Here is a 144,179-nt window from a genome sequence, read left to right on the forward strand (position 1 = left end):
AGACGGATCCACGTTTCAGGTCTGGAACCTCGTTCATTGTCATTGGAGGACGTACGTAGCATTGCTGAAATAACAGCACGACCTGAACAAGTAGAGCATTCGCAACACTGACAGACCCAGAACAAATCAACCAAGACATTTTGTAAAAGAAAGATATATTTTGTGTGAATGTAAATTTGGATGGATATACATGTTTAACTATTTCCATGTAGCAATTTGTGGAAAAAGAAAAAAATCACAGACATGATTAAATGTAACTAATATGAGACTCATTCAATAAGTGAATGAAGTGAATAGAAACTTGTAAATTACTGTTTATGATTAATTTGTTTTGTATCTTTATTTACGTTTTGATTTTGAGGAACTTGAACATTAAAACTGCTGTTGTCATCACTTTATATCTGTGTTGTTTTTTTAAGATGAAGCCCCTGATGCTGAGCGTTGTTACTGGCTCTCCCTCTTACTTGCACCTTTCTTTGTGCGACAGTGAACACATCACAGCAGGATCTGTCATTACGACGAGGCCAATGTTATCCACTCGCTGGTCACAGATAGGACTCTGATCCCAAGCTATCTGACCCACTGAGCTAAGATGAAATGCTTTCTCATCATCCATTTAATAACGCAGAGCATCACAGTTTGAGACCGTAATCACAGGGCAGCAGCAGCAACGGTCACAAATGTCTGAACACATCAAGGTCTGCTTGAACTTGCAACAAATAGGCCAACGAGATGAGGAAAGGGACAAAAGACAGACAAATCGCAGACACTGAAGAAAAACACAATAGGGAGGACTATAGGCCGCCGGGTTTGTTGTGATCTATGATTATTTGTAGTCCATGTTTCCTGCTGCCGGTCCCTCACAAGGAGTCTGACGCTCAGCCAAAACATGTACCGTACCGCTCACAGAGCGAGAAACATGGAGGGAGCGGATGAATAGAATAGATGGGTTTGAGATGAGGCATGCAGCTTGCAGCATGTGTGCACACTGTGCTGCCTTCACGAGCTGTCAGAAAGACTCCCATGAATGAACCAACAATGATATTTACAGGATTCCTGAATAGTCAGAACGTTGTTTGTTTTTCAGTCAAGTTGTTATATGTATTGGTGAGAGTAAAATATTTCGGAGGAACATTTTCTGAATCATACGTTTCAAATATCTGAATATGGACATGTGAAGCCATTTCAACAGCCCAAAGGAGAAAGGGTGATTGGATTTATATCAGGTTGTATTTTGTATGCTGGAACACAATCAAATGAAAAATGATAGCAAAATATTTCAGTCAAAATGATGAGATTCTAAGTGATACTATGACATACTGTAAGTCAAGATTCTGACTTTACATAAAAACTGAATTATGAGTACATTTGTCATTTCCAATGTCTATTTTTTTCCTTTAGCGGACAAAAACAGGCGTCCATATATGTTTTACATTTCGTGTAATATTGTATATTTTAGATCCCTATTTCCACTTTCTGTTCATTTCTCAGTTGGCAATATAACTAATTAAACAACTTGAAACCACTCTAAATGAGCCGGCAACAATGATCAGATGCCATGGCTGCATCACTGGGCAAAAATCTGCTGTTTTTGTCATCCACTCCCTTGACCCCTCCTCACTCAACACTTTTTGTTCAGAATATCCATCAATTGAACACAGTATAACTAAAATAATAGTGTCAACTAACACTCATTTTTTGACACACAACCTCTACAAGACAGGGCCACACGATTATGTAACTGTTTTACTTGATATTGCACTTTAGTGGTGTAAATCTCTTTCTCTCGTAATGCTCATTTCCCCCCTTCCTCATTTTTCATCCAGCAAAAAGCAGCATTAGTCGGTTTTCATCTGTGAATCTTGGGTGTTGGAGATTACGAGGAGCACCTGAAGGCAGCACGGACCGATGCGGGTGAGGGCGAGAGCAGACTGACTGACAGGGGGGGGAAGGGGCGTCTCATTGAGCGATAGACTGGATGGAGCAGAAGAATACAAGCAGTCAGCTGAAGACAGAGTGCACAGAGAAATACACACAGAGAAAGAAATAAGAAAGAGAAAACACTCTCGTGTCGGGTTGAAACGCGCACGCGGAGAGGAGCCTCAACAAGGTAAGGATGCTTTCTAACGTGCACGGACTGAACTCTGTGCAGCTCTTTAGCACTGTTCATGCATGTGTGTGACAAAGAGAAAATAATGTCTGTCAGGTGGTCTTAGTTTGCACAAATGTAGAAAAAAAGAAAATACAAAACCGCATTCTGGTTTTGTGTTCTTTGGGCTTTTAATAAATTGAGTTTTCCAAACACAAGTGTGAGTAAAACCATGTGGATGCGTGTCTGTGCTGCATGTTAACGAGGGGTGTGCATGCACCTGTGATTAATCAAATGTCCAAATATTAGACCAAGCTGTTGTGACGAGTGTGAAGGGACTACTGCACGTGGGCATGCGCCGTCATAGAGTGTAGGCTAATTAAGTGAACAGTCTCCTGCTGATGAATTTAAATGGCCAATCAGTTGTTGGTGGTTTGGCAGAAGCAGGCCTTTGACTTCGTCAGGCTTTGCTGCAGAGCAGGACAGAGTTTCATGTTTTATGGCCTCTTTTGTGAGAGCCATAGAGATTCAATGAAGGTCAGGGTTCTGCACAGTTTAGTCAACAAAGACTCGAGGAAGAAATGTGTCAGTGGTTAAGAGGAAAGTCTAGAAACTTTTCTTCCTTTTTCCATGATTATTATGTTTGGGGTAAAAAAAACAATATATGGTGTTTTCAATGCAAATAAATCTGATTGATTGAGAAGAGGTCTTTGTTTGCAGGCCCCTGTCACACCACTGATTTTCCGCACACTTACACACATCACAAGCTCAGTGGGAGTTTTAACATCAGCCATCAGTCAAAAAGCCTCTAACGTTTGGCTCGCCACCAGACGGGTTGGCACTCTGTCAACCATCCGTCCCTAAAAACCTATTTGGCTGTTGAAATCCTGAAACGAGTCGGCTTTCTGTCCCTCAGTCGGGGAACCAAAGTCAATCTCTAGAAGTGATTCTTCATCCAGCTGAGTGTCAGGGTGGGTGTGCTGAAGTGATGTTCTTCTTATAAGCCTCATGAAGGCCCGTCTGGCTCCTGACCTCCTCTCTCTCTGCACTATATATTTCAGCACAAGCATTTATATACACAATTAAAATATTAACTAAATCTCTCCCCTTTATTTTTGTTCCTACACAATATTTCAGCCGTTGAACGACTTTAGGATTAGAGCCGAAACAATTAGTTGATTGACAGAAGAATGGCAAACAGGTGGCGTCGCGCATGTTTGCTTGGTTTTGTGTGTGTGTGTGTGTGAGTGAGTAGAGAGCACAGTAACATACGGTTAAGCTCTCCAAACACGATGTCGGTATGATAAACTACCACACTGACTTGACTGGAGATTGTCCCAGTGCCGTTTAGTAACGGGATGAATCATTTCGTCACCATCCTGAAGTTTTGTGAAGATAAATGACAACGAGGCCGACGTAAAGAGACACCAGGGACAAAGTTAACTGGTGGGAAACTCGGGGAAGCAGTGAAAGCATCAAAGGGCATCAGACGGTGAGGAGAGGCACGTGAATACGCCATCTTTTCATGTTCCAGCACAGTCATATGAGGACCAGCAGCCAGGGGGAAAAGCATGAGCAGAAACATGAAATAATATTACAAAACAATAAGGAGCACTCAGCTGACAGCTCTACTATATCACAGTATTAGTGAGCCTTCAGTGCAGTAACAAGACAACCTAAGACGCTATAATATGACGTCGTTTTTATTGAAATATAAGCAGACGCCATGCTTGTTGAAGTCTTCTTGAGCAACTCTATACGTCGACCCCTTTGTTCCTGGAGACCAGCTGAAAATCTTCACCCTGAAAAAGCAGAAACCTGCATGTCGACACACTTTAATTCCATAAATCACTCGACATGTATAATCCCTGATTACAAGTGGCGTATATTCTTTTTCTGTCCATCCCAACAATAATCAATTATTCAAACAATTGGTTTCATTTGCTGTATATTTCTTCTTGCCATAAGTAGAAATGTACAAAATGCATTTCCTATCGATTCATATTAGAACAGATGAATGCTGATTGCTTTTCAGTCTAGCCTCTGCTGCTGTTCAGTTTCTGTTCTAATCTGCTTCATTGTATTCATTGAACTCCTCAGTGGTGCAGCTCGCTGTTTGTTCTAATTGCCGCTTTGGCACAATGCCAACCTGCCCTTCAATCAGTGTCCTCTGAACTAGAAAGGTCCTCGGCAGCTGTTTTGTTTCTTGTTGTTCTCACAAGCCCACCAGTGGAAAACATGACAAATGATTAACGTAAGACAATTGTAAATCACCCTTTTGATGAAATTGTCAGAATATTTGACATACGATGACAGAAAAACAACAAAGAACAGTTGGTTTTTTTTTAACTCTTGTGTTGTGTAGACAAACCCTCACTGCCGACATGCTGATGTGCATCTGGCTTTTGTTTATGGACGTCAGGCGCGTGTTTGTGGTGACTGTGGACGCCTCACAATGAGCCCGAAAATGCTGCAGGATTGTTTTGTTATTGAAGTCTCAAAGGAAATGTTGCTTTCAGAGTGAAAAACAGACTTTTGCTTTCAGTTGGTTCTTAGAGCCCCGTTTCTACTGTAGGTGGAAAACTTACACTTTACAATACGACAATGTAATGTTTACCTTTGGAAAGTTGCGGGGACTGTTGATTAGGAAGCGAGATCATTGTCTTCACCCTGTCAGCTGAAGAAAGGCGACATCGTTCCTTCTTTACTCGGTCGTACAGGAACATAATATCAGTTACTTTTTGATTGGTCAATGTGAGCACCAGTATGTGCTTCTTCTTTTGGAAACATTGCTTTCAAGTAAAGTGATGCTGAAAAGTGTCCGTGATTTCATTTAAATTAAGGACGGTCCGTAAAAGTTTGTTATTTGTCAGACGTCAATTGGCAATATCAGCAAAGTCGTGTTTCTTATTTAATACTTTCATCTACAAATGAAGTCCGTGGTACAAGATTTGTCGTTTTAAAGGTCAGAAAATATCCCCAGTTTTCCAGAGTCCACGCCGTCACCTTCATGGTATTTGTTTTGTCCGACGAACCGTCTGAATCCCAAAATATTTAATTGACGATGATACCAACAAAAAAAAGAAAAGATAATCATAGAAATATAGAAGTCAAAACCAGAGAATATATCAAGCAAAAATCCCAATCTGTTATGTCCATAAACTGTAATTGCACGATTGGTTTTGCACATACATTTGGTGAGAGTGACAATTCTGTCAATTGATTATTATAGTATATAATATATATATATGCATATATAGTTATTTGTCCGATCCTAATAGAAATAAAACCTCGACATGGCTCCTAGGTTTCTTTGAGAACCCTGAATGTTTGTGAATATGAAGGCCTTGAAAGTCGACTTAAAATAGACATGAATCATCAAGTGCTTGAATTAACGTTTTGTCAAGAATAGAATAGAAGTCTCGCTTTCTGGGCCTAGAAAGTCCTTGAAAAGTTCTTGAATGTGAATGTGAATCTTCCAGTGATGCCAGATTGAAGCTGCAACACAGCACACAGTGAATAATGTGACACGACCTCATTAACTGAATCGAGTCTGTGAGACGACTGCAACGTAAACACGGTGCGAGTCCTCGGTACTGTATGGTTGCCATGGTGACAAACAAGGCGACGCATCGTATTGGACGTAAGGGTTCCGTGTCGTCTGACCTCGCTCTCCTCTAGTTTGACCGTCACACGCGGTTTGAAATGACATGATTGCTCCGTAATGAAAGCAGGTATTCAGCATATTGAAACTTGTAATGGGTTTATTCATCACGGTCGAAGCGTGGCTGGCTGGTTTCCTTTTGAAAATGTGATTTACATTCCCAATGATTTTCAAATGAGAAAATGGACTCTTTGCTCAGTGAACCAAACTCAGAGTTCTCAGAATAAAACCACAATTCTGAGAAATCTTAAATAGAATCTCCTGCAGCGATGCATCTCTAATAGTCGTGTTTTGTTCCTAGCTGTCTGGGATTTTTCACCTTGTTCTTCCACGAGGAACAGGAGGAGCCAGTGGAGCGAGTTCACCTGCTTTGTCTTCTCTCCCTCCCTGCTCTCCCCCTCTCTTCCCCCTCCTGCCTCTCTGAATGACTAAAGCCATGCCCATCGTGTCTGCAAGCACAGGTACAGCCAGACGCATGCTCAAGCTGTTCGTTCTCTGTGTGTGTGTGTGTGTGTGTGTGTGTGTGTGTGTGTGTGTGTGTGTGTGTGTGTGTGTGTGTGTGTGTGTGTGTGTGTGTGTGTGTGTGTGTGTGTGTGTGTGTGTGTGTGTGTGGTTAGGGGTTCTAAATTCTAGACCCACTTTTTTAACACGCCACATCATTTCTGAACATTTTGACAATAATACGGCATTTTTCATTTCTCACTTTGTGCGAGACCTTTCTCTGTCTATGCAACTATAACCCAATCTGCTTTCACTCGTCCACACAATGTTCACAACACTTCCAAACTGTCACGACGTAAAAGTGTCCCGCAGGCAAAGCAAGTTGAGTATCCCTGAACGACAAGAACTCTTTAAGAACACTGAGGTTGATTGCTTCATGAATCCAAATGTTCCCACCCTGCCGCCTTGAATTTGCCTGAAGGGATCTGCAATCTCGTTGTAATTCAAAAAAAAAAGTTTCTGTAATAACAATGCATTTCTAATGATCTAAAAGCTTCTATTATCAGTATTAACACTTTTTTAAAATATAGTTCATGTTCGAAAAATGGTTGATGAATACGATGCACCGATCTGACTTTTCTAGTCCCGTTATCTGTACCTGCGCTTTGTACCGGTATCGGTGCATCCCGAATTGAAACATAACTCCTGTTTCCTATGATCCATAGGGCTGCATGAGACCCTGGCCCTGCTCACCTCTCAGCTCCATCCTGACGCCAACCACAAAGAGGACCTGGTCTTCCTCAAGGACGTCTTCAGTGAGAAAAGCCTCGGTTACCTCATGAAGGTACAGCAGATGTGTCTCAGTAGAAGGGACTTCAAACCACGTTTGACTCGGGGTCAGGGACATCTCGGCGCATTCAAAAACCGACTTCTTTGTTTTCTTTGTGTGCGTTTGTGCATATCTGTATGTCTATTCATGTGTTGTACGTCCCAGATTCATGACAAACTGAAGCAATATGAGAAACACAGCCCGACTCCAGTTCTACACAGCGCCACCTGTCTGGCAGAGGATGTAGGTGCAATCTTTCCGCAGCGTTTCTACGCCAAACTAAACCTGAATATTGGAATAAAATACCAAGTATAAGGAAACAGTGATTGTAATTTTCTAAAGTAAATGTAATTCATGAGGAGATATTATTATTTCGAGCAGTGATTTTCTGATTACAATCGTCAGCTGGCAGAGGAGCTTCAGAACGGGCCGCTGGAGAACGACGAGAGGGAACTGCTTCTCCTTCTGAGCACTCCCCAACTCAAGGTACACACTCACACATGCACACACACTTTGTGTCTTTCCTCACACTTACACGAACCAACAAATGCTCAACAGTGTTTCTCTGACCTGTCTGCACCCCGCGACACAGACAGGAAATCCTCATTACTCCTATCAAGTGATTCTGTTCAATCTATTGGCTTTCTGGAGAGTGGGGAGAAATGATGGTTGTGGAAAAGGAACGCACATTTGCAAAAGAGGCCAGTGGAGGACATGTTTGTCGTCCTTTTTCTTGGTTAACTTCCTGCCTGACTTTCTTTATGTTGTCACTCAGGCCCTTAAATCCATCAGTGCATTTGTGGATGCGTGTCGTTTCGTACAGGCGATGCTGTCGGCCCACGACACAGTTGCCCAAAAGAACTTTGACCCGGTGCTGCCGCCGCTGCCGGAGGATCTGGACGACGACCTGGAGGAGGAGTCGGTCAAGATCGTCCGCCTGGTGAAGAACAAAGAGCCGCTGGTGAGAGCCGCCTCACACCTCAGGACGTGACAGAATAAGAGCTCTTCCTTCCCTCAACAGCTATTATTCTTGTGCCCTCAAGTGTTTTTTTGTGTTTTTTTTTTACTCTGAGGCTTTCGAGAGCCCCAGGATGTATCTCTGTGTGATGCAGAGCTAAAGAACAAACCAGGGAGGGGTTCTTTATGTTGTCAAAATCTCCAGTCTCAGATAGGTTTGGCATTTGCTCTAACAGGTTATTGATCCTTCCAGCAAATCCACCAACCTGCACACGAGGAGCATCTTTTACCCGTCTAACAGAGGGTTGTATCAGCTTCAGTGAACTGAAGATGAGATGCCATATGTGCTGGAAATCAGATTCACTGTGCCTTTCCCCGCCAGGGAGCGACCATCCGGAGAGACGAGGTGACCGGAGCTGTAATCGTGGCCAGAATCATGAGGGGAGGGGCGGCTGACCGCAGTGGTGAGACAAACAGCGGTCGCACAACATGCGTCACAATGCAAATGTCCGTCGTGTTGTTTTATTTTCTCTGAACAAACAAAACTTCCTCTCCAACAAGACCTGCTTATCTCTGAAACGCTGACAGAGAAGTGAGATTACGTCGTGTAACCCCATGCACTGTCAACAGAGATCAAATCCTTGAGATTAGTTCCACAAGATTGCACGTTTTGAGATTACAAACAAGGGTTGCTCATGGCTGTTGCCATGGAGATGTTTTCAACTTAATGGTAATGAAAAATTGTTTGTTTCTTGTTCATATCAGAGTCTTAAAAACGACTACTGGGATTTTCTTGTAGGCTTTTTTTTCCCCCCAGTCGACTTGTTTTGTGTGTTCCAGGCCTGGTGCACGTCGGGGATGAGCTTCGAGAGGTCAATGGAAACCTGATAACACACAAAAGGCCGGATGAAATTAGTCAGATTCTGGTAAAGGAAAAAAAAAAAGAAGCTTTTTGTCATCTGGCATCCTACTCGTTGAGATACTGTGTGATGATTCACTGATACATGATGACGCTGCTCTGGTGTGTTTGATCAGTCCCAGTCACAAGGCTCCATCACACTGAAAATCATTCCAGCTGTGGAAGAAGAAGACAAAGTGACGGAAAGCAGGGTGAGGACTCTTCAACCTCAATACATAAACAACCAGTTTGATTTAGAAAGACTCAACAACCTTCACTCCTTCACCAACAAACTGGGGAAAGTGTCTATTTAATTCATGGGAATGGTGTCAAGTTATTTTATTGTCACATTTATCTAATCAAACAAAAAACAAAGAGCCCCTGACGAGCTCAGCTGTTTTCCTCTGTTCTCTCTTCTGGCACCAGCTTTATATTTAACGGACAGATATGAAAGAGATATCGATCTTCTCATCTAACTCACAAAAACAACAGAAATATGAGCATATGTCCCGAGATGTCAATCTGTTCCTTTAAAGTTGCCATTGCCGACGGAATATTCCTGCTCCTAAAAGGTCTACCTTCGGGCTTTGTTCAACTACACGCCCTATGAGGACAAAGCCACGCCGTGCCAAGAGGCGGGACTTCCATTTAAGAGGGGGGACATCCTTCAGGTCGTCAGCCAGGAGGACGCCACCTGGTGGCAGGCCAAGAGGATTGGTGACTGTAACCTGCGCGCTGCCCTCATCCCCTCCACACAGTTCCAGGAGAGGTAGTGAGCATCAACTCTGCTGACAAATATGTACAGTTTAGAGCCACTGTGTGCTGGATTTGAAAAACAGGTTGCCTTTTTTCGCGTCAAAAGTAAATCTTTCCCTCTATTTATTTTTTTCCCAGGCGTCTGCGATACAGGATGAAAATGGGGTATTTTCCTGCCCCTGTGTCCTCCAAAGCTCCTACATGTAAGCCTGATTCGCTTTTCGCAAAAATTGTCACCCATAACCTACATTGTAAATCTAAATGTACAAGAAGCTTAGATCTACGGACACAGCTTTTGTTTTATTTCCTAATCATTTAAGAAAGTCAAATGAAACGGTGTGGTTTGAAAAGCAACAGAAGGTTGTTAAGTCATGTCTTTGTTGTCTGTACTCTTGTCTGCATAAAAGCTAAACTCCCTACCGCTCACTGAGCTTAGAAGTAACGATGTTTCATTGTAATAGTGTCATAAAGGTGTTGCTCTGTTTGAACACGGTCGGCAGAAGTGCATAAGGAAAAAGTAGATACCGTAAGTGGGTGAAGGATTTATATATGTCGGTACTGTTTAGATATGACATTTGCAAGACACAGAAAAAGTTCTTTAAGATTACAGCGTATACTCGGAGCAGAGCAGTGGTAATACAGTTAGTTATTCTGTTTGTAAATAGTGATGCTTTGTGTTATTCCTTGCATTGCTAACCTCAGATGATCGTGCCGACAGAGGTAAGTGGACAAACATTCAGGTTAGAAACAAAACGCCCAACTCTACGTTGACTACATGTTGTTATGGTCAGAACCCTTCAGTTATGCTGCACTTTTCCCTCCACAATTTACCCCTTTTTTACCTTTTTATAGTTTCCTTCATACATGTAGTTACTGCACTTAAACCTGCTGTGTTCTGACGTTAAAGTAACTTCAACCTCTGCTCCCTCTTACCTCTTCTCCTCCTGCATGCCATCCTGCAGAAGACTGTGACGGTGAGGGTGCTCTGAATGGAAAGGACATAGGTGAGGAGGCACGATTAATGGCATACTGTACTATGTCGTTTTTAGTTTTAGTTTAGGCTGATAATCTGGCCAAGTATTTATAACGGGTGCGCTTGATTGCTTCTCACGGATTGGTTGACTCGACCGGCTGCCGCTCCAATCAGGCTCCTTCAGAAGCCAACCGGGAAGTGAGATGGGCATCTGGGAACCACCCATCCTACTTGGCATAGATCAAAAACACACCAAAAAGCTTACTGGCATGCTGTACTATGACATTTTAATGTCATTTTTATGATGAAAAAAATCATACAAATGGCATACAAAATATGGTTCAATATATCACAACAAAATGTAATTAAAGTCATGGTATAGCACGCTATGAAAAGTCATTTAAAAATGAATTGTGTAGTAAGCCATACAAATATTGATGCACAATATTGTGACAACTGTCGAGGTTAAAAACAGCTGGACTTCTGCTTTCACAGTCGGTGTTTTCTGTATTGCTTAACATGTCAGGATTGATAGTGGGAGTGTGTTTGTACCTGCTTGTCCTTGCTTTCGAAGCGCATGACTTTGTGCGGGCATTTTATTCTGGCGGGCTTCATGTGCAGTACGCTACAGCCACAGAGCTTCTCCGTGTCTTTGTGGCACCTTGTTGATCTCACTGTGCTTCACAAATGGCCTCTCCTCACACTCCATGCGAAAGGTGTTCTGTTTGTGTTCGGTGAAGAGGTAGACGCAGCACGCATGGCTTCCGAGCTTCTATTGGTGAGATTTAAGCTGGTTGAGTAAATGGTCTAATATGAGCTGGAGTTTCTCTCAAGAGTACGGCAGCGCCTGCCTTCTGTGGCCATGCTCTCTCATGGGAGTATTACTCAGGCTCTCTTACGGGTTTCTCATGGTGTCTGCGTTGTGTGATGTCTGGCACAAGATTTTAATTTTAATCTGAGTGAGAAATACTGAATTGAAATCGATTGTCAATACACTTTGAAAGAATTTGAGTATATGGATGTGTGTCCATTCTACATCTGTATTTTCATCTCTTTGACCACAGCTAGTCTGCGCAGAAATTTCCGCCTCAGGAAAGATCGCCACAATTCACCAGGAGAAGCTCAAACTCCAGAGGCCAATCACACAGAGTTCCTGATTTATGAAGAAGTAACACAATATCTGCCCCGCCCTGGTGAAAGGCCCCGTCTTATAGTACTGATAGGTAAGTTGGTTCTGCCACATGTTCCTCAGCACGTGGTTATATTGTATTACTGTCTGTTCAGCTATTTATTCTGTTATTGTGGATCCCAGGTTCCCTGGGAGCTCGGATCACTGAGGTCAAACAGAAGGTGATTGCTGACAATCCTCAACGTTATGGTTTGGCTGTGCCTCGTAAGTCTCTTTGCCTTTCATAGTTCCTCGGTTAAAATGCTGTTTCTTCCCCCGAGTACCTGTAATATAGGATTTCAATATCGAATCCACTCTTTCAGACATTGTCATAATCCAAAATCAATTAGCTACAGTGAGGGCGGGATCGGGTATTTTGTTCATCACTACTGCAAACAGCTCATGAAAAATGTAAAACTTGTGATAAACGTTCTGTATTGGAGTTGACAATATTCACATTCATTTTGCAAAGCACTTGGCTGGTTAGACATGGGTGCATGGGTATGATATCATGACTCACTTTACTTTAGCCAAAACATACAGCGATCCAGTTATCTTTTATTTACGCTGGTCTTCCTGCTGTCTGTTTAAACATGTGACCTGAAGATACGACTCGAACCAGGAAGTCTTATGAGAGAGAAGGAGTGGAGTACCACTTCATCGCCAAAGCTACTTTCGATGGCGACATACAGAGTGGCAAGTGAGTGTTGGCCGCTGGGTACTTAATCTAGTAAACCAATTGATTGCAACAAATGGTTTATGTAATTAAGTCTTGATCGTCTTGTATTTTTGCAGATTTATTGAATATGGAGAGTATAGAGATAATCTGTACGGCACCAGTTTGGATTCCATTCACGGGATTTTGGATCAAAACAAGGTCTGCCTCGTGGATGTGCAACCAGAGGTTAGTATCCAAGCTGACCTGCAGGACCGTCAACCAAATACATTTCAAATTACAATTACATCACCTGGCAAGTACCTGTACTTTTAATTCAATAAATATCCACGGACCTGTGCAGAGATGACGAGGATTTAAAACCAGTGACACAAATTGAATATTTCTTGTCTAGAGTCCCCTACACTTATCTGCATATGCCTCCAATAAAATCCCTCGTTCATGCAGAATAGAACATCGATTCCAAGTTTTAGCATCGCTAATCAGACAGATGAGTTTTACTTTACACATTTGAAGAATAACCAAGTCTGGATTCAGAGCATTGAATTCAGTGAACTGAGGGGTGCTTCCAGACTGTCCACTGATTTATCTTCCCTTCTGTTAAATTGTGCTTTTACAAGGAATGGAAGGTGTTAACTTAGTTCTACATTACATGTTGGAATAGGACGCCATATATACAGTGCAAACAGAAGACATAATGTAACATCTACTGCAGTGTTACCATGGTGTTTGGTTTTTTACCTCCACATTCAGGCACTGAAGACTCTCCGTACTCTTGAGTTCAGACCATATGTAATCTTTGTAAGGCCTCGCATCGATGACAGTCAAAGGAAATCAGTTGGCTCCTCTTCCTCGCTCAGCCCAGTCCTCACGGTGAGTTGCTTTAAACTTGACTAATTCATCATTTAAAGTCCAAATTAAGCCTTTTTTGTTCACCTCCTGGCTGATTAACATACTGCAGGCTTTGCACACTAAAAGTGTACCCGTGTTCTCCTTCCTTGTGACGACCTGCAGGAAATGAAACAGTCGGCTGAGAGGATGGACGAGTGCTACAGCTCCTGGGTGGACTACGTCTTGGTGAAGGAGGACCCGGCCAGTGCCTTAGCTGAGCTCCAGGTCGTACTGGAGCGGGTGCAGACGGAGCGCCAGTGGGTGCCGGTGTCCTGGGTGAGGAGCTAGACTGGTTCAAGTTGGATCCGTGGACCCATAGCATGTGGAGGACAGATTACTGTTGGAGTCGTCTAGTGTTTACTGCTATACTCACATACAGGTTTGTGATAGTTGGCTGAGTCAGTAGCTACAATTTCATCGATCTGACCATCAAGCAAGCCATCGCCAGAGATAAGAACTCTACTGTGAGAGCAGCTATAATGTGAAGTGCCATCTTCTTACAGAGACTGTACTTCTGTTACTTAACTGGCTTTGACAAAAGTCTGTATTAAAGAAGACAAATGTGTTGAATCCATTTGTTGGCGCTACTGTTTGAAGATAATGAATTCCTGATACATCACTCATGCGCCATCCAGTATTTGGGGAAACCATTTACTCTAGAATGACAATTATAAACCAAACCATAAACAAAAGGAAAATATACATGTGACCAGACTACACAAGGCCTTCTACTTCCACAGCTTCTTGATCGACATGTTCTTCTCACTGTCTTTCTGCATCACCTGGTGAAGAGGACACAGAACAAATAGGCAGGTTCATACAAGTATGCACATTAAAAATAAGGAGGTGAGATTAGCTTTGAGCTAAGACTCTGTACAAGAGTGTTACACAAACCTTTGCCACGGCCATCTCAAAGTCCTCCTGGGTGACATGAACTCTTCTTTCTCTCAGAGCGTACATCCCTGCCTCTGTGCAAACACCCTAAAAACATACAAGAAAATTAAGTCAAAGGCCTTTATTTACCACCCTACTGCTACCATTTAGTGGGCATATTCTCACCTTAACCTCAGCACCAGAGGCTCCAGGCATCAGCTCTGCAATCTTCCTCAGATGAATGCCTCGTGTCAGGTTCATCTTCCTGGAATGGATCTTCAAGATGTCCAGACGGGCCTAATAGTGCAGAATTAAGATATGCTCAAAACCGCCCACAGCATTTGAGTTTGTGTATAAATACTGTGCAAGTGAGTACCTCTTCATTTGGAGGAGGGAACTCGATCTTCCTGTCGATCCTGCCTGGCCTGAGCAGAGCTGAGTCCAATATGTCAATACGGTTGGTGGCCATAATGACCTGAGAGAAAGGGAAATACAAAACAAATTGATGCATATTCATCTTTTTTATTTCTGGCCCATCCATCATGGGATTACACAACACTGTTTTGCATATACAGAGAGCTTGTGAAAAAATATCAGTATCTCAAATGAGTTATTAGGGTAATTGGATAATGAAGGTGTATTAATAAATACTAATGCTTTTATACTATGCGTTTATAACACTAATGAAGTTGTAAAACCATAACTGGATGCTAGTATATACATGAAGATGTACCGATAAGACGTGTCTGCCAATGTTATTTTTTTGAAAATGCTAACTGATAAACACTTAAATATGTCCTTCTATACACTGCGGAGGGTGTGCGCTACCTTGATGTTCTTGGTGGCCTCGAAACCGTCAAGCTGATTGAGCAGCTCCAGCATTGTCCTCTGCACCTCACTGTCGCCGCCTGAGCCACCCTCGAGGCGAGACGACCCGATGGAGTCGATCTCGTCCATGAAGATGATGGAAGGAGCATGTTCTCTGGCCATGACGAACAGCTCGCGCACCATACGGGCACCTGCCGCAAGACAAGAAGGACCCACAGTTATCAATTCAGATCGTTTTTCAAAAATGAACCAAAAATGAACCAAGAATGGAAAATAATTTGATAAAAGTGTTAAGAAGAGACAGTCTCACCCTCTCCAATGAACTTCTGGACCAGCTCAGAGCCAGACACCCTGATGAAGGTACAGTCAGTGTGGTGGGCCACAGCTCTGGCCAGCAGGGTCTTCCCTGTACCCGGGGGGCCGTACAGCAGCACGCCCTGCACACATTCAAAACAGACATCAGAACCAACTGCACACTGACACATGGATACAACGCAACCAGAGTTGTGTGGTCAAAACATCACCTCAGGCTTTAAGATGGTGTGATCAGCAGTTTCAGTTTTTGTGTCCAATAGAGGAAATTATAATTTGTTGCAGCCCTACATGTCACCGTTCTCACGTAAGATCTTTGCATCTCCAAGTAAACTAAATACTTTTTTTTAGGTGGTTGACAATGTAGTTTTGACATTCTCCAAAAGATTTTGCTGGAATATATTCTCAACCCTTAGTGAGTTTAAACAACACAGAGTGGCTGTAGACACTTGCTTATCTAAAAGGCCGTGGTTTGTGCGCTCTCCTCAATCACTCACCTTAGGCTGTGCAATGCCTAAAGCCTCAAACAGCTCTGGGTGCTTGACGGGCAGCTCAATCACTTCTTTGATCTCCTTGATCTGCTTATCCAGGCCACCAATCATTTCATAGGTAGAGTCTGGCACCTTCTCCACCATCATAAGGGACACCAGAGGGTCCACCTTGTTGGGCAGGATCTTGTGCAGGGTGTAGCTGTCGTTACGAAGAGCTACGCGGCAATTGGGAGTCACCTGATGCAGAAATGACAAAAGGGATGAGATAATAGGAAAGCACACTTCTAGCCTAAGGTTTCCTGACACGAAATCCTCCTTTATCATCAATGACTGAATGTACAGGGTGGCAAATGTGGCTCGTTTGATGTGCTATGGTGGTTACAAATGACAGGCATAGTGTGTTTTAACTGTTCTCTTTTGTTATGGTTAAGCTAACAGTGGGAAGACTATCCAAGGACTCAGACTATTAACCATTATTAGGTAAACAACAACTATAATACTTACATCATTGATGTCAATGTTCTTGTCCACATCCACGACAAATTTCCCTTCTGGATGAACCTAAAAAATGATGAGGAGACATGTTGATTTAAACTGTCAGCTAGTACTCAAGATAGTGTGGTACAAAGCACAAGTACACGGCATACCTTAACCAGCACTTTCTTCTTGTCCATGACCCTCACCACTTCCCCTACATATGACCCCTGCTCTTGTAGTAACTGCAGCTCCTCACGAAGGAGACGCACTGAGAGACAAAGAGTAAAAATGTTATATTTTCACCCATGGGGAAATATTACGTCCAGCTTTATTTGATAGAATGAAATAATATTACAGAATATATGGACATTCGCGTACCTTTGGCGTTGAGCTCATTTCTCTGTGCCTGCAGACGTCTGAGATTCTGGCTCTTGTCATTTACTGTCAACTGTTGAGAAAACATTGGTTCAGGATTGACAGGCAAGCAGAAATTGTGCAATACAGTAAAATTAACAGCTGAGTGTTTGGAGATATAATATTTTCTTACCTGCAAGTCTTCTATCTTAGACAAGTAGTATTGCCGGAGACCCGAGCCACCTTTAATATCGGCCATCTCCATCTGTCAATGAAAATAATCCAACTTTATTAAACTCGTTTTTAGTTAACTGTTTGGTCTGTAAAATGTCACAAAAAGAAAATGGTTCATCATAAGTTTTCAGAGTCCCAGTATTGACCAACAGTAGAAAACCTAAAGATATCAAATTCATATTACGAAAACCGCAAGAAGCTGAAAATAATCACATTTAGGAAGCTAGAGTTTTTGATGGATAGATGACTATTTTGTAAAAAAGAATGCCAAACTTACGTTCAATTATCTACGAAAATGTTTTGCGAATCTGTGAACAGCAACTCGTGAAGCGGGGTTAGTAACGTTAGTGCTAAAATGTTCCCTCGGTTAAGGTAACGCTACTTGACAGCGAGATATAGAAGCTAGAGATAGATAAGTGCAACAATACATTGATAAAATGGGTTAAAGTTAACGTTACCCAGGACTCCATAAATAAACACTTAACGTTACTTAGGTAACGTTAGTTTAAATCTGCTGACTAACATTAGGCTTGCTAACGTTAGTGTTAGCCAACTAGCTTAACGAATGCTTGGTGATCCTAAAACTACTGACGTTAGTTATTTATGTTACGTTTTTAACATACGTCTTACTCTTAATTTAATTATAGAGAACACGGATACAGACAATCATTCAGAGCAGCTAGCTCAAGCTAGCTGTACGTTCAGTTGACAGTGAGCCTTGGCTAGCCAGTTACGTTAATGATAGCTAGGTTAGCTACAATGAGACAGCAAACCGGCAGAATTCTAACGTACAAATTTATAGTTTCGAATGAAGTAACATTTCACTATTTACAGCAGATTCGCACAGCCAGTCTCCTCACAGCCACTTTAAAAATACTATTCGACTTAGAACATAATAGCGACGTCTCTTTGATAATATATTAACAATAAAACCAACAAAATGACAGAAAAAAAAAAAATACACCTACATGATCGGCTCCGTATACCTCCATCTTGGATTTTTCTGCATCCGCTCGAGGAGACGCGTATTTCCGGAAGACTTCTTCGGTGATTCTTTTTTCACTGCGCACACTGCCCTCTAGAGGCCTTTTTCAAAAACTACATATTCTTTTTCAGCCCCAACCGCTTTGCCTTTTGCTTCTAAATTGCCGTTTTCATGACCTTATAACACGTTTTAACTAACTTACCGTTGAATAATTGAATCTCAAAGCTTAATTTACTTTTAAAAACACATGTAGCATTTAACAACAAGTTTAATTCAGTGTAAACCTTTGGGCTCATCTTTGTTTAGTACCATTTTCACCTTACAAGCTGAAACACAGATCTGTGAAGGGTGTAGGATGTATTTTGGTTGGCCGTTATTTGAGGAGTGGTATACCTGTCGAGGCAGTTGAAGGTAAGGTGAGCCCGACCTGAAAATATGAAACCGCTGCTCTGAGGAACCTGAGCTCCAGACCCGCCCTAACATGCACACTCATGGCCCAACCTTTAATCACACAGCTACGGTTGCACAGTAAAGTGCACTAAGTCTACTCAATTATTTAAAAAAATAATACCATTGACAACCTTGCAATATGCTCTATATCATGAAATAAGAAATATCTGCAAGTATATTTATTGTAAAAAATACTCAAAATGTATAAACGATAAAGGCCTTTGATTGATACACAACATGCAAACATTTTACAGAGGCTGTACAAAAAATATTTGTACACAACATTTCTCAAATTCTAAGTGCCTTCTCCACAAAACAAATTTTGGCACAGCGATACCTCTTAATATAGAATGTTTAAAGACATTTAGGAAACCCCCTCATACAAAACCATAACAAAATAGCATTTCAATGAAAAGTCAACCCATGAAACTATAAACTGTTCACAACAATTTGGTGCATTGTTTAGTTGACACTCTACAACTGCATTCCTATTTTGTTAAGATCAGTTAAACCCTTTAATCTGAACAGCCTGCCACAGTTGATATTCCTGACATTATAACAACAACCCTACAACCCCAATAACAAACAAAAACAGCACGTACACATCCAAGAAGTACAAAAAAAGAGCTGCTGACAAAGCAGACTCAAATAAAAAGCTCAATCAAGCTTTCTTACACAGTCAAGAATTGTTTCATTTCAAACTAATATATCCACCATGACAAAAAACAAAGAGCACCTCAAATTATTGTTGGCATAAAAAGCTTCTTATTAATTCTCATCAGTCATGAGACATCTTAAGAATTCCTATGTTTTGTTTTTTTAAAGAACATAATGCAAAGTTTCTACACAGATTTCTGAAATTAAAATACATATATTTTTCTGGTGTACAATGTTTTCAGTACGGATATATTTTGCAGTTGCTCCTTTCTAAAGGTTATGGCTTTCAAATGTAAAGGTAAACAGACACCCCTTTCAAAATAGCACACAATGTGATGGCGAAAAGCACCTACACAGCACCGACGCTTACAAACATTCAAGCATGTTGTACCGTGAACAAAACATATTGCAAAACAAGATTATTTGAATCGGCTAAAAGTGATAGGCAATGCAATGCAAACATATTATTCGGGACATGTTAATTGCTTTGGTCCCAGAACTATTATCTTTTATGTATCTCACTTAAACGCTGCTCTATCACACCATGCCACTGAGGATGGGTGTGTGAACATTTAGGCTGCAACATTAGCTTATTTCTTTCCCGGCAAATTCAAAATTCCAATTGAGTAAACATTAACATTTGATTCACCAAATTAAGCTGGCAGCGGAATATGTCTTTAGGTGAGTCGGACACCCAAAACCTGCTCCAGCTCTTGTCTTCTCTGCTGCAACTGAAAAGGTAACAAGCGACAGCGTGAGTGCACGTCAAAGCTAATCGCAATGTGCATATTCGGCTGTGTGATTCCTTACTCTGGAGTAAACGTATCTGCCCACAGCCTCTGGTACCCAGGGAGCCTGGTAGAACTCAGTTCTCCTCTCCTCCTCCGGGTTTCCTGCCACATCCGTCATCAGCTGTCGAAAAAAGGAAATGCATCTTTGAACACGAAGAACCACAATTTCATGGATACAAAAAACTTTCATTCCCAAAAGCCAAAATAACGTAAATGGTCAATTTACTTTGGCAGTCAAGGCACTGAAGTCTCTCCATTTAATTTCAGCAAACAATGCTGCAAAATACTGTTGTTTTCGCTTCCATTTGTCTTTTGAACTCTGTTCTAAATGTGTTAATTCATTGTTTCGGCACAGGAGCGTCATCGAGCAGGAATTATAGGATATGTCGGCTGTTAATTTGCCTCGGTGAACTGCCCATATAACGCCATCACATACGAATAGGGGTGTAACGGTACGAGTATTCGTATTGAACCGTTCGCATGACGAACCGAATACGTTTGAATAAAAAATTAAAATAAATTTTTTTAAACCTTTATTTAACCAGGTAGTCCCATTGAGATTAAAAATCTCTTTTGCAAGATGTAAGTAACAATACTACATAACATTAAGGAGCAGGTTTTGTTTTTTATGCTTATTCTGTTGCTAAGAAGACACCCCAGAAGATGAGTCACTCAGGTATAGTTCCATCATTGTTCAAAGTCAAAGAATAACTTCATGATGTTAGTTGTAATGAATAAATATATTTTAAAATCAAGTACATTTCTCTGGCATTTATAGTTTTCTACTGTACCGAAACGTACCGAACCGTGGCTCCACTGTATCGTACCGAACCCAACCGTGGATTTTGTGAACCGTTACACCCCTACATACGAAATATGTATTTTAGAGCATTTATTAAACATTGGGAAATCTATGCCAGATTTTCTTCCCGTCTGCAAACATGCTCCAAAAATACTTTGAAATAAAACTGTTCAAAATTGGGAAAGAAAACCACTGACTACACAAAATATACAAGCAAACACAAACATAGCTATGGCTGTCATTCATATACTGATGATACAACAGTCATACAAGCTTAATTAAAGAAGTGGAGGATACAGTGAGATACCTACAGAACAGCCTTACTGAAAGACCTCGAGAAATATCTTCTTACAAAACTAAACAGCTGAAGATGTAAGTAGACTTGTAAACATTATGCAATTGAACAATACTATGTGTAAAGAGACTCCTTTTGGGAAACATACAGCACATTAGTGACGGGAGCCAATGTTCACCTTCAGATCTCTGCTCTGAGACTTGAGCCAGTCCTGGATGAAGTCCTGAGGTTTATTGCTGAAGCTCAGCATAAAGTCTCTCTCGGTCTTCAGCTGGTTGATGTACTCGATCGTCTCGTGAATCTGCAGCGAAAAACAACCAGTGCACGCAATGTAAAGACCTCATTTTGCTTTTGTTACTATTCTCCTAAAAGCAAGTGTCTAGTGGCTGACTGGTAGGCCTTACCTTTATCTCCAGTGCAGCGATTTCCTGTTGGTTGGTTGTCGAGGACAGGAAACTGTTCATTTGGCCCTTCAGTGGGTCATCCACCTCCACATCGATGTCATAGCATGCTGTCTTCTTCTGATCTGTGGGGTCCACACTGCTCAGAGACGAAGAGCAAAACCAAGTTCAAGTCAAGAATGCTGTTTAAGAGCACGGTCCGAATTATGAAGCTCAAAAAACAACAGTTCGTATAAATGCATTACGGTTGAAAATCAAAGCTTATTAGCAAAAACTAAAGTCGCAGAGAAATAAATAAATCAATCAGGATAATAAATGAGATCTGGACAACACAAACACAGAAAGAGGGGTAATGACCAACATTGCCCGACCTTATCATGTGATTGATAATGATGGGTTCAGGGTGCTGCAGAAGGCCGGCCAGTTTCATGGGAATCTCAGAGAACCTCATGCGAGGACAGCCGAAGATCTGAACAGATTTGGTTAAAAAAAAACTGAGCAAAACTGGGAAGAAACCCTCAACATTTGATATAATTCATTACCAAATGATTTTGAATGCATTTTCAAATGTCAAAGCAACCCGTGGGAAATGCCTTCGTTGGTCAGCTTGCGTCTCGCTGCCCCGCGTAGCTTTAACACCGTTCCTTTACCTGTCTGAAATAGCGGTTGCAGTTGATGTACTCCTTCTCATGACAATCCTGCAGCTTGTTGTTCTTGATGTAGAGCCACAGGGCTTGCATGATGCTGGCTCGCGTCTGTGTGTGCACACCCAGCAGACGAGCCAACCGCGAGTCCAGTTTGTACTGAGGGGGCTGAAAAGAAGAAAATAAAAAAGGCATTGGAGCAAAGAAAGTGGTGGTTGAAAAAATGCAAGTAAGTCATCCCATCAAGGGAGACGACTGTAGAAGGTAACTGAGCAAATGCACCTGGTGGTCGAGCATGAGCAGGAGGGTGCATTTCACGCTCACGTCGCCGGGCCTTTTGACTTGGAAACCGTCCGTCTCCTGAGTAGTGGGCATTCTGTGCCACTGGAAGATAAAGTCAGAAGATTAGATTATGTGTATTAAGTCCAATGAGAGCTGAAACTAAAGTTAAGCTGAAATAAATACAGAAAGTGGGACTAATACAAGCAAGCGCTCAGACGGTAGTGGCACGGTGCCAGTATTTTTAAATGGTGCAATCGTTGGGTATCTGTTATTATAGATTCAGATTCATTAAATAAATATGGTGGGATATCGTCAAGATTCAAGAGCTCTTGGATTGACTCCAAAAGCTTTAATGATTCCAGCTGAACTCCCCCTTTTTTGATCAGTGCAGTCTCAGAGCATTTTGGCCTAAAATGTTCTGAGACGGTTGCATCACATGCCTTTAAAATGACGTCATACCTCTACTAAGTGGTTGTCAGGTCCATAGAGCTCCTTATCGAGCTCGATCACCAGGCTTTTGAAGAAAGACGAGAACTTCCTCTTCTGCTTGCCAGGCTGGGAACAAAAAGTGCAAAAGAGAGACAGCGTGTTATCCATCTTCATCTCCTTATTGTGCTGTGTCAGTCTGTGCGGCCGCATTGTTTAGCTCTGACCACATCGGGGGGGGGGGGGGCTGTTGCGCCCCCGCCTTCTCCAAAAAGTCTGTTTGCACAACATGACCCCTCTCACTCCATCCCTCACATCGCTTTTCTTTTTCTGTTACTCCATGCAAAACTCCTACGCATGCCTAAACCAGATGAGCGAAAAGAAAATCCTCCTTCATGTGGCCCCAGATGACACAATGAGTGGAGCTGGAAATGATGGAGGGAGGGGAGGCTTGTCAGATCACGGTATGTAACGGCCGGTGGTTTCAATTCCTTGTTTCAAAAGAGAACATGAGCTTGTGTGTGTGTGTGTGTGTGTGTGTGTGTGTGTGTGTGTGTGTGTGTGTGTGTGTGTGTGTGCGTGTGTGTGTGCGTGTGTGTGTTTGAGGAGTTGAGGGCCGGAGTGGGGAGAGCTGCAAAACACACATCTGGTTGCGTGGTCAGAGCCAAGGACACAGCCCAAACAGAGCTGAATGGCTGAAGTTTTTCAGAAACGAAATAACACACTGAAATACTTGGGAGTCAGACCACGCTGGGACAACGGAGAAACGGAGCGAGACGATTCAAATGAAGAAAGGGGTTCACGTACTTCCTCCAGAAGTTTTCCCTCCACTCTCAGTTCCCAGGAGGACACCTTCTCTGCCTCCTCGCCCTCGGGTTTGCTGGGGGTGTACGTGTTCGAAATGTAGATCCTGAGCTTACGTTTTTGCTGCGTCATAGAGATGAACAAGCACATATATCAGGAACTCAGTCTGAATCATTTGAGTCATTTGGTGATCGGTGAAGACGGATCTTCAAGAAAACATGGCAGTCAATGAAAGCCTGAAAGTTATTTCAAATGATCCCTTTCAGTATTGTAGAATCTGACAATGCACTCTTAATTGTACCATGATGGGCTTCTTGATGGCCTCCTGAATCTCCATACGCTTTCGGGCGATGGTCTGATCCAGTTTCCTCTCAAACGCCAAGAGATCCATGTAGGCCTGGGACTCAGGGACCAGGTCTCGGATCTAAAGAGCCAACAGCAAAGCATGAATATTAAGGGACAGCCAACTGTGAAGAAACTGAATCCATCTAAAGTATGATTGAGGGGGTAAAATGGTTGTTACCCTCTGTGGGAGAACCTTGTCAGCCATCTTGCGTCTTTTTGCTCTAAAAATATATAAAATATTATAAACAAGATGATTTCCAAAGCACTATATGTTCATTTAATTAAAAACACACACATGAATTGACCACATGAACGATATGCTTGCTCTAAAATATAATGTGTCATCATTTAGGATTTGCCTTTATGAAAGGATGACCTTCATTCACCAATAAACAAAGGAATGACACGTAAAAGATTAACAGAAAGACCGAATTCACTTCATTTGATTATCAATTATCTTTGAAGACTTCACAGTGCAATAAGGAAACCTTGGCCAGTGCTGCCTCTTCGTTAACTTCCACCGAATGATCACCTTGGGCTCTGACCCATCATCATCATCATCATCATCGCTATTGACTTCATAGAAGTCGTTTTGTTTCTTTAATTAAATTACACAGTGCCCCCTCGTTAGGACTAAATTGAATTCCCAAGCTCATTATTAAGAATTTGGATCTCTGCTTCGGGCACTGCGGCACACCGGTCCTTCTGAGGATTTGTGTTGTGAGATAGAGCTTTAAAGACAAGAGGTGCTTTGTGGATGAACTGTAAATGCAGCCTCACATCATGGATCGCCACATTTATGGGCGTGATATCGCTGAGCCGCTTGAAGTCAAAAATATCCACTCGTGTCTCCCGCTTTGAAAGCAAAGATGAGTCATGGGATACTCCCATCCTCGTGTCTGTGTGATCTGCTTTTAACAGCTCAGAGACTTCACAAGCAGACTGCAGAGACAAACACATCCTGAATGAATGGAGGTGTTGTTGTTGTGTTGTTCATGAGCCATAACAGGCTAAATTAGCCACCGAATCGTTATGGCTATATGACTTCTACGGTGTTATGTAGAGAAATGTATATTTACAACTCAATGATTTTTTTTTTTTTTTTTACATGAACTATAATTTGCAAAACATTTCCCACTCGAGGTTGTGTTCATTCAGAATCTTTTAAGTACACAAACGTGCTGCTGTAGTAGTTGTGCTGGCTGAGGAACACATGAGTAGAAAGGTCTTTAATCATGTTTGCTGTGAATGAGGAGGAAAAACACCCATTTTCATCACGAGACGTTCCTCTTTTAAAATTCATGATCCTCATGAACACTTTTACGGTATCATCACATCATAAAAAAGCTACAAAATAACAATAAGAAGAAATCTAACGCTTTGACTTCGGCTTTACACCAGTATTTTTGTTTTAGTCAGGCAAAATCTCAATATCTCTAAGTTTTTAAAAGAAGAGTACATGTTGCAGGAAATATTAAGAGTAAGAGTAAAAGGAAATACTTAATTGTTGTTTAAAGAAAAAGTTAAATTTATTGGTAATAATCTTAACTGATTAAATAAGTTGTTTAAGAAGCACCATTCCCTGATTTGGCCCCAGGCTGTGTTGATCAATTAACCTAGACATTATTCTGTTCCCGCTCTTCTTCTTCTCCTCTCACAAAAACACTCTCACTTCTTCACAGTTTACCCTCGTCTCAGGCCTCCCAGTGCCTCTTGCTGCTGCTGTTGATGCAGATGAAGGAACCGTTTCCTCGAGGCGTCCATGCTCAGAGGCAGCATGCCTTGCCGCATGGGCATGTTCCCACCACCGTAAGAAGGACCGGGCAGCTGACCCCCCATTGACCCCATGGGGCCCCCCGCTCTGTTGGATGGCATCCCCGGGCGCTGAAAAAAAAAAGAAAAGCTGAAGCTGATTTCACGTTCAAAATGTTCAATTACAGAAAAACAAGTTTCTTTCTCCAGACCTTTTCTCGTACTCACTACTCTCCTTTTGAAGAAAAGCATTTTTATTAAAACAAGCTTGTATGTGAATGCTGTAGTTACATTTTGTTCCTGCGGAACTGGTTTACAAAAGATGGGGTTATGCTCCCAATGTGATGATTCTGACATCAGATTTAAAGCTAATTGGGAGAGAAATGATGATTTCCTACAGTACATTGTGTGTAGCACAACTACTAGCACTAGTCATCATATAAAAACAAAAGTGAAAAAGGAATATTTTACATAAATGTACAGTACGTGCAGATTCAATAACACAGAGAACAGCAATTTAAACAAGTTTTTTATTGTGATGTTTTTTGTGACGTGCATGTTTGTATTTATTTCTGTAATAACATCTGTTGTACGTATGTGTGTATGATGGCTAATTTCTTGATTTCCCAATCTTTATCTTGTCATATAAATCTGTAATAGTCTGAAATAAACCACATTTAAGAGACTTATCACCAATGTAATGGTCTTAACAGTGCTGCTTCCTTTGTTTGGTCCCTCCTTTAACAAAACAACACACATCTGAACCCATATGGCTCGAGCTAACAAACACGAGACACCTGTAATAATGCATATTAACTAAAGACCACGTGGTGGTAACACTGGTATAATATATGCAGCCTCAGCTCTGACAGATGGTGGTGATGATGAACTTACTTTTGTGTTCAAGCTAACTGACAGGAGGCTGAGGGCAGCCGCGTGAGTTTCTCTTTCACGCGCGCACAAAACATTGATTTGTAATACTAATTGTACATTAAACGTCCAAATACTTAAGGTACACAATTATCAATCACTATAAACGCCATATATATATATATATATATATATATATATATATATATATATATATATATATATATATATATATATATATATATATATATATATATAAAGTTGCACTTAATTCACTGGTGGCAGTAAGTACAGTACAAAGCATATTCAAATGCGGAAGTAGCGTCCACACCTTGATATTTAAAAACAAATTCTCAGCTTTTACTTTAATATGTCAAGCCAAAACTGGATATTCTTTTAATGTTTCCATCCAAATGTAGGACTGCATGTACTCTTAAAAGCAGCATAAAGTTGAGCCTCAGTGAAGCTAATTTAACAGACTACCCCCGCCTTTCTCTGAGCACATTTCCCTGTTTAGTGAAGAGACATTGACCAGAAAACCAACCTGGTACTGGGGTGCGTTGTTCATGCTCCGGGGGTATCCCGCCGGAGCCTGCTGCATACCCGACATCCTCATACCCGCAGCATGCCCAACGTTCATGGGGCTCACGTTCAGATTCATGTGAGTGAATCCTCTCGATGCCATCTTCTGGATCCACAAGTGGTTTTAAAAGTGACGGAAATTTCCGGCACCAAAATTTCGGTCCACGAAGAAGTAAATGAAGCTACTTAACGAACGTACGCTGGGTACAAATCGTAAAGTGGCTGCAGTTACTTTACATGAGGTCGGGTTGTGGTTTGACAGCAAGCACACCATCAACAAAAAGCTAGCTAATGTTAGCTCGTTTCCTACCGTGTCAAGTTCCGGGGTTTGCTTCTGGCTACAACAGTTTGTTTTCTGGAGAGCAAAGTGGTGTCTGTTGTGTTTGTCACCTCCTCTCCTCGTTCCTAAGTCCTAACATCGCGCACTAGCAGCTATTTCAGCGAGGCTGATATTAACGACCGACTTGTGTGACAAACTTGAGTGTCTCTTTAGCAATACCGGGAAGTATTCTTGTTGTAACTGCCGACCTACACGCACACATACACACGCACACACATAATGCAAAATGCTGCCTTCGTGGATGTCGGAGATGTTTGCTTACTTCCTCTCGCCTACTCTAACATGTATCCTTTTCTTGTGTGAACACATTAAAATTATGTCTAGCCTAATTCATTAAAGCCTGTGTAGTCCTGAGGTGTAACACATGTATGGACGGATGTACACTCATCCCCCTCATTCAAAACTACCACCCCCGACATACTTTACTGTCAGATACCAGTATTTGTTAATAAAATACCACTTGAATGCATTAGAATAAATAGACTTCAATGCCTGAAACAGACTATATCTGGCAGCTACAGCACTTGCACAGAAAACAACCAGTATTCCTAATTTGGACCCTGTGGCTCTAGGATTTTTGTGGTAATTTGATTAAACACATTATTTAGGATTATGCACCATGTGAGCACAATGTAAGATGAAATACATATAACTAGAGGCCTCTCTCTATAATACATGGCAACTTAATGAAATAAGGCAGAAACAGTATAAGCATCAAAATACATACTTAAAGTACTAAAGTAGTGCTCATTATAGAGGATGGCCTATTTCAGAATAACGTATAACATATTACTAATAATTCCAACTTTTTCATATAGGTTATTGACTACAAAGCTGAAGCGTAACAATGAATCACATTTTTTTATGTCAATGATTTGCAAAGTAACTAAAGTAGCTGTCGTGAATGTAGTGGAGTAAAAACATTGTTATTTATCTCCGATATCTAGTGCAGTAGAAGTATAGTGTGTCATAAAATAAAAATGCTCAACTAAATCACAAGTACCTCAAAACTATACTTAAGTACAGTACTTCCTTACTTTTCATCACTGGTTTTAACTTCTTTACCTACAGTTTGGTAGCTGAATGGTCAGGTTGTGATATGATTAATAGTGTAAAATGTACACGTTTCCAATAAATAAACCCGCATTCATATTTTGGACCATCTGTAATCTTTGTTTTTTGGTGATGTATTGGGCAATTTTACTTCTTTGACCAGTGGTTCAACACACATAGCTCTTGAAGGAGGGGTTGCCAAATTTACAAACACTCCTCAAATTCTTTATATAACACTGTCTACATCATATGATGTATGTGAGATACATTATTTTAGCCTGCGTTAAGGACCACCAACACACAAATGAATAAGAGCTCAGATGTCGGAGTTTAGAAGGAGCACATGAAGGCAGCATAACTGACTCCCCTGGCAGTTTTCAGTTCAGAGAACTCTATGCGCAACACTTTCCTTTGATTAAAATCTCCAACTGTGAACTTTTTTTGTTTACCATATCTCAGTTCCCTAACAATAAGATATACAACAGCAAATCACTGGAAAAACATTCACAAAGCAACATGCAAGCCTCACAAGAGAGGTGTATTGAAATAATAAAAACTGAAGCATCTCAAGTCCTCTTCTTTTGACCAACAGCATCCTCTGTTGGCCATTTGTTCTTCAATCGTAAGTACTTGAGCAGAGTTACGATCAAAACCCCATTCAGTCCAAAGTTACCACCAGACATAACGACAGGTAACAAATCATTTATTATGCTAGACAGAAGAAACAAACTGAGCCATGATAGCAGCAATTCAACTATTGGAATATTTACACTATCACATCACACCGAAGATATTTAGTTTACAATGTAAACACATGATACAAAGACATTTTTAAATGCTAGAAATCAAGCCGACAAATCCATGAAATGAAAGGAAACAAACCTGCAGTCTGCAGAAAATACCTGTTTGTAGAATTATGGGTTCATTTACTGAACTTTTCTTTTTTTTAAAACAAGTTTTCACAGGTGAATGACAAACTGAGGGGTTGCTTCTCTCTCAAACACTGTACTGTGATTCAACTGGAGAACTATGAGCCTGCAGCAAATGCTAAAATAAAAGACAAACCATTCGTGATGATTGTCTGACATTATTTTTCAAAGAATGCAATTTTAAAAAGGTGAGGAAATAGAAGTACACCTAATGCGTAATCCTTTCTGTATTTAAAACAACATAGTGTATGTGCACACATTCACTCTTCACACAGCTGCCGCTGCATGAATGACACCAGAAGCTACCGCTGTGCAGTGAAATCATACATGGTGATATTCATTATTTTGGACTCCAGCAAAAAAAAATTTAAAAATCTGAGACAAAATGAACTACAACAAAAGAAAAGAAACGAGTGTTTGTTCCATGATTTTGTGAAAAAAAAAAAAGAAATCTGTCAAGTATACAGTGGGAGGTCTGGACTGCTTCTGCAGAGCAGCAAACGCCATGAATGTCACCTATAACATGGACGTCCGTTGAGTCCTACTGTGTGCCTGTTTGTGTGTATGTGCACACACGATGGCAAGAGAATGTGTGTTTGTGGCCGAGTGTGTTATTGAGGGAACGCCTCATCTTTCATCAGCATGCTCCGCGGACTCTCCTGGTTGTCCATACGACGTCTAGGACCCATCATGCCTGTGGGATGAAACAGCAGACTAGACGTCATTCATTCACTCATACCAGGTAATTAGTGATTTAAATACATATTCATTTCATAATTTCTCTGATCAATGCAAGCCCTCATTTAGGAATGAATTTATTCGACACCAAGTGGGTTCACTTCGTTACTCTAAAATAACAATGTGATGAGTATTTGATGATGTTACAAGTACACCGAGTTTAATTCAGGCTTCATTTCCACTTACTGCTCTTATGCTTGAATGACTTAGATCTTCTGGGTGAGTTTGGATTCTGAGGTGGAATAAGAAAAACATAGAGTTTGAGTTGACAAACTAGGAATGAGTAAATGTAATCCATGTGTTTGTATCAATGAATTAATGATGGGGATAATAAAACAGTGTAATGCTCATGATTGTTATATTATTCGAGGAAATAAGAGTACCTTGTCAGATTTCCTTTTCTTGGCTGTAAAAGAAAGACATACAATTTTAGATTCAAAGAAACATTTGAGTAATTGTTTTTTAGAAATTATTATCATTGGCAACCGACATTCAGTATCACTAAAAAGAGGTCCGACATAGCACCAGTACATCACCTTTCTTCTCTGCCCCGTAAGACCAGTCATTATCATTGACGTCGTCATTATCCTCTTGGTCGCTCTCTGACTTGTTGTTGGTGTTGTTACCGGTGACTATTCTGGAGAAGATGGAAGAAGAAGAAGGCATGACACACACAATGAGTCAGCGTTACTCGCTGCAAACACATACATGTGAAGACATTAAACGAGAGCATAACTTCTCCAGTTAGAAATTGTGATTACACTTCGACAACATCTTAATTTTCATGCCCTAATTGTCCTGAGCTTACAGAACAAAGGAAAAGGTAAACATCAGTACAGTATACAATCTTGTTATGTGCTTGTATTGGTTTTCACTGAGGTTGGGTGTCTTACTCTTATACCTGCGGTTGGCTATACGGCTGCTGTTGCGTCCCATCCCCAGGCATTTCTCCAGATGCGGGGCAAAGCGTGAGGCAGCAATGCTTCGGCTGCAGTTGGGACATACACACTCTTTGTTCTTCCACTGGTTGTACACCTGGCCGAACACATCCAATCCCGGCTGGTCCACGATTTCTGGAAATTGAGAGCAAGCAATAAACGGCTCTGCTTTGGAAGTAGAAATACAGAAACCTTTTGTTTGCTTGCTTATTGCCTGGATGTATTGTTCTTTTTTATTTAGCCTTATTTATTATCTAGTGTCATAAATATGGAAGGAAAATTTATTCACAAATTTCTTTTCTACCCTGAGGTAACTGTTGGCAACTTAAGGAACATGTCACCTTTAATAAATACGGAGACAGAACAACTTTGAGCTCACCGAAGTCCCTCATGCTTTCTTGGTCCGTGTCATCCAGGAAACAATAGCCCTGCTTGACGGCCCGGTGGACCTCGAAGCAAAGACCCAGGCATGCATCCTCCACCAGGTCAGACAGGATGTCCTGAGCTAGGCCCTGGCAGGAAAGGGCCGGAGGAAACAGAGACACAAGTCAGACTGTGTCTGCAGATGTAATGTGCATTTCCAAGGCTGCTTGGACTACTATCACACTGTGGCCTTGTTCGACTGTACCTCCAGCTTGCTGTTGTCCAGGCTGGACATTGAAACCTCCTCCATTTTCATTTGCCAGAACTACCAGATGAGCCGACGCTGCTGTGGTCATGCTGTAGCGCAGCAAGCATTGGCCAGAACAGGGCTGCAGCAGGAGGGAAACACGTTTAGCAGCACGGCGGCATTACATCCTGTGAATCTGTGAATGGTCAACGCTTGACGCCCTGGATGTGATGCAGCTACTTACAACTTGCACGTTGAACACACACACACACAGGGACTTACTTCCCACGTTTATAGCCTGCGAATAACACAAAACAGAATAACAGCGTTGGTGTGGTAGCACTGCAACATCTCAATAACCACAGAGACGCGACGTGAGCAGAGTTATCAAACGCAACACCTCGCTGGTCCGAGCATTACGGTTAAATGAAGGCATAGCTTCGCCAAAACCTTGCCGAGGAAAACAAAGAGCGTGGCTATGAATAGGCTGGAGGAATCGAACGTGCCAAGAGGTTAACGTTACAAGAGGCGGTATGCCCCAGGTCAACCGCAGCTACAGCTACGAGCCGAACGTGTCAAATGTATCAAACTAGGCGGAGTAAATGGAAACAATGTAACACATTTGTAAGCGGCTGAATGGTTTTGCTGTTGAATAATTACATTTGACCACACAGCGAGGCTCGTCCCCGAACCCAGCACCGCTGCTGCACTGCGGCTGTTCGCCTTTCAACTCCCCGGATGATTCAAAACGAGTCTTGTAAACCCCAAATTTAAATTTGATCTACGAGGAATACCGCACTCACGGCCACGATATTTTGCTAATTGTGTTTATTTACCTATTTCGGCAGGCATCCATCTTTACATCACAGAGATCAGACAGTAGCAATCGATCGCTACACGAGTTTCCACCAAGCGCTTCCTTTGCAGCACTGCCGGGTTTTCCCCCGTTGACTCCAATGTGGATGCATTTATCATCCTGGCCAGCATGTGACTGCGAGTTACCCCGTGCAATTTAGGCGTTAAATTGGCCCTTTGTTCGGCTTTGTAGCAGTCATAAAAAAAAACATGGTATTTAAAAAAAAAAAAACTGATCTGGTTTGTGCACGGTTACTTCACTAACAGACAATCCAAGACGAATCTTTATGAAACATGTTTATTGGATTTTTTAAAACATGATTTACAAACAAATGCAAGGCTTTTCACCAATAATAAAAAAAGAAAACAATGCTTGATAAAGTATATTCTTGTTCATCTACACAATTAAAACCCTTAAGACCCGACAGTACATTTTCCCTGGTCATGCTTTCTCCCTGAAATCATTTCAGACATACATGTTGTCATTGTTAAAAGTAGAAGACAAATTGGCCGAGTAATGTTGGAATGAAGTGTCTTGATGTATATGGTACCTCAGATGTATTATGTCGTGGTAAGGGCTGGATTAATCTGTCTGGGGGCCCTTGAGCAAAATTGAGTTCCTTGGTGAAACACCATTTAAATCTGTGTGCACTGTGAACAGCATTCCAACGGCAGATTATCAAATAATGTAAGACCCAGATTTTATTGTGTGTTACTTATTTTATTACTTTATTGTGGGACACTGGAGCGACCAGACTGCAAGTCAAATCCAGAATTCTGCTCTGAACTTGACATGCGTGTGTGTGATGATCTGCTGTCCATCTTATCACCATATTAATACATATTAAAAACGATGGAATCGATGTCGTCTTCCTCCTCAACCTGTAGATCAACAGGGGATATTTACAACATCTGTTGCAAATTGAAATACAAAAATCACAAAAAACATGTAGTGTTACTAACCTCGTCACACTCTGCATCGCTCTCTTCTTCCTCACTGCTGTCCGTCGTGTCTTCATCTTCTGAATCCTGCATGGTGTAAAAGAAATGTGGACTGAAAATAAAGCTTTTTAAACCTGTGTTCTCTTCATTCTAGGAATTATGTCATTTCATTCCCAATTATTATTCCTTTCTACGAAGTCATAAGTAAACAGTATGAATAATTTCAGATAAAAAGTATATTTACTCTAAACGTCACTGTACGACGGCCTACAGAGAGCTTTGCATTGGTCACATCATGAAAGGGCAGTTAAGAAGAACATATTACTTTGCATGTACCAACAATTCAACTTACTGATGGTATGTAGACAGCACCACGTGGTTCTTCTATGTCATGAACCACCATTTGGCTGACATCAAGGTATTTGATTTTCTGCAAAGATAAGCATATTATCAAAAGTTAAAGAAAGGGTTTTAAAGAAATAAAAGAGTACTTGCAATTGTGTAAGTGCTCACAATGGGGTTACACGTCCGATACAATTGCTGCTCTTCTGCCGGCAACGTCTGAAGAATGTAAAAGGTGACACATTTTAAAGGACCTCTCACTTTAGAGTAAAAAAAAAAACCTGGCTAGAATAAAAATCATGAGAAAGAGAGGATTCTTTATACCTCAAACCACTTCTGAAGCTTCACGGAGTATTTTCCAGTCTCTTCAAGTACTTCCGTTCTGTAGACTTGCTTCTGCACTGCCGAGAGGTCCGACCACATTTTGTTGGCCATGGCGAAGCGACCCCTTGAGTTTGGGATTTTCTCCTTCAGAAGAAACATCTGCTTTTTGAAGAAAATTCCGCTACCACATCTGCGAGTAAAGAAATGTACAGTCACAAGTTTGTCTGCAGGTAGACAACAGAGAGTTTGATTTGTTTGAATAAATGCTGTGTATCTTAAGGGTACAAATGTATGAAGATCATGCTCACCGAGATGGCATTTTGGGCTCCCCAGGAATTTTGTCTTTTCTCTTAATGCCCTGCAATCCAAAGTTATTTTCTTGAAGTGAAGAGAGCACAACTCAACAATCGCTCCCCTCTCGAGTATAAGCTGTTCTTTGTATGAGGTAGAATGAAAGCGATAAAGAACTGAACAATAAACAACAATTGGAAAAGCAAACACATTTTCAATTAAATCAATGAAAAGCCACCAAAATCTGTTGGCAAATTAGTCAACCAAGAGTTAAAACAGCATCTCTCTACTTTGTTAACAGAAGTGACAGCACGTCTGCAAGTACGGAACATTCCTTCTTTGGACTAACTACCAGATTTGTGCAGGAACCATGAAAATACTTCTCACCGTAGACTCTCCAGGTCTTTTGACGCCGCTCTCCTTTAGCATCTGCTGCTGCTTCTCCATGTCAAAATTCTGAGGAACATGATGGTTACACACTGTGTGACGGCATCAGCTCAATGCTGCAACTGTAGTTTTCTAAATGACTTACCATTAGATATTTCTTCAGCTCGACATTGTATCGTCTCTTCAACTGAAAGAGAGAAAGTGTTTCATTCAGATTCTTTTACATTTAGACTTTTACTATTCCCAAACATGTATTGTTGCTGTCTCAAAAGCTTGACTTCCTACCTTTGCACTGCGTGTGTTGAATGTCATCTGTTGTTTCTCAGTCATATCTCGCCAACCTTGGGCCCACATATGTATGAAATTACGTCCTATCAAACCCTTCTTGGAAGTATGCTGCTCTTTGCAGTATAGTGTATATCCACTTCTAAAAATACACACACACACACAAACAGTTGGTCAGTTACTAGTGAGTTAACTGCTCGTTAGCATTAGTTGGTTTTGTGTTCATTTACCAAAAGATAAGACACTTTACGCAGTTTTTCGTGGACAAAAAAATAAAGAAAAAAGAGTAAATATGATAAAAAAAAACAAGAGAGAGGTGCAAGCTGCTGATTTATGAACATACAACAAAGCAAACCAAGTGTCAATGTGGAGTGTGTGTGGCTTACAAAGGAGGCTGGAGAGGCATGCCTTCTGTTTCTTCAGTACCCGTTACAGCTTCGGTGTTTGCAGAGAGCCTGTTCCAGTTGGTCTTGTACTTAGGACTTGTATATTGTTTACTGAAAGACAAAGAATTCGTTTTGACACCGGATTTTAAACTGGCATTCTGGGCCAAATTATGTGTTCATATGGGACGGTATGTGTGTTAATCTACTACCTGAACACCTCCATCCTTCGTTTGTATTCCTTGATTGAAAGCTGAAATTTCTCCACATATTGAGCCTGGAAAATGTCAGTTATTGATGATCATTACAAAGTTTATTCCTATGGCAACAATAAATGATGTGTTGTTTTAGTGGCAGCCTTTCACTGAGTGTACCTTCTCTTCATCTGGGAGCTTCTGGTACTTCTTGACTAGGTTCTTGAATACCTTTTGGTGGCTCATACTTGGGTGCTTCTTGATATACTTGGCCCTATTTTCCTCTAAAAAGATGGCATTTGGAGGGGCGGGTCTCTTTGGGTGCTCTGGATGGCTCTGAGGTAGGATTAATCAAAGAATGAAGCATGTGGTATTATTGGACAACTCGTGTTGGCAACCTTTCAGCAAAACATCCAGATGTCTCTCTTTAGCCGTAGCACAGGTGAGCTCTCCACAGAGCACAGGCTTCAAGACTGATGAGTCATTCCAGTTTTGCGGGAGGTTTGTATTATAGAAACAATTACCAATTGAACATGAATACCTGCACAGAGCAGTTTTGTATTCACAACATGAAGCTTTCTAAAGCTGGATTGTGCTGTGCTTACCATCATGTTCTTGGCAGGATTGGAAATGACACTTTCAGCTTCAACGACGAGCTCTGTGAGGGTCCGAGTCTTAAGCATCTGAAATATCACACAGAACACTAATGAGACCGACTTAAACTTACTGGGCAACTAGTTCTGCTTAAGTTGGTTGATTATGATGGTTGAGAGTGAAACTGTGACTCACTTTCTGCAAAATCTGTCCCCACTTTTCTTTGCATGCTTCAGGAGAGAAAGGGGGGAAAGCCACCTTGCTCCAGTCCATGGTTTTCATTCCTCTGGTATATGCATACTTTCTGTCATTTTCTGGGATGCTGGTTTTCATCACAGCAAGAAGCTTCTGGAGGTTTTCCCTGGTCCACCCTGTAGTTACAGCACAGGAACAAAAACACAGGAACTTTTTTTTAGTCATTTATATCGTGTTATATAAGTCATTATAAAAGAAAGATGTGTTTAGGTAAACCCACCAGATACTTCATACCCGCTTTCATCCATTGTGTCGATACAACGTGTTTCCAGTGGAAGTCTTTCTGTTACTGTTCACCGGATGCAAACTGGGCAGAACTTCTGGTCAATCCACGTGACTCCCGCAAACTCTACATTAGCTGGTTGTCGAAAAATATCAAGATGCTTAAGTTCATTAACAAATTAACTCAAATCTAGCGCTATTTAACCAAAATATATATTCACGTTACGTTCTTCATCAGGACAAAAACACCACATAGAGCTGCAGAGAAACACGTTCTTCACATGGGGTTTGTTACCCTCCATGTTTGGTAGGCGTGTCCTTCTTGAAGAGCAACCAATCAGAAACGAGCGTCACCCAAAAGCCAGCCAATGAACGTAATCGGATGTTGCGGATGTTGATTTATGAGCAGCGTTACGGTTACAAAGCGCCCCCTACTGACCTGGAGAGTGTTGAACCATGGCACTAAATCATCTGAATAATGATAAAACAGATTATTAAAAAACATATATTATATTATATTAAATACTATATATACTTTGGTTTATCAAATAACATTTTAACCTTCAGTATTGCCTTGACTTTCTAAGGTTAGCTTGAAATATCTCTGAATAACAAAGCTTATCAACATATGAACATATCTTTAAATACCAGGGACAAATCTGTCTGTATATTCATTTGTTGTGTATTATTTCATCATATAGCAACGTCACATGCAATACATGTGTTTTCTCTGGTGTCCCATGTTGATTAATTGCCAAAGTGAGAAGTAATCAATGATAAAAATATTACAGAAAAAGTTATAAATAGGATCGGCAGAACATTTGATTGGTCCCGGCTTTCCTTAAAGCCAATTAAAAGCAAACAGCACCCAATGACTACGTTGACGGCTCTTGGGGAGGTCATTGTTTTATTATTTGAGAGATGACAAGAAAAGCAACATTACACACATTATAAACTTAACAACACACAAGATTTCCCTCTCCATGAATTGAGTAACAGTGGTGTTGTTGTCAGTGTCACCAGTTTTAACATTCTTGCTAAAATATCTCCACTTTGTTGGCATCTTGCCTCATAAATTATGAATTACTTTATTCAGAGTTAAGATTTCACTCGCATCAAGCGAGTACAACAATAACTAAAGTGGCACGTGTAACAACATTACATTCAATGTGCGATTGCTTTGAAAAACTAACATCTTTGGCTACAATAACGCTACAATATTTTCCATCGAGCATCCAATCCGTCCATTTTTTGAGCGCAAACATGAATGATATTTTTTTGTGGACGACTGCCTCTTCAATATATTCATGTCTTTCTTTCTTTGTAAAAAAATGTCAATTCATATGAATATTTCCAGCTTTTTTACCTGAGTGACAACTCTTCAGAAATGTTTGACCAAGACCATTGTTAATATTAATATTCATCCATATCGACACTATAAAGTAATTTTTCATGAAACAACTCAAAACATGAATGTGCTTATAGGTGGATGAAACATTCATTTGAGCCATATATAAAATAAACATCTATTTGTGAAAATAAAAGTATTTATGGCACGATAGCTGTCATGGAAGACATCTACAATGGCATCTGAGATTCACAGTAAACATCCTGCCCTGGCTCCTCCTCGAATGTCACTTTGGCGTCTTCAGCATCCAACTAAAACACAAACGACACAGAAAAATGGATGCTTAATACTGCTTCAATCAGCATTGATTTATTCAAATGGCAGGCGGTATCCACTTACACATTTCATTTCCAGTTCAGTGAAGAAACGCCCAGTCATAAACATGCGTAGAGGAATGGTGAGGATGAGTATGAAGGGAAGTGCGAGGGATACTGGACTGGATTTAACAATCCACAAAACTGCAAGGCACACTATCTGGATGGCTGTGAACAAGTGCATTCGTCCTGTGCTCACCTGTAGCCAATATGTCAAAAATATTAATCAGATGGACATGATTGCACATGCTTTTTGACTTGTGATGTGATTTAGAGGCTCTAATGGTGGCCAACACATGTGCCATCAAATGATATGAGTTCATATGAATGCTGTTATTCTCAAGCACATTACTCTGAACACAAATGCTGGTATATATGGTGCGCTTAATCTGAAGTGCAACAGTCCATGTACTTTAGTTGCTATGCAGTCATGGGACTCTTACTCTGGTGGCGTAGGGTTCATTAGGGTGGTATTTTTTAGGGATGAGCAGAAGCAGCATACGATCCCACATCTGGATGCCATTGAGTGACGTAACTCCCATGTAGAGAAAGATCCCAAACAAGGCCGATATGGGAATCAACTTTAGGATCGGCTCCATCAGAATTGACAGACCTTGACACAAAATGACATTCAGATAAAGCAAAGAGTACAGTGTTTAAATGACAGACCTGTATATTCTGAGAAAAGATACATGGATGATTAGACAGCACCTACCAATCAGCAACGCCACCAGAATGCCACTGACCCTCTGCTCCATCACCTTCTCAATGATCGGCTTTGGTCCTTTGCCCATGACGGTGAGAGCATTGGCGTGGGTAACAGATCGCACCGTGGCAGCACTGAGCCACGGCACACCAAATATTGCACTGAGCCCTCCCATGCCGACTAAAACCAGCAAGTCAAAGTGGAACCCTGAGCCTTTGACCATCTTCCTCTCAGGCTTACTCACAATCAGACTGTTAACAGATATAACATATTAATCAAGTTTGGTTTAAGACATTCTGAGGTTGATACGTCAGTGAGTGACATTGTTGTTGAGATGGAATGACTCACGTTGTGATCTGAGACTCCAGAAAGATCAGAATGAAGACGAGCAGGGCCGGCACACAGCATGCGAACATCACCCACACGGGGAACGCCTTGTGCTCTCCGAAGGGGTTGATGAGCCAGCCTCTTTTGGATGGATTGGACACCATCAGACCTTTGGGAATCACTAGTTTCTGTAAAGAAAGCCACCAGTTTCTATCACGTGTTGAAGGATGTATTCACAATTTTTCTCTGTCTTAAAACAATATTGCGCATATGTGCATACTGGCCATTTTCAAAGGACGTGATGGGTTTGTTTAGCTTGAGATAATATGAGGCCTAAGCAGTCTGAGTTAAACAAATCAAGTCAATATCTTCCACAGTTACAATGTTGACAGAGTAAAATGCCCTGTTTTCTGGTTGGGCTGCAGTGGACGGACAGTAACTAAAGAAATATTTTTTTATTTACCAAAAATACTGTAATTTCGTCCGATATTCCCTTGATTTGATTCATTTGGATATAAATATTAGCTTCAGATAAACTTTTGAATGTGTTTTTGCACAGAAAGAGGACCGTGGACGTTGTCCCGCATGACTTACACTGAAAGCACATTAGGAAGGCAACTTTTAATGTCCAGCATAAACAGGAGGAACTGTTACAGCAAGCAAAACCTGTTCATATGGGCCTACCTGAGTGTAGGTATCATCAATGGTGTAGTCCACGACAATCATGAGAAAAATGGCAATCGGCACACCAAAGTCACCAAGCAAACGTCTGACCTGATGAGCACAGATCAGATCAACTTTTAAAGATTTAAGAATTGAATTAAACAGCTGATGACAGAAATAAACAGAAACAAGCTGGTAATGGCCTGTGGACACAACTCACCTTTCCAGGAAGAAAAGTGCCGTTCTTGAACTGGCGCAGAAAGAAAGCAATGAAGAAGCAGCCTAACATGAGGCACATGGAGAGCAGGGCTGTGTTGGGGTAAGGTAGCTTTATGGTGTTGACAATAACAGACGTGTTGCCGGTATCGTTGTCATACATGACCACCTCTTCCACCTTTGGATGCCAGGGATTTTCTAGAGTTGCATTCACACGATCGTAATTCAGAATCAGCGGATGAGCCTTAAAGGTCTAAAGAGAGGTCAGAGAGTAGATGTAGAAAGATTATAATCTGGCCTTGAGAGACAGCACTCTGTTCACAGAAGTGAAACGTTTGAGATTTCATTTGGACAGATGAAATGTGTGAAATGGATGAAGACGGTTTACCCTCCCGAGCTTGGCAAAGGTTTCATAAATGAAGATGAGGGAAATGAGGATGGAGAAGATTTCCTGGGTGAAGCGGGAGATGAAACGCACCAGGAAGCTGCCCTCAAAGGCCACAATGATCACCACAATGATGACCAGCCACACTCCGACCCACACTCTGCCCACGATATACTCAATGTCCTGGGACTTGCAGAACTGAATGAAGGAAACTGGGGATAAGTTGAACTCGGACCAAGCAAATGATTTCAAGAAATAATGGGTTGTGGTATTCAGAAATGTAGAATATATAAAAAATCTGTCAAAAGACTGAAATTCAGTGGCATCATATAGATGAGAAGAGACAGTTCACCTAAATGAATCAGTGCTATAACTTACAGCGTAGAAGGCCTCCTCAAATACTAGCAGAGGACCAGAGAAACCGATGACCAGGACGGGCTGAGCAGCGATGAAACAGAAGATGATCCCCTGAATGCTGGTGGAGATGAGGAGCTCTGCAACGCCCATCATGTTGTCCACCTTATCAGCTGTAGTGGCAAAGATGAGGGCAAAGTATTATCATAGCATGCAACAGCAACACCACGTCTCAACAGATGTGCACACATACCCAGCAGTCCTCCGAAGGTGATGGCGGGAGCCAGAGCGGCGAAGTAGATGAAAATGATGGCAGCAAGGACCTGGGTGTTAAGAGCATCTGTGATGTCACTCTTGTAGTACTGGTAGCGCCTCTTTATGTCTCGCATCATCCCACCAAATGGGCGACCGGTACGGGACAGGGGGTCTTCAGATGAGGGACCAGAAGAGATGGAAACTAGGGGGGGAAACAATTTCCATTTTGTTTATGTGTGTTGTATAACACCAACGCTTGATACTACTACCAATCTATACTGTATTTGAGTGTGTGTTAACAGCACTCACCCCTTCGAGGTTTGGGGTCCGTGCGGATGGTGGGCTCAGAGGACTGGAACCTGTCCTGCAGTAGTTTCTTCTGAAAGTTGATAATGGAGCTGAGCATCTCTTCATTCTGGATCTCTGTGGGCGGGATGACGATGCTGCAGTCCATGAAGTTGGTCACGGCATCCGTCAGCTCACGGGCGCTCTTTGCCCGAAACGCTACCTGATTGAACATCTGGGATGGAGATAGCAGAGGGGAGATTAGGACCGGCCCATTGCAGGATCAGGGAGTTTGCATTTACCCGTTTCATACAATCAATAACTTTGGTGCAGTGTTGCAGTCCATTCCTTTTGTCTGCACAGTTTTCATTGTTTGGAGTGTTTTGCAACAATAACTCCTGTACAGCCAGAGATTTATTTCCAGGCAGCATCTGAACAATCTAATTTACAGTGTTATGGAACTTAAATCCTGAACTTGGACTCACTTGTGGCTTACCTCATATTGACTAAAATCAGGACTTTGACTTGTTCAGCTAGTTGAACTTAGACTACCCTGAATTTACCCGGAGTCATCGTGTATTCTGTTATTGTGTCACTGCTCACACGTTTTAGATCTGCAGAGAGAAAGTGTCAGTTAACTCACTTTGTCAGCCACCAGTGCTGCCATAGCACGGCCGGTCTCGCGGTAGTCCATGTCAGTCTTGCTGGGGCCAACCAGAGCAAAGACGAAGCGTACAGGCACCGGGGCCTCCAAGGCAGAGTCGAGCGCCACAGCTTCCTTCAGACGCACAAACACGACTGTAGGCCTTTCTAGGAAGCCCAAGGCTCCTGGTTCAAACAGATAGAAATGCTTTTGCATCAACACCCACACATACTGTACTCCACATCCTAAATGAAAACAATGCAAACACTGGCTTACCGACGAGCACCACGGAGGCCTCAACGTGGTCAGATTCATCCCTCTAAATGAACACAGAGTGAGCAGACCTAGTGGGTTAATGTTTATTTCCCATCCACATCATTATCACTATATCATGCCTGTGTAACTTTCCTTGAAAAGCGGTGCTTCTTAAAAATGACAACAGCTGGTTTAGATGATCTATCAATTATATGAAATTGTATTTTTGCACTTCTTTCCCAGAAGGAAATTACAATCTGAGCATTACAGCTGAGTGAAAATACTTCCTGAACATATCAAGACTTGGGTCACAGCCCTTGAAATTGAATAAGATAAATAAAACATTATGTGCAGACATTAAAAAGATAAATTGATTCAAAAGAAAAATGTTTATTAGAACAAAAAATCTAAATGCATCTAAAAGAAACGGAAATCTCCACAAGCTTTACTCCTGAACGGACTTTCTAAATGGTCTGACACCAGAAATCCCTTTCACTTTTAAGTTCACTGCCATCATCTCACCGTTGTTATGATATCACATCCTGTTATCACCATTACAAAGACCATCTCATCAGTGGAAGAACTTACTCTGTCCTTGACTGAAAACTTCTGCAGGTCCACCCCTTCAGCCAGGGCTTGGCTCTCCGGGTCATCTGATTGGCTGCGGGAAAAAAAAAAGGCAAGTGTCATTGGTCATTGGTTGAAGAGTGAAGACGATTAAATTATTCTCTGGTAGTCCCAAGTACAGGAGTGAGGAGTGTGCGCATTTATTTACAAAGCAATCATTCAACAAAATAGGGGATTTGGCATCTTGTATCAGCCTTGTCTTTGGTCTAAATTACACAGAAGTTTTCATTCAGATTACTTTGCTTATTGAACAACAGTAAGAGTATAGTCCCTTTATAAGCGTGAGGTAACTACAGTACACATTGGTTACCTTGAATAACGGCTAAAGCAGTGGTTTTGCTGGTCAGAGACCGTGTTTCATAATTACAGGCGTGATCTCCACAGTAGTTGTTGTGCTTAACTTTCTCTGAGCAGCGTTGGGTAACAGCATCATAAATGCAGGTCATTTATGTTTGAGTCATTGTTGGGTGATGTCTTGGAAGGATACCTGCGGTTTTGAAGCAGAGATTTCAGCACTCCCTCCCGGTCCCCAGGTCTGATCTCTTTCTTGTTAACCATCTCTGTGACCATCTTCTCTGCGATGCCGGACAGTGTCCGCTCTTCACAGTCAAAAAGTGTCACACCTTGACAAAGGAACACATTGGAAAATATTCAGGGTTGAACATGCAGAGGTGGGCGGCGTGGTTGTGGTTTGAGGCGAGGTTCAGGTAAAAGGAGAAGACGCGCTGGGAATGCCGGTGCCATTTTAAGGGTTAAGTTTTGGGTCTTCAACGGTGAAACAAACCGTCAGAGAAATTGCAGGAAGCAGGCAAGTTCTTTCTTTATGGTTAGTAAGACAACAAGGATACTACAAAAGTTCTGCAATGTGTGTAGAACTACATTACACTGAGAATTAAAAGCTTATTTTTTCTTCTTTTTTACTCCACCGTACAGCTTTACTTTTGCAGATTCAGATTATGGTTACAGACAATAATCATCAAATACATTATGATGCATTATGATAGGTTAAATTACCCAGCACTCTCTAGCGTCGTCAAACTTAGTCACCCCGTTACCAGCTGCAAAGTAGTGGAGTGAAGAAGCACAAACTAGAATTACACAAGTAAAGTGTCTGACATTTCACTTAAGTACAGTACTTGCGTGTCCTTCTTTACTTTCTACCGCTGACAATAGTTGTATACAGACAGATTGGTTTTTAGTTTCAAACTCCTCATGTTTTCATTGATTTTCCTCTGACCTGTGTTCATGGCGTGTTGGAGCTGGATGAGGCTCTTGAAGGTGAGGTAGGAGATGCCCGTCTCCTGCCAGTAGCTCTGCTGCTTTGGGTCCTTCATTAGCTCCTTCAGCTCCACGTACCTCTGAAGGAAGGCCCAGAGATAGACAGAAGTAATCACTGGCTGATAAGAACAGGAATGTCGGACACAAGCGCAAAACATGCTTGTGTCTGTGAGACAGAGAGTGGAAATCTGTACAGGGCAGGTGGATGAATTAAAGTTGAACCTCCCGTAATTACAGTCTGAGCATGTGGTGAACAACTGTGGGTTCACTGGCCACTTCCTACCTGTCAGTGTGTTTTCACTGTGAGTGCATATTTTGTCTCTGTCTAACCTGAAAATGGGAAATGGCTGTTATATCAAGTACATGTAAGTTACTTTTAGGTTAAAGGATGGTTGATATTATTTCAAGTCTGACTTAAAGCAACATCCAAATGCCCTTATGTACATTGAAAGGGTTTTTTGGTTGCTGTGATTGTTCTTCCTGTCTTACCAAGTTGCAGTATGTTTAGCACCAAATTCTTTCAATCTTTTGTCTTAATATCCCTCTACTGCAGCTCAACAAAGAACCACTATCATAACTACCACTACTACAAGAGGGACTTTGAACTTGAAATCATTTTCAATTGTTTCAATGTACAAATGTGAGCAAACACAGCATCTGTCTATAAATAAGGCGACACTAATTACTACTCAGATGTATCAATAGCTGCAATGCAGATGATGCCTTATGAATAAGATATGTAATTTGCTATTTGTGATGATAATGATACTAAAAAAAACACATAAACAATAGCACTTTTCTGAACTCAATTACAAAGTGCTTGACAGTAAAAACAAGAAAGCAAATCACAGAAAAAGAGTCAAATATGCTAAAACAATGAGACGGAATATCAATGAAACAAACTGTAAAAAAAACTGGTAAAAACAGGAGAAGCTTAGGAGTTCTAGATGACCTGTTTCTATGTACGTGATGTTAATATTTTCATTTTCATTTCAGCTATTCAGTTTCATCTCTTACTAAGAGTGATGAGCAAAGAAAATTCACCCCTCTATTCGTACATCACGTTATGATTTCCTACATTTCACAGAACGCATTGAACAAACCTCACTGAATATTTCTGAGCTTGTCGCCTTCAGCCAAAGGTTATACTTGTGGGTACAGAGAGCCACAGAGATATCATTTTGCATGCCTCATGGGCCCTAAGAGAGATAGGCTCCCTTCAGAGCAGGATCAGATATACCACGTTCATGCTTCACTACATTACATACACACTGATGATATTTTGGGTGTCACAGGAATTACTGTTATTTCTATAATCCAGCGCCAGTGTGGATATGGATCAGGCTAATGTGGAAAGTTGGTGACACTTGTGTGTGTCTATAGGGTAAACACTGTCCAGCCTCAACAATCAGCGACTCCATGTTCTGTCTCCGCTGCAGACATCAATGGCGGCTCGCCTTGTACATGTTTGGACTATCAATACACATCGTGTGCCTGCGGTTGGCATGCAGTGTAACTGTGTGTGTGTGTGTTTGCCCCTTACCTGACACTCTGCACTGGGGTTGGCTTTGGTGCTCCACGAAGCTGCAACAGACCCAATGGACACAGTTAATGAACATTAAGTCTGTTTTTTGGTCCAATAGCACGATAAATAATATTAACAGGGAATACATTCTCCATATGATCTTTGAATTCACGTTCATACACATTTTAAAGTTGAAATGAAATGTGTGTGTTTGGGTGGATTTTGGTATAATAATGTCATTCATCTGAACTTAAAGTTACACTAAAAGCACTAAAGTTTTGCATGAAAGTGGTAATGAATGAAGTGAACGAATGAAGTGAATATGTGTTTATATTTGCAGTAAAGACATTCATAAAGGAAGACATAAAGAAGTATAGATTCAGGTTGCTGTTGGCGGTTGACTTCGGTCTTATGTAACATATCTCCAGAGTGTCCATTTAGCTCAGATGGGACCGGAGAGCTTAAGTTGTCTGAGACAACAGAATGATTTATTTCCAAAACACAGCTGAGCAAAGGGGAGGAAGAATTAGATTAGACCCATTGGATGCTGTCTACTGTGTGTGTGTGTGTGTGTATGTGTGTGTGTGCACGTGTGTGCATATGTGAATCATCAAGTACAAATTTGCACGTTCTTACATGTACAATGAATATACTTTAAGTTACATGAGTCGGTGAAAGTACAGTGTGTACACACAAGTGCACAATAATACATATTTATAGATGTTTCAAGAAACAGTGTGTGTCAATGTGCAAAAAATGTATATTTTTGTTATTGTTAACTTATACTGTGGAAGACAATCCTTCGTTTTCATTCTTCAAGAAAACATAACTGCACATGCAAAGATGTTTTAATGTCTGTGTCACCATGACTTGGATCATTGAGAGCCTCAGTATTGTTGCTGGACATTTTGTGATGATGTTCCCTCCTCAATTATCCCACATTATTAATTCATCAAATTTGCAAGATCCAATGCCTTCTGGGCCTTACTTTCTTGAAAAATGTTTGGACAGCTTTGCAGTACAGGCATATTTTGAGAAAGACAAAACAGACCTCATTAATCTTTGAAAATGATCCCACTGCAGCACTGGCCACTAAGTGTGTAAATTAACAAGAAGTTCCCATATCTATCATGCTTACAAGACCGCTTTACTTGTTTTATTACACAAATACAATTCAGTGTAGCAGAAAAGGTGACGCTTACCTCCTGCAGGCACTCAGCAGTGACAAGCGATGACCCCAGAATGGCAAAAAAGCATGACTTTATAAACACCTCCTCTTTAAAGCTGCTTCTGTGTGTATGTGCGGGTGCACGCTGCCTGATAATTGGAGGGACTTGAACACACATACACACACACACACACACTGATATAGACATTCGAATTCTCTCTGACCCACACATCTAACAGAGATATGTGTTTTAGTCTCACCCATAATATTGATAGTAAATACAGCGACTTGGTGTGTGCAGAAAACCAGTCGCACTGTGTCATTATCCAACCAGCATCTTATCTTATTTGTGAGGACAACAAAGATTTGGATTACAGTGCCGGGCATGCACACTCACCTTCAACACCATCGGGGTGGAGAGACAACCTTTGGATGAAGACGCCTTTCATCTTCCTCTCTTCCTCTCCCTTCATGATGGTCAACATCTTGTATCTGTTCATCTGTCGACTGGAACTGAGATCAAGACAGTTTTTGAAACGGACACTGTCAGTCACCTCTACATTAAAGTATGACACTGAACCTGCTGGCAAAAAAACTAAGATGACTTAAAGAGATGTAAAAGGCACACTCAGGTTCATTCTTGCTCTGTTAAAGTGAAACAAACAGCACATTGAACCGTATTGTAACCAAATCTTTCATCCTTTTGGTGACATTTTGGATGTTCCATTCATCCAGCGATGCAGTAAGCTTCACACTGTGGGTTGCATCTGTTCGAGATTTCACCTGAGATTATCACACACACACAAATGCTGTATGTTTGCAGCATGCATACATTCATAGCACACATAATTCCATGTGCATTCTTATCGATATCTGATCGAAACCGACGAAAGAAATGTGGCAGCAGATATCAAAGAGCACCTGTGTATACGAGCTACAATGTATGTTGCTTAGTCTGTGCATCTTGAAAGTCAGCACACATTTAACAAAAGCCTTGAATGAGTTCATGAAATGAGTATTCAGAACGTTTACTTTGGTAAAAGTAGCAATACTGCAATATAAAATGACTCAATTATAAGTGAAGTCCGATTTAAAAATGTCACTTCCTGTAACGAAAAGTGTAAGTCAACAAGTTGTTTTGTCATGGTGTGGGTCAAACTGGTCAAAATGTTTAGTTGTTTTTTCATCATCAATGCTGGAAATATTTCTTATATACAAATCTCTGGTTTGTTCTCCTTTTCTGTTGATTCTGACTGTACTGTACAATAATGTTAGTTTTGTCCAGCTTGTATCGCAGTGAGCTTTTTATATTCTGATTTCAGCAGTCGGTAAAAGTTTACTAAGAAAAGTCAATCCTGTACAATACTGTAGAACACAGAAAAAAGCATAATGCACATTTGTATGTAGCCAGTAAATGTCTTTGTGTAGCAATGTGTTACATGTACTGTAAAGAAAAAACGTCTTTCATGTGAAGTCATATACAGTGAACTGACACTTTGCCACAAGATTACATTTATGCCAAAAGAATAAATATATCCTGCAACAACAACAAAAAACCTGAAAACAACAAATGAATGTCATAGATTATCTGTGGAATATACAGGTATTTCTGACAGATATTGATGTTTAAATGGGTCATTTTGCATTTGATGCCTTGAACAAAAAAAGAATGTTTAGAAGTCGTAAAGAGCCAATTTAACTGAGCTGCAAGCCACGTGCAAGTCGTTATTGTGCAAATTATAGAAAATTGTACGTGCGATTTGCTTGACTGAAGGAGAAATACAAATCTGTGTTCAGAGATTTGAAATGTTTTGAATTGTTATTCAAGAATTGAGCCAAAGCACATGAGAAAAACTGTATTCTTTTTAACTAAAGCTGACCACATGGCCACAGGTAATTCAACAAATGCAGCAGTCTAATTCCACTGAAGTGTTTAGTCAATGACTGTAAAAACTGTAAATAGAGGTCACCAGCAGAAACTTATCATTTGTGATGCAACATTAGTTCTACAAACAGCATGATGTCAGAATGGATCATTTTGTTCAGTCTTCAGTTCGTAGGTTGTGATCGGGGACACAGGACACAATCTTAATATATAATCATCCTCTTTAATGGAGAACCCAAATTTTCATATCAATATGTGACATGACACACTCAAAACTCAAAGTCATGACTGCTGTTTTTTTGCCTTCATGGTCTACCTGCTTAGACCCTCAACTTAAATTGTCCCTTGTCAAAAGTGAATATGACACAGCACAGCAATAAGCGGTCAGCAGGTTCAGGAGTTAGTATAAACTGACCCAGACCCTGTTTGATAGGGGCCAACCTATAAAGGCTCCAACACCAGTAACCCAGCCCTCCCTCACTCTGACAGGAGCAAGATAAAAGCGGCGCGGGGGGGGCACGGTGACGCTACCAGCCATCCACATCTGGCTCACACGGGAGGCTATCCTAATGGACACGATCCCTCCCTGACCACACCAGCCACAGGTTGATGCTGTTGCTCAATTGTGAAAGCTATGGTTAAAAAAAGCCACCAAGCTTAAATATGACAGCTGGGCATTTAATGTGTCCTACATTTTGGGTAACTCATGATTTTTTTCGAAAAGACAAAAGTGGTCAATTAACCAGTATCGTCAAACAATTTAACTTCAGCAGCATGTTACAAACACTCTCTCAGTAAGAGTGAATCAAGTCCATGTGATTCATACATTTAGAAGCCGTTTTTTCAGTTTGAAGTGCAAGTAACTAAATAATTGAATTTGGCAAAAATACTGCTGATAGAATAAAATAATTAATAATAATTAATTAATAATTAAATTAAATTAAATTAAATAATAATAATAATTTAACAATTAAAGTCCAGTAGAAGAGATTTGACTCTGAGGTTTTGAGCCAGAGGAGCGATAACAGAGTTGATGTGTGTGCATGGTGCTGATTTTAAGACTTGCAGGTTTATTTTGAGGATAAACTGACTACACTGTGGGGAGTGGGGAGTCCTAATCTGCTGAATTTATGGCAGCAAGCCAAAATGAGCAGAACAAAGCGGCAATCACTGCAGCTGGCGATCAGCCTACACCTGAATTCATTTTTCTCTGAAATGATAAAACCAGTAAAGCAAATGCTATAATTGTACTTCATGCATTTCCATTTTATGGCACTTTATAAGGTAAAATACTTACAAGTTCACCATTATAGAAACAAAATATAATTTGCTGTTGTCTGACAGTAAGTTTAAATCATACATAATAGTTACTTGTTTTGATTTTCTTAATAATACATCATGAAATGTAAATTTAAAAAAAAGGTATACAACTACTGTTTGCCAGTGAGGATAGTTAGAACACAGCGATGCCTCACAATGTTGTAATCTATACATGCACTGAATAACACCACAAGTGTTGTTTCTACTAAAGACATCGTACTACAATGTAAAGAGGTCAGAGAGTATCAGTGGGGTCCACTTGTGGTGCCATCTGCAGATCAACTATCTCGATCCTGACAGAAAAATACAAGATAGAGAGCCGGCCTAACCCGCTTGAATGTGTGAGTCTTTCTCATATTTTCACCAATCATTTCGTAGTTGTTGGCAGCAGACATGACATTAACTGGACACACAACAGAAAGGGTTCAAAGGAAGTGTACTGGGTGAGGATCAGCTTACGGATCCTCACGGGCAGGTGGGCCGGATCAGGCAACAACAGCTCCAAGAACCAGCAGGCAGGAAGGCAGGGCATCCGCAACAGGTAGTCAGAGGAGGAAACAGGTAGAAGGCAGGCAAGGACCGGAGGAAGAGCATCTGGAAAATTGTCCTCTGCTGAAGAGCAGCAGCTGTGCAGGCAGGAGGCTGATGACAAGAGAAGTCAGGTGATCAAGGGAGGAGAGAAACCTTCTGATGGATGGATGGATGGATAGAGTGTTTATTAACCATTAATGACAAATTACAGAACAACCCCTCTAAAGTATGCCGATTAGAAGCTGGTTTCCACAGATATGACTCTGTACATATTTATAAAAATCATGCACATACAAATTAAACACACAGAACATGAGCTCTATTTTTGAGGGGAAATATCATGTGTTGACCAAAGACACATAAATGTGATGCAAATACCGTCATATCTTTTTTTTTTTCAAACACCAGAATTTCTGATTGTTCGTCAAATCTGATGTGTCCTTTCACATTGAGTGTCATCTCTGAACGACTGTGATCTCTTCTGTGATCTTCTGCTCAGCAGGGGGCAGCATTGTTTTAGTCATGGCAGCATCATCATCGTCAGTGTGCATGGAACCTGAAATCTATAAGACATTGATGCTTTAGTTTTTTCCCAGGCTGCATGTTATTGAGCACACAAAACTGATATTCTAAAAAGGACACCGGGAGCGACATCATGAGAACACATCTTTGAAAGATGTGAGGATATAATAGTATTTTGGTGTTTGTTTAAGTTTTACTTCTGTGAATACGCAACAGCTTTTCAACTGAACCACCTGGACACAAACTCTAGCATCATCCCTAAACTAGTATTGAGGCGATCTACCCTAGAAACAGAAGTGACCAACAGTAGCATTTGAAGTCAGAATACATATTTACTGCACCATATATTTTGGATTTCATCACCTAAGGTTGCTTTCTAATAGTTAAACCTGAGAATACTAAAGAGGTGCACTGAGTAGAGTGCAGACCCACAATTAACCAAAACGTCTCACATTGCAGATATGCTCTCATTTTAATATATGCATTCGTCTCCACCGGCTTTGTACAGGCCCGCATCTCAGCTCCATCTCGCGGTTTGTAACGGCGACTTGCAGCCTCCCCTCTGGTCAGCCCTCCGGTGTCGGACCACGGGCTCCACACCTTCCTGTCTTTATTCAGGCGAAATAAAACCTGTTTCTATTGACTTCTGTCTCCTGTGGTCTTCCTATTGGGTCCTAACTGTGAACTCCTGTGACAACAACAGTGTAGCAGTGTTATAGTCTTGTGGATGATTTGGCCAGAGGTGATTTATTATAAAGTCTTATTGCAGTTGGCAGGAATGTTATACAACATATTATATTTGTATCTACTTAACAGATCCACTGGGTCAGCTTTCACACTGATACGGTACAACACAAAGCATCCTGTACCTCTGTGGGTGAAGGTTACTATTGTGATTGTGAGTGCATGTGCTTGCTTCATATCGGCCAAATTTGTGTGTCTCTGAGTGCATAATGGGCTGCATTGACAGTCAACAGCCTGCGGCTCATTTTCACCCTGTCGTGTGTTAAACCGAACTGCGTCTGCCCAAATTTGATCAATACAAAGGCCTCTTCGGGCCCCAGAAAAAGTCCCCTTCATGTTGGCCCTCTTCAGCAACAGAGAAAAAAAACAAAAAAGGTTGAAATCAATATTTGTTTCTATTGATCCAGTGAGGGCAAGCAAACATGTTTGAGACAAATGCCTGGATATCATGCTGGATGTATATAGAACATCAACGTGGGCACACACGCCTTAAACATGAGTTTAAGAGTTTCTCTCTGGGTTCAAGTCAGGTTACAGTTGAAAGGTCACAGTCTCTTCAACAGAGGAGACTCATTCATTCCTCCATTCATTGAGGGTTTTGGAGGGAAGTGACTAAGGCTCATGGTAATAGTAAAATTTAGAAATAACAACGTTCAGAGAAGAAGCTTCAGAGCATCTTTACCTGGAGTAGAAACGCATATTTGTTTGTGTGAGTGGCCTTATTGTTAACGATATAAGCTTTAGTGGTGTGTGCAAAGTGTGTATAGCTCGTTGCCTTGACTGTATATTACGTATTGAGTGTGTGTTTGATCCATCCATCTCCAATCCCACCTGCGCTGGTGTGGACTATCTTGCTCTTAATACTACGTCAGTTGCTCTGAGCGACTAATAATTTTTACTTTGGGGTTTACTTTGGAGTTAGCTGAAAGTGCTGCGCACCGAAGGTCACTGACCAAGCGTCTGTATTTGAAGAGTTGGGTGTAAGTTCGGGTTGCATTTGTCGACCCAGTTATGTCTGCGAGAAAAGGTTAAAAGTTGCATCTGCTTATATGAAGAAATGTATTAGATTCAAATTTTAAATCAAACAAGATTGAATGCTTATTACTTTTTTATGAGATGTGGCAGCTAGCAAACAGGAAGGCGAGGGTGCACAGTAAAGAGATAGAAAAAGGAGATGGACAGATCAGATCAATAAAGCGCAGATGAGGGAGTCCCACGGGAAGATGAGGGGCGCGTTGCCATCTGGCCTGGTTCACTCTGGCACAACATGAACATAACTCTTTTATCCCCACAGCAGGCACACAACGAAATAAAGGATATCTGCACCGACTCATCAGCCCGAACCTTTATTGCACATAATGATGCTGGTTTGTTGAACTTGAAGTTGTTTACCAAATACACGACATAACAGGAATGCACTGCCAGCACTGCAGTACTCTCTGAACACATGATATCACTCTCATGCCAGTCATTGGTGTGAGTGCTCTCAGAGTAATTTAAGGGCTTCCTTGGCTCGTCATATGATGCCTCTCCTTCTAATACGGTGCATTAGAAGAAAAGCTTGCTCTGTGTATCATATCTCCAGTGCTGTTTGTGCTCCTCTGTGGTTGCTGCTGTTGTATAAGTGACAGGTGGTCGGTGTTGGTAAAAAGAAAAACAATTCTCGCATGTCGAAGATGGATACTTGCGTGTGCATGGTAGATAAAATCAGAATATCTCTGAAACTGGTTCTGTGGGATGCTTTTGATCATTTGTACCAATTCTCATAAGATTCTGATCTGCAAAATGATGTTGGTACCAGTCAACAGATATTTATCGTCACTGCAACTGCACGTGAATTTTAGTCCGACCAACAGTCCAAGAACCAACAATATTTCGTTTAGAATGACATAAAAACAAAGAAAAACCGAAAAAGATTTTAAAACACTAAATTAAATAGTTGGCATTTCCAATGTCCTTTTAACCTCACCAGTGGCCAGTCCTTCAGCCGTTGCCAGATGCAGAACTGTGTCGTCGCTCACCGGCCAGTCAGGGAGCTCGGCCTTGATGTTCTTCAGACCACCGAGCTCTTTGAGCTCCTGCAAGGAGGGAAAGGGCAAGGGCAGACCTTCAGTAGTGCTTTAGTTTTATCACAACCGTAGCCCCTCTTTTCATATTGGTGCTGCACTGACCTGATGAATAGCTGGTCCCGACTCATTGTACTCCCAGAGCTGGTTCCTGTATCCCAGAGCATCACCAACACCACTTAGCAACATGGCTGCTTTATAGTGCTCCACTGTAGCCGATCTAATGGGACAAAAGAGAACAAACAGATGTATGTCTGCCACTGAGCCATAAGGAAACTAAGCAACTCAAGGGAAACTATAAAACCAGAAAATTGCAAATGTAGATGCTCTTTTTAACAGTCCAATGTTCACTGTAACAGCACTGAGGAGATGTTTTATGAGTTTTTATCGACATAATTTCTTCTATCTGACTAATTTCAACTGAAGCAGTGTTGCACATTTAAATGTTTATATTTGATTTGTAGAAAAACACCAGTAACATCACCAGCGTTATCTTTTTCTATTGATCATAATGCAAATAAAAAACACTGTGCCAAGTGAATACTTCAAAATTAATATTACAACAAATAAATGATATATAAACACACATACACATGCATGAAGACATCCTTTTCTGACCATTTATGTAACATTCAAACATGTCAACAAGTCATCTTAGACATCACGTTACTCTCTGGCTTGATTTGAGAATACTTCCAGTAAAATGTTGCACGTGCTGCAGGAAGTCTCCATGCTGTGGTCAGCTGAAGTCTCACCGGTCCATAGTGTCAATGTACAGATCCACTGGTGCCTGTTCCGTGCTTTCTGAAACAGCATGGACTTTCTTGGGCTTGTATTTTGATGGCTGATACTGTGTTTTTGTCCTACACATATTAGCAAAGTGGTTGGGCTTTTTGCATTTGCAGAGTAGTTTTTCCCGGACTCTTGGAGACTCTGTACCGAAAACGACCCCGTCTCTAATCATCTCATCACCGTTAGGGTAGTTGCAGTCTTTTACTAGCAGCTTTAGCTCAGTCACAAACTGGTCGAAATGTTCACAATCTTCACAATCGACTTCTGTATCTTTTCGTGAAATTTATATCGCGCGAAAATGGGGTTAGCATGTGTTGGAATAAATGTTAAATATTTAACTGCCAAGTAATAATGCGTGTTTGATACTTAAATTTAGTTGCATTAAATCATACTGGGATGTCTGCTGAAATTGATAGGATGGCCCTACAGACATACGCTAACTAACACACACACTTTTTTCCGCAGGACCGGTCACCAGGAACAGAATCCTTTTCTCGGAACATGAGATGGGACAGTGAATGTCTCCTGGACCACCCATCCTCTGTCCACTCCCTGTCGACAGATGGGCAGTCTGTGTGTGTGTGAGAGGGCGTGTGTGTGTATGTGTGTGTGTGTATGCACATCTGTGTGACTGAATGAGAGTGAGTCCAGACCTTTGTCTATGTATGTGGCTGTGGGACAAAATGGATACAGTGTTGTTTTCACGTGCAGATTTACATCAAGATGTATGGATGCTCCAGTAAACACAGACTGGTGAATGCGCAAAAGCTTTCTTCCCAAAGAATTGCTTCTCTGACTGTTTCAGTTCCCTATAAATTCTTATCATACTTATCTTTTTTTTTTTTAAATTTACGAAATGTTATAGCTATCTAGAGGGGAAGGTCCATTAATCATTACTCACTCGAAAACGATCATGAAAAGGTTTCATCGAGATATAGAAGCAAGTTCTAACTCCTATTTTTAGTTTGCTTTCTTTCTTGGATTAAACCGTACAGAAAAAAGTATTCTCAAACCAAAGAAACTCATGTAGCCATTTGTGTCACTATTAGTCTCCTATCATAACACTTTAGCTTTCTTATTCAGTGTACTGTTATTGTAAGTAGTCTTCATGTCATCCCAGCATCAACATTTTCAAAGAGTGATTTCAGATGGAATAAACAGTGACTCTCTTTCAAAATTACATTACGTCACAAATTGTAAATTACAGGGGGCACACTGAAATTGAGATGAATCTATTTTGTCCCACATAAGTGACTCTGAAACTGATTTGATTTCTTTATGTCTGTCTGTTTCCCTCTCTCATGAATTATCTATCTACTTATGGCAACCCAGCTTCCTCTCTCTTCCTCACCCGCTGCCCCCATGTCCCCCACTGCCCTCAGTCCTTGGTCTATATAAATCACTGTCTCATCAAGACGATACACACAAGGCAGAAACGTCCTTCTTCAATGTTAAAACCTGGAGTTAAACTGGGAGTTACATTTCGTCGGGTATCAAGTTTGCCAAAATAACAGCTTTTCACCAAATCATCATGAAACAATTGTAATGATTGTAAAGTAATGATGTCATAATATTGACATTTTCTTTGTGGGGAATTGAAAATGAGGCCTCGACCTAAATGTCAAACCTGTGTGTAGCATGCCTAACATTGCAGACTTTATTATAAGCACATTTACTGAGCCCGCGTGTGGCTCACACAGGTTTCCCTACAGCTGTATGTCACCCTATACTTTTCCCTTTAGCATATCAAGTGTTGGGGCTACACCACAGTGAACTCCATGACACGAGATAATTCATTTTGGTTCATGGGAATTCATTTTGTGAGCACCATGCACAAACATCACACTGTGACACAATCAACCGTAAAACTCGCAAACGTTGTCAATCCTTTAGATAAACACGTTCGGCAGGGTGGCATGTATAGTCATGACCTGAACTATACATCATGTTCCCTGGTTTATATCAGGCAAGCATTTGGCCTCAGGTGTCAGCGTAATCCAACAGTAGCTTGCCTCTTTTCGTGCATAAAGGCAGCAGTGTTTCTGTGCCATCCTGTGATTCCCCTCAGAAAAAAAAATGCAGGATAATAAAGTTTGTTTTGTATATTAAATTACGCTGTGAAATGGTGAGATGGGGGATTCAAGGGTGATAACAACATACTCTGAATTAAGTCACAAGTTTGCTGCTACAAATATCAGTGTAACTGTGTGGATCTCAGGTATCTGTAGGTGCGTTCACTGATAGGCAGTAAAACAGGGTCAGTTCAAGGCTTCAAGGAGAATAAAAGTCACCCAAAACAGACAACAATCTGCTGGATCTCCTTTTTTGGAGAAGTTGTTCTCGGAAGTGAAAGTTGGAGAAAAAATGAATTTAATCTTTCGTCTTGCAGCGAGACTTTGATTCATGTTGGCACGATACAGTCTGTGAAGCACTTGCTAAATATAAGATTTACGCAAGATTTGGTGATCAACATTATTGGTGGTTGGTTTGTCCGACTCGGCAACAACATCCCGTGCATGATTGAAGCTGTTAAAGAGAGAGCAGGTTCGTGTGTGTGTAGTGGGCGTGGAGATATGTCTCCTTCCCTGTGGCTGTTGAGCTGAGCGCGTCCGTCATATGATCCCAGTTGGAGAAAAAGCGCACCGGAGCCGAACATCCAATGGGGAAATCTCAGCGACTTTTCACACTGACTGGCTACTGCGTGCAGCCACAGCATCTGGACTGAGTGATTAACGACACACAGTCGGTAGCGAAGAGTTTCCTGGACAGTTAATGTTACCCAAGAAGTTAACGCAAAAGAAGCGCAGCGATGACAGCTGAGATTATTTCACCTCGAAGAGACTGAGACCCGCATCTTGCTGCGTCGCATCCAAACCGATTGACCCTTCTGTGAGGATAAGGCCCTACAGGATGAATTCCGCTTTCATACTAGTGTTACTTGGAGTGGTGAGTAGCCTCTTACACAGCCCTATTTATGAGTTTATTAGTTATTAAGTCGTTAACGTTTTTTATAAACTTCTCTTCCGCAAACTTTTCTGCTTCCAGCCTTCAGCAGTCATCATGTTTTAACGTTAGGCTACAAGTTACAGGTTTTTCCCTGCATCGAAGTGAAATTTCACTGACTATATGACAGTTTAAATTCCACCTGTGGTTTCTGCTTGTAAAAATGTCTTTGGTAAATCTTTTAGGTCTGGAAACTTTATGTCCTTGCACCTGTCCTGTCTTCAGTCCCGGGCTGACAATGTAAAGCAGAGCGGATGTATGCATTGATACTCCGCTCCAGTTGCTGGATCTGTAGTTCCACCCTTCTCAGTTACATGTGGCCTTGCAGATGGCAGGCCAATAACAGTGTCACAGTGGCCTCTGTGAAGGAGCTCACCAATAAACCATGTGTTCATAGATCAGGTGAAATGACTTTAATTTTTCCTCCATTAGCAGAAATCAACAACAGAAATCCTGATGGAAGCTCTGGGAAGTCGCATCTTATAATCTTCCCGATTTATCTCCAATTCCCTTGAGGCCATGCAGGCCCAGGAAGGAAATATATTCGTGTTTTCTATATCTGACAGGACATGGTCAGCCAGGGCTACGCAGCTTGTCAAGGTCCTAGTTAAGGAACAGTCTGCATCACTGATACATGACAGCTGCTTCCACTGATGGGTATGCATCCTCCGCTGGCTCAGCGCATGCAATATTGATACAACCCGAACCATCCCCCCCTCACTCGTCCTCTCCTCCTTTCACCTCACACTCACTTCCCTCTCTTCTTCTCTGTCTCTCTGTCTCTCTGTCTGTCTGTCTGTCTGTCTGTCTGTCTGTCTGCTCCTCTCACTTCACAAGAGATGCTGATTCAGCTTTGTTTGAGAAGGTATTAGCTGTAATGTCATTGCCAATGGTGTTCCCACGGCAGTTCAGGATCCATGGATTTAAATTAGGCGCAGCTTATTGGAAGGCTGTGGAACTCTAATAGCTTAACAAGCGCTGACAGCTGAGGTCCGGAGGTTAAGTGCCTCCAACTGGAAATTGACTGCAGCATTAGTAAGATTGGTTGCTCTGAAGTTATGTGTCCAGATGCTTCTGCACATGTTTTGATGTGTGCTTGTTGATGTGAGTGTGCGATCAACTTGCTCGTTGCTTTGGCTTCAGGGAGATCAGCTGACAAAAGTTGTACCTTCCATCTAAAACACAATTACAGGAAACGTGCAAGTCGAGCTGCAACTTGCTAAGTGCATCCTTTTCTTTCATTCCACGAGCTATTTGCTCAAATCACATTACCCTCTAATTCATCTGTTTGCACAATTTAGCAGTCATTAGTGATGCACTTTAATCTGAGTTTCAGGACTTTTGAAATGCTTTGGTGTTGCACCCACACCCGGAGCTAGAATAAGGCCAGAGAAACACTAAGTAGAAGCCAAACGCTGGAACTTGGAATCCTTTCAAAAGCGTCAGTCAGACACTTTGGAGCAGGTTTGTTCACGTGAGGCTATTTATGCGGTTGTCCAAACGTGTGCTGATGAAACGTGTGCTGATGAAACGTGTGTGATGGGTGTGTAAGGGGGCAGTTCCCGGGGAAGCGTGTGGGATGACAGATTTGATTCGTCTCTGAATGAATGCTTGTTCCGTAAGGTGTGTGTGTTGCGGTGAATAAAAAGAGAAAAGTGAAGCTCTGACGACTGACAAATATGTTGTTGTTTTTTGCTGCACTGTGTTAGAGTGGCACATCTCGAGAAACCAATTTCCGCATATTCAGTTGGTTTCTGTAAGTTCGGAATGACTAAAGAGCCTGAACAACATCGGAGGATTCATTAATTCAATTAAAGTCAGGATAAGATCAATGTCTTTGTTTCCCAAGAGACTTCCCATTGTAAAACAGGAACGTTTCTGGAAATGTTTAGATATCATCAAGCACTCCTCATGAAATATTCCACGTCAAAAGTTTCCCCAAAGCCAACGATACATTTTTGAACATGGACAACGTGTTTAACTGAATACTCGAGACTTGAAGGTAAATGGGCTGTGACATCATCAAGGGCGAGAGGGAGATATGACAGCTGATTTAGAAGTGCCCGAGGGGACACTTGATGTTTTTTAGAACTCCTCACTCTTGCCAGTGGCATTCCACACATACCTGAACGAGCCTTGATTCTTGACGCTTTATGTCAAGCGTACCGCCTTCACCCTAATGCACCCCTCGGTGTACACACACTCGTGCACGCACACAAACACACCCACACACCCACACACCTTGAAACTGTGTGAGTCAAGTGTATGGCTTAATCTTACTAACATGCAGAAGGCAAAACATTTCATCAAGGTTTGCTTTGGAGACCGAGGTGTGTGGAAGTTAAAAAAAATAAAAAATCCCCGAATGATTAAGTATGATAAACTGCAAAAGGTCACATAGACACAGAATCCTGGAAACATCCAGGCCCGGGCATGAGTGTGTAAGCGTGTACGCACTCTCATGCATTTGCAAATGCATAGGCACGCACAAACATCTTCACATGTCAGCGGCCAAGATAAAGCACTCAACAGGTTACTGTTTGAAGAATGCAAAGAGAACATATTCCAGAGTTACCTGGTCTGAATGTGTGATTTGTTTTTTACTTTTATTACTGATATCTGTGACTTTAGGTGTGGATGGGACTTTTGAAAATGCACATGTTGAATGTAGTATTAGAATTAAAGTTTGCCTTGAAGTGAGTCATACATACGTGTAGCATCAGGTAAGAATAAGGAGTGGTGGTTTCCAAACTCTCTGCTTTGCGACCCTTTAAAATTGGCTTGGGCTTTGCAACCTCAAATCACTGGTCCCATGAGTCTACGAGTTGGAAGCAGTTCAACCAAAGAAAGTATATAAAAGCTATTTAGTATCTCACAAGAACATAGAAAAAAGAGGAAGAACCCAGAACAATAGACAGTTCAGTGTCGCTGAAATCTGCATTTTGGTTTTACCCATCCCATTAATCATCCCATCCCTGTTGGACTGTCCTGACGCCTACGCTTGGAACCGCTGGTTTAGTGGTTCCAAAATAAATCTAAAGGGAATCCCAGAGGATTAGAGACAAAGTCTTTCTTTCTATTGCTTTTTCTTGTGAAATACTGGATGCTTTTTCCTCTTTCAGGCCTCTGGAAAATACAGTCTTTGGTTGCTCACATTACACAATGGCTCGACATTCATTTTTTTGTGTTCATGTTCTTATGGATGCTGCTGAATGTAGATGTTACTTTGCTTCCCCCACTTTGAATGATGATTTCATCTCTGGTGATTGGCAGGTTGGGGCTGTGGCCAATAAGGAGGATTGTTTGTCGGGTCAGTATACAACCGGTGGAGAATGCTGCGAGCAGTGCCAGCCCGGCGAGGGCGTCTTCAAACCATGTGGAGTCACACAGACTGTCTGCTTCCCCTGCCTTGACAGTGAGTATCCCAAAAGTCATATACACACACACACATACACACACGTTGATGAAGAAGCTGTGTTGGTCACATGTCTTAGTGCAGAGATAGTGACACACACACATCATGTCATGTATTCAGTTCTGGTTTTTATGAACAGTGGTAGTGATTCAGTGTTTCATGTGCTGCCACGGTGACATGAGGTCATGGTAAGTTATGTCATCCTCATGAAAATCCTCTACTGTACTTACTGTCCCTGGAGGAGACACATGGTTCTAACAGCAGTTTTAGGAATGCAGGATCGTGAATTACATAGACGTTTCCGCAAAGTTTGAATTACGACTCAAAAGCGTCCTGCGGGCCGATAAACGGTAAATGAATCTGACTTTCTCCTAGTTTTTGTGAAAACAATCTTGTTTTTGTATGACATCAATGTTAAGTTGCTGTAGCATTTTCTTTTGTATAGTGCTCGGGGTTGCATTGGTGATAGTTAGCTCTTTATTCATCCCACTTTTGGACAGAATTGAATTTTGAATGAAGCAACTCAGACAAATTCAGGAACATAAACAGGACTGGTTTATAGCCAGGGTAGCGATTCAGTGAGTCCTTTACTACTGTGGCGCGATAAGCTAAATGCTATGCTGCTCCCCATTGCAAGTCGGAAGTCGACAATTTGAGTTTTTTTTGGTCACAAGCCAAAGTATTGTACAAATGAAAATGTTGACCTGATGATGGCGCTAAATACAAATTGTCAGGGATCACCAAAGTCCTACGGATACATCGTCTCAATTGATGCCAAACATTCTGTGTGCTGGTGGAGCTCGATGGAAAGTTCGGAGGATCATCAAAGTCATTTTGATTCATCCTCAGGGGGCCACGGATACCTTTACCAACTTTGATTGCAATCCATGAGAGATTTGTCGCGATATTTGAGTTTGGACTGACTGACTAACATTGCCCCTAGTGTGGCTGAAGACAGAACACCGTTTTTCAGATTAGCCGACATCATAGATCTGAACATCAGTTTGGACTAATTATTATGCCTAAATGTAAAATCTTAGACTTATTCAGTTGCGTGTCAGGAATCAAACTCACTGTGTTCCAGCGTAACTGCCCTTTTCATGGCCCTCACCATGTAGGGAGAGAAGCTGTGCCGGACCGTAAGACTTTATGAGGACAGTGATGTTAGGAGGATACAAGAGTGGGACCAGCTCCAAATGTTGTTTCAGGGGAAGATATTTAAAGCATCAGACACGTTATGTCACAGTGATTAAGATGGTAAGCAGTGTAGATTCAGATTTTTTTTAAACATGACTGAGTGGTGATTGAAGAGCTCAAAGGGATATTTAAGGATCCTCTGTACATTTCTGCTTGAGTGAAGGGAAAACAAATCAACATTTCTAAGGTGTTCTTTTTGTTTCTTTAACTCTATTATGGGAGGACAAAGGCCAGCTTGAGCCTGCAGAGGCCAGGGTTGGTCCACAGCCAGTTCCTTCACTGTTCCCAGAGTTTCCCCTGACTATTCTATGTGGTTGTAAACCTCCCTGGGTCAGTGAAGGAAGGCAAACCCTGAGCCAAGGAGCCCCACAGTCAGAACATAATTCAGACTCAAGGTCGTGAGAGAAGTCAGAGAATATGGACATGGAGAAAATGATTTATTTGTATTTTTATGGGCTTCTTTGGAACGATTTAGGCTTTTAGAAGTGTCTCAGTTACATCTTTATAACATATTGTTGCCGTGGGGCTGCTTATCATCTTATGTTTGCATAAAAACTATATTTTAGGCTTTAGCTGTGCCTCTGAGGTTCCTGCTTTCTGTTGCACAACATGAAGGCTTTCAGGTGATAACTTTCACTCTCACAGCGCTTGTTCTGCTCAGACATAAACAAACACAGACAGTGACATGCTCTCAAAGCTGCCATGAGGCCAGACAGGCTCATGGAAAAAGAGAAATGCAAAGTGGATAACTCTCCATCAGATAACATCACCATGATATTTTAAGAACACATCAAGCACATTGATTCGATCAGTAATGCAGGCTGAAAGAGCAGAAGCATTTTAGCATCAACTTGTTTTGAAGTCTCAGCCTTCAGTGGGTTATTTAGTCTCCTACCTGTAAATCGACTATTCACTAAACCCGGCCCTGAAACAGTGATTGTCCAATCCAACAAATCATTTTTGTTGTTAACAAAAACTCATATGAAAGAAACTACTTTTATTTATTTCAACATTATGGCTTTGCGTGTGTTGTTTCAGGCATGTCGCCCACAGTTGACGACATCTAATGTGCGCAAGCATCCATTTATAAGAGACGGACTGCGGTTTCCAGACAGCGTTCAGGCTTCATTTAGTAGATCGTTAACAGGGGCCTGGCTGGTGTGCTAAAAAGGAGGGCCAGTAGAAACACACATGAATGAACAGATGGGTGGAGATGAAACAGAACAAGTACAGCTGTACAGCTGGAATGGAGACAACTTCTCAGCCAGCAGCTAATGGTTCATATACAAACACACACCCACACACACACCCACACACACACGTCCAGAAGAACACACACAGAAACAAAACTCCCACACATTCACCCAACACACACCTCATGCTGCGCAGCACCCAGAGCGGATAAAGTCAGGAGTCCTTTTATGGGCGTTGAAAACAAAGGCTTGAAATGAGTTAGAGTATGATGCGATATGCTGAGCCAGGAAAAGACCGTCTGTACCGCCCCCCCCCCCCCCTCCTTTAACCCCCCTTCATGCTGCAGGCTAACGTTATTAATGTATTGACTTGCATTATTGATGCATGGCATTATGATAATGGCTCTGAGAGTACTCGTGGGGAGAAAGGGGGGTGAGGGTAGAGTGTGTATGTCTGTTTGATGAGAGGGAGGGTGATGCAGGAGATAATGGGGTGAATGCGGGGGGGGGGGTAACAGTGTATGACTGGATTGGACGATAGGTTGTCCACTTCCATAATGGAACAAAAATGTAAAGGACCCACATTGGACCACCAATTTGGGACAGATTCATCTCAAATGACAGAGTCTCTGCTGTCTTTGTCTCTGCGTCTGTGTCTCAGGGTCTATCTGTCCTCCATCTCTGTTTTAATCTCTGCATCATCAGAGCGTTTGCCGTGGTTGGTGGGCCAGTGACGCAGACCGAAAACTTGATATGCCATGTCACACAACCCCCCCAGTCTCCTACCACACACACTTTTGATTTGTTTGAGCTGAAATAAAATTAATAAATGCCCCAAATTCTCTGGTAACAGTTTGTGAATATTTTCTGTTTTTCCGAGAACTCTATGATCATTTATTGAAAATCAGTTCAGGTTTCAAAATATTGTAATGGACATTTTTCACAAATTTCTGACAAATTATAGACACAACAGTTAGTTGAGGAAAGAATGAACAGAATGAAAATCAAAACATTATAGTTGCAGCACTAGTTTAGTTTAAGTTAAGGAATCTCGACAGAACAACTGAGAAAAGATCTGGAAAGATGAGATCTGGAGCTTTTAATGTAGCAGCAAACTATTTTGACTGGAAGCATGTCTGGATCAGCCTGTTTAGTTTAGTTTACTTTAGTGTTGCAACAAACAATTCATGTCATTGTCACGAATTAATCTGCCAATTACTGTCTCAATTAATTAATTCAGTTTGGTCTGTAGATTGAAGAAAACAGTGAACATTCCCATCACAAATTCTTAACTCCTCGGATGATGGTATCATATTGCTTGTTTTGTCTGACCAACACATTGAGAATAAAGATATACATTTTATTATCACAGAAGACAAAGAAAAGATGAAAATAATCCTCAAAAGTAAGAAGGGGGAACTAGAGAATTTTGGTATTTTTGCTGAAAAATACCACCTCCCACCTACCACCTTCCACCTCCCCCCCCATCTCTCTCACTCACTCACTCACTCACTCACTCACTTACTCACTCACTCACTCACTCACTCACACACAAGCTGCTCTTACAAATAGGTCTGTTGCATAATTTAGTGTGTTTTCCAGTTCTCTATCCAGACGAAATACAATTCCATAAAACATGCAATATTGATTGCGTCCCTTGCAGACATATCTGTCAGGTATACAAAGCATTTATGAAAGATATGTGATGTATGTAAGTTCATCATCGAAAGAAATCCTTTTAAAAAGATGTTTTTAAACACGTTTTCTTGAGAATCTTTTCTCGTCCAGACTAGCATCTAAGTTGTTACATAACCACCGGGGGAGATGGGTATGAAACAGAAATCCTGTGACAGTGTGACTTTGGAAAGCCGAATCCAAATGTATTAACAGAAACGAGCCCTTCCCAGGTTGATAAACAACAGTTGCACTTTATGACACACATTTACTGTAATCCAACAACTGTTAATGTGATTGATTTAAAGTGGAGGTTCTCAATTTTTTTTAAGCTAAGGACACCTTACAAGATAGAGAACATACCAGGGACCTTTGAATAATTTAACGTAGGCTATATTTTACACTTCTATAGTCTAGTTGTGAGTAAGAGCGACGCAAAATAAATGTATTAGAAAGATATTAGCTATCTATTAAACACATTTGTACCATATCAGCACAGAATACCCATAAAACAATGCAACTGACATCAATTCAATTAGGTGGGAGTAACACTGTACCTAAACAAAGTATCAAAGGCAAATCAAGAGAAAGGGATCATTAAAAGTGCATTTCAGAACACACACACCCACACACATAAAATTAAATAAATAAATGAAGATTGTATATCTGGGCACAATAAAAGCACAATAAACAGGCCATTTTGTTTAATAATAGGGAAAACCTAAAGGTAAGTTACAATATTCCACAGTCTCATTTGGAAATAAGCAGCATGGAGGTGGAATACGATTGTGCATATCGTGTAAATGCTTTTAAAGGAATGGCTGAAGAATCCGAAGTCAGGCTTTTTGCAGATAAAAAGCTAAATGGCTTTTTTCTTTCCCTTTCCTTTCAGGTGAAACGTTCTCAGAAAACTTCAGTCACACAGAGAGATGTCAAACCTGCACAATATGCACAGGCCTACTTCGCATGAAGGCGCCCTGCACAGATTCCAACGACGCCACCTGTGTTTGCAACTATGGCTACTATATGAACTCTCTCTCTCAGCGGTGTGAACACTGCACCAAATGTCCTGAAGGCGAGGGTATGCTGCTCAGCTGTGAGTCTGACCATGACACGGTGTGTGAGCAGTGCACCGGGGACACCTACTCGGACCAGGAGAGTTCTCGGGAGCCCTGCATCCCCTGCGCTACCTGTGATGATGTGGAAGAGCTACAGCTCTGCACCTCCTTCACTGATACAGTCTGTCAAGGTAAGACAATTAGCTCACAGATGCTCATAGTGAAGTGTACTTTCAGCCACAATGTGCCAAATTAAGACCTTGAAAATCCCAAAACAGACCTTCACATTCTCCTGGTTATACTACATTGGGTGTGTGTGCTGTCCACATGTTTACACATGTGTAGTCGGCTTGTACGCCACAATTTAAGGTTATATGTGGATCTCTGCAGGGACACAAGGAGGTGTCAACATGTTACAGACTCTTGCAACTTTGACATTTTGAGAAATTTGGTTATTTGCTGTCTTGCCAGCAGGGAGATGAGAAGATTGATGCCACTTTCAAATATGTAGACATGACGCTACAGCCAGCAGCTGCTTTGCTTAGCTTAGCACAAAAACCGAGGGAAACAGCTAGCCTGGCTCTTAGATATCCTCATCACTTTTACAATATGGGCCCTTTTATAACAGGCCATTAAGTTTGATATGTTCAACATTTGTGACACTAAACTTGTGGAACGCAGACTTAAGAATAAGGCATTCATGGGATTGCTCAAAAACTGATTTATTCTTTTAACAAGACATTTGATTTATCATTTATTTTTCAGCTATTTAGCCAACGGCTGTGGGATGACCCTATCAAAACAGTGGTCAAGTTCATCATGAACGTCTGCACAGAGCCACTAAAGCTGAATGAAATAGTACTTTGGCCAAGGCCACGATGGCCTGAATAGAGTCTATGTGAGCACAGATTCGCTGTCCGGCACTGTGCGGACAGCGCGATGCACTGGACATCCACATTGTCAGCCACATAATCAGATCATCACAGTGCGACACTATCGACATTGTTGGCCCATCGACCCAAATGCCAGGCCGAAGCTCGTCTCATTGTCTTTACGGACTCATCCCTTCCACAGATACAAAGACCACACTCTTTCGATGTTGAGGGTTTAGTAGGAGGTCATATCTCTGAACTGAGCACTGGATTTCTTTTATATCATTGCACCCCCTGTGGGTATCACACTCCAAAACACAAATTCCTTACAACTGCAGTCACTGCTCATTGGAATGACCTGCTGCATCACAGATCAAATCAACGCTTCTGTGAAATGACAATGAAAGGAGTGTGTTGATCAGCCATGCAGTCTGTTGGAGCAGCAGTTTGAAGCAGTTGTTATCACAGTGGTGAAGACAGAGCGAGTGCCAGGCTAAAGTGGGTCCTTTGTGCTTCTTTCATGATCCCGTTTGGCCTGTTAGGGCTTTGAGTTTAGCCCATGGGGCTAATTGAAGGAGCTTCTAATGGATAAAACAGATACAGATATGTTTTTGTGACTTTTTCTTCCTGTTTTTGGCATCTATTTGCTTTGCTTTGATTTATAAACTCCAGTCACATGGGAGGATTTATATTATTTAAAGGCTCTAAGGTCATGATCTTGAGCAATGAGAGTTGGCTGCTTGGCAGACACTGTACGGATTAAACCTGATTTTAACCACACGACTTGATTTTATAATCAGGCTTCATTTTTAAATAAAATAAATTGCTTCAATGATCAACGATCCAGCTGTTGAACAAGCAGATACATTTCAGAAATGTTGGTCGTCTTTTTTTTAGTTTGAGCAGTTCCCTGATCTGATTACTCACAGCTGCTGTCAACATTTCAAAATGTATAAACTGTGTAGCAGCATGCTGTAGTTTTCACTGAGAATGTGATATTTATAAAACTGAACTTTGGTGCAAAACATCTGCAGGTCTGTATTCTTTCTTTAACTTTACATCACTAATGGTTGGGGTACGTGTTAGCTTAGTGCAAAGGCTAAAGGTGTTGGGAGGCGGCTAGCGTGCCGTAATGTTAGCCGCTGGTAAGACTACAGTCAGGAATCAGCTGAGTGCAGCTTTATTCAGCTTGTGGTTTGAAAGAGAAGTGTGTCGGATGAAGAGATGATTCATCCAAGATCAAGATATAAGGAACCAGAGCTCCAATACAAAAACATCCTTTCGATAGTGAACCCTGTGTAGTTTATGCTGAATGTGAATTAGCTGTTATTCCAGGCACTGTGACACAGCTCATTGTGTATTAGCTTCATCATATGTTAATCCTCACTTTTAACCCATCATGTGGTCTTTATTTCTAATGTAATCTTTTTACCAAAGCACAAGCGTTATCAGCACTTACAAATAAATCGGTAGTGCTGCCAGATGTCCATATCCATTAGTGTTGTGGAGTCAGGCGACATGAGCCTGAAGGCTAAACGCAGTCAGGAGGGAGGAGAGAGACAGAGGAGAAGGCCACTGCCTGTGAAAAGACAAGTTGTAACTTGAGACGTTGGATACATAGTTTAACTGAAGGTGGAGGGACCAGAATATCACCTTGACCAAACTGTAGGTTATCTTGAGAGTGAAAGCTGGGTTTACCGCTGTCATCGTTTGGATTATATTTGAGTTTAGGCCAGTGTTGAATTTTCCCCTTTATGTAAAAGCTCAGCTGCTATGTGGGGTGGAAATCCAATTTCCTCCCTCGCTTCTTAAGGGATTCGTGGTTTGTTTTGATTCTTTATGTGAAAAAACAAACTCGCTCTCTTCAGCTCTCTGATGGTAAAACATACTTCTACCGACCAGACTTTGTTACGCCGGACCCACAGAGTTGAGGGTCTAAAGGCAAGATGCTTATCTAAGTGTGATATGACTTCCACTCTCCTGCAGGCCGCGTAGCGAGGTCAGAGGTTGACGGTCATGTGAGGCTATGTGGAGAGGGGTCTTCCCCTGGGGATGTGCACTGAACAACATGGCATAATCCCCACAATCCTTTCAGGGGTCACAACAACACTGAGACAAGTGAAGTTAAGCAGCGGCCTCATTATCTACTGTGTTATCATAAATCAGCTAAGACAAACCAATACTGTATCGGTCAACCTTGTCTGCTAGAAATTATCGATATGCAACTCATTTTGCAACTGAAAATACGTTTTTAAGAAAATGCAATGCCGTCCAGATTACATTGTCTATTAACAAAATCAGGAAATGTTAATTAGCTGTAAAATACAACAGTAAAATGTTCCCTGCCAACGTATTTGTTTTCTGCCAAAATATCACAGCAACCACCGCATTATTAATCTTTATAATAGCTATGTTTAGGCAGTAGTAGCACGAAGTTAAGTTCAGTAAAAGATCATCATCTTCATCTTGGTTTAATACAGAAAGAAGTTGGCAGTCCACGAGGCACGATGTGTTTATCACATTTAACTGAAAATACAGTCTTTCACCAATCTCAAGCTAACAGCTCTTGATAAACTTAACCACATGCAGGACTCCCCGGTTTCTTGCGTCACAGTCCTGAACAGTTTGTTACTATAACAGTATTGGAAAAAGAAGTTCATACGTTACAAATGCAATTTCAAGGAGACAGGTATGAAGAAATGGAGTGCAGGCTGGGTATGAAACCTGTGTGAGATATGACTAATAATAGGATGGTTACGCGGTAATGACCCTCAATCCCATGGAGAGATTATATGAAAATGCACTCATTCTATGAGCAATGCTTGAGTTTGACGGAGAAGTCGCTGTCTGCTCTCATCAGCCTGCGGTTTTGGCTACGAGCCCTCAAGGCGAGCGAGAAACAGAGGTTTTCACTCTTTGACTCTGTTCCTCTCAGGAGATTGTATCCAGGATTGACTGCACATATGTAGGTTGACCTATCACCCCAAAGCCAGGGACTCTGGTCCTGTGGCAGAAGGGGCAACAGGTTGAGGTTTTCAGCACGAATGCAATTATCATTCATGCACATACACGCACTGAAAGGAAGTTTAAAGCATTACTCAAATATGAGTCACAAAACACACACGCACACAGCTGTGTGGATGCAGACAGGCACCGGTACTGCTGCTCCTATGCACGGATTGAAATCAATAAAATGATTTGTTGGACGTTACGGATCTGAGACGGCATATGGAAGGATGAAAGGTCGAGAGCGGGTGCGGTTAAAAGGAAGCAGAAGAGGGGGATGGGAGGTTGATTGGGCCAAGTGCATTTGGTTATTGAATTGATAGGTGAGTAGGAGGAGGGAGCTGCTTCCTTCCTGAGTTTGGTTTGACCCTAACGATCGACAGGCTGCCCTTCAGAAATCAGAAAGTGTAATCTGTTAACTAGCCCCATGCGCAGCACTCAGGGCCAGGTCAGTTCAACGAAATCAAGACGGAGAGACAGAGGCAGAGAGAACATGGACCGATTGAAGAAGGGAATGGTGGAGAGGGGCTTTCTTTTCTTGATTTAGGTCAACAGACTGGTGCATGTGCAATGAAACATTGAATAAGCCCTGCCACCCTTAGTTACTGTTGCAATGTATGTTTTATAACTGCATGCGGTTTCAAATGATAAGAGTGGCATATTTACAAATAAAAATGTATTGTCATTTTTTAAACAATGGGTCCTTGATTTGCGATCGAGGTAGATAAAAGCAGGCTTTTGAGTCTTGATCAGTTTAGCCTGCTGAACTGTCTCCCGTTATTTAATCAGTGGATAGTTGAAATACGACATAATCGTATATCCTGTCACTCCACAAAGTATGAAATGCTTCCTACTATCCGTTACTGACGTTTGCAGCAGACAAACATTGTTTAATCCTTTTCTTAAACTTTTGCTCTTGTATTTGTGGTTTTGCAAAGACTAAGAAGAAAGTCACCACCTTCTGAACTTCCTTGAACCCATGTCCTCCACTTAAACATGTGGATATTTACAATGCCTAGTTATGGTTGCTAAGCTATGATTGGACAATTGCTGCCTGTGGGAGGGGCTTAGTGAATAGTCAATTTCAGCAAGCGTCTGACAGACAGATAAAGAGAGAAAGACGAATGGGGGAAAAAATTAAAAAAGGAAAAATGGCATCGACATTTCTGATTTCCTACGTCAAAAGCATTAACACATCAATAACTGATGAATGAACCGACCAGTCTGACTAAACAATTGACATTCTTTGTATTGCACAGTCATTCATTGTGTGGCTACAGCTTGGTCTCCACACATCTACTGACTTATATCTCATCTGACTTGGCCACTATGGCCACAGTTGACCTTCCCGCTTTAACCCTTCTGCTCCCTGCGAGACACAATACGAGCATTGTAACCATGAATGAAGTTTTAAAGTCGACTGTGTCTCTTTCTCCGCTGCCAAACAAGAATCAACCCCTTGTGGCGATGACTCAGTCTCCTGAAGTCGCCTGTCATCCGAGGAATTTGCCCCTCGACATTCCAGATATGGATAAATATGAGGTGATTTGACATGAGTGGGCCAATCTGGTCCAAGGGTGACCACAACACTTGCGCTTTCGCTCGTGCCGTTCATTCTTTGCCAAAAGTTCTGCTTGGGGAGTCAAGCTGTTGTCCTCGTGAGGATTTACAGTATGTGGAATTTGCTTTATCTCAGTGACAATCAAGTTTTTATCTACCATATCGGTCTGGAGCTGAATCACTGCAATGTGGCGTAAAGAAGGAATTTAGTGTTGTTGGCTCATTTGAAGCATTATTTCTGTCACAGTGAAAGCTAGTTTTGTAGTTGTCTTCAATTCATGAGTAAACACATCATACAGATGTGGCCTTTTCTACATTTTCTGCTTGATCATGATTAAATGCTCATAAATAAATCATATTCTTAATACATGCAGTCAACTGCATTATTACCAAATTGAGGGCACAAGGAAACAGTCAAAAATATTTTTCAGAAGGCAACTGGCAACTTATAATTGGTTTATTAACCATCAATAAAGACATTAGTTGTTGGAAAGTTGCACCAAGTATTTAAACAAAAAGATAAGCAATGTGAAACAAATCCATAGGTAAACCGTACAACACTAAATAAATGACAATGAGAGCAGCACACAGGAAGGAGAATAGAGAGCTGCAGAAAAGAAAGAGATGCAGAGAGCTTGAAAGAGCGGAGAGAGCGAACAGATGCTGAGAATGAGGCCTGATCGATAAAAGCGATGGAGTTACTCCTCTGCACTCTCCGGTTTCTCTGGTTGACCTCTACGAGTGCCGATCACATTCTGCCGCAGAACAGGCACACACACACACACACACACACACACAAAAGCACGTGTTGTTGGACAGGTCCTGGCAGCAGTCGTGACGGAGCTCAAGTCTAATGACATGTGATAAAAAAACAACTTGCTTGTGTCGGAAGCCCCTCCCTTTCCTTTCTGTTCAACACCAAAGTCAGCTATAAAGTATACAGTGTCGAAACAGCAGCAACACCTGGTTGCAAGAGGTTGGAATGACGAGTTAAAGTCAGGCGTGGCTGCTACAGAGCACCCCACACATACACGTAAACATTCACAAATTACACACACACACACACACACACTGTGAGAGCAACGAGTTGTTTCTATATAATTACACATCTAATGCTGGCAAGTACATGTGCCCGGATTTCCAGTCACCCGTTAATCATTAACAGACAAAGCCGGGAAGAAAATTCCACTTATTTTGACGATAATTACAATAAACGGTTTGTTGACGGGGGTTACAGTTGGATGAACCTGTCATTTTGACCGCTCCGCATCTCCCAATTTTTATGATCTTAATGACATGCTACTGCCAGGTTTTGACCAGTTACACAGATCCTCCAAGTTTGCACTCCTAGAATTTGAAGAGGTCATATTTTAAAGCACTGTGAGGTTTAAGTAAGGGCCTTATTTGGGTGTTGTGGATCCAGGTGAGAGTGTAGAAGAGAATTTCAGGACTTATTATACAACATATTATGGTCACTTTGATAAGGCACATAGACCTGAGATTTAACATGAGCATTCATGACATTAATTATAGAATAATAGATTTAACTGTAGAGGAAAATAGGAAACAAACAGTGATGCAAAGAGAGCAATTTATCTTTCTGTTGGACATGTTGCTGTCCAGTGAAAACCATGACGCTCCAGAATGTCAATTCCTTGTTTTAACCTTTGTGAAGATTATTCAGTAAAGTTCATGAGGAGAATTATCCAAACCCACAAAAGAGCATTTCATCTGAAAACCTTAAGTCACCAAATTTGGATTTTTTTTCCTCGCAGCTTCGACGTCTGCACAATGTTGAATTATTTTGAATTTGTTAAATCAGTATGATCTGTACTGTTGAGCTGCATATCTCCCTTGAAAGTGATATATTTCTGTGCACTTTGGAAAGTGAATACATACATATATTTTGGTTTAAATAAATTGTTTAATTTCTGATACGAGGAGATTTTTCTTCTCTTAAATACAAAATTATACAAGTAGCTTGTGACTTAAAGGTTACAGTATAAGGGAGTTGTTGCTGAGCTGATCGTTCAAATGGCTCATCATGATAATTCTCCGACTGAGAGCAGCGGTCCAGTGACGACGCTCTCTGCACTGTGGAAACAAGCTGAGCTCAGCAGGAGAAGGTCACGCCCCTCTGAGGCCAGACCATTCAATGTAAAAGGTTGAGCGAGTGGTTCAGTAAATGCACTCAGGGCCCTGTTTTTAACTCTTAATCATAGCGGGAGGGAGAGCAAAGTAATGTATAAAAGGAAGGATGGCTGGATGAGATAAATGGTTAATGAACAAATGAATAAAAGATATGACGCAATGAGAGAAAAAAGGGACGTCCAAATGACTATAAGACTGACTGACAGAAAAGGAAACGCCTGGTAGGAGCGAGCTACAGTGTCATCATCATTTCCCTTTATGCCTCTTGGCATGTAGAGCAGCAACAAAAGTCTTCCACTCCTGTCTGTCCTGGGCGAGTCGCTGGATGGTGCCCCATGAGTGGTTTAGGCTCTGCATCTCCTTCTCCACAGTTCTTCTCCATGTGTTTCTTGGTCGGCCTCTTTTTCTTTTCCCTTCTGGTGTCCAACGTAAGGCTGTTCTTGTGATATCAGCAGGATCTTTTCTCAACACATGTCCCATCCATCCCCATCTTCTTCTCATTAGGATGGTCTCCATGCTTTCGTGTTGGCATTTGTCATACAGTTCTTCATTTGAAATGGTGTTTGGCTCGAAAATGTGCAGTATTCGTCTTAAACTCTTGGTGTGGAAGGTTGATAGTCTGTTGAGGTCTTCTTGTGTCATTCTCCAGCATTCAGAACCGTACAATGGGGTGGATAAAACACTGCTCTGATACAATTTAAGCTTGGTCTTGATGGTGTACTGCTGTGACCTCCATATGTTATTCAGTGCTTTGAAAGCGTTCCTTGCCTTATTAAGACGGTTCTTGATGTCTTTATCTGTGCCCCCTTCGTGTCTGACAGTGCTGCCCAAATGTGTGAACTCGTCAGTTTTAGGGAGATCTTCTCCGTTAACCTGAATTGGTGAGGGATTGGGAATGTTCAGAGTCATCACTTCTGTTTTCTTTTTGCTGATGTTCAGGCCAATCTTCTGACCAAAATCACTGAGGCGGGATGTTTTCTCCTGCATGTGTCGATTAGTATGTGAAAGAAGAGAGAGATCTGCATAGTCTAGATCTTCAAGTGATGAAAATAGTATCCATCGAATACCTCTATTTTGGTCTTCAGTTGTTTGTCTCATTACCCAGTCAATGGTAATATTGAAGAGCAAAGCTGACATCACACATCCTTGTCTCACACCTGTTTTTACTTGGAATTTCTGGAGACTGTTTCCAACCCAACATGTGAAGTTGGTATAAAAACTTTGGATCACATGACCCATATCTTCAGGGATCCCATAATGCCGCAATATACGGCAAAGGCTTTCACGATGAGCTAAAGTGTAGCCAGCGGTAAAATGGATAGAGAGACGATTGAAGGATGAAGAGATGGGGAGGAGACATTGTGCTGGACAAAGAAGATTTCAGTCAATGAATGGTGTCTGGTTTCGAGTGTGTATGTGTGTGTGTTTATGGTGAGTATGTATGTATCTGTGTTTGTCTATGGGGGGATATTAAAGAGGATGGAAAGGAATTTGATATGAAACAGTGCATAGTCAGAAGTCCGTCTGCATGTATTTAGTGTTTCTATGGCACTTTATTTACAGATGTTAGCTCACCATTTTGGTATTTTAATTAAAAGTTACTCCCATTACTCGTTATTTAGTATTGCTATACATATATATATGTATGTATATGTATATGTATATGTATATGTATATATATATATATATATATATATATATATATATATGTATATGTATATATATGTATATATGTATGTATATATATGTATATGTATGTATATATATATATGTATATATATATGTATGTATATATATATATATATATATATACATATACATATACATATACATACATATATATATGTATAGCAATATATATATATATATATGTATATATATATTTTTTTTTGCTTTTTTAAACTTGTAGTCAACCCCAACCCATGCTGACATCACTGGCCTTAGCTAGCCACTTGTAAGTAAGACGTGCTGTGCTGAGTGAGCTGAAAGCTCCTGGAGGTCAAAATATCAAGCTGGCTAAGCACTAATGCCAACAAGCACAACAAACGGGCAGTTATGACCGTTGTGTATACACTCAAAAATTATGAATACAGCAAATTGACTGGCCAAGTGTCCCACATCAAATACAACTGGCACAGTGAAGTGGATTACCCTGTAGGGCAACATCTGTCCTGTTAGGCTTCAGAGAAATATGACACCAACATCATCTTTAGCATTATTTCTGTTGAAAAACATTAACGATGAGTAAATAATCAATGAGGTCAAGGATTAAGTGTGATGGACATCCAGCACAATACGTTCACAGGATGTTCATGATATTGGTGTTACCATAAAGTACTTATTACAACAACAAAAGCCCCACAGCTGCTCCATGCATCCATCTAAATAAGCTCTCATTAAAAATGTTTTCACCTCATTATTGAACAATGGCCGCCTCACATTCAGCAGCTCTCCTGAAGTATGTAGAGCCCTCGGTAGCCAACATGATGATTTACTGTTGAGGATGTGAGTAACTGTAAGTAAGTGACAGGCGAGGATAGGCTTCCACATCCGCGGTGAGGAGCGAACATGTCTGCTTAGCGTTAATGGTCGGAGGAGAGTGGGCAGGAGTGGATGGACATACTTGCTCCTACCAACGTCAATGGCTCCCTGGGGAGGAGGGGAATTGACCAAGTGATGTAGGATGTAATGTTTGTGTTTGCAGCATGAGAGACATTCATGGTTACACTGGTTTAAGGTTGGTTAGATGGGGAAAGAAGTGATTTTGAAGAGCTTGAAAATGAATAATCCGACGAAATTTCCAATCATATCTTCAAGCTGACAATGTCCTGATCTGCAGCGTCTACAGTTTGTTCGGTTGCTAATATTTGACCTGAAAGATCTCTGAGCTGCCATTTTAAAGTCTTAGAAATAAATGTCCTTTTGATTTGATCAGATATGAAGTCTCTTTCAGCTTATTGTACATGCCTAACTTTGACTATTTTAATTTATTCTCACAGCTACTACAGTTTACGATGATATGGCTATCACGCCCTTTTGGGGAAACTTCACGCCCACCTATGACGACTTCCCACTAGACACCCCCCCACCAGAGGGGCCGAGAGACACCACCACCACCACCACCACTAAAGGTGATTCCAAGGAGCCGATCTACCATCTGAACGACAAACTCATCCCCATCTACTGCTCCATCCTGGCAGCTGTTGTAGTCGGCCTCGTGGCCTTCATCATCTTCAAGAGGTGAGGACTGAGAAGAAATGAAGTACGAAACAAAATTAAAAGCACACAACTAAAACATGTGCCTGACGACCCACTTCTGGATTACAATGTTGAAGCTCTTTTCTTTTTTTTTGCTCAAACAAGCACGACAGATCTCATATTCTTAATAATCTTGCGATCCCTCAGATTTATCTCTCTGCTGATCAAAGCAAAAAATTATAATCATATGAAAAGACATTTTGAAATTCAACATCTGATGGTTAGAGAAATGGATTTGATGCTCATTACAAATGCATATGGACAACAAAATCCAATCAGATTTTAATTTTCGCAGCTTCATATTTCATGAAATCATCTGCTGCTTTTCTGGATGAGAGCACACTGACTGTTGTCCTGTGTTGTCAATGTGGTCTGTTTACCCTCTTCTCATCCATGTGAGACTCATGATTCCCTCTTAATGCCTGCACAGACAGCCCGGCGTTAACTGTTGCATTTTTTATGTACAATATGTTTATCCAGCTATGTTGTATGGCAAGGCAGTGTTGCAAGTCTGTACATGATTTAGGCCATTCAAGACAGATCAGAGCACAAGTGGGCAAACACGGAAACTGACTTTTTGGCTTTTTCATAGATTACCCCTTAGTTAGAACTATAATCAATGTTTCTATATTTACAACAGATCATATGATTACTTGTATGTTAAAGGGGACACACATAATGATGAACCCACAGAGCATTATCACCCTCCCCTCAGCTCTCATTCAGCTCCTTAAGCTCATTTTGGGGTTTTACGAGGGCAATTATACCGTTTTGATTCATTCTCAACACTCTAATTAAAGTTGTTTTTGGCAGCAGCCAGCAGCTGTCTTCAGCAAAAAAAATATGGTACACTACCTAACCAGCACCAAACCACAAGTAGACAACACTAGCGACGGGCTGGTGAACATCATGGAGCATTCAGCAGCTAAAGAACCAGATATTTCCCTCAGGAGTTGGAGGAGACCAAAGATGTGAACATGATTTTTGGAATTACATTCATAAGGTGGCCAAAAACCCAGCTCAAATGAAATGCTAATGCTGCTTCATATCTGATGGATGTGCAAATGTTGATTCACTTTCACTCAGGTGGAACAGCTGCAAGCAGAACAAGCAAGGAGCCAATAACTGCACAGCCAACCAGAACCAGACGGCGTCACCTGAGGGAGAGAAGCTGCACAGCGACAGTGGCATTTCTGTGGACACCCAAAGTCTGCAGGAGCAGCAGGGCCAGACTCAGGCACAGACTGGTAACATGCTAATACCTGTACCTTAACAGAAGCCACTCCCTTAATACTTCCTTTAATCATTAATCAAACTACTGCACTTAAATTGGGCGTAAGCACGTTCAGCACAAAAGTCATTGTTTGTTTGGCGCTGAATTCCTCTGGTATTGAGTTTCTTCTAATCCACAATAATGTGTGATGGGTACTGTGAATGTAAACACAGACTGCACCTTAAAATGTTCCTCCGCGCCAGTCAAAATACTTTTTAAACTTACTGTAGCAAATCAGGAAACTAGGATTACAACGCTGGCAGAGCAACAGTGTTTGTTTTTTTAGGCAGCATGTGCTCCTGTCAGTTTCCAGTCCAGCCCTGACGAACCAGTTTACACACTGACAGTTGGGAGAACGAGTGAGGAACGATTGTTGCATATTGATGCCTTTTCATAGTTCATGTGCTATCTGAGCGCTTATCCACGGAGCGCGAATATATTGAAACAATTCAAAGTTTTGTGAAAAGATAAATGTAATTAGATTTAGCATTCTTTTAACATTACATCAAGCTAAATATATGAAAGTAATACAAATTAAAATAAATGAAATGACATGAACTTTTTTTCTCTGCAGTTGTCACCATGGATGAAGAGCCTTGTTTGCTCCTTCCTCTCCAAACCAGAGAGAAAGTGGAGAAGCTTCTGTTCAGTGGCAACGAAGGAGACTGCAAACACATGGAGGACAGCGACTGGTGCAACCTGGCGGGCCTCCTAGGATACAAGGAGGAGCGAATCGCCACCTTCCAGCAGGAAGAGCATCCTGTCCGCGCGCTCCTGTCCGATTGGGCGAGCAAGGACTGCGCCAGCATCGACTCTCTGTGCACTGCGCTGCGCAAGATCAACCGTGACGACATCGCCCAGAGTCTGGCGCTAAGCCCGAGTGCTACGAAGCCCAACGCCACTTCTGTTGTGTGATTGAGGCTCAGCCGTGAGCAAACCACCTTTACCTTAATATTCTTCCATGGCCTCCCTCACTCCACATAATTCATGCCAGAACCGCTTTGAGCATGAAGCCAGCAGTCAAATACCATAAGTCCTGAAGAATCATTTCGTGTTTAATCAAGGGAAAATGAAGGGAGAGGCCAGAAATTAGACAACAACTGAATATCGACGACCTAATCAAGCTAAAAACCCTTCATGTAACCATCAGGCTGTGCTTGTAATCATCCATGCTCACATTTTAAAACCCACACAATTCAAAGCCTATGTGGAAGGAAACTGTCTATAATCACTCCGGTTTTGAGCCTGTAAATCCACCTGCCTTTCCACATTATTTGACATGCAGTTTACCGTTCTCCGACTTTATTAATCATTGAATTACATTTATTGTGGATATCTGGCTCTTTCATTCCCAAAACTTGATCCTCTGCATCTTTATTCTGAAACATTCATAGTCAATTTGTCCCATACTTATAGCATTCATAAGCCAGTGTTGTATCTTTAAATGTTACAAACTTTACAAATCCATGCCACCAAAGAGGAGTAGACGTCTCAAGAGCATCCATGAAAAGCGACATTATTTACATGCCATGTTAGACGATTTGCGTTTAAGTTGTCAAATGACTTCTGTCTGTCACTGCTGACAGATGACGTATCGGGATCTTTGCAAATATGACAACCTGAGGAAGGATGCTTGGACGCTTTTCAAATGAACTCGTTAAATGTGTGTGTTACATTCAAGACATTGGGCTGCAGCACATGCAGTCTCAACTAACTCGTTTCTGCAGTTTGTGCTATAAGAACTTGACTTCGCCAACGTGTTGGTCTGTGGGGCAGATCATTGACCGAGGCAACGTGAGACACTGTTCTATGTGCTCAGGCCTATCTGCATAACACAGGGGCTCCCACAGACTCACTCATCCTGACCCAGAAAAGGGACAGACATGAAATTCAACTATCTACAGTATGTAAATAGGCAGACGAGTGAACACACCATACACATACATACACACACACCTACGGTATGTAACAATGCATGTACTATTCAAACAAACACACACAGAGATCATGTAAACATTTACATACGTATTCATTGTAGAAGACAGAAACACAGAAAACTTCAGATCCTGCCATATTCTGAATAGAACACTGTCATGAGGGGACCATATATTGTTTAATGTCATTATTAGTGGCCTCTGTGTCTTTAAAAAGAATGTCTAAAATTCATATAATTTGCAATGTGTGCTCTAGATGGTGAAATGCTACCTTAACAGTAAACAGCATGCGTAGCAACTCATTGTCAGCCAGTGCACAGATACCAAGAAAAACACATACAGAATAATCAGGACGCAAAACAGAAATCCAGGGTTTTCTATAATGTTTTGCTTATTTTCTCAGGGTGTCTTGAATGATTGTGTTACTGCATCAATATTACACTTCTTATTGCACCCTCTATAGACACTGTTTATCCAAAGCAGTGGCTCTTGCAACTGACAATCCTTCAAACAGGTGAATAAGAGAGGGGAAACGGGCCAGAGAATCAAGAAAAAGGGTGTCTTGTTTCCTCATTGTTTGCAACAATGACCTCTGGATAAAAGGCAAGTCAGCGGAGACATAAGTCAAAGGATGTGGCGTGATCGGAGCGAGGGAAAGCGGAAAAGTTTTGGATTACTTAAATGTAAAGGTGAAACCCAGGATTCTGTGTTTGCATTAATCAGCTTGTTTAAGCATGCATTGTGTTGTGCTGCACCCATTTGGTTTGAATGTGTCAAAGCTTACTTAAAGAAATGTTATTATGTTGATACTATTATGCTGGCAACTGAGGACCACTAGCCCCTTTTTGTTTGCTTTCTTTTTTGGGGAACATTTTTGAAGGAGCAAATAGTTTACTTTGCTAAACTTAAATCACCAACTTCATCTGTTACTTTGAGGTACAGATTGTACATTGTTACAAACCACTAGGATAAAAAGCATCATGCTGTAGTGTGACTTTAAATGAAGGTATTCTCACTCTACTCTCTAAGGATTGTTGTATTTTTATTCCTCAATAACAACAGCAAATGGTATTATGTTTATCTTATTGTCCTATAGATTCTAGTACTCAAATGTGTAATTTTGTCTGTTTTGCATCCCAAGTGCCTGGGAACTATTTCAGGTGTCCGCTGATGTTGTACATTTGTTGTTTTTAGCCGTTTTTGTAAGTATATTTTCTTTAGTTTTTTAACTTGTAAATAATTTGTCTTTTTCTAGTTTTTATTTTAGTTAAAGCCTAGACGGCTTTACTGTACAATATCTTTGTGAACGGGACGTTTTTACAATATCAATGCTGTTCTAGTTTAAAAGCATACGAAGGGCAAAGGGATAGGTGCCTTTGTGAGGTAGGATACTTATAACAAATTATTCACCACCAGGTGTAGCCTATTAATGTAAAGACTGAACATGAATAGGGAACGCAAATTTAAATTCCTTTTAATCAGATCTGGAAAGGCTGTAATTGTCAATTTGGAAAAACACCAGCTGCCACCAAACTCAACGATACAACATTATAGTACACTGCGGTGTGAGTGCCCTGTACAGTGTAGCAGTATGACATTTTTGGAAATATGCTTATTAGCTTGTTTTGCAGAGTTAGCAGACAGGAGCATTACCACTCTAATATGTGTACGTTCAATATAATGGCTACAGCCAGCCACTTAGCTTAGCATAAAGACTGGAAACAGGAGAAACTAGCTGTTTCCAGTCTTCATGTGCTGTAGCCGTATATTTATTAAACAGACAGACTATTTGAAGAGTTACACAATGCTAAATATGACTCTGGTTATCAGGGTTGGGGAAACTTTGCAGATGCCTACCACATATTACCTTCACTAAAAAAGCCCTTCGTTCATTGTACTAGAACTTCGTCAACACTATCTTCAGGGTTGTGAATTGTGACTGAAGATGGAAGTGTTTTCCTTGGACAGTATTTGTTTAGTTTGATAGATATGAGAGGTTTAATTGAGTTAACAGTGATATTTAATTGCCTGTACAGTGAACCCAACTGAAGGTGAACATGTCATGATATTGCACTTGAGAGTAACAAAGTAGTCCTGCAGATAGGGGGTTGAGGGTGGATCCCCCATCTACCCTCAACAAGGTATCATCTGCAAGGTTTTTTAAAAGGCCCTGGTAATGTAGTTCATGGTAAGAATGACAGTGCACCAGGATTTAATTGTACAGATCTGAGAAATACTGAATGTTCCTTGTATACTAATACTGTACTATACTTAATGTGAATTTGCAAAATTCCTACATCAGACAAGCAGTAACCAATAATAAAGCTCTTTAAACCACTTGAACCCTGTGTCGATCCAGTAATGCACACACAAACAAATAAGATTGCATGCACTTGCATCTTCACGAACATTATGCTCAGTCTTAACACATGTCTTGCTAAATTATTAAAACTCAACTGATTATTCTGAAATGTTATTTTTATTCTTAGTTTGAATTGTATTAAAGTTCAAATACAAGTGTTAGAATAAAATGTCATAAAATAGACATTGTTGTAATAAAATAAATAACCAATAAAACGAATTCCTTAAATTATGTAGAATGTATACACACAGGCCTATGTGTGACACAATTTATTCATTGGATTATTTATTTCATACTTATACACTTTGGGGCTCCATAGATACAGTATGCCCTGGATTCTTGTGTATTTTGCCCTCAGGATGGAGAAGGCCTGTGCATTTTCCTCAAGAGCCACTAAAGTCCTTCTGACATGTAATCCAAGCCAAATGAGACAGACTGATTACTGGAAGCCTCAACAGCACCAAAGAGGGATTGAAGAGGAAAGGGGTTCTGAAAAGGGGGCAAAGTAGGATTGACTAGTTCCTTTTTAGCTTCACTAAACTGACTGCATGAGGTATGGCATTGCGTGTGGTCAATGTGGCAATGGCAACACAATACTATAATAATAGAAACCAACAGCCTGTCAAGGCAATTAGACTTCCTCTGGTGAGTGATATGGAAAGGTAATGGTGCATGAAATGACACACGCTGGCACTCTGGCTCGAACTGGTTTCATATTTTTATGTCACTGTGGGCTCAAGTCAATGGTGGAGTTACAAGTGGGGAAAATAGTGACAAATTTGTATATTTTATGGTCAAATAGTAAATATTTTTACAGTTGGAATTCATATATGTGACAAGGTAAGACGTTACTGGCCACCAGAGGGGAAATTGAGCAAGACATAAGACAGTTAAGAGGTCGGAAACATATATAGAACCGTTATAAATAATAAATACAACAATATGTATGTGCAGAGAACGGTTGAAGGAGCAACCTGTGACTTGCTGGATTACTTTCTGAGGGAACTGAAGAACATGGCAACAGCTGCAGTATGCTGGTCTTTCCTATACCAGGAATTGAGGATGGACACGTTCAATTATATCACTTAAGATTCAAATTCTGTATCAGATAAAACACAAACTACAAAGATTACTGTATTGGTTACTGTAATAAAGCTTTAATTATTTTTATCATACAGTATCATGCAGACACACCATATAAATGAATGTAGAAAAATGCACACAAATGTAAAACATTATATTTGTGTGCCACTAACAATGCACCCAAACTGTCAAACATGTTTTCACAATAGGAAAGACAAACTCCCCGCTTCACTGTGCTCTCAGTCCAGTTGAACTTAAGTGAGCAACAATCTTTCCCCTGCGTTCTTGCCCACTCCACCCTGAGCTGTTTCTGCTTACTCAGATCAGAACAGGTTCTGACCCAGTGCCAGTACCCAGGATCAGTTTCTTAGTGAACCATGGTTCAAATGGAAAACACATTCCCAAGCTAAATGCTGCTAACCTCCAGCGAGTCGTTAGCGAGGAATGTTTGATGTGTGAAGGGAACCATGTGTGCAGTGACATGTGGTGGTGAAAGAGGATAGGCCACGTTGAGTTTTAGCTTCATGTTGAGTGGAGAAAAGTTGTCTTCACTTCGTCTCTAGAGCCACAACACTTATAATCTGTGGTTCTGTGTTCACTTAGTTTAAAGAGAAACACTTCATCATGCTGATTTACATTATGTAAATGTGACTATTTTACAGTGAAGCACAGCAAGCTAAATTACAAAAAATAAATTTACATTAAAAGACGATAACGATATACAACATGTAAAACAAAAACACTTTATTTGTATTGCTACTTTACAGAAAGCTGTAAATTAAAAGAATATAGGTATGTGATGATTTTCATGCTGCAAAGTTCACAGGGCTAATTTACAACATGTTATGGTCAGTTTTATGAGTCAGTCTCGGTGTGGTCTCTGAATAATGTTCTTTTCTCTACAAATCACCTCTGGGATGAAGTGAGAACGAGGAAACAGGACTCCCTCAGGACTGTCCAGAAATGTCAGGTTGTGAAACCTTTGCCACGTAAAGACCTTTTCCACAGGTCTCGCAAAAAATAACAGCACACCACATAATCTCTGAAGGTTCATCCTTTCATCCATCCAAATTTGTTTTAGGTTGTGGCTTGAGAAGAAACATTTGTAGCAAAACAAGAGTTATTTCCTATATGGTACAGTCAAATAGTTGATCCCAGTCTTCTAACCTCAATGCCTTCTGTGCTTCATTCCATACAAGTTAACACAATGTTCTTCAAAAGGCAATCATGAGGTCAAAGGTCAGAGGCATCTTCTTCTTTAAGACCAAGTGAAGAGCATTGTTCTGAGGTTCTCAGCAGACGCTCATGATGATGTATGACTGACTGTATGAAGAAAGTCTGTAGATCATTCCAGACGATGGAACACGTGTTCTCTTTGGACACGGAGGACTTTAGCGGGAGATCAAACACAAGGTGCAACCTTTGAAAGTAGCAAAATGGTGTTCACGAGCGGGACAGTAGGGAAGAAGTGACTGATCTCCTCTGAAGTCAAAGGTCGGCGTCTCACAAGGTAATAGAGCTGGAGCAGCTTTATTGTCTTTCCAAGGCGTGAATTTGAGGGTCAATTCCAATTTGTATCCTGTTTTGGACACAATACATTAAAGGTAGGACCACTTTCAAGGTTTGAAATTACATCTTTCTTATGATTAATTCAGAAACAGTTTATTTCAACCCAACGGTAACATTCACACACTTATATTGAGAGTAAACCAAAGCCAAGTTTTTGAACTGAGGATCGTGATTTTGAAGCTTGAGGAAGTTTGACATTTTTTAACAAAAACTCTATGAAGTTATGGAATTGTATTACTGGAGATATATCTGGTATTTCTGGAGCTTGACCTATAAGAACTAAAAGTCAGGATACACTAGCATCTGCTGCATATCTGCCACCAATTATTGAGACTCTTTCCTGGTCAAACAATAGCATGTGCAGCCACATAAAATATACGTGTCTATTAGTGTGATTCAGATACATGCATGCAGGTATGCTTTTGAAGAATAATAAATACACTGCCACTCTGTCGCTGCTAAAAAAGCATTTGTTTGCCAACCTTCTGCGATGATAAATGTGCTTCACCTGACATGCCACTACATCCTTCGTAGCAATGCATGGCCATGGAGGAGACAAGACATACTTAGATTGGTGTATAATGGTTATTGCCCGATCCCTATGCAGAATTTTTAGCATCTTTATAACGTGTGACAAATGGACAAACAAATATGATAGAAAGTGTCAGCCTACTGATTTGGGATTTGATGAATGCAAATTCTGTCTGAAACATAAATTTAGCAACTTTCACATCTTCTTAACCCCACTTCATCAGTATACTTTTCTTGACGAGGAAAATCAATCATATGTAAACAAAGGCAATAATTATATTACGTCGACATTCAATTCAATTCAATTTATTTTTGTATAGCCCAAAATCACAAATTACAAATTTGCCTCAGAGGGCTTTACAATATGTACACGTTTGACATCCATCCTCTTGTCCCGGAACCCTCACATCAGAACAGGAAAAACTCCCCAAAAAACCCCTTTAACGGGGAGGAAAGAGGAAGAAACCTGTGGGAGAGCAATAGAGGAGGGATCCCTCTCCCAGGATGGACAGAAGTGCAATGATGTCATGTGTAGAACAGGATAGTGAATTACAACACATTCAATGTAATTACAGCACATTCAATGTATGACACAACCACGACAGGAGGCAACACCTGGTCCAGGTAAACCCGGATACACAGGAACATGGATTGTGTTATTGGTTAACTGTATGTTACTGTAAGTCCATCATCTACTGCTCCTGTATGACACACTCAGAACAGTGAGGGGGATCTCAGTGTTTACACTTGGCTACTCAGAGGGGACCACGTAACCCATCGCTTTTACAAGCTGTCCATCTATAAAAATGAAGTGGTGTGGTTTCCCCACTCTGTTCTATTATTCTGCTCTTCGTCCTCTTCTCCCACCTGCCTCTGTTTGCTGGAACAGACAGTGAGGCTCTGCCAGCAACGCACACAATTAAGTGGAGAGTGATGAAATTATATCTCCGGCCCGCGCAAATGGAGGGACGAGGGGATAGAGAGGCAAAGTGAGAAGGAGGGAGAGCCCATTCTGTGTCCCTCTGGGGCCAAGGGAAATTCTATTAGGCCTATAATGGAGACATTTTTCACCTCCTTCCACATCACCCTGTTATCCAATGCCTCCTCCTGTCCTTTCCTCTCTCCTCTTTAAATATGCTGCATCATGATTTAGAGTCCTTTTGTTATCCTCTACTCTATTCTCTGCATTGTACCTTATCTGTCCTCTTTCTTTTATTTCCCCACCACGTGATGTAAATAAGACAGAACACGCCTTACTGTGCTTGTAGAAAAAAGTAATCAAATGCAAAGTACATTCAAATCCAGTAAAGAATTTGATTAATCAAAGTTATGCAGTCAAAGCATTCCTAAGAAACAACTTCTTTGTTGACATAAAATGTCTGCGGCCTTAAAGCACGTGAATAAAGTTTCATGACGGGTACCTGCTTTGAAGAGTCACGACTTTTATTGTCCACATTCATTCCATTTTCAGCGACGATGAAGCTATAATGTGTTTCGTAGGAAGTGACAAAATAAGGAACATTTGACACAATTCACACAGCGTCTTTCAGGAGCTCGTAATTGGTGAGGCATTCCAGCCGGTGGCTTTGCGGCGAATAGGAAAGGCTTTATTTGTTTGTCATGGGTTGGTTCATGGGGGGAAATGCCCTTAAAACATTACTGGTTTAATTGCATTTGATGTAAAAGCACATATGTTCTCTGTCGCTATTTATGGGTCCTGTCTGCTAACCAGGTGCCTGGCACATACACTTCACTGTGCCATTAGAAAATATTCATACACTATGGAGAACAGGCACACTGTCTGTTGTTGTGTTTATAACAGAATTCATAAGAATATCACACAGGAAACTGTTTTGAAAGAAAAATCTATCCAGCCGTCATTAGAACAACAAGACGTCAACCATAGACAGAACCTATTGTTCTAAATGTTGACTTGCTTCATCACACATCCATGTGAATATTTGGTATACATGCTTCCTGCTTTTGATTCTTTTGTTAGCCCGTCCTGACAAGTGAGTCACTGAACCAACAGAGCCTTCGTGTCATAACAGAAAAAAAGATCAACAGCACGATAACAATTGCACCCAGATGACCAGGACACCTCCAAAGCCTGATCTGCACCTACAAGTACAAACATACTGCTTGAATGACACCGATACTGAGCCAGCTGTACATTTCAAACGCCTGTCAGAGAAGCTTTGAAACCTTGTCAGCACTTCACATGAAATGCTTTATATTTGAACAGTCTGTATGTTCTAGGCATGTCATTAGAAAATTATATTATATCATGGAGGGGTAGTTTTCAGCACATGCTGAGAATATTAGCAGCTACATCCATGAGGTCTCAACTAGAAAGCAACCGCAATGTGTCTGTTAGAATGAAAATATCTGGGGCAGCGGTAGTGAAGGTACCAATACTGACAGCTCGAAAATTAGTCCTCGCTTAGAACTGGTTTCATTTTGTAATGACTGCTTTGATAATGAATACATTCAAATTAAAGAGAGACAATGCAACTTTTTGACACAACGACATAAATGTTTTATTACAAATGAAGAGTTGAATTTGTATGCATCCTTCCTCTATTAATCAAACTGTAGTTGGGCCGGTCCAACTCTGTGGTGAAGAACAGCAAAGAGATGCCGTTGTAACATTACATGAACATTAACATTTATTTTTCTCCTGTAGCAGCAAGCTAGCGTTTGATGACTATTATTCTGCCCGCTGAGTTTCTCTAGACACCCTTAACTGCATACTGTACTCTACAATAACATGTTTGGTATCGCTGGAAATTAGAAATTACGAGCTTTCAAAAGCACATAAACGCACCATGACTCAAAACACACAGCGCCTGCCACAAACGTGAGCGGTCATGTTCGTCAAATTTGACTGACTTGCACTGTTGGGCGCTTTTTATAAAAAAAACACCACATAAAGGAGAAAATGTGTTTATGCTGTAATGATTATTATAAAATAAATACTCTGCTAACCCTCACCCATCACTGCCAGCCATTATGAATCCAAATGTAATGGTGATATTGCCCTTGAAATTATTATTATTATATACAATACTATTTTATACTTGACAAGGATAAAAAAAAAAATGTTTTTGTCCTTTATTGCATCTCAATTTACTCTGGAATGGTAATAGAAACCGTTGAACTACAAGGGATCCATATTCCCTCACTTCTTACATTTCAAAAAGACCAGAGATATGCATGAGCCTCATGAGCTATTACTGAGTCATATATATACTTTAAATAGACCCAGGTTAGCTGTTTCACCCTCTTTTCAATCTTTGTGCTGAGCTAATCAATTGCTGTCGTTATAGTTTCATATTTACAGTCTTCTCTCCTAACTTTCAAGAGAAAATGTCTGGAAACTGGAACTCTGTCCCTATATTCTGCCTCATGAAATCTGATTATCCTCCAGAATAGCCAAGGACAAGCATTGAGGTTCTGCATCTCGTATAATACACAGGCTTGAGTTTCAATCCCAGCCACCAGTCTCTGTGGTGAATGCAGGTATAGAGTGATGATCATGATGTCACATTGATATGGCTTCTAAATAAAGGACTGATGTAATGTTGCACTCTGGATGTGGAAGAGGACACGGTAGCAGATTATTGTACTCCAAAAGATAATACAGCTCTATAGTATGACATGGACCTTTCCCACATCTGTCTCGACATCCAAGAAAGAGAAAGAGCCTGTGGGTTTTGCTAATTCATCCCTGTTATTCTTTATGTGATCAAGATACTGAAACCACGTTTTATTTTTTCCAATCGCATCCTGTGAATAAAGAAACTGTTGTGCTAGAGATGCCAGAATCTCTGGTGGAAGCTTAAAAAGGACCCTTTTGGTTTTAAGCTTATATGCTAATGATGCAAAAATGATAAAACAATTAGTTGTGACCGAATGGGTTTTAAATAGGCCTTTGAGGAACATGCAATCCATCAGTTAAAAATGTTCCAATAAATTGTGTAAATACCTTGGATCTGATTGTTAGAAGGTCCTGAATATGACCTAAAATCGTGAAGAATCCCACAAATGAATATTTGTTGTTTCATTCAACTGTGTTGTTCAGGTATGTTCAGACAAGACGCCCAATCGATCAACATCAACTGTAGTGCTGCCCTGAGGCAGGATGTGTTGCAGCTTGCCTGTTTGCGATGTCTGCAAACTGCATTGGTGATCTTAAGAATCAAGAGAGGGAGGCATGTCTTTAAGTTTTTCTAGGAAAACACAAGTGGAACCCAAAACACCTCAGTGATGTTTCATAAGCTTGGTTAAGCGTATACACAGAGAGAAAACACACCTTGAATGGTTGAAAGACAATTGATTCATCACAAAAGAATACGGGGAACAAATGTCTTTGAACGCCCCTGTGTATCCCAAGGGATCTCCGGGTAGCCACTGTTGAAAAGACTTTTCTTGGAATTTAATTTCGGAAGGCTCGAATTGCTGATGGCTCTATGCCATTCAGCCAATAGCAGAGCCTTGTAGCCAATGCTGGTGCATGGGCCCATCTGCAGCACCTGTGAAGGGCTGGCCATACAGCCGTCAGAGTCAGACTGAAGCGTCCCTTCAGGAAATATACAGCTGTCAGAACTGTATAAATAAGAGTTATGAGAAAGTTAAGCTCTCTCTTTGTTGTTAAGATGTCTTCTGACATGTTCTGAACTCCTTTTGTACACTTAGACTTTGCAGCAAATATAGAGAACTTATCCCACAGGCACACTTAAGGCCCCAGACCAAAGTTGACAATCATCTTTGGTTGGGCAAAAACAGTAGATTACAGCGTGAGGCAAGCCCTGACCCAGGACCATACACTGAACTACATATCACAGATTGGCATGGCTCCGTATTTAACCAGGGGGGTCATCATGTCTGTCTGGCACACAAAACAACAGATACTCTGCAATCCAGGCCTGCCCGTCTCAATCCCATTCTCTTCTTCCCTTTCCAGATTTGTTCTGAGGCAGCGCTGAGTGTCAGGTTCAGCTACAGTATCAGCTGTCAGGGATTGGAGTCAGATCAAAGTGGGATATTGAAAAGAGTGCGATCCACACCCAGACTCCTAACCGTGCAAAGAAGCCAAGGAGCAAACCCCCCTCCCCCGGGAGTTGTAATGGGAGCGGCCGATTACTCCTGTGTACCACAGTCATTTGGGCCGACCTGAGGGAGCCACAGTGGACGACTGCATGCAGCCAACGATGAGGCCTTGCATTGCATAGGCCAAAACTAGGTGATCCCTAATCACGCCATATAGTGGGAATTCTGTAAAGCTCATTAATTGCAGAAGACAACAAACCTTCATTCACCCCATCCTGGTCCATGTTAATCTGGTGTTATCCTGTCTGCTGCTTTGTGACGAACTATCCTCCCCTTCCCCCTCCAAAACCAAGAGAAAATTGAGTTAGGACCGATCCGCTGCCCAATTTATCTCAAATCCTCGGCAATGCAGATCTTATTTCAGCCTCTTAGTACCACAAACAGGAAGAAGAAGCCAGTCGATAAACAGCCCATGGTCACTGTTGGAGGGAGTGAAGAAGTGGTGGTGGAGGAAAGAGAATATGGTGACACAGTGGAAAAGGAAAGCAGGAGGGTTGTCATTATCATTTGCCCAGTTCATCACTCACTCCATCAACCTCTGGCCTTCTAATTTGTGCAATAAACTGAATTAGAGTATGTGCAAATTAGCTAAAAGCATTTTAAGTTAATTGAAAATACTCAAGAAATGCATGTAATCTGGTCTGATCAAATGACTTAAAAGCTATGAGTCATTTTTCTCAAATGTGAAGCTAATGCGAGCAGCATGTTAGCTTAGCACAAAAACTGGAAACTGGGGAACAGCCAGCCTGGCTCTGTCCGAATGTTTTTACATGTGTTGTTTTTACACTTTAGTTTTTGTACGGATTAAACAAACAAAATACGCTTTTATTCGATAAAATAGCTAAGCTAACTATTAGCACATAGAGATAAAAGTGCTGCCATGCAGCCAGAGGCAATACTGTACAACTGAGGCCTCAAATGTGATCAAGATATAAAACCTGAAACTGCACCATGAATCGTGAACGAGAAACAAAAAAAATGAGCACATGAGAGAAGCCAGGGCTCTTCTGGAAGAATGAAAATAAAAATTAAAAAAACAAAATTTCCTGATGCTTTTAAGACAAATCTTAAGTGAGTCACCGAACACTGAACTGCAGGTCTAAGGACAGGAGGAAGCAGTCATGGGTTGACAGCAGAACCAGATGGCAATAGAAAGCCCTCTAGTAAACCTCTGATCTAATATTTCAAATGGAAGGCTAATGGAAGCGGCATGTCTCAGACAATATAAATCATGATTTTGTCATTTTTATTATAATGGCTTTTTATGGAATTCACTAATAAGCATGGCCACACACACAACATAATAATTGTACCTATTGCAAGAAAGAGGGGCTGATAAGATGTACAAAGATTTTTGTTTTATTTCAGCTTGAATGGGACATCATAGAAATACATCAAGACTGTAGAAAAACAATATTTAAAAAAACTAAAATGTGTTTCGCTCTCATGGGATGTAATTGTTAGGACAGTAAATATGTCACAATAAATCCACAAAGAACACAGCATGGATCGAAGTCACGGTACGTATATTTCACTTTAAAAGGTGTTGATTTTTTTTCACACATGGTTTGCCAGATCAAGTTCATGACTTCCGGGATTGCAGCTACAGTCCCCTGACTGTCCAGCCTTCTCAGGAGTATAGAATTCACCAGGGAAATGTAATTACTCTCGACAGCAACAGTAGATGGCTGGATATGGATTGAGAGAGGTCCGATCAAAACAAAAGGCCCTGTGAACAAAAAAAACAAACGACAAAAAAGAAGAATCCTGTGAGTTTCCGTTCACAAAGCACAGTGTGTGCTAAAGTATACTTGCTGCTCACAGGAATTTAATGCATTTGTTAAAACGTCTTTTTTTTCTACAATAACAAACTTCACGTTACTACCATTAACTGGTGCTTTTGTTTCTATTCTCTGTCAAATCTGAATTTAAAGTTAAAATTAGGTTTCATTATCCAGATGCCATGGTTATGTCACCCTGATTAGTTGTCTCCCACTCTTATAAATTGGCAGAGACCTTACACTTGCCATCTGCAAGCATTCTGGAAACTGCAAAATATTAAAAACAATAATATTGCACTGGGAACGGCTGGTGAATTATAACATAGCAACACTTACCGGTACTACAGTGAAACAGATCCTCAGCAAAAGGATCATGACATGAGTCGTCAACTTACTCTAAAATGAAGAAGTCCACTTTTAGTCCTTACATTCAAGCCCAATTCTTATTTTATTTACATGCATTACTTTTAATTTGAAGAATGATAACATGTGTCCATAAGGTGTAGTTCAAAATGTAATATTATTATTTCCATTGCTTTCTTAAAGAAACGTTTTGTCATATCCATACGAACATGTTGTTATATCTTCAGAGCTATTAAACCATGATTGATGTTAGCTTTGGATACAAACGTACAGAGTACACTTCACACATATCTCAAAATACAAGGGCAAACAAATTTGTCCATCAAACCCCATAAAAAAATGAATGAAGGTTTTTAAAGCCATAGCTTTTATCTAGAAAAGGGATACAGTAGGAGATAAAACATTTTTAAATAAAGATTTAATTAATTTTGTATTCATCTGTTTGTGAAAGCATTCATTTGTTGACAGTCATATTTCATTATTCTCCAATAACAATGCCTTTGAAATAGCAGCATAAACCCACATTTATCCTCTCAACCAGACCCTGAACATCTCTTTCTAACTGGAAGCCAAAGTGCAGTTGGGATGTTGGGGGAATTCTTGGTGGGAACTTAAATAAGTTAAATATATCAATGGTCAATGTGCCATTTGTTAACCACAAAGTAGAACGTCTACTCGTTAAAACCTATTGTATATAAATCATTTTTGCATTAAAAAACCCAGGCGCTGGAATCTGGAATAAATTAACTCAAGTTCAGACGTAATTACGCTTTGAGCTGCATAGTGGTCAGTGGTGCTGACGTGAGGGGAATAGGAGAGGTCAAACGTCAGATGGGACTGTTCCTGACCCCTCCAACACACCACACAGGGGACTTTTTGAGCGAATCCAGTTAAGCCCACTGAGCCCTCAGCATCTCGTAAAAGTCAACAAGCTATCACTGATATTTCCCTCTCTTCCCCATCCACCACCTTCTCTCTCACCAGCTTCCTCTTTATTCTGTCTCTCTCCTCACGACCTCCCTGAGCTCAGGTCTGAAGTGGAGCGGTGAGTATTCAAAATGGTTTGATGGCTCCGAGTTGGGAACTGCAAAGACAATCTTTGCCAGGAAATCAGACTAAAGCTAAGGAAAACTCTGAGAACATCCACTTGTAAACATTTAATGAACCATTAGTGATCTATTTAGTTAAATTCTCGTCAAGCCATCTAATGTCGATGCAGTTCACCCAGTAGCTCTCTACATCAAGGAGGGCACGAATGCACATGAAGTGACTGAATTACAGCAGTTTACAAGTGAAAGATAAAGTATGACTCGCCACATATGGATGTTGTTAAGTTTGACATGTGTGGGTGGGTTCAAAAAGGTGGGACAAAAGCTTCAGGAACTGCATTTAGTTAATTCAATTTGAGTTCAAGAAAAGTACGGGTGAATGGGGCTGAAAACTGCTGGCCATGTTAGCGGTGTGGCTTTAGGGAGGCCTCGTAGTGGCACTAGACATTTTGGATTTTGAGTGAAATGTCTCGATAACCGTTATAAGGTAGATGGATTGTCATGAAACCTGGTACACAAATTCATGTTCCCCTCAGGATGATCTGTAAAAACATAGGTGATTTCTAAACGTTTTACATGGAGCCATCATCACGGCAAATGTTAAATTTTTTTCAAATATGTGCAAAACTAGTTACGTTCCCCTCAGCCTCAGCTGTACTTTACTGTTCAGTGCTAAACATTAACATGCTAAGACGTAATACTAGGATGGTGGAAATGGAAGACAATACGCCTGTTAGCAGGCTGACATTAGCCATTAAGCTGAGACTACAGTTTAACAGAGCCGCTAGTCTAGCTGTAGACACGTAGTTATATATGTCATAAATATATAAGATAACGTTAACTGGGAGAATACTGCAGTATTGTAAAGCTGGAGAAAGATTGTAGGCTAACTAAACTTTTTACAATAATATACAAATATATACAAGCATCAATGTTTTGCACATTGACTTCAATCAAATTAAACTATTCACAGTTGACCATTTACAGTGTTGACAAATGGTTTTAATAATCAACTAGTCCACAAGCCAACACGTCTGTGATTTGGTACACAGTGTCAACATGTGGATCATCTTCCTTATTTCCACTGACAGCTCATTAAATGTATGGACAGATCTCTGCACATCTTGCCTTTACTTGCAGTCTCGTACACATCAAAGTAGTACTGCCCAGGGCTTTTTATTGCATTTTTCTTTGATGGCATCATCAACATTTGCTATCAAGTTATTTTCCATACATGTAAAACTTTTAAGTAAGGATCATTTTGTTCATTTGGATTTGCGTAATAAACTTTTACACTAACCTGCCATGTCCATGTACTGTACGTGGAGCTCAGGCACATGGTTTCCTGCAAAGCCTGGGCATGACATTAGATTTTCTCTCAACAAAAGATCCCTGCTAAATAATGACTTGCAGATATCGGTTCCATTGTGAACTATGCATTATTTCCTGTGGGCGAGTCTCCGTTTTGCTCTCGCATTCATGTTCACACATTGACTTTGAAAGCCTGCGAATGCCACATAAGCCACAGGATTAACCTCCCAATGGTGCACTCAGAGAAGCTAAGCTACTACATGAGAAACACGGAGTGACCAAACAACTCCAGTATAAAGAGGGTGATGTGTCAACAGTGGCGGGCCGTCAGGGCCTACAAGGCCTTCTCTGCTGGCCTAAACAGAATCACAAAGCTATTTATATAAAAAAAAGAAGAAAAAAAAAGATTTATAATTTATTTTACAATTTAATAATTTTTCTTAAATGCACTACATGTATTATAATTTATAAAAATATTTTTCCCATTGTCTTATTTACTCATTGCACAGCTACTGTCTTCCTCAGTTGCTCTCAGATCTCACCTCTGTGTGTGTCTATGCCAGATGCGAGCACGTGACTAAAGTGAAACTTCTGCTTGCTAGCAGAACTGAGGTTGTTAGCAGTTAGCTTTGTTTTTTTAACATCAAATGGCGGAAGGACGAGAAGCTGATTTAGTGGCGGAGTTACTGGGAATGCCTTTCTCAAGAAGGACATTAAGCTGCCTGAGCAAAGCCGCTACACGACACCAAAGTACGGCGGGACACTTGCAAGCTACGGTGCTCTTAAAAACGTTTGGAAGGACCCGAGTGGATCTCCAGATCAACGAACAAGTTCACAGGGAAACGGAGCTCCACATTGAAAAAGTTAAGAAGAATAGGGAAATACTGAAAAGGACCTCTTGCTGGAACTGAAACGCACGGATGTACTGCACAGCCGAGTTATTGAGCTCTTTGTAAACAAAGAGGAGGATGGACTTTGTATTGAAATAGAACAGCATTTGGTCAGTGAAACTGCTTTTGTTTTCTTTATATCTGCAGTGTGTTAATTTTGCCTATCTTGTCGTTTATGGATATAGATATGTATATTATATGTTGTTCCCTGATGTAAATAATATTTTAATGGCCCTTGCTCTTTAATGTGAGCGTTGCTGGATTGTTTTGTCATGCTTTGTTGTGAATATGTGTAACGGTTCTTGTGAGTTAACGTTAGCTCTTGTCATTGTGTTAATTACATCGATTTTGACCACATGCATTGTCCGTTAATTACGAAGCATCCCGTCCTGCGTGGGGTTAGGGTCCGGACAATTGAATCAGTTTGAGCTGTTTTCTTTTACAAACAAGAATGATGGCCTGGAGAAATGGGGATTGTGTGGCGATTGCTTAGCCCTGTTTGAATCAGTAGGGAACAGCTAAACGCTGCGAGAATGTAGCGTGAGTTTGTGCGTGTTGTTTTGCTTCCGGGGTCAGACGCTGACCCGGAAACTAAACAGACAGAGACCGGTGTCCACCGAAAACGTTATATTTACCACAATTTAAGCTTCTGCATTTTCCAAATGCACCAGTATTATTGTTCGGTTTGTAAGCCTTGTACCGAACGGTTTAAAACGAATACGTGATGTTACACCCCTAGAAACAAAGAACCGTTGCTGTGGCGCCATCATGAGGTTATTAGGTGAGGTAAGACAGCAGTGAAGGCCCAGGTATAAAATGGACACCACTGTGTGTCAACAGATGTGCCACATGATCTGTAAAGTAATCTCTACAAAATGTACCTTAATTGACAGTGGTGGACTGGAGAGCCTGTGTATTGGGCCATGTGGTGTTGGACATATTCGCCCCTCTTTGAAGTCTTCACTGTAACATACAGCAACACCAATGACAAATTACATGTTGTGGGTGTGTGGTAAGTGTTGTTATGTCTACTGCAGTGGCGGGCCGTCAGGGCCTGCAAGGCCTTCTCTGCTGGCCTAAACAGAATCACAAAGCTATTGTTGTGAAAATAAAGCTATCTTTCACACTTAGAGCGGATTTAAGAATAAAACGAAAGCTCTCAAGAGGCATTTAGTTATATCAAAAGCAATAGGTTTATTATCAACAGAGTTATTCAGCCCAGCAGTTATACGTGCACGGGTCACTAATAGCTTCACTCTCAGAGATCCACCATAAGCACACCCTTAAACATAGCAGCGTGATGCTTTATGTAGGGTTCTTCTTATGGAAGCCCATTGGTCAAAATAAAAGATGCAGGCGTAGCGTGTTTGTACACGTATGACACCTGGGTGGAGCCTGGACAAATCCGTCCACACTGGCCCGTCCCAGAAGGCGTCGTCATCTGTCAGTGTGTGGTGAAATGTTGTCGACTGCAGGGGGGGGACTGGGTTAATACAGCCCGAGGCTGTTGGGCCTATCTAAAGATGGCGGCCTATTCCTTGTGACACAGTTAAATCAGTAATCTCCCTCTTGCTTCTCCCTTGCCCTAGCGTGTACTGTGTGTATTGCGTGAGTGGTTAATAAAGCTGCATAAGCTAATGGTTATTAAAGCTGCTATAAAGCTTAGTGACTATTAAAGCTGCTATAAAGCTTAGTGACTATTAAAGCTGCTATAAAGCTTAGTGACTATTAAAGCTGCTGCTATAAAGCTATTTTATCCCTACTAATTGCAAACAGTAGAAGGTGTAAACTATTACACCTTAAAAGAAATAATTTTCTCAACACTATATATATTTAAAAAAAAAAAAATCTATTTTATAATTTAATACTTTTTCTTAAATGCACTACATGTTATTTATCAAAATATTTTTCCCATTATCTTATTTTCTCATTGCACAGCTACTGTCTTCCTCAGTTGCTTGCTTCCAGTGCAGCTTGTTTTAAGTAGAGCTTTTATCCAATCAGATCTTACCTCTGTGTCTCTAGGTTAGAAGAGAGGCCAGAGGCCTGCAGACTCTCACCTGCAGCCAGTGCAGATTGAAGTGAATGGGGACGATATTGTTGATTGTCATAGTGTTCAACCAATCAGATCTTTAGTTTGACATGTTGGGCGTATTCTTTGACGTGCCAGAGCCTTCTAGCTGGCCTACAAGTACGTGATTGGTCAGTGAGCTAGCCTGACGTGTGGGGCGGTGACTATCCCAAAATCTGCTGCCTCTGTCGAGCAGACATTTTCAGCCTCAAACGCATTAAAACATATTCAAGAAATACAAATGGGGAGGCTCGACTGTCTTCACTGGCGTCCATGAATCGAGAAGGACTTCTTACTGGAACTAAAACGCACAGATGTACTGAACAACCGTGGGATTAAACTCTTTATTAACAAAGAAAGGCGGATGCACATTGTCTTTAAATAGTGAACAGCAGCTCTGGTAAGTTAAATACGTTTGTTTTTACATCTGCAGTAGCTTTAATATGCTTGTTTATATATTATTATTTGTACAACTTGTTTTTATGAAGATTTTTGTTTGGTTTAATATGTGATAGGAACCATTGTTGCGTCGAGTGTTGCTCTCTGGGGACATATTTAGCCGCTGCCAACTTGGCAACTCTCTCGCTAAATCTGGAGACTTTCCAAACCCTCATGGCGACTTGTTTTTTCAAAAGCTACTGGTGACAAATCTAGTGACTTGTTCTGGTGTTCTTAGAGACTTTTCTGGTGTTTTGATGTTAAAGCAGTACGTTCTGCACTGTCGTGAACGAGCACCTGGAGCTGCCGTGAGTCCCTCCACCGCAAGCTGCCGTGAGCACCTCCGCTGCCCCAAAGCACACACAGGCGCAGCAGTCCCAGCTGCAGTCAGAGCAGAGAGGAGACGCACTCTATCTATAGGTGTTTGCTTCATTTTGACACGAAACAAATAATAACCGTAGCTGTGTTTCAGCTGCAGGACAGCAGTGAAGGCCCAGTTATAAAATGCACGGCCCGCCACTGGTCTACTGTAAATCTCATCCCATACTGCAGAGGATTCGTTGACTGACAATGATGAATTTAAGCCCCAAAGAGAAGACACAGGAGACATGAGCTCTGCCGGCCTCCACACTCAGCCTGACAAAGGAGGTTCAGCACAAAAGAGAGAAACCTGACCTCTTGTAGCACTGACAGCTTCTTACATGTCCAATGAGAACCATCCTGTATTAACGGTTTGGATTGTGATTATTGTTACGTTTACGTGTCCTGTAAAGAACTTGTTGTGAGAATTGTGGAGTTTTCTTACCTACTTACTAGTATTTCTAGATGGTTCAAGACATAACTCTTAACTTTAAATAAATACAAAAACATGGAGAAAGTTCAAACTTTATTCATAAAGAATAAAGGATTAATATTTCTCAACTAAATGACTTAATTAATCATCTTAATCTTGATTATCAAGGATTGTCAGGAATAAAATATTGATTGGTTACAACAGACACAAATTATACTAAATACAAAAAGGTGAGAAGCAGACAAGCGCTTCATCAAAAAAGAGCCAAGTGTGTATTTGAGCTCATGCTGCCCTCTAATGTTGGAAAGCAAAACTCCCACAACTTTAAGGACAAGACCTCTGAGTGAGGAACACTTATCAGGAGGAATGTATAGGACAAATTAACAAATATTCAGTAACATCTATAACATTTTCAAGCCTGCAACATCATCACGGTCCCTATTGAAAAGATGTATCTTATTCCAGTTTAGTGTTTAGTGCAACACAACAGAGAAGAATAACTGATCATTATTAAAATCGAATCACTCTAATCATTAAATCTGTGCACAGGGATTAAGCTACTGCTGACTGATTGATATGTTGTGGTTTAATTTGTATATATTCATCTGTATAATTTATGTGAGGTCAAAACTCCAGCAATACTTGTAGTTTAACTTTTGAGTTTAGACCAACGCGTTTTGGCTTGTGGCATTCATCAGGGTCATAATGTCGGAATGTCCGAAGTGCATTGGAGGTCTGCGATCTTTAGACAAGGACCTGTCTCGTTTACCATGCTTTGTGTGTGTGTGACTTTTTGTAATCCAAAACTATGATACTATACTGGGATCCTCTCAGGTATCATTGATACACTCTGCATCTTAAAATCTATTTTTGTATTAATGTTTTTACTGTTTTGTCACTCTTATGGTCTTTTTGTTTCTTTGTTTTTTATGGTGATAATTACACGAGTTTAACTTTTTACAATCAGCTGAAGAAGTTCTTTGTAAGACGTTTAATGTCATAACAGGAGTAAATTATGGGAATTATATTTTCTTTATTGCAACACTCTTGCTTCATTGATACACAGATTTTCCTACTAGCATTTTTATTCTCGGAAGAAATTAGTTTGTGAACAATCTCTCTCCCTCTCTTTCTATATTTTTGGTATTATTAAGGTATTAGTGCAGATTTCTATTCCCTTTCGGATCAGGTTCTCTAGGGTCAGATTAAATGAAAGTATCAGATGTCACGAAAACCAGGTTACAGGATGATTAAAATCAGCCATTTCAACTGCTTCACGATTGATGTGTTCATTGATTCACGTCACTTCTGACTTTGCACTGCATCAGTGATATCTGATACTTTAATTTAAATCTGACTCTAGAGAACGTGATCTTCCAGGGAAAGTAATCTAGAAATAATACCAAAAGTAAAGGCAGAGAGAGAGGAAAGAGATAGTTTACAAACTAATTTCCTCCAAAATGTCAATGTGACACCATCTTGAGCTGCACAATTGAACAATTATTTTGTATATTTTTGTTAGAGGAAATAAATGACAGAGATAGGCCCTGTTATTATCAGATTTCTTTGTTTATTTATGTGATCATTTATAATACCTTCCTTGGGATATGACTTTGCAGGTATTAAGCCATAACCTGGTCATTGTTGATTCAATTATTAAGTGATGCTGGCAGCTTGCAGCAACCACACAACCTTCTACTAAGGGCAATAGAAAATGAGATCCATACTCCATGCATTGAGAAACTTTATTTTTATTTTCAACCTTCATTATACATGGTTGGTTACTTCTTATATGATATAAATCTAATGATGAGAACCCAGACAAAGAAACTAAGGATACACTCGATAAACATCTTATATAGTGAAAACAACAAAAAGTCAAGTGATTTCAGCTTCAGTATGCTGCACATTTACGGTTATAAAGCAGAATTACTTCAATTTTCAGCAGACCACAAAAACGGAACACAAGGAAAAGGCCTCTCTAATAGAAACACAATCTAAATGTATGTTGAGTGATTGTTAGAATATGGATCATCTTTGAACGCCCTACACCAGAGTTTTGGCTGTCAGCAAACTGACTAGCAGGGTCACCAGTGAGGCCAACTGGCCTGAGGCACTGCTCGGGTTCACCATTCTGGCTGTAAGAGAAGAATTAAAGTTTAGAGTACATCAAATGTATGCATCAAGATTAGTGTTATCAAAAGAGCAAAAGTCATGAGGAGATAAGAGGGTTTTACCTTTCCGATTGAGCGGCATGTTAAGTGGTCCTATTGAGATGCCCGTCATGGCATGCTGGGATACGTCCCTTGCAACTCGGTTGTGGTGGCCTGGGTAGCAGTGCTGCATGAAAACAACATTAGGGGTTTCTGTTAACGCACCATTTGATAATCTATCCAAACTCATTACGAACGCACACAAACACAGTAGCACTTACAGCAGTGCAGTTGTTGTGTCTCAGAAGACACAGGTGGACCTGGCAGTGCAGGTAGATGGATGAAAAGTTGTTAAAGGTGAACATCTTGAAGGAGAATCGGGCCACCGTGGAGATGCCGTTCGCAACCAGCTCTACTGTACCATCTGCTGGGTTAGGACACCTGGAGGGAGATAGAGGTTACAATGTTACCAGCTGGACTATAAAATAAACAGGGTTAAGTTGTGAAAGTGAGGATGGGTGGAGTGAGTGAAGAGAGGCCCTTCAAGAGTAAATCATTTTCTGGGTAATCAAGAACCAGTGATCAGAATGCTAAACTACATGAAGTTGCAATAGCTTGTTTACTCTTCATGTATGAGATCCCAGCGGACAGGGTAGCTGGCGTCGTTGACTGGCGTGGCCCAGCAAGAGTCCATAATGGTGGAGATCTGCCTTGCATCGACTCCTTCTGTCCGAATCTCCACATATAGCCTCTGGTCAACTACCATTTCTATGTTCCTGCCACTGGCCAGGGGATAGCGGAAGCCAGCGTCCTGGTAGGGGATCATTCTCGTAAGATACTGTCCATGGCCTGATGGAAGCTTCTTTCTCACAATGCTGCAAAAAAACAACAAAGAAGTTGATTGCACTTGAGAAGGACCAATTCACTGGCTTGCTCTTGGTAACAACGTTTTGTTGACAATCTTTGACACATTCACAATTACAGAACAGGGACAGTTTTTTTTTCTTTTCTTTTAACTTTTTTTCGTATTGTTGGTTGAAATGGCAAGTTTATTGATTGCATTGGGTGCAGACTGTGGGTAGTGGAGAAATTACACAACATTTATGACAACAAAGGGCTAAATTATAACTAACTATTTTCAGTCTTTGTCATCATCGAGCATCACTGTCGCAGAAGATAAATACTCAAAAAAGGTTTGAGGTGCAGATGTAGCACTGTTTAATATATGGTCCTGTTATTTAAAAGATAAATATTTTAACATATGTCATGACGTATCACTATGGACATATGTTCACCATAAGAAGGATTGTGGTAATTGTATTCAGTTAGCATAAAACATGTAAAGTAGATGGTGTTGTTATTGTTACCTCTCTACAGGGTTGATGCCCACATCCATAGACAGGGCCTGGGTCAGATGGTATTCACAGCAGAAACGCAAATGAATGTTCCTCTGGCGGCTGATTATCCCTCCATGAGGGTCCACGTCACCCTGGATGGTGTTCTCATAGATAAAATGGGTTCCATTGCTCTTAAAATTTAAATGACAAAATGGTAAACTTCAGTAAGTTGCTTGTACTTGTAATATGTCTGATGGAGCACATTAACGTCTCTAAAATGGACTGTACCCTGAGAGCTGTCCCACACAGCTGGTCGTCATTGTTAAAGCGGAACACCAGTCGTCCGTCCTGGAGAGTCCCATTGCAGGAGTCATCTCGGAGGTGGAGGGCGCTGGAGTGGAAGCCAGCTTCAAACAGCTGGCAGCGCGACACAGACATGGTGCCTGAACTACTGGAACAACTGATGGACGAGTCTACGTATATGAGAGAGAGCTTTAAAAACAATCTGCAGTGTTTGTAGCTCATAGTTAAAGCTGCACAAATCAATATTTTCCTGTATTAAATAACTACTATATGGAATTTGAAAGGTGTTGCTCATAGTGACAAACCCACAGAGTTGTGACTCACAGATATTGTAACAATCCTCATGGTTTATATTGACCATTTAAATCATTTTAACGCTGTTTCCATGAAATCATGTTTCGTCGCTCATTTTGGCATTGTGCACGGTTCACAATACTGCAATACCCATGAGCCTTGTGTGGCATCACAAGGGGACAGGTTGTGGAGGGGTGCTACATCCTCACCCAGGATCAGTGCCCACAACCCAAAATGGCCACCGGGCTAGAGACTACAGCTCCCAGACTGCCTCATCATGCACCCAGCTGCAGGTGCTTAAGGCCCCTAATTGAGGCAGGGCTGGGAAACTGAATAAAGGGGAAAGCACCGCGGCAGAGGAGTTGGGCCCGGAGTAGGAGAGAGGACGCATACCTGGAGGAACAGAGACCAAGGACTTTGCAGGGTGGGAGTACTTTGTTGGATGAAGAAACCCCTTTCTCCTCTGGGACGCTTTATGTTTATTCATGGCCTTGTTCGTTTGAGGTGTGATTTGGGAGTTAAAGGAACTGCCAGTGGGATGTACCAATAAAACCTTTATTTTTGTTTATACGGTCTGATTGTGCCTGTTTTACGCTCTCTTTTGCACTGCCCCACCCTAGGGGCAACCCGTGACACTACACTTGGCTGAGATTTGTTCAGGGGTGCCATTCAGATTGGCTGAATTCATTTAAAATTGACGCAGAATTTAAAAGTGAATTGGTTTAAATTGCAGATTGCACTTTTTTCAAGACCGTAATCTTGAGTTCTAAGCTCTGGGATTGGATATTATGGCAAGATAACGATGATAAACCGACACCTGAGTGGATATTATTGTTCCGTGGTCTTACGTTGGCGTATATTTCACAAACAATAAAATTGTACTATGAAGCAATTTCTACTACTCATCTTACACATATCACATCCGGAATCTTTAAAACAAAGCAGTGTTTTAAATGGAGCTGCCCTCACCGTAGCTCTCATTGTTGGGCCGATGGTGATGTTCATCACAGAAGCAGCCGTGTACACCGCGCTTCTCACCACACCACTCATACTCTGTGCAGTCCAGCGGGTCGCAGGGGTCTGACTCAGCTATGGAGATTGTGGGGAAAGGATGTGACGAAACAAGTAAAAAACTACCTTTTTCCACAGGTAGGACAAATGCTAAAGTTCTGTTAAACTAAGGATTATATCTCTCCTTCATTATTTTGTCTGTTCATTAGCCCAGTGCAAACTTACCACACAGCAAAGCAGAGCGCCACTCAGGGATGTTTAACCCCAAGACAGAGCAGGTGCTCTCGTAGGCGTAGACTGCAGAACACAGCATGCCATTGGCTGGAGTGGAGAGGCAGAGGTCATAGACACAGGAACTGAAAAATGGCTGTGGATCAGAGTGCAGGTGACATGCACTGAATGGACCGCTACTGTTGGTGATGACACTACAGTGCTCAGAGTATTCTTCCATATAGGGACAGTCATCCAATCCATCATCACTCCTTCCATCAGTGGATCCACATCTAGAAAATAGATGATTTGACTTTGTTTATTTTGACATATTTTTCCATCATATGTCTATTGTTGTGTCTTTATGTCGTGAAGGATTGTTAACCCTGCAAGTTATTTTCATAACATCTCACCCTGGTTGGCTTGTGGAGGATTTCCAGCTGTGTCCAAAGTGATTGTCATTTTGTGCCAAAGTGCCATTGGGCAAGACTTTGTCATCTGAACGATCCCTGTTGAAGTTTCCACACATGCCTGTGACTCTATTTTGATGGTATTGGGCCAGTCTGACCAGTAAAGTGCTTCGGCCGTCAAAGTGAACTTTCAAGTCAATGGCGTCGACCACGATGTAGCTTCCCTGTCTTACTACCTGAGCTAATGTTCCCACAGTGGTGGGAAGAGACACCTCACTTCCATTTACCTGGAAGGAAGAGAGATCAGAGAGAGACGGACAAGAAGGGAGGAGGCACTTGTTAGTAATTATATTTACAATACAGAGATACAGAAAGCTGTTCATCTTGCAAGCAATGAAGAGCTTACCTTTACTCTTTTGTTGGGTCCAATCCTGACATGCACACTCTCTAGTTGATTTGAGAGGTATACATCCACTGCTGACACAAACGACACACGGTTGTTGCCACGGTGATTATTGGTGGCTACTACCTGAAAGTGTTTCTCATTGATGCCGGAGTTCACACTCTCAGTAATGATGTAAGAGCATGTGCCCTGGAAATGGGCCAGTGCCCCATCATAGGTGATGTAGTGTGGATCGCCCGTAACAGTGCAAGTAGACATCTCATCTAAACAGCCCAGCTGGCCATTTATGATGGTGCACTCTTGTGTAGAAGTGCAAGATGCAGCAGAACAGCGCAGGTCATTGGGAGCATGGCATTCACACCGCTGGGAGCAACCCTCTGTCCAGAAGGATTCACCAGCCTGTAACATGTGAGAAAAACAGATGCAATAAAAATGATAATGTGCTACAACTACAGTTGGTCAAGGTACAATATGACAGTTGTGACACAATATATGTAGCACAATAAAGTAGAAAATAATTGGTTCTCTGTCAACAGTATTTCTAAATGTCTTGTTACTTGATCATTTTAGGCAAATGAGGATCGCTTTTTATTGAGCACACTGATGCTGGCTGATTAAAAAAGAAGACAAAAGGATTCTGATATCTGTGATATAAGAGAGTTGCTTGACCAAAGTGAAATGATTATGTGCAAATAAATCACAGAGACTGTCAGATAAATTATTCGGGCACAGTGATACAAATCTGGTTTCTTATCCATTTAGAGCTATATGACTTACATTATAGTAGAACCCGTCATATTGGCAGCCACAGCTTTCCATGGGGACACATCTTGTCCCACTCCTGAGAAAACCTTCATTACAGAAACATCCCTCAGAGCAGACCTGCTCACAGATGGCATCAACGCTGCTGGCACAGATGTGACCACAGTCTGTACCACACAGCTCATAATGGCTGTTGGCGGGACAGTCAAGTCCTTCATGAGAGAGGAATTAAATGATGCATGTCAGATGGTTGAAAATGATTCAGTAAATTAACATAGCCTACACGTAGATGCAGTAGGTCGAGACTTCTTTGATTGTTTCCTCGGCTGTTTAAATAGTGGATAAACAACACATTGACTCGTTGACTTACTGCAGGTGGTGTTCTGTCTCCAAGGGTAGATTCGAACATTAGCAGACTGACAGGCAGTGACGTACGTCTGAATGGCTCTGCACAGAAGATCTTGGCCTTCACTTCCCGACACACAAACATCAAACACGCAGTCCCTGAAATATGGCGCTGGGTTCACCTCCTCATGGCAGAAGCTTAAGGGGCCGTCAGATGCCTGAATCACCTGACATTGGGCTCTAGCAGGTAGCTCATTGTTGCATTGTGGGCAGGAGGAGCCACACCCATCACTGCAGGTGTAGTTGCTTGCCACTTTCCAGGCTGTCCCAAACTCCTGTGGAGTGGTAACCATCATTCCAGATGGGGTGTGGAAGTCATCATTTGGATTTCCATTGAAGTTTCCACAAAGTCCACATGTTTTTTGTCTGTAATGAAGACAATAATTAAATACACACAGAGTCAAAAATATGTTTATACATTGAAGCTACATGATTCAAACATTTGTAATAAAATATCTTTCAGAATGTAAACTAAAGCATTCAAACATGGGCTGCAGTAAATGGCAGTTACCTGTAACTTGGAGGTACAGAGACAGACACTGTACTATATCCATCGTACATGACCCTCAGGCCAAACTCAGCACTGACATATGTGCGAAATCCACTTGCATAGATTGCAAGACTTCCATTCAGGAGAATAGGTAAGCTTTTAGTTACTCCGTTCACCTTTAACAATGTACAAAGAAAATTGGATTAACAATCATAGATTTGTATTTTTGTTGCAACTATATGGTGCTTTTAAAAATGATAGCCGTAAACCCAGTATAGATTAAAAATAGAGGAAAGGTCAGGAGAAAGAATATCTCTAACTATTCAGAATTTGTGTAACTCACCTGTACCACACCACTGCTCTCCCTCGACATGTGCACTCGATAGCCCCCGACATTCACAAAAACTTCTGCTGTGATTGAAACTGGCCGCCCTCTCCACGGCTCATTCTTAGCTTCCACAGAAAATTGGTGAAGCCCATGAGTGGCATTACAAAGGGTCGCCAAAACATAGCGGCAGGTTCCCTGGAAGTCATAGGCCTTGCGATCAAAGGTGAGGTAGTGGGGGTCACCAGAGGCAGAGCAGGTGCCATGAGGGTTGGGATGGCAGCCAAACTCACCCGCCACCACACGGCAGGACTCCTGGGGACCACAGGCGTTGGAGATACAGTGGACTGCCCCAGTAGTGCCATTACAGGAACACAAGCTCTGACATTCCTCACCATCCCAGAATCGCTCTCCTCCTCGCCGATAGCGTCCTTGGTGATGGCATCCGCAGGCTGTAGGTCGCACGCACTGGTTGCCATTAAGGATAAAACCATCATCACACTGGCACCCATCCTGGCACACAGTGTCACAGACGAAAGGGAAAGAGAGGCTGGGGCAGGTGGAAGGACAAGAACTTCCACAGACTTCATGATGGCTGTTTTGGGGGCAGGTTTGCTCTAGAGACGAAGAAAAAATCAATTAATTTAGCAAAGTCATTTACATTATATCAAAACAACCTACACCAAAAGGGGGCACAGTGCTTACCACAGTGAGTTGCATTCCTCCAGCGTCCAAGGGCAAAGCCCTGCTGTTGACACATCAGTGCATAATCTCGTAGGACCTCACATAGTGCTGATGCTGGATCTCTAGAGGCTCTAAGGATCCCCACACATGCATTCACATGCTGCTGGGAGTCCTCCATGGCCAAGCATTGGGCAAACGCTCCACGTGGTGAGCCAAGAATGCCACAGTACTCACGGGAATTGTTATGTGTTGTAGAGTCATGATTTACACTTTCCACACATTGTGCAGCGACAGAGCCGTCCCGCCAACTGTCCCCAAAGTCCTGAGGGCTGGTGACCAGAATGCCGTTGGGTGTGCGGAAGTCGTCACGTGGCTGGCCATTGTAATTACCACAGAGTCCACCTAATGAACCGTTGTAGATACCAGGTGCAGTGACACGCACAAAGTGAGGCCAAACTGTCTGCACAGTTACACCAAAGGAAGTGCGAATGATGATACTGTGAATGCTGCTCTGGTAGATTTGGATTCGGTTGGATGCCGAGCTGAATGGTAGTCTTATCCGCTGACCGTCAACCTAAAGGGCCATTTGAACAGTAGATCAAATTACTTTGTAGTTCAAAAGATTTAAACAAAGGTATGTGCTGTTAAATATTCAGAAGAAACGATTAAATCATTAAAGAACCTAAAACAGTTGTAATAATATTCACATTACTAAACTTTCCCCACGTCAGCAATCCTTTTGTCAAATTTGTCTTCATTAGAGTTCAGATGCCTAACTTTTAAAATGTTGGATGTATCACATCGGAATCTGTCTTTTCAAAAAAGTTCCAATCACTTACCTCTACTCTGCTGATCGCCATCTCAATCGACACGTGTGTTCCCTCTGCCTCAAACTTTAGCAACCTGGAAAAACCCTGCTGGCCTCTGGGCAGTTTTTCTGCTGTCACCACAAAATGTGGGTAACTAGACAATCCCATTACTTTGGCAAGGGTCAATCGACACGCCCCAGGATACAGGTATGTCAATCCATCAAACGTTTGATATGACACTGGGCCTTTTATCCAGCATGTTCCATAGCTGTTAGGTCTGCATCCTCTTTCTCCCTCCTCCACACGGCATGATTCAAGTGGACCACAGCCATGGGAACGGCAAGTCATGGAGCCATAACTGCAGCTACAACGTCTCCCACAGTCGTTGTCTAGTATTACAGTTTCTCCAGAGCGGTAGTAGCGACCCTCAAAGCTGCAGCCACACTCAGCATGAGGGATGCAGACCCCACCACTAAGTATGTAGCCTGAATTGCAGATGCAGCTCTCCTGGACAGGAAGAGGGCAGTCGAAGGTAGAATTGGGGCTGACACAGGTAGCTGGACATGCTGTGCCTCGCGGCTCAAAGTGGCTGTTTGCTGGGCATTGGATTTCTAGACAAAAGAAAACAAGATGTATCTTGACATCATGACAGCCCAAGGATTATATGAAATAATGTTTTTGACTGACAGACATACCACAGAAGCCTTGCCTCCTCCAGCTTGGCAGCTGTACACCATTCTGTTGACACCGACTTGCATACACATTTAGGGCTTGGCACAGAATGGGTTGATATCCTTCTCCTACACACAGATCATACACACAGCTTTGCAAAAATGTCTGTGGGGGAAGTTGTTGATGGCAAGCGGCAAAAGGTCCAGAAGTGCTCTGGAGGATACCACAATGAGCAGTATTGCTGTATAAAGCTGTCTGAGCCTCAGTACAGGCAGCACAGCTCAGACCTCCACACTGTGCCTCACAACCAGGCTCATTGTCTCCCAATGCTTTCCAGCTGTTGGCAAAATCCACATCAGAGCTGACAACTTGTCCTTGGCGGGTTTGAAAGTCATCCCTGCGATCATTGTTGAAGTTTCCACACAGGCCACATGTTGCATTCTGGTAAGTGTAGGGCACCCTGATCCGAACATAATGATTTGTGTCATAAGACACCTCCAAGCCAAAGTCAGTACTGACGATCACAGAAAAACCTGACTCGTAAACCTGGACCGTGCCATTGTTGAGAGAGAATGGAGTGTCTGCGAAGATGCCATTAACCTGTAAACACACCAACAAGCAAAGACATAGTTGTAAAAATATGAACAAAATTAATATATCACAGTAAGTGGAGACTTATTTCTTAATACCAACCTTAACTGCACCACAACGTCCCTTGACAAGCTCAATGGTTTCATTATAGACAAACACTTTGACAAGTCGTGTCCAGGAAACACGAGTGCTGCCCCGATGCTCGTTCTTGCCCTCTACTCTATAGTAGGGCAACCCACGACCACATTGCTCAGAGAGAACATAAGTGCAGGTGCCTTGGAAGTGAAACACTGTGTTATCGAAGGTATAGTAATGTGGATCACCACTGATGGTGCAGGTGCCTCTCCGCACCGTCTGGCAGGTGAACTGAAAGGCAGTAGGTTGGCAGATTTGGGAAAAGGAGCAGCGTTGGTTGTGACACTGCAGGCCTGCTGAGGTGCAGGTGCACTTCTGTGCACAGGTACTGTCACTCCAGAATGAGTCACCAAGCTGCACGGATTCATCTTCAGAAGAAAGAAAGGAAAAGTTCACTTCACGGAATAGACTGAAACGTGTCGACACTATTACTTTTAAAACATTCGACATTTGACTTTACGGTAATTTGTTGTGGACAATTTTGCCTTTGTTTTTACAATAAACAATAGAACGGTGACAAAAATTAGGGGATAAAGAAGAGGATGCCTTGCAAGAAAAGTCGTCAACCGCCTTACTTGAGACATTACATTGTCACCTTTTGAGAACTGCTTTGGTATGAAATGAAAAAACTTAACTTGCAATGCAATGCAATTCAATTGTATTGCATTGCAATTATATTGCATTGCAATATATATTCTAATGTAATAGCAGTATGTACATTATACTCAGCTGTCTGCAGCAAAATACACTGTTTATTTAGTTCAACAAACACTTAATACATATCTCCATGGAGTGGTGATCACATATCCACATTACTGTAAAGAACTATATGGTGACCACCCTCTGGTTCTGATCTTACCATTGTAAGGACAGCCTCCTGATCCATGGTCTGTCCGGAAAGCCCAGCGACCGGGCACATTGACATTGCTGCTCAGGCGGAAATTTGAGTTACTGCCTGATGCATTGTTAGAGAATGATCCAGGGATGATGAAATGGTGAGTGGAGTTCACTGTGTCATATCCAGCCTGGAAATACATGTCACATCAATACAAGTAGTTTTATTTTTTGTTTTTGCACATCTGCATTCAGGTTTAAGTAAGTCATGGCCACTTTTACATTGTAAGTCACATATCATTGTAATGCCTCTCACCTGTATATTTTGGTTTGTTGAGGCTATTATCCCATAATTCATCAGCACAAATGAGTACTGGCCACCAGAGATCAAGACTGCTTGAACTGTTGTTTGCTGAAAAAAAATTACTTGTGGTTATTATAGTAAATATATGTTGTAATATGTCAAATACACGTCATGTGTTTCCTCATTTAGAACAAGATAACTTACTGTTCCAGTGGTGGGATAGTAGGCCACCTCATACCATGTTGCAACAAAGACCCAGTTGGCATTGAAACTCAATCCTGGGAAGTAACGATTAATGTCTTGCGTAGCTTGGTGGAGGATGCTGCCACTGGTGTATTGGTTGTAGTAGACCTGACCATTCGCTCTGTTGTCTAAATCTGTCCAGAGTGGAGCAATGATGTCCCTGGATCCATGCAGTGGAAACCTTTGAGGGGTGTAACTTCCCGAACGTGAGTTAAAGGTCAGATGTCCATTGTGGTTCACCTGGAAACAAGTTAACCAGTTCTTACTAACGAAGAATTAGTAACATTATACGTTTCAGTTGAAGTCAAATATAAAGTAGCATTAGTTTAATAGCATAGTGCATTTTTTTTTACTTCTCCAATTTATTCATTAGCTCCATTCATTTATTTGTTGCACATTTACAACACAGTTCTTGTGATGTACTAACCAGATTCCTCCACAAAACATAACATATATGGATTTTGTATTTGCTAATATGATATTTACATACATAAATCTGATTATACGTCCGTCCAAAATACAGAAATGATCGTTGCAGGCGAATGTTAGGAGAACTTCCATCATCTGTGTTGCTGCTTCTTGTTCCGGTTATTAAGTAGAGGGTTCCTAGAAAGAACAAAAGACATCACATTTTTAAGAAGAGATGGAATGTCCATCATAGTGTTTTTTTGTATATTTCTAGATCACCACACCTATCATACCAATGTTTGATACAAAATATGGTTTTTGTGTTATTTGTGTTTTTGTGGACTCTTAATCTAATATTCTGACCAACCAAAATAAACCTTTTTCCCAGCAGCCATTATGGCATGTTATAGCAGGAACAGAACATATGTCAATGAAAACATTAGAAAAGACAGAATTCTCTCAAAGGCTCACTGGCTTTGCTTTCTGGGACAGTCAAAATTACTTCTGTCAAAAAGTTCTAATTTAAAAAGCAATGTAACAACATCTGAAGATCTTGTTTTCTACACCATAAAATCACCGTTGGGCATAGTTGCAGGTGCAGCAAAGTAATCTTTGTACCACATACCAAGTGCAACCAGAGGGTGGCGGTGAAACACCACCTTTCAACCTTGTAATTTTAACTTGCTAACTTGTAAGTAAAAGCAAAGCAATGCCTTGGATGTGGTACCTCTACAACCTCCACACTGGCATAGGATGTGAATTGTGTATTTTATATATATGTATGTCTAAATATATAGATACATATATATAACAATCATAGCCAGCAGTATTAGCTGCAAACCAGGGGAAATTGGTATAATCTTGAAGTAATAACTAGAGCGATTGTATGACTGACATGTTAATAACATGAACCAATTACTAAGAGATTATCTAAACTCCAATTCACCTGTCGTCTGAGGAGTCACCGTACCTATGAAAACAAACACATAGATATGATTGGATTAAATTCAGCCTGCTCTGCTAACATCGAAAACAAAAGTCAGTTAGTGAATTTAGGTAAATACAACAAAAATAAAAATGTATTTAATTAATTGATACATCAGCCTGGTATTTGTAACTTGTTAACTTGTAAGTTAAAGCAAAGCAAAGCAATGCCTTGGGTGCGGTACCTCTGCAAACGCCACACTGGCAGAGGATGTAAATTGTGTATTATTTAAATATGTATTGATTTTGTATCAAATGTTGTCATTTAGTCATTTTTATTATTCATTTTTCTGTATTCATTGTTCTGAATGGTCTTTATCCCTTTCCTGCCCCTTTAGACTGCTTATTCTGCTACTGTATTGTCACATGTGAATTTACCCTCTTGGGTTGTTGTTGAGGCAACAATTGTTGATGTTGGGGTGGCGGTTGTTGTTATGGCAGTTGTTGTTGGGGCTGCAGTTGTTGATGTTGGGGTGGCGGTTGTTGTTGGGGCTGCAGTTGTTGATGTTGGGGTGGCGGTTGTTGGGGTGGTGGTTGTTGGGGCTGCAGTTGTTGATGTTGGGGTGACGGTTGTTGTTGTTATGGCAGTTGTTGTTGGGGCTGCAGTTGTTGGGGTGGCGGTTGTTGTTGTTATGGCAGTTGTTGTTGGGGCTGCAGTTGTTGTTGTTGGGGTGGCGGTCGTTGTTATGGCAGTTGTTGTTGGGGCTGCAGTTGTTGATGTTGGGGTGGCAGTTGTTGTTATGGCAGTTGTTGTTGGGGCTGCAGTTGTTGATGTTGGGGGAGCAGTTGTTGTTGTTGGGGTGGCGGTTGTTGTTATGGCAGTTGTTGTCGGGGCTGCAGTTGTTGATGTTGGGGTGGCGGTTGTTGTTGTTATGGCAGTTGTTGATGTTGGGGTGGCGGTTATTGTTGTTATGGCAGTTGTTGTTGGGGCTGCAGTTGTTGTTGTTGGGGTGGCGGTTGTTGGGGTGGCGGTCGTTGTTATGGCAGTTGTTGTTGGGGCTGCAGTTGTTGATGTTGGGGTGGCAGTTGTTGTTATGGCAGTTGTTGTTGGGGCTGCAGTTGTTGATGTTGGGGGAGCAGTTGTTGTTGTTGGGGTGGCGGTTGTTGTTATGGCAGTTGTTGTTGGGGCTGCAGTTGTTGTTGTTGGGGTGGCGGTTGTTGTTATGGTAGTTGTTGTTGGGGCTGCAGTTGTTGATGTTGGGGCTGCAGTTGTTGATGTTGGGGAAGCAGTTGTTGATGTTGGGGGAGCAGTTGTTGATGTTGGGGAAGCAGTTGTTGATGTTGGGGGAGCAGTTGTTGATGTTGGGGAAGCAGTTGTTGCTGTTGGGGGAGCAGTTATTGTTGTTGGGGGAGCAGTTGTTGTGGCAGTATTACAGAAACTGGTCCCACAACAGGATGGTCCACTGCTTATGCTTCCAACGCTTTGCATGAAAGGAAGGCTACCCAGGCTTGCAGCAGCTGCACACAGATTTGTCGATACACAGCCAAAAGCTGGAGAAGTGCTGGACCCACTTGTCACTGTAGAGGAAAAATCATCGTTTAACTACACAGCCTTCATTGTTTTAAGTTTGCTAATTGATTAAAATAAGTAATACCACAATGTAGAATATACTTAAAATATCAGAAATAAAAGCATTTTCACTTCATACGTGTTTATTACTGTACTTTGAATACTATTGAATTATGACATGTAACATTTTGGGAACATTACAACATCAAAACTTAAGTGCATTGACTTTTCTTGAAGTAACTAGTCACTATAACTGTCATATGAATGTAGTGCAGAAAACGTACAATAATTACCTTTGATATTTAGTGGACTATAAGTATTAAGTAGCGCATCATAGAAATACTACAACAACTATTGAACACCAGTTCAGGACATGTACTTCTTTACTTTCCTCCACTGGTTGATTTTCCAGATCTTACATGCAGTCGGTTTGAGATACTTTAAGGTTGTAAAATACTTTTTGGAAACCACGTATGATTAAGACTCACCACTCGCTTGAAAGCAGAGGTTCTCCACCCCCCTACATTGTACTTGAGAAGTACATTGAGAGGTGCCGGGGTTACAAGTGAAACACTGTAGGGCGTTATCTGTCTGAGCAGCAGGGACTGAAAGAGAAAAGAACATAACTTGTTTGACGAAGAGAGATCATTTAAGCTTCACAAAATTGAAGCATGTCAAAGTCTATTTCGTATTTTTTTCATGTTAAATGAGGTATTTATACATCTGTACTTACACGGTAGAGTTTCTGTGTTGCAATTATCTGTGTTGCAGCACTTAGCAGATGCAACTGCACCCAAAACACCCAAATTGGCTGAAAATGTCTGAGAGCCTGTGGCTGGACATAGGGAGGATGATGCACACGCCTTGAATATTTGCTGTGCTGGAGTTCCAGATGAAGTGGCTACAAAATAAAAAGTTGAGTTCGTCAATATTAACGGAAGGAACACATAACTCTGCAGTACATTTATTTCACTCAAAAGTAGAACATGGTATAAAGAAATGCCCACCATTAATGGAAGCTGTTACACACATCGTCTCTGAGGAACATGTGACTGGCGTTGTGGTTGAACACTGCTCATCTGTGCATGTCTCACATTGAAGTGCCCAAACTGAAATTGGGAGAAGAAATTGTCAATGAATAATGATCACATCTCAAATGTCAAATCAAATATCTGAAGTGTATTGATGGTTTGTAAAGACTGAAAAGTCCTCTTCTTCCCCTTCTTCTGAACCAGGATTGTAAATAATATGAGGTTTTAATTTCTAAAAATGGTTTAAGTGTCTAATGTACACTACTTGACTCTTTACTCCACCACACATATATATACTTGCTCAGCCATGTTTTGTCATGTATATTGCCAAAGAATTGTAATGTATCAAATACAGTGGTTGGCCGTCAGGGCCAGCAAAGCATTCTCTGCTGGCCTAAACAGAATCACAAAGTGATAGCTATTTAATAATTTCATCATTTTTCATAAATACACTACATGTATTCTAAATATGTTTCCCGTTATCTTATTTTCTCATTGCACAGCTACTGTCTTCTTCAGTTGCTTTGCTTCCAGTGCAGCTTGTTTTAAGTAGAGCTTTTATCCAATCAGATTTCACCTCTGTGTCTCTAGGTAAGAACAGAGGCCCGAGGCCTCCAGACCCACAAGTGAATCCCTTTGCAGTTTAAGTCAATGGGGACGATATTGTTGATTGTCATAGTCTTCAACCAATCAGATTTTTAGTTTGACATGTTGGGCGTATTCTTTGACATGTCAGAGGCCAGAGCCTTCTAGCTGGCCTACACTATACGTCAGCATTAACGTGCGCTGTGATTGGTCAGTGGGCTAGCGTGACTGTTTTGACGCTGAAGCTGCTTGCAGACATTAGTATTCGTAGTAACAGTTCAAGTTGAAAGATATGTAAGAAGTTATGACATTATTTGCGTTTTTGCTTGGTGTAGATTATTTTCTTTTTTTTACCTATATGCTTTGTTTTTTTAACACTTAATGGCTGAAGGAGGACAAACGGATTCCTGGAGAAGGACATTTCCAGAAAAAATGGACATCGTATCTGGGTCGGTCAACCCCACAGCTAGCAGCCCTGACCCAGCATGGAAAAGGATTTGTACGAACGGTATTTCTTTCTGACAGCTTCGGAGAAGCTAAGAATGCGTTTTATTTGCTACTGAGCATCTTAGTGTTTGGAGCTGTTTGGAGCTTATGCTTTAGCCCTGTTTGAATCAGTAGGGAACTGCTAAACGCTGCGGGGAGAGTTTGTAGCTTGATTGCTGCTGTTGGATTTACTGCTAAGCTAATTTAGTGTAGCCTCTCAGAACACGCGCCGTACCAGAGTACGTACAATGTTTTGTTTCCGGGGTCAAAATGTGTCTTAGGTGGTGGGTTGCCAGTTTGAGCAAAGTCTACCGAAACCATTATATTTCCCACAATTTAAGCTTCTGCATTTTCCAAACGCATTATTCAAACGCATTGTTTGGTTGTAAGCCTCGTACCGAACGGTTTAATCCAAATACGTGTATTGTTACACCCCTAGAAACAAATAATGAGGTTATTAGGAGGTGGTTCAACTGTAGTAGGACAGAACTGAAGGCCCAGGTATAAAATGCAAGGCCCGCCACTGATATATATTCATAACTATCATAAACAGCGGTATTAGCTGCAATCCAGGGGAAATGGGTATATTCTTGAAGTAATAACTAGAGCAACTGTATGACTGACATGTTAATTGCATGAACAAATTACGAAGAGATTATCTAAACTTCAATTCACCTGTCGTGCGAGGAGTCACCGTACCTATGAAAACAAACGCATAGATATAATTGGATAACAATCAGTCTGCTAACATCAAAAACAAAAGTCAGTTCGTGAATTTACGTAAATACAACAAAACTAAAAATGTATTTAATTGAAACAGACTGAATTTGATACTTACTTATCAATCCCAAAAGCAGCACACGCAACATGATTCGATTTGCCATTCTCCAAAGCCCTAAATATAAACCTGCCGACCAAATGTATTTAATTAAATTCCCTCCAAAAAAACAACAAGCACTCAGAGACTGCATACCCAACCAAGGATGCATAGTCATGGACAATAAATGTGTTAACAATAAATGTGTTATATGGTTTTATAATAGCAAAATATGTTTTTAATTATTTAATTAAATTAGATTTAAATTCCTATTGATCAAGATTCAAATGTCCATTCTACACAAAATTGTCATACATGTGCAGCCTTTTTTTAAATATGAATTGACTGCAAGTGCAATAGTTCCTGAAAAAATGGCACAAATAACTAAATGCTAATAACTATTAATTAAAAAAGACATATCTTGCAAAGTTAAGAAATTCTGGAGTTATATATATATATGGAAAATGCTACCAATATGAAGCAAGCAGTTTAAAATTAATATCTTTAAAAAAAAATAAAATCAATTAGTTACCTGTTCACATGTGCTTCTTTGGCTCCTATGCCTCTCCTCCTTTTGAGACTGCAGCACTAGAACAGGCTTTATACAGTACAAGTTGGCACAGACCCATACATCTGTTGCTTAACTGGTTGTAGCAATAGAATCAAATTTCTTCCTTATAACTAGTGAACCAAACCTCCCATTGTGCATTTATAATAATACAGATTATCAGAATTGGTTCAGCAGAAACAAAAGCGAGGTGTTCTATTCTACCAAAGGCTGTAATACAGTGCAAGGAAGCCACAAGGACAAATGATATTGGTTACCCTTGTAAAATAAAATGCACGCAGACCTTTACAACCATCCAGCCACACCAGCCGGACCAAACACTGACAAGAGCGGAATTGACCACCCCAGAATGAGAGGGAAGAGAGCTGCGATGGAAGCTAAACTAACCCAGCTAGGACCTAACCCTATTCCACTCCCCAGTCCTCTACTGGATGTCCAGTCACAGGCAAATCGGTCTGGGCCCACATTTTTGTGTTTCCCTGATGTCACATTTTTTATGTTGAGATGCCGGCCATATTATCTGCCCAGAGATTCGTTTTTCGTTACTCCTGCTTACATTCCTCCTGATGCAAATCCAAAAGATGCACTGCAGGAATTTACTAATATTTTTGTTATATTTTGTCATGATAGTGTAGCAACTAGCTATAAATGCATTTCGTTGTGCAACCCTGTGTTGCATAATGACAGTAAAGTATCCTTGAAAAGTATGAAATAACTTCTGTTCCCTACAATCATAGAAATGGGAGAAATTTAAGAAAAGAATCCCGAGCGGAACAAGATTCCACACTGAAGCAGTTGTTAATGACCTCCAGCTCGTATCGGTCAGTTTAAAGTAGTGAGGAGTCTTTAATAAAAGACCATAAAGAAACAAACGTTCTATTGTCTTTCGGTCGCCATCCATTTGAGCGTATCAGTTCTTTTAAGTTCTTTTGAAAAAGCAGTGTAATAATTGTGAAGATATTATTATAACTTATCAGTAGCTTTATATGTCTTCTATATGTTTAGTCCAGCATTCAGTTCCCTTTTTTGTTTATTTCTAGTTTAGTTAAAAGTAACCCAGTTTATTCATTAGAAAAGTAAAGGGTACCACCATCTAAATTAACTTAACTTTCCATGTTCAAATCCCAAATCAAAACCCACCTTTTCAAAACTGCTTTTAATGTGTGACCATTATTGTGGTTTTTTTTTATGTTTTTAGTGTATAACTTTTATATTTGATGATTTTAATGTAAAGGTCCCCCCCAGCAGAACACAGCATAGAAGAGGACACTGGCTAAGATCCCCTGGTAAGAAATATGAAGAAGCTTTCTGCTGACAAAGGATCTGGCTTTCTTTCCTCAAGAAGAAAAGTCTTGACTGAGCCTTTTTAAATACAGCATCAGTGTTCTTTTTCCAATTTAATTAACTGTCCAATTGCACGATAATGTCCTGCATGGGTGTGGTGCTGTAACATAAAAGAAAAATAAACCAAAAGAAACTACAAAGGTCTGTGGTGAGAGGAGATCTGCCAACACATGACTGGCGCACAATGGAATGGGCACACCACGCCTAGATGTGTCTAATGCCACTGATGACTCTCCAATTAATTAAAGTACCTGGTGATGCTGTTCTTTTCCTTCACCCATTTGGGACTGCACTGCTAGAACGATGTGTTATACAGTGCTAGCTCTTACTTCCTCCTCAACACTAACCATGACACGTTGTCTATTCAAAACAATGAAGATTATCAAATTGTGCTCAGGACAAAATACTGAAATGTACTGAAATAAGTTTCCAGACACTTGTTCTAAAAGGCAATTTATCAACATATTTTTACATCAATATTGTGATTAAGCCACAAACTAACATCTGTTGTCATCTGTTGGTGTGACCTGTCCAATGATTTCCTGTTCGCTCTCAGGACTAGAACCCGCAGAACAGGGAACCCTTGTTGAATGTGGCGGACAATGTTTCACACTTTATATTCACCTTTTCTCTGTTGAAGTATTGCATTACTCAACGACACTAAGACGGAGGTCCTAGTTATTGCTCCAGAGGAGTTTGTCCCCATGATCAGGCAGATTATTAGTCCACTCTCCTCTGCTGCCCATTGCAACCTGCGCAATCTTGGGATTTTCTTTGATCGATCCATGTCGTTTGACCCTCATGTTAAGCAGCTGTCCAGGTCATGTTTCTTCCATCTAAGAAATATCAGTAAACTGAGATCTGTAGTATCAACACCTGAATTAGAGATGATCATACACACATTCATCTCTTCTCGCATTGACTACTGTAACTCACTTTTCCCATCACTCAGTGTATCTGCTCTTAACCGTCTGCAGGTCATACAAATCGCTGCCGCCAGATTACTCACCAGGACAAATCGACGGTCTAACAACACCCCCGTACTCCGATCTCTCCACTGGCTTCCTGTAGCATCTAGGATACACTTCAAAATTCTCACCATCACTTACAGAGCACTTCACGGTCAGGCTCCGGCTTATGTAGCTGATCTACTTCGCCCCTATTCACCCGCCCGCACTCTCAGGTCAAACGCTCTCGGTCTTCTGTCAGTCCCACGCACACGATTTAAGACCCGTGGTGACCGAGCCTTTGAGGCAGTGGCCCGAGGCTCTGGAATGCTCTGCCTGCAACTCTACGCCTCGCAGATACTGTGAATACTTTTAAAAAACAGCTCAAAACCCACCTGTTTAGGCTGGCGTTTGAGTAAAAACCCATGTCCTAGACCTGCTCTTAAAATATGTTTTAACATTTTATCTTATTATTTATTTTTTTATTTTTTATTTTTCTCTGTGTATGTAATTTATTGACCCGAGGGTGACATTGTGTTTTTTATTCTTTTAAATATCTGCTCTGTTAAGCCCTTTGTGATGTTATGTCTGTGAAAAGCACACTATAAATACATTTCATTCATTCATACATTATGTGCTTTGTAATTGCTGCATGCTAAGTTAGGAGTGTTTGCTTTACAGATTAACAGATAAATAGAACCTCTAAATACAAAAAATGACTCACTACTTGCGTGTCAGAAATTGCTCAATACTACAGATGTACCAATCCCACTTTCCCCAAATCCAAAATTCACATCAACCAAAAGAGTGTTCTTTGCAGGATCTGAAGGCTACGGTGAGCCTGCTCCTCGTGCCCCAACAGCGATGTCCCTATCAGTGTTATGTCAAAAGGGTTTCTAGGTTTCAGGAGCTCTGTAGATTCACTACATATTCATGTGCTCTCAGGAGAAAATAGTGGATTTTATGCCTTCTCAAATTATTTATTAGAAACTTGGTCAAAAATACGCTCCATTTGAGGAGCCTTTTGTGAACACTTTCTGAGGCTGAGGTTGGCTGTGTATTTTTTTTTTATTCGCCGTGCTGCACTTTCAAAGGAATGTTAATTCACAACCAAGTTCCTGGTTGTTACTGTAAATGCTTCACGTCTTCCTCCTTCTGGCATGACACATTTTACCTGGTTGAACTAGTGAAGTGAGGTAAAGGTCGTTTCCATGTTAATGCGATAAGAAACATACACATAGAATAGAAATAGCTTTTCTACTGTGATTTCTAGTTGTAAATATTAAATCTAGCTCCTTTCGTCCTCTGGGTTTTGATACATTTCCAACTTACTGATTGAAGCATCTTTTTGTTCTGAAAACATTAGACCAACTTCCTTCCCACTACCACATATTTGTATTGAATTCATTGTTTATATGTTTCATTTAGTTTTTAAAAAGTGTATATTTTTGCATAAATGAGCACAGAATAGACTACAGTGAGAACAAGAGAACAAGAGGAAACTACCTGGTATATAATAATAAGAATAAAGATTAAATACCATTAAAATAAAACGCATTAGAAGTTAAGTACAACAAATGGATGACATTAATTCAAGGCTGGTATATACCATTGCTGAAACAATATACTAAATAATAAGACAAGTTTCTTTGATATGTTGACATCTGTTGACTAAACTTGATCGAAATGATTATATTGAAGAAAACACTTTCTTTGTAGTTTGAGTGTCTTTGTTTCAGTTTCTGCTCTGTGCTACATGTTTATACATTAGGTTTATGATGTACTAAAAATGAAATGGTAATCATTAACTTTATTTGTTTGAGCATCTAGTGTGTAGGGTTTCGTGACAGCTCATGACACTCAGGAACACAGTAAGAGGGTTCATTTAAATGCTTGCTTGTTGCTCAATGATGCATGAATTTATGTTTGTTTGGTAACAGCCGCTTTCTTAACTCCGTCCTGAATAGGACATTTGATAACGTTTTAATCTCCTTCCTTACCGTATCTCTGACCCTGGAAACTGAATCTGAGAGAAACAAAACCTGCAACATGATCTGAGCCACGAGCAAAGGCAGAGGCGGGACATCTTCCAGGTGCAAGATAGTCCAAGAATCTGAGAGCTCCAAAAATCTACAGCATGTGAATGAATTAAATTACCTCTACTGGACTCATATTTAATCTTCAACTTTAACACAAATGAGGAGTTTGAACAATTGAGGTTGCGAGGAAACTAGGCGCGTGTCGCCTTTCCTTTATTCAAGTAACAAATATGTAACTGGCAGGAAATCATGTCGCTTCAGAGATCTAATCTGTGCCATCAATCACGTCCATGTACCTGCACACACCCTGCAAAGAATGTTTTCACAGAAATTTGAGTGACTGCTGGTGGCTTAATCTAGCAAAATAATCTGGCAGCCTCAGTGAGCACCATTTCCTTTGACCCTTTGACTTTTGTGTGATATACAATTACTTTTTATGTCTTTTCATGACATACATCTTTATAACAATTTTTGAAATATATACTATGACTGTCACAGCTCTGCCACTTCTATCTATTTTTTCCACCTTTCACTCACCCAATCAGTTCATTCAGTGCACCTGCCAGTCACACTCACCTCATCAGCTCATTACTCTCACCTGCTCACTCTGCCTCCTTCACTATTTAAACGCCTGCCTCACACTGCCTCACTGCCAGATCATTCTCTGCGTTCATGCAATACTTTCCCGCATACATCCATGGACTGATTCCCTGTTGCCGAGCCTGCCTGTTTCGGACAACCTCGCCTTGCCTCTGCCCTGGTAACTCGCTCAGCCTTCTGTCCTTGACCACGAGAATCCTGTCGCTGTTTTCCTGGGAATATTCTTCCTGTGGTGTGTGTTGAAGAAATTAAAGAATTCAAGTCAAACTATTCCTGGTATTGTCGTACTGCTCCTGGGTCCTTACTACACCTGTAACAATGACATTTTAATGATCACGCCATGTAGTTGGAATTCTGTAAAGCTCATTAATTGCAGCAGACAACAAACCAACATTCACCCCATCCTGGTCCATGTTAATCTGGTGTTATCCCGTCTGCTGCTGTGTCAGTAAAAAATATGTGTTTAGATGGTCTTTGCAAAGTTAAGAGGAAACCGCTGCTGTGTGTTGAAACGGTTTTCTTTAAGGCAAAAAACTGTGAATAAAGGTTTCTGCAAAGAGCAGATAAAACGCCTTCCTGTCTTGTTTAAGGAAGTGTCCAAGGCAAGATGATGACGTGCCTTTTCTTTGTCTCCATTGTGTGTCCTTGCCAGCTCAGCTGAAAGGAACAGGAAGCTGTTTTGAGCATAAATGACCATGCATTATGACTGGTTGTTCAGAGCATTTCTCACAGATAACAGCGATGTTTCTGTTAGACTGTTCTCTCTGTCTACGGACAAAGCAACTTTGTTCATTTGTCAGACTCTGTCTTATTTGATATTGACTAAAAATCCTCCACTTTCTTCTCCCGACTAGTCTTAGGAATTTTCCACAACACTGCTTTGTGATAAACTATCCTCCCTTCCCCCTCCAAAACCAAGAGAAAATAGTTTAATGTGGTCGTAACAGTAGTAAATTATGGGAATTGTGTTTTTTTTTTTTTTTTTTTACTGCAACACTCTTGCTTCATTGATACACTGATTTGCCGACTAGCATTTTCATTCTTGGATGAAATTTGTTTGAACAATTTATCACCCTCGCTTTCTATATTTCTGGTATTATTAAAGTATTAGTGCAGATTTCTATTCCCTTTCGGATCATAACATAACCCGGTCATTGTTGATTCAATTGTTAAGTGATGCTGGCAGCTTGCAGCAACCACACAACCTTCTAAGGACAACAGAAAATGAGATCCACACTCCATGCATTGAGAAACTTTATATTTTCAACCTTCATTATACATGATTGGTTACTTCTTATATGATAGATGATTAGAACCCCAACAAAGAAACTAAGGATACACTCGATAAACTTCTTATATAGTGAAAACAACAAAAGGCAAGTGATTTCAGCTTCAGCATGCTGCACATTTACGGTTATAAAGCAGGATTACTTCAATTTTCAGCAGACCACAAAAACAGAACACAAGGAAAAGGCCTCTCTAATAGAAACACAATCTAAAAGCAAATGTATGTTGAGTGATTGTTAGAATATGGATCATCTTTGAACGCCCTACACCAGAGTTTTGGCTGTCAGCAAACTGACTAGCAGGGTCACCAGTGAGGCCAACTGGCCTGAGGCACTGCTCGGATTCACCCTTCTGGCTGTAAGAGAAGAATTAAAGTTTAGAGTACATCAAATGTATGCATCAAGATTAGTGTTATCAAAAGAGCAAAAGTCATGAGGAGATAAGAGGGTTTTACCTTTCCGATTGAGCGGCATGGTAAGTGGTCCTATTGAGATGCCCGTCATGGCATGCTGGGATACGTCCCTTGCAACTCGGTTGTGGTGGCCTGGGTAGCAGTGCTGCATGAAAACAACATTGGAGGTTTCTGTTAACGCACCTTTTGATAATCTATCCAAACTCATTACGAACGCACACAAACACAGTAGCACTTACAGCAGTGCAGTTGTTGTGTCTCAGAAGACACAGGTGGACCTGGCAGTGCAGGTAGATGGATGAAAAGTTGTTAAAGGTGAACATCTTGAAGGAGAATCGGGCCACCGTGGAGATGCCGTTCGCAACCAGCTCTACTGTACCATCTGCTGGGTTAGGACACCTGGAGGGAGATAGAGGTTACAATGTTACCAGCTGGACTATAAAATAAACAGGGTTAAGTTGTGAAAGTGAGGATGGGTGGAGTGAGTGAAGAGAGGCCCTTCAAGAGTAAATCATTTTCTGGGTAATCAAGAACCAGTGATCAGAATGCTAAACTACATGAAGTTGCAATAGCTTGTTTACTCTTCATGTATGAGATCCCAGCGGACAGGGTAGCTGGCGTCGTTGACTGGCGTGGCCCAGCAAGAGTCCATAATGGTGGAGATCTGCCTTGCATCGACTCCTTCTGTCCGAATCTCCACATATAGCCTCTGGTCAGCTACCATTTCTATGTTCCTGCCACTGGCCAGGGGATAGCGGAAGCCAGCGTCCTGGTAGGGGATCATTCTCGTAAGATACTGTCCATGGCCTGATGGAAGCTTCTTTCTCACAATGCTGCAAAAAAACAACAAAGAAGTTGATTGCACTTGAGAAGGACCAATTCACTGGCTTGCTCTTGGTAACAACGTCTTGTTGACAATCTTTGACACATTCACATTTACAGAACAGGGACAGTTTTTTTTCTTTTCTTTTAACTTTTCTTCGTATTGTTGGTTGAAATGGCAAGTTTATTGATTGCATTGGGTGCAGAATGTGGGTAGTGGAGAAATTACACAACATTTATGACAACAAAGGGCTAAATTATAACTAACTATTTTCAGTCTTTGTCATCATCGAGCATCACTGTCGCAGAAGATAAATACTCAAAAAAGGTTTGAGGTGCAGATGTAGCACTGTTTAATATATGGTCCTGTTATTTAAAAGATAAATATTTTAACATATGTCATGACGTATCACTATGGACATATGTTTACCATAAGAAGGATTGTGGTAATTGTATTCAGTTAGCATAAAACATGTAAAGTAGATGGTGTTGTTATTGTTACCTCTCTACAGGGTTGATGCCCACATCCATAGACAGGGCCTGGGTCAGATGGTATTCACAGCAGAAACGCAAATGAATGTTCCTCTGGCGGCTGATTATCCCTCCATGAGGGTCCACGTCACCCTGGATGGTGTTCTCATAGATAAAATGGGTTCCATTGCTCTTAAAATTTAAATGACAAAATGGTAAACTTCAGTAAGTTGCTTGTACTTGTAATATGTCTGATGGAGCACATTAACGTCTAAAATGGACTGTACCCTGAGAGCTGTGCCACACAGCTGGTCGTCATTGTTAAAGCGGAACACCAGTCGTCCGTCCTGGAGAGTCCCATTGCAGGAGTCATCTCGGAGGTGGAGGGCGCTGGAGTGGAAGCCAGCTTCAAACAGCTGGCAGCGCGACACAGACATGGTGCCTGAACTACTGGAACAATTGATGGACGAGTCTACGTATATGAGAGAGAGCTTTAAAAACAATCTGCAGTGTTTGTAGCTAATCTCATAGTTAAAGCTGCACTCATCAATATTTTCCTGTATTAAATTACTACTATATGTAATTTGAAATGTGTTGCTCATAGTGACAAACCCACTGAGTTGTGACTCACAGATATTGTAACAATCCTAATGGTTTATATTGACCATTTAAATCATTTTAACGCTGTTTCCATGAAATCATGTTTCGTCTCTCATTTTGGCATTGTGCACGGTTCACAATACTGCAATACCCATTCAGATTGGCTGAATTCATTTAAAATTGACGCAGAATTTAAAAGTGAATTGGTTTAAGTTGCAGATTGCACTTTTTTCAAGACCGTAATCTTTAGCTTCCACATGCCGTCAGTCGTGCACAAACAGAGTTCTAAGCTCTGGGATTGGATATTATGGCAAGATAACGATGATAAACCGACACCTGAGTGGATATTATTGTTCCGTGGTCTTACGTTGGCGTATATTTCACAAACAATAAAATTGTACCGTGAAGCAATTTCTACGTCTCATCTTACACATATCACATCCGGAATCTTTAAAACAAAGCAGTGTTTTAAATGGAGCTGCCCTCACCGTAGCTCTCATTGTTGGGCCGATGGTGATGTTCATCACAGAAGCAGCCGTGTACACCGCGCTTCTCACCACACCACTCATACTCTGTGCAGTCCAGCTGTTCGCAGGGGTCTGACTCGGCTATGGAGATTGTGGGGAAAGGATGTGACGAAACAAGTAAAAAAACTACCTTTTTCCACAGGTAGGACAAATGCTAAAGTTCTGTTAAACTAAGGATTATATCTCTCCTTCATTATTTTGTCTGTTCATTAGCCCTGTGCAAACTTACCACATAGCAAAGCAGAGCGCCACTCAGGGATGTTTAACCCCAAGACAGAGCAGGTGCTCTCGTAGGCGGAGACTGCAGAACACAGCATGCCATTGGCTGGAGTGGAGAGGCAGAGGTCATAGACACAGGAACTGAAAAATGGCTGTGGATCAGAGTGCAGGTGACATGCACTGAATGGACCGCTACTGTTGGTGATGACACTACAGTGCTCAGAGTATTCTTCCATGTAGGGACAGTCATCCAATCCATCATCACTCCTTCCATCAGTGGATCCACATCTAGAAAATAGATGATTTGACTTTGTTTATTTTGACATATTTTTCCATCATATGTCTATTGTTGTGTCTTTATGTCGTGAAGGATTGTTAACCCTGCAAGTTATTTTCATAACATCTCACCCTGGTTGGCTTGTGGAGGATTTCCAGCTGTGTCCAAAGTGATTGTCATTTTGTGCCAAAGTGCCATTGGGCAAGACTTTGTCATCTGAACGATCCCTGTTGAAGTTTCTACACATGCCTGTGACTCTATTTTGATGGTATTGGGCCAGTCTGACCAGTAAAGTGCTTCGGCCGTCAAAGTGAACTTTCAAGTCAATGGCGTCGACCACGATGTAGCTTCCCTGTCTTACTACCTGAGCTAATGTTCCCACAGTGGTGGGAAGAGACACCTCACTTCCATTTACCTGGAAGGAAGAGAGATCAGAGAGAGACGGACAAGAAGGGAGGAGGCACTTGTTAGTAATTATATTTACAATACAGAGATACAGAAAGCTGTTCATCTTGCAAGCAATGAAGAGCTTACCTTTACTCTTTTGTTGGGTCCAATCCTGACATGCACACTCTCTAGTTGATTTGAGAGGTATACATCCACTGCTGACACAAACGACACACGGTTGTTGCCACGGTGATTATTGGTGGCTACTACCTGAAAGTGTTTCTCATTGATGCCGGAGTTCACACTCTCAGTAATGATGTAAGAGCATGTGCCCTGGAAATGGGCCAGTGCCCCATCATAGGTGATGTAGTGTGGATCGCCCGTAACAGTGCAAGTAGACATCTCATCTAAACAGCCCAGCTGGCCATTTCTGATGGTGCACTCTTGTGTAGAAGTGCAAGATGCAGCAGAACAGCGCAGGTCATTGGGAGCATGGCATTCACACCGCTGGGAGCAACCCTCTGTCCAGAAGGATTCACCAGCCTGTAACATGTGAGAAAAACAGATGCAATAAAAATGATAATGTGCTACAACTACAGTTGGTCAAGGTACAATATGGCAGTTGTGACACAATATATGTAGCACAATAAAGTAGAAAATATTTGGTTCTCTGTCAACAGTATTTCTAAATGTCTTGTTACTTGATCATTTTAGGCAAATGAGGATCGCTTTTTATTGAGCACACTGATGCTGGCTGATTAAAAAAGAAGACAAAAGGATTCTGATATCTGTGATATAAGAGAGTTGCTTGACCAAAGTGAAATGATTATGTGCAAATAAATCACAGAGACTGTCAGATAAATTATTCGGGCACAGTGATACAAATCTGGTTTCTTATCCATTTAGAGCTATATGACTTACATTATAGTAGAACCCGTCATATTGGCAGCCACAGCTTTCCACGGGGACACATCTTGTCCCACTCCTGAGAAAACCTTCATTACAGAAACATCCCTCAGAGCAGACCTGCTCACAGATGGCATCAACGCTGCTGGCACAGATGTGACCACAGTCGGTACCACACAGCTCATAATGGCTGTTGGCGGGACAGTCAAGTCCTTCATGAGAGAGGAATTAAATGATGCATGTCAGATGGTTGAAAATGATTCAGTAAATTAACATAGCCTACACGTAGATGCAGTAGGTCGAGACTTCTTTGATTGTTTCCTCGGCTGTTTAAATAGTGGATAAACAACACATTGACTCGTTGACTTACTGCAGGTGGTGTTCTGTCTCCAAGGGTAGATTCGAACATTAGCAGACTGACAGGCAGTGACGTACGTCTGAATGGCTCTGCACAGAAGATCTTGGCCTTCACTTCCCGACACACAAACATCAAACACGCAGTCCCTGAAATATGGCGCTGGGTTCACCTCCTCATGGCAGAAGCTTAAGGGGCTGTCAGATGCCTGAATCACCTGACATTGGGCTCTAGCAGGTAGCTCATTGTTGCATTGTGGGCAGGAGGAGCCACACCCATCACTGCAGGTGTAGTTGCTTGCCACTTTCCAGGCTGTCCCAAACTCCTGTGGAGTGGTAACCATCGTTCCAGATGGGGTGTGGAAGTCATCATTTGGATTTCCATTGAAGTTTCCACAAAGTCCACATGTTTTTTGTCTGTAATGAAGACAATAATTAAATACACACAGAGTCAAAAATATGTTTATACATTGAAGCTACATGATTTAAACATTTGTAATAAAATATCTTTCAGAATGTAAACTAAAGCATTCAAACATGGGCTGCAGTAAATGGCAGTTACCTGTAACTTGGAGGTACAGAGACAGACACTGTACTATATCCATCGTACATGACCCTCAGGCCAAACTCAGCACTGACATATGTGCGAAATCCACTTGCATAGATTGCAAGACTTCCATTCAGGAGAATAGGTAAGCTTTTAGTTACTCCGTTCACCTTTAACAATGTACAAAGAAAATTGGATTAACAATCATAGATTTGTATTTTTGTTGCAACTATATGGTGCTTTTAAAAATGATAGTTGCAAACCCAGCATAGATTAAAAATAGAGGGAAGGTCAGGAGAAAGAATATCTCTAACTATTCAGAATTTGTGTAACTCACCTGTACCACACCACTGCTCTCCCTCGACATGTGCACTCGATAGCCCCCGACATTCACAAAAACTTCTGCTGTGATTGAAACTGGCCGCCCTCTCCACGGCTCATTCTTAGCTTCCACAGAAAATTGGTGAAGCCCATGAGTGGCATTACAAAGGGTCGCCAAAACATAGCGGCAGGTTCCCTGGAAGTCATAGGCCTTGCGATCAAAAGTGAGGTAGTGGGGGTCACCAGAGGCAGAGCAGGTGCCATGAGGGTTGGGATGGCAGCCAACAGGCGTTGGAGATACAGTGGACTGCCCCAGTAGTGCCATTACAGGAACACAAGCTCTGACATTCCTCACCATCCCAGAATCGCTCTCCTCCTCGCCGATAGCGTCCTTGGTGATGGCATCCGCAGGCTGTAGGTCGCACGCACTGGTTGCCATTAAGGATAAAACCATCATCACACTGGCACCCATCCTGGCACACAGTGTCACAGACGAAAGGGAAAGAGAGGCTGGGGCAGGTGGAAGGACAAGAACTTCCACAGACTTCATGATGGCTGTTTTGGGGGCAGGTTTGCTCTAGAGACGAAGAAAAAATCAATTAATTTAGCAAAGTCATTTACATTATATCAAAACAACCTACACCAAAACGGGGCACAGTGCTTACCACAGTGAGTTGCATTCCTCCAGCGTCCAAGGGCAAAGCCCTGCTGTTGACACATCAGTGCATAATCTCGTAGGACCTCACATAGTGCTGATGCTGGATCTCTAGAGGCTCTAAGGATCCCCACACATGCAGTCACATGCTGCTGGGAGTCCTCCATGGCCAAGCATTGGGCAAATGGCCCACTTGGTGAGCCAAGAATGCCACAGTACTCACGGGAATTGTTATGTGTTGTAGAGTCATGATTTACACTTTCCACACATTGTGCAGCGAGAGAGCCGTCCCGCCAACTGTCCCCAAAGTCCTGAGGGCTGGTGACCAGAATGCCGTTGGGTGTGCGGAAGTCGTCACGTGGCTGGCCATTGTAATTACCACAGAGTCCACCTAATGAACCGTTGTAGATACCAGGTGCAGTGACACGCACAAAGTGAGGCCAAACTGTCTGCACAGTTACACCAAAGGAAGTGCGAATGATGATACTGTGAATGCTGCTCTGGTAGATTTGGATTCGGTTGGATGCCGAGCTGAATGGTAGTCTTATCCGCTGACTGTCAACCTAAAGGGCCATTTGAACAGCAGATCAAATTACTTTGTATTTCACAAGATTTAAACAAAGGTATGTGCTGTTAAATATTCAGAAGAAACGATTAAATCATTAAAGAACCTAAAACAGTTGTAATAATATTCATATTACTAAACTTTCTCACGTCAGCAATCCTTTTGTCAAATTTGTCTTCATTAGAGTTCAGATGCCTAACTTTTAAAATGTTGGATGTATCACATCGGAATCTGTCTTTTCAAAAAAGTTCCAATCACTTACCTCTACTCTGCTGCTCGCCATCTCAATAGACACGTGTGTTCCCTCTGCCTCAAACTTTAGCAACCTGGAAAAACCCTGCTGGCCTCTGGGCAGTTTTTCTGCTGTCACCACAAAATGTGGGTAACTAGACAATCCCATTACTTTGGCAAGGGTCAATCGACACGCCCCAGGATACAGGTATGTCAAACCATCAAACGTTTGATATGACACTGGGCCTTTTATCCAGCATGTTCCATAGCTGTTAGGTCTGCATCCTCTTTCTCCCTCCTCCACACGGCATGATTCAAGTGGACCACAGCCATGGGAACGGCAAGTCATGGAGCCATAACTGCAGCTACAACGTCTCCCACAGTCGTTGTCTAGTATTACAGTTTCTCCAGAGCGGTAGTAGCGACCCTCAAAGCTGCAGCCACACTCAGCATGAGGGATGCAGACCCCACCACTAAGTATGTAGCCTGAATTGCAGATGCAGCTCTCCTGGACAGGAAGAGGGCAGTCGAAGGTAGAATTGGGGCTGACACAGGTAGCTGGACATGATGTGCCTCGCGGCTCAAAGTGGCTGTTTGCTGGGCATTGGATTTCTAGACAAAAGAAAACAAGATGTATCTTGACATCATGACAGCCCAAGGATTATATGAAATAATGTTTTTGACTGACAGACATACCACAGAAGCCTTGCCTCCTCCAGCTTGGCAGCTGTACACCATTCTGTTGACACCGACTTGCATACACATTTAGGGCTTGGCACAGAATGGGTTGATATCCTTCTCCTACACACAGATCATACACACAGCTTTGCAAAAAGGTATGTGGGGGAAGTTGTTGATGGCAAGCAGCAAAAGGTCCAGAAGTGCTCTGGAGGATACCACAATGAGCAGTATTGCTGTACAAAGCTGTCTGAGCCTCAGTACAGGCAGCACAGCTCAGACCTCCACACTGTGCCTCACAACCAGGCTCATTGTCTCCCAATGCTTGCCAGCTGTTGGCAAAATCCACATCAGAGCTGACAACTTGTCCTTGGCGGGTTTGAAAGTCATCCCTGTGATCATTGTTGAAGTTTCCACACAGGCCACATGTTGCATTCTGGTAAGTGTAGGGCACCCTGATCCGAACATAATGATTTGTGTCATAAGACACCTCCAAGCCAAAGTCAGTACTGACGATCACAGAAAAACCTGACTCGTAAACCTGGACCGTGCCATTGTTGAGAGCGAATGGAGTGTCTGCGAAGATGCCATTAACCTGTAAACACACCAACAAGCAAAGACATAGTTGTAAAAATATGAACAAAATTAATATATCACAGTAAGTGGAGACTTATTTCTTAATACCAACCTTAACTGCACCACGACGTCCCTTGACAAGCTCAATGGTTTCATTATAGACAAACACTTTGACCAGTCGTGTCCAGGAAACATGAGTGCTGCCCCGATGCTCGTTCTTGCCCTCTACTCTATAGTAGGGCAACCCACGACCACATTGCTCAGAGAGAACATAAGTGCAGGTGCCTTGGAAGTGAAACACTGTGTTATCGAAGGTATAGTAATGTGGATCACCACTGATGGTGCAGGTGCCTCTCCGCACCGTCTGGCAGCTGAACTGAAAGGCAGTAGGTTAGCAGATTTGGGAAAAGGAGCAGCGTTGGTTGTGACACTGCAGGCCTGCTGAGGTGCAGGTGCACTTCTGTGCACAGGTACTGTCACTCCAGAATGAGTCACCAAGCTGCACGGATTCATCTTCAGAAGAAAGAAAGGAAAAGTTCACTTCATGGAATAGACTGAAACGAGTCGACACGATTACTTTTAAAACATTCAACATTTCCTTTAATTTGTTGTGGACAATTTTGCCTTTGTTTTTACAATAAACAATAGAACGGTGACAAAAATTAGGGGATAAAGAAGAGGATGCCTTGCAAGAAAAGTTGTCAACCGCCTTACTTGAGACATTACATTGTCACCTTTTGAGAACTGCTTTGGTATGAAATGAAAAAACTTAACTTGCAATGCAATGCAATTCAATTGTATTGCATTGCAATTATATTGCATTGCAATATATATTCTAATGTAATAGCAGTATGTACATTATACTCAGCTGTCTGCAGCAAAATACACTGTTTATTTAGTTCAACAAACACTTAATACATATCTCCATGGAGTGGTGATCACATATCCACATTACTGTAAAGAACTATATGGTGACCACCCTCTGGTTCTGATCTTACCATTGTAAGTACAGCCTCCTGATCCATGGTCTGTCCGGAAAGCCCAGCGACCGGGCACATTGACATTGCTGCTCAGGCGGAAATTTGAGTTACTGCCTGATGCATTGTTAGAGAATGATCCAGGGATGATGAAATGGTGAGTGGAGTTCACTGTGTCATATCCAGCCTGGAAATACATGTCACATAAATACAAGTAGTTTTATTTTTTGATTTTGCACATCTGCATTCAGGTTTAAGTAAGTCATGGCCACTTTTACATTGTAAGTCACATATCATTGTAATGCCTCTAACCTGTATATTTCGGTTTGTTGAGGCTATTATCCCATAATTCATCAGCACAAATGAGTACTGGCCACCAGAGATCAAGACTGCTTGAAATGTTGTTTGCTGAAAAAAAATTACTTGTGGTTATTATTGTAAATATATGTTGTAATATGTCAAATACAGGTCATGTGTTTCGTCTTTTAGAACAAGATAACTTACTGTTCCAGTGCTGGGATAGTAGTCCACCTCATACCATGTTGCAACAAAGACCCAGTTGGCATTGAAACTCAATCCTGGGAAGTAGCGATTAATGTCTTGCGTAGCTTGGTGGAGGATGCTGCCACTGGTGTATTGGTTGTAGTTGACCTGACCATTCGCTCTGTTGTCTAAATCTGTCCAGAGTGGAGCAATGACGTCCCTGTATCCATACAGTGGAAACCTTTGAGGGGTGTAACTTCCCCAACGTGAGTTAAAGGTCAGATGTCCATTGTGGTTCACCTGGAAACAAGTTAACCAGTTCTTACTAACGAAGAATTAGTAACATTTACTCCACCCACCAACATATGTATTGCTCGTACTTTATAACCTTATTATAACAATATATTGACAACAACCTAACTGCAGTACTTCTTTGATACCTGTTTCAGTTGAAGACAAATATAAAGTAGCATTAGTTTGATAACATAGTGCAGTTTGTTTTACTTCTCCAATTTATTCATTAACTTCATTAATTTATTTATTGCACATTTACAACACAGTTCTTGTGATTTGCTAACCAGATTCCTCCACAAAACATAACATATGGATTTTGTATTTGCTAATATTATATTTACATACATAAATCTGATTATGCGACCGTCCGAAATACAGAAATGGTTGTTGCAGGCGAATGGTAGGAGAACTTCCATCATCTTCGGCAGTGCTTCTTGTTCCGGTAATTGGGTAGAGGGGTCCTAGAAAGAACAACAGATATCACATTTTTAAGAAGCAATGGAATGTCCATCCATCGTGTTTTTTTGTACATTTCTAGATCACCACACCTATCATACCAATGTTTGATACAAAATATGCTATTTGTGTTTTGTGGACTCTTTTAATCTAATATTCTGACCAACCAAAATAAACCTTTTTCCCAGCAGCCATTATGGCATGTTATAGCAGGAACAGAACATATGTCAATGAAAACATTAGAAAAGACAGAATTCTCTCAAAGGCTCACTGGCTTTGCTTTCTGGGACAGTCAAAATTACTTCTGTCAAAAAGTTCTAATTTAAAAAGCAATGTAACACCACCTGAAGATCTTGTTTTCTACACCATAAAATCACCGTTGGGCATAGTTGCAGGTGCAGCACAGTAATCTTTGTACCACATACCAAGTGCAACCAGAGGGTGGCGGTGAAACTCCACCTTTCAACCTCGTATTCATAACTTGTTAACTTGTAAATTAAAACAAAGCAAAGCAATGCCTTGGGTGTGGTACCTCTGCAACCTCCACACTGGCATAGGATGTAAATTGTGTATTTTGTATATATGTATGTCTATATATATATATATATATATATATAATCTTGAAGTAATAACTAGAGCAACTGTATGACTGACATTTTAATAGCATGAACAAATTACTAAGAGATTATCTAAACTTCAATTCACCTGTCGTCTGAGGAGTCACCGTACCTATGAAAACAAACATATTTAATTGGATAAAAATCGGTCTGCTTTTCTAACATCAAAAACAAATTCAGTTAGTGAATTTAGGTAAATACAACAAAAATAAAAATGTATTTAATTGATACATAAGCCTGGTATTTGTAACTTGTAGATTAAAGCAAAGCAATGCCTTGGGTGTGGTACCTCTGCAACCTCCACACTGGCAGAGGATATAAATTGTGTATTTTGTATCTATGTATGTCTATATATATATGTATGTATAACAATTATAAACAGCGGTGTTAGCTGCAATCAAGGGGAAATGTGTAGAATCTTGAAGTAATAACTAGAGCAACTGTATGACTGACATTTGAATAGCATGAACAAATTACTAAGAGATTATCTAAACTTCAATTCACCTGTTGTCTGAGGAGTCACCGTACCTATGAAAACAAACACATAGATATAATTGGATAACAATCAGTCTGTTCTGCTAACATCAAGTCTGTTAGTGAATTTACTGAAATACAACAAAACTAAAAATGTATTTAATTGAAACGGACTGAATTTCATACTTACTTATCAATCCCAAAAGCAGCACAGGCAACATGATTAGATGTGCCATTCTCCAAAGCCCCAAATATAAACCTGCCGACCAAATGTATTTAATTAAATTCCAAAAAAACCAACAACTAGAAAGCACTCAGAGACTGCATATCCAACCAAGGATGCATAGGCATGGACTTTAAATGTGTTATATGGTTTTATAATCGCAAAAGATGTTTGGAGATTTAAATTCCTATTGATCAAGATATACATTAAAATGCCCATTCTACACAAAATTGTCATACATGTGCAACCTTTTTTTAAATATTAATTGACTGCAGGTGCAAAAGTTTCTGAAAAGATGGCACAAATGTTAAAAAAGACATCCTACAAAGTTGAGAAATTCTGGAGTTATATATACATACATGGAAAATGCTATCAATATCAATATATATATATACACAAATATATATATATATATATATATATATATATATATATATATATATATATATTTGTGTATATATATATATGTGTGTATATATATATGTGTATATATATATATGTGTGTATATATATATGTGTATATATATATATGTGTGTATATATATATATGTGTGTATATATATATATGTGTGTGTGTGTATATATATATATATATATATGTGTGTATATATATATATATGTGTCTATATATATATGTGTATATATATATATATGTGTCTATATATATATGTGTATATATATATATATGTGTCTATATATATATGTGTATATATATATATGTGTATATATATATATGTATATGTGTATATATATATATGTGTATGTGTATATATATGTGTATGTGTATATATATGTGTATATATATATATATGGATATATGTATATATATGTGTATGTGTATATATATGTGTATATATATATATATGGATATATGTATATATGTATGTGTGTGTATACATATATGTGTGTATGTATGCTAACAATATCAAGCAGGCAGTTTACAATTAATATCTTATTTAAAAATAAAATCAATTAATTACCTGTTCACATGTGCTTCTTTGGCTCCTGTGCTTCTCCTCCTTGTCAGCCTGCAGCACTGCAACAAGGCTTTTATACTGTAAAAGTTGGAACAGACCCAAAAATCTGTTGTTTCACTGATTCTATCAATATAATCTCATTGCTTCCTCATAACAAGTGAACCAAACCTCCCATTGGCCATTTATAATAATACAGATTATCAGAATTGGTTCAGCAGAAACAAAAATGAGGTGTTCTATTCTACCGAAGGCTGTAATACAGAAGCAAGGAAGTTGTTAGAAAGTTATTTAAGTGTCGATGTACTTGCTTCAAAGGAGTATTAATTAATGTTATGTCTCAAATGATATTGGTGACCCTCGTAAAAAACAAAATTCACGCAGACCTTTACTGGCTGGTGCATGATCATAGCAAATGAGGATGATTGATTTGTTGTTCACAAATCATTCGTTGTTCAGTGACGGTGTCATAGTAGCCTTCTTAATGGGTGAGAATAACAATTCAGCAATTATTTAAAGGATTTTCAATAAAAGACAATAAACAAACAAACGTTCTATTGTCTTTCGGTCGCCATCCATTTGAGCGTATCAGTTCTTTTAAGTTCTTTTGAAAAAGCAGTGTAATAATTGTGAAGATATTATTATAACTTATCAGTAGCTTTATATGTCTTCTATATGTTTAGTCCAGCATTCAGTTCCCTTTTTTGTTTATTTCTAGTTTAGTTAAAAGTAACCCAGTTTATTCATTAGAAAAGTAAAGGGTACCACCATCTAAATTAACTTAAGAATACCAATATGTTATTCCCATGGCCAAGAAAAGTTCAATCATTTCAATCATTATTTATGAACATGACTCTCTCAAAGCCAGAAACCAGGGAAGTAAATCTATAATTAGTATAAAGTCTGATGCTGCTCCATAGACAATGGATGGGAGGCTCAGGTCATAGGAATAACACGCAGGAATCTTTAAAATGGGTGTAGTTCCCCTTTTACAGTCACGCCATTAACTACCTGCCAGTGAATCTGAATGGTTTAAGTAGGTGTGTAACTAACTGGAAAGTCAACTCATACAAAGAAACAATGTGTAATAGGTTGAGGTACTTATTAAAAGGCACTTCAACAATGCGACGGTTTGAAATGTGCAAGATGAAGGAGTGTTGGCATGCAGCATAAGAACACTCAACCACAGTGTTTCAAGACAATAAAGGCTATCATGGGTTAATCGAGTCGCATGATTTGTTCTTTATCTTACAGCTACTTACACATTTGAAAAACAATGAATAGCTTTTATTTCATCCATGTCGCATTCTTTTTTGCAAAATGTAATCTCAAGAATGACAATCGATACAGAGGATCGATACAGAGGATTATCTTGGATGAATTTGCCTCGTGAATCAAAATAAAATTCTCATTTTAAAAAGTGTCAATTTAATTATTTCATCACCCAAAACATAATGAAAGACATTTTTCAGTGACAAAGGGAGGACAGCAGGCAGGACATCAGGGTGATACTGTTAACACTGCATATCCTTAAATAAAAGGGTCTGTGTGGGTGAGAGAGAGAGAGAGAGAGAGAATGTCACGGGAGTTCACAGGTAGGACCCAAACGCAAGACCACAGGAGACAGAAGTTAATATTAACAGGTTTTATTTTAGACTGTGTGTGCAGGTGTGGAGCCCGTGGTCTGACACCGGAGGACAGGTGGATTGCTGGTGTGAGTCCCGTGGCTCGACACCGGAGGGCTGGTAGGTTGACGGCGTGAAGTCCCGTGGCTCGATACCAGAGAGTAGACAGATCGACGGTGTGAGTCCCGTGGCTCGACACCGGAGGGCTGGCCACTTGACGGCGATTGTAGTCCCTTTAACACAAGGCGGGCAGAGCGGCAGAGTGTAATCCGTAGACCACAAGGAGGGCAGAGCGGCGGAGTGTAATCCATAAACACAAGGAGGGCAGAGGATGCCACGGGGGTTCAGCGGGTGAAAGACGGTACGACCTGACAACCCCAGACTGCAGGACCAGAGTTTATATAGAGACAGGAGACTCATTAGTGGGCCCTGAGTCTGGTGTGTCAGGCTGCAGGAGGTGATCGGCTGGAGTATCTGAATCCCAAATCATTCTTATTCATTTATTTCCACTTCTAAATGTCTAAATCCATCCATCCATCCATTTTCCTCCGCTTATCCAGGGTCGGGTCGCAGTGGCAGCAGGCGTCCAGGAGGCATCCTAATTAGATGCCCGAACCACCTCAGCTGACTCCCTTCGACGTGAAGGAGTAGCGGCTCGACTCCAAGCTCCCTCCTGTTGACCGAGCTCCTTACCCTATCTCTAAGGCTGAGCCCGGCCACCCTCCGGAGGAAGCTCATTTCGGCCGCTTGTAGCCGCGACCTTGTCCTTTCGGTCACGACCCAGAGTTCGTGACCATAGGTGAGGGTAGGAATGTAGACCGAGTGGTAAAATGAGAGCTTTGTCTTCCGGCTCAGCTCCCCCCTCACCAAGACGGTCCGGTGCAGCGCCTGCTTTACTGCTGCAGCCGCACCGATCCGCCTGTCAATCTCCCGCTCCATCTTACCCTCACTCGTGAACAAAACCCCGAGATACTTGAACTCCTTCGCTTGAGGTAGGCACTCCATCCCCAACTGGAGGGAGCAATCCACCGGTTTCCGGCAGAGCACCATGGCCTCAGATTTGGAGGAGCTAACTCTCATCCCCGCCGCTCCACACTCGGCTGCAAACCACCCCAGTGAATGCTGGAGGTCACGATCCGAGGAGGCTAACAGGACCACATCATCTGCAAACAGCAGAGAGGCGATCCCGAGACCCCCGAACCTGACATTCTCCGCCCCCCGGCTGTGCCTAGATATCCTGTCCATGAAAGTCATGAACAGGACCGGTGACAAAGGGCAGCCCTGGCGGAGGCCAACACCCACCGGGAACGTGTCTGACGTATTGCCGAGAATGCGGACACAGCTCCTACTGCAGTCGTACAGAGACTGGATCGCCCATTGTGATGGGTCCGGTTTAGGAGTTCCTCATAGTGCTCTTTCCACTGCCCGACGATGTCCCCCGTCCGGGTCAGCAGTTTCCCCCCCCTACTGAGAACAGGCTGGGGTAAGCCCTGCTTTCCCTTCCTGATGTTCTGTATTGTTGGTTCTTGGGCAACATCATGCCAACTTCACCATCACAAACACAAAAACACAAACGTACCTACATCCAAAACACACCGGCGTAACGCCAACGACCGTGACGCCACAATGCACCCCAAGCTCTGCCTCCAACCCACAAAGTTCCGGGATGCCAGGTTGCAGCGCGTCACCCCTCATCCCCCTCCACTACCTCAGGCAAACTCAACTTTCCATACGAGATGCCGACTCTATCTTCCTCCCTTCAATTTCCACAGTATTCCATTCCACCTTCTCGCCGGATTCACCTGTCTGTCCCTTCGCTGTTCCCTTACACCACCCTTCTTCTGCCTATACCCAGGCACCGGGTTGCCAGGTCTTCTTTTCTCTGTCCCCCTCTCTAAGCGGTCCCCCTCTCTAAGCACCAACGGAACGCACCAACGCAACACAGCAATGCAACAACGAATCGCAGCAACGCAACAACTAATCGCAGCAACGGATCGCAGCAAGCAACAACGGAACGCAGCAGCAGCAACGCAGCAACGGATCGCAGCAAATGACAACGAATCGCAGCAACGGAACGCAACAACGCAGCCACGGAATGCAGCAACGGATTGCAGCAAGCAACAACGAATCGCAGCAACAGATCACAGCAAGCAACAACGCATCGCAACAACGGAACGCAGCAACGGATCGCAGCAAGAAAACAACGAATCGCAGCAACAGATCAGTGCAATGCCAGTCTCCCCCGGACTGGCACCGGGATGCCATTGCCCCCGGCCGCCTACTTTCAGAAAACACAGCAAATTGCCGTAACGGGACACCTGGCACCGGGATGACATTGCCCCCGGCCGCCTACTTTCAGAAAACACAGCAAGTTGCCATAACCGGGACACCTGGCACCGGGATGCCAGTGCCCACCGCCTCCTACTTCCAGCAACCACAGCAAGTCGCCGTAACCGGGACACCCGTCACCAGGTTGCCAGCGCCCTCCGCCGCCTACCTCCAGCAAACACAGCAAGTCGCCTTAGCCGAGGCACCTGGCACCGAGATGCCAGTGCCCACCGCCTCCTACTTCCAGCAACCACAGCAAGTTGCCGTAACCAGGACACCTGGCACCGGGATGCCAGTGCCCCCACCCCGTCCACTTCCAGCAATGGACCCACACAATCGGTGAACACAATGATGCCGCTCCCCAACGATGCCGCTCCCTCTGCCGTCTTTGGGGGGCTTCCACGACAGACGACGTTTTGCCGTAGACCATCCTCGGACCTCACAAGCAAATGCCAAGTCGTTTCCCCTCATGCTACGAAATCTGACCAATAGTAGCCGCAGCCATTACGTGGGGCCATGGATGGCCCAGCAAGTCCATATCTTAAACTCCTGACAACCTAGTCGTTTACCCAATCATCAAATGACGCTGCGACACCCATCAGTCAAGGGCGCATTCTCGATGCAGCTCACGTCTGGGCCACCACAACACCATGGCTTTCTCGTTTCTCATTCCAGAAGTTCAGAAGATCCGCCCTCCTGCAAACGCCCGTCCAACATCGGTTCCGCCGTATCCAACGCCATCTTCAAACCCATAAATCCTTACTCAATCTTGCCGACCATCGATCAGCAGAACTCCACCGTCGATAACCTACCTTCCCACGCCTACCAACTACACTCGCCAGCTTCATCGACCCGCGCACGGGCAGGCAACCCTGCTTCCAGGAGGACTTATTTTGGGGATCTGCAAGGCCCAGGAGCCGCAGTGGATCCTCAACTAAGCCTCCCCAAAACCGCTACGGGCTAATCTCCACCAACCATTCCTCAACGCTCCAAATAATCGACGTAGGTTCACCCTCGGCTGAGGCGAGGTCCTAAGCTAGTGAATTGTAAATCAATTGATTAAGCTGAATTTCAGGAGCAGGACCACGCCTCAGCCACTCGCCCACTTCCGGCCACACTCCTACAAATACCTACCCACTCTAAGCCTCAGCTGGCTCGTGCTTTCCGCATCCCACCCTCCCGCCCTCTTGTTAAACCATTCCACCCAAGGTTATCTCCCCCCACAGTCATCATCCTCCTATACCACATGGGGATTTGCAAGGCCCGGGAGCCGCAGTGGATCCTCAACTAAACCTCCCCCAAACCGCTACGGGCTAATCTCCACTAACCATTCCGCAACGCTCCAAATAATCAACGTAGGTTCACCCTCGGCTGAGGCGGGGTCCTAAGCTAGTGAAGTGGGAATTCTGTAAAGCTCATTAATTGCAGCAGACAACAAACCAACATTCACCCCATCCTGGTCCATGTTAATCTGGTGTTATCTTGTCTGCTGCTTTGTGACGAACTATCCTCCCCTGCCCCTCCAAAACCAAGAGAAATTTTTTTAATGTGGTCGTAACAGTAGTAAATTATGGGAATTATGTGTTTTTTTACTGCAACACTCTTGCTTCATTGATACACTGATTTTTATTCTCGGAAGAAATTTACTCCTAAATGTCAATGTGACACCACCTTGAGCTGCACAATAGAACAATTATTTTGTATATTTTTGTTGGAAAAAATAATTACAGAGATAGGCCCTGTTCATATCAGATTTCTTTGTTTATGTATGTGATCATTTATTGACCTTCCTTGTGACATGACTTTCATGTGTTGCTGCACATCTCTGCTGGTTGTGTGTGAGAGTGAGCAGGACACGGTGCCTTCAATTTATTGTTAGATCCTGGCTCAATTTTCTTTCCCACTCCTTTGTTGTCTAAAGATTTTAGCTATATGTGGCAGTTAATTCAATTATATTTTGTCAATGAGGGAATGTTAAAAGAAGCATGCAAACCTCATGTTCAGATTAAAGACATCTTGCATTTCATTGAGTGTAAATCCTTTGTAAATGCAAAATTCATTACACTGCAGTGGGTTGCAGGTATTAAGCCATAACCCGGTCATTGTTGATTCAATTATTAAGTGATGCTGGCAGCTTGCAGCAACCACACAACCTTCTTCTAAGGACAATAGAAAATGAGATCCATACTCCATGCATTGAGAAAATGTATTTATATTTTCAACCTTCATTATACATGGTTGGTTACTTCTTAAATGATAGAAATCTAATGATTAGAACCCCGACAAAGAAACTAAGGATACACT

At 41.3% G+C, this 144,179-nt stretch overlaps 8 protein-coding genes across 13 annotated transcripts; 2 read left to right on the top strand and 6 right to left on the bottom strand.

The window, feature by feature from the left end:
- Positions 1–6,177: 6,177 nt before the first annotated feature.
- LOC306794694 (MAGUK p55 subfamily member 3-like) lies at positions 6,178–13,835 on the top strand (the record flags this gene model as incomplete). Its single annotated transcript, XM_079292873.1, has 18 exons — positions 6,178–6,214; positions 6,920–7,038; positions 7,189–7,266; positions 7,429–7,509; positions 7,847–7,984; positions 8,363–8,444; positions 8,821–8,906; positions 9,016–9,090; positions 9,451–9,647; positions 9,773–9,837; positions 10,337–10,354; positions 10,597–10,638; positions 11,672–11,830; positions 11,920–12,000; positions 12,382–12,475; positions 12,571–12,679; positions 13,205–13,324; positions 13,451–13,835. 18 exons carry the CDS (start codon positions 6,178–6,180, stop codon positions 13,628–13,630), a joined length of 1,761 nt encoding a protein of 586 aa, XP_079148999.1. The 3' UTR covers positions 13,631–13,835.
- Positions 13,836–13,974: 139 nt separating this feature from the next.
- Positions 13,975–17,922, bottom strand: psmc5 (proteasome 26S subunit, ATPase 5). Of its 2 annotated transcripts, none has more exons than XM_079292875.1 (12): positions 17,880–17,922; positions 16,871–16,942; positions 16,702–16,771; positions 16,494–16,591; positions 16,351–16,407; positions 15,853–16,083; positions 15,354–15,480; positions 15,044–15,234; positions 14,592–14,690; positions 14,402–14,512; positions 14,237–14,323; positions 13,975–14,124 (listed from the first exon to the last, which is right to left on the bottom strand). In XM_079292875.1, the coding sequence occupies exons 1-12, from the start codon at positions 17,901–17,903 to the stop codon at positions 14,071–14,073; spliced, it is 1,221 nt and encodes a 406-aa protein (XP_079149001.1). In that variant the 5' UTR covers positions 17,904–17,922; the 3' UTR covers positions 13,975–14,070. The 2 variants fall into 2 exon arrangements, with proteins under 2 accessions (XP_079149001.1, XP_079149000.1); XM_079292874.1 differs by lacking the exon at positions 17,880–17,922 and adding an exon at positions 17,189–17,308.
- A 590-nt stretch (positions 17,923–18,512) lies between these two features.
- Positions 18,513–27,522, bottom strand: smarcd2 (SWI/SNF related BAF chromatin remodeling complex subunit D2). Its single transcript, XM_079293419.1, has 13 exons — positions 26,960–27,522; positions 25,481–25,677; positions 23,972–24,014; positions 23,750–23,872; positions 23,452–23,571; positions 22,678–22,773; positions 22,219–22,320; positions 21,943–22,104; positions 21,664–21,761; positions 21,296–21,431; positions 21,070–21,192; positions 19,814–19,915; positions 18,513–19,734 (listed from the first exon to the last, which is right to left on the bottom strand). Exons 1-13 carry the CDS (start codon positions 27,098–27,100, stop codon positions 19,681–19,683), a joined length of 1,497 nt encoding a protein of 498 aa, XP_079149545.1. The 5' UTR covers positions 27,101–27,522; the 3' UTR covers positions 18,513–19,680.
- A 1,554-nt stretch (positions 27,523–29,076) lies between these two features.
- atxn7l3b (ataxin 7 like 3b) lies at positions 29,077–32,545 on the bottom strand. Of its 3 annotated transcripts, none has more exons than XM_079293908.1 (9): positions 32,442–32,545; positions 31,888–31,903; positions 31,624–31,747; positions 31,375–31,507; positions 30,959–31,130; positions 30,594–30,694; positions 30,441–30,463; positions 30,244–30,289; positions 29,077–30,013 (listed from the first exon to the last, which is right to left on the bottom strand). In XM_079293908.1, the coding sequence occupies exons 3-9, from the start codon at positions 31,672–31,674 to the stop codon at positions 29,931–29,933; spliced, it is 609 nt and encodes a 202-aa protein (XP_079150034.1). In that variant the 5' UTR covers positions 31,675–31,747; positions 31,888–31,903; positions 32,442–32,545; the 3' UTR covers positions 29,077–29,930. The 3 variants fall into 3 exon arrangements, with proteins under 3 accessions (XP_079150034.1, XP_079150032.1, XP_079150033.1); XM_079293906.1 differs by having other exon boundaries at positions 31,850–31,903; positions 32,442–32,525; XM_079293907.1 differs by lacking the exon at positions 31,888–31,903 and having other exon boundaries at positions 32,442–32,542.
- A 205-nt stretch (positions 32,546–32,750) lies between these two features.
- On the bottom strand, positions 32,751–36,970 carry LOC306794673 (nucleolar transcription factor 1-like). Of its 3 annotated transcripts, none has more exons than XM_079292826.1 (15): positions 36,678–36,970; positions 36,398–36,573; positions 36,214–36,291; positions 35,789–35,944; positions 35,627–35,691; positions 35,418–35,528; positions 35,032–35,173; positions 34,892–34,933; positions 34,747–34,797; positions 34,377–34,426; positions 34,069–34,258; positions 33,916–33,963; positions 33,755–33,832; positions 33,424–33,489; positions 32,751–33,342 (listed from the first exon to the last, which is right to left on the bottom strand). In XM_079292826.1, the coding sequence occupies exons 1-15, from the start codon at positions 36,703–36,705 to the stop codon at positions 33,295–33,297; spliced, it is 1,329 nt and encodes a 442-aa protein (XP_079148952.1). In that variant the 5' UTR covers positions 36,706–36,970; the 3' UTR covers positions 32,751–33,294. The 3 variants fall into 3 exon arrangements, with proteins under 3 accessions (XP_079148952.1, XP_079148951.1, XP_079148950.1); XM_079292825.1 differs by having other exon boundaries at positions 34,747–34,800; XM_079292824.1 differs by having other exon boundaries at positions 34,747–34,815.
- A 691-nt stretch (positions 36,971–37,661) lies between these two features.
- slc4a1b (solute carrier family 4 member 1b (Diego blood group)) lies at positions 37,662–50,825 on the bottom strand (the record flags this gene model as incomplete). The annotated part of the gene is made up of 19 exons (XM_079292839.1): positions 37,662–38,338; positions 38,427–38,600; positions 38,845–39,014; positions 39,117–39,358; positions 39,456–39,622; positions 40,119–40,208; positions 40,318–40,566; positions 40,702–40,896; positions 41,077–41,225; positions 41,306–41,509; positions 41,617–41,827; positions 42,236–42,420; positions 42,512–42,554; positions 43,079–43,151; positions 43,605–43,740; positions 44,355–44,475; positions 45,939–45,979; positions 47,486–47,601; positions 50,734–50,825. The coding sequence occupies 19 exons, from the start codon at positions 50,823–50,825 to the stop codon at positions 38,258–38,260; spliced, it is 2,739 nt and encodes a 912-aa protein (XP_079148965.1). The 3' UTR covers positions 37,662–38,257.
- Positions 50,826–57,590: 6,765 nt separating this feature from the next.
- On the top strand, positions 57,591–82,877 carry ngfrb (nerve growth factor receptor b). The gene is made up of 6 exons (XM_079293348.1): positions 57,591–57,894; positions 61,225–61,366; positions 66,323–66,679; positions 77,077–77,317; positions 78,422–78,582; positions 79,183–82,877. The coding sequence occupies exons 1-6, from the start codon at positions 57,859–57,861 to the stop codon at positions 79,521–79,523; spliced, it is 1,278 nt and encodes a 425-aa protein (XP_079149474.1). The 5' UTR covers positions 57,591–57,858; the 3' UTR covers positions 79,524–82,877.
- Positions 82,878–101,941: 19,064 nt separating this feature from the next.
- Positions 101,942–136,021, bottom strand: LOC306794686 (alpha-tectorin-like; the record flags this gene model as incomplete). The annotated part of the gene is made up of 23 exons (XM_079292842.1): positions 101,942–102,033; positions 102,133–102,235; positions 102,330–102,489; positions 102,672–102,923; positions 103,416–103,576; positions 103,674–103,858; positions 104,952–105,071; positions 105,219–105,496; positions 105,617–105,900; positions 106,020–106,415; positions 106,794–106,990; positions 107,149–107,549; positions 107,695–107,849; positions 108,017–108,615; positions 108,704–109,256; positions 109,522–110,102; positions 110,187–110,763; positions 110,857–111,257; positions 111,749–111,914; positions 112,040–112,135; positions 112,232–112,510; positions 135,524–135,639; positions 136,012–136,021. The coding sequence occupies 23 exons, from the start codon at positions 136,019–136,021 to the stop codon at positions 101,942–101,944; spliced, it is 6,162 nt and encodes a 2,053-aa protein (XP_079148968.1).
- Between the last annotated feature and the right edge of the window lie 8,158 nt (positions 136,022–144,179).

The sequence above is a fragment of the Melanostigma gelatinosum genome (genome assembly GCF_949748355.1).
Source record: "Melanostigma gelatinosum genome assembly, chromosome: 21".
Taxonomy (NCBI): domain Eukaryota; kingdom Metazoa; phylum Chordata; class Actinopteri; order Perciformes; family Zoarcidae; genus Melanostigma; species Melanostigma gelatinosum.

Coding starts and splice junctions, on each gene's coding strand:
- LOC306794673 (XM_079292824.1), bottom strand. CDS start 36,705: ATGGATGAAAGCGGGTATGAAGTATCTG. Junction 35,945..36,213: donor ATCCTGCCAAGAACATGATG/GTAAGCACAGCA, acceptor ATCCTACCTCAG/AGCCATCCAGAGCACCCAAA. Junction 33,964..34,068: donor AGCTTCAGAAGTGGTTTGAG/GTATAAAGAATC, acceptor TACATTCTTCAG/ACGTTGCCGGCAGAAGAGCA.
- psmc5 (XM_079292875.1), bottom strand. CDS start 17,903: ATGGAGGTATACGGAGCCGATCAT. Junction 16,943..17,879: donor AGGTATACGGAGCCGATCAT/GTAGGTGTATTT, acceptor TTTCATTGACAG/ATGGAGATGGCCGATATTAA. Junction 14,513..14,591: donor TCCCTCCTCCAAATGAAGAG/GTACTCACTTGC, acceptor CTGCACTATTAG/GCCCGTCTGGACATCTTGAA.
- atxn7l3b (XM_079293908.1), bottom strand. CDS start 31,674: ATGAAAATGGAGGAGGTTTCAATGTCCAGCCTGGACAACAGCAAGCTG. Junction 31,508..31,623: donor TGGACAACAGCAAGCTGGAG/GTACAGTCGAAC, acceptor CTTTCCTGCCAG/GGCCTAGCTCAGGACATCCT. Junction 30,014..30,243: donor GTCATTCAAGCATAAGAGCA/GTAAGTGGAAAT, acceptor TTCATCCCACAG/GCATGATGGGTCCTAGACGT.
- smarcd2 (XM_079293419.1), bottom strand. CDS start 27,100: ATGGCATCGAGAGGATTCACTCACATGAATCTGAACGTGAGCCCCATG. Junction 24,015..25,480: donor CTGGGAGGCCTGAGACGAGG/GTAAACTGTGAA, acceptor ATATATTTTTAG/AGCAAAAAGACGCAAGATGG. Junction 21,762..21,942: donor GCAACCGCTATTTCAGACAG/GTAAAGGAACGG, acceptor AAATCTGTTCAG/ATCTTCGGCTGTCCTCGCAT.
- ngfrb (XM_079293348.1), top strand. CDS start 57,859: ATGAATTCCGCTTTCATACTAGTGTTACTTGGAGTG. Junction 66,680..77,076: donor CACTGATACAGTCTGTCAAG/GTAAGACAATTA, acceptor TTATTCTCACAG/CTACTACAGTTTACGATGAT. Junction 78,583..79,182: donor CCAGACTCAGGCACAGACTG/GTAACATGCTAA, acceptor TTTTCTCTGCAG/TTGTCACCATGGATGAAGAG.